Genomic DNA, 136,512 nt, shown 5'->3' on the forward strand with positions numbered 1-136,512 from the left:
AGTGATGGCCAGCATCCAGCAGAGGTTGCTACATGCCCAAATAAAACATCAAGTTGTACCTACCACCTCAAGATCACAAAATGGCTGCTAAAGTTCCAGACATCCAAAACCACACACCAGTCTCCCCTGCTGGAATGAAGAAGAAGGGGCAATACTCACAAACTATACCTATATCAATATCTAAAAAAAAAGCTTCCCAGAATCACTCCAAAAGATTCCTCTTCACCTGCCATGTCGTGTGCCACCACCAGCTGCAAGGGAAGCTGGGAAACCAAGACCTCACTTTTTCAGCCTCTCAAGTAGAGGGCAGGGTTAAGAAAAGGCGTTGGGAATACGGTCTGCCATGGGGGCTAATCATAAAAATAAGTGACATTTATTGAGCACTTGCTATGGTTTCTCTTCTCTAAGCATTTCTGCAAGCACATTGCATATATTATCTAACTTCCTCCTCCCAATGACCCCATGAGGTAGGTACTATTATTCCCACTATTCAAATCTAGGAATTGGAGCCCAGAGAAGTTGTGTTGCTTGCCCAAGATCACACAGAACACTGAGGGCAACAGGATTTGAACTCAGGCCAACTGTAGAGAGAGCCCAGGCCCTTGGGCTGGGGGGCATCACCTCCATGATGGTAGCAGCCGCTGTCAACAGATGTTTACAGATACTCTGATGTGCACATGCTTACATTTGGCACAAAAAGGAGCAAGCACCCAGGGGCCAGGGAAGAAGACCCCCACCTACACACAGCCCTGGAAACTCCAAGAGGGCAAGGAATACCCAGAGCCCCTGACCTCTGTCCCCAATTCATCAACCTGGAAGGACTTCATGTCCCACCCAGTGTCACCTTGGAGGAAAGTCCTGCTGCTGGCGCTCCACCCTCCAGCCTTCCCTCTGTTATTACTCACCTAGAGGAAGGATCACCAAGCACTTCCGTCATTCGTGGCTTGGGCAGTCAGTCATGGGCTAGAAACAGTCGACCACCAGCCCAGCTGAGACTCTGACTTCCCCTCTGGGACTGGGAGGTGGTTGCCAGTCCAGGCTGATGCAGAGGACACCAGGCCCACCACTCAGGAGTGACTGACCGGAGGGCTCCCTGCCAACCTCCCACTAGTGATTTCCATGTCTAGGGCTGCAAATATACCTGGAAAACAAAATTGCTAGTGCCAGGCCTATCTTTTGGTGGGAGGGGTTTGGTGCTCACCCTTCTGATGTTACATCCATTTGTCACTACATTTGTGTGTTTGCTTAAAGAGTTAACGTGTGGTAAATGTAAACATTAAAATTACACAGCCATTTGTATTACCTTGTGTTGGTAGAGCTGCATTTTTTAGTTTCCTGGGAGTCTTTTAATTTGGAAATAGCCAGGCCTCCCTTAATCTCAAAGAGGCTCTGCCTAACGCCCACCTGTGGAGAAGTTCATAAGCTGCGTTTCTTCCTTCTCCAGAAGATACCTGGAAGGTGCATGAGCCTAACGCTGGGTCCCAACCCTGGCCGGGGAGCTTGAAGGAACAAAATCAGTACATCCCTGCTGTCCATATGATGTTTCCCGGGGTGTGGCACGATGAGGGGGTGCTCCTCCTTCGTGGTATTCTTCCTCAAACCCCTAATCCCATTCTCATCACAAGAAAACATCAGACAAGCCAAACTTGAAAGACGATCTACAAGTACCTGGCCAGTGCCCTTCCAAAGTGTCAAGGTCATGAAAAACAAGGGACGTCTGAGGAGCTGTCCTAGAGCAGGGACTAAGGAGACGTGACAAATGAATGTAAAGTACGTCCTAGACTGGATCCTGGGACGTGGCGAGGACATTCGTGAGGAAATTGATGAAACTGGAATAGTTTAGTTGATGGTATTGTACTAATGTTAATTCTTAGTGTTAATAAAGGTTACCCTGGTTATGTAAGGTGTTAACATTGGGGAGAGCTAGGTGAACGCTATATGGGTATCCTCTGGGTACTATCTTTACAACCTACTGTAAATCTAAAGTTATTTCAAAATAAAAAGTTTTAAAAAATTGTTTTAAGTGCCTGGCCCTCATTCAAACCAAGTTAATCAGAATCTTGGGCATTCAGAGCTCTCCCGGTGATCCCGATGTGCAGGTAGAGTTGAGACCTATAGACCAGAGATTTCAACCGTGAGTGTGTACATCAGAATTCCCTAGAGGGCTCATTAAAACAGACTGGTGGGTCCCACCCCCAGAGTTTCTGCTTCGGCAGATCTGGAGTGGGGTCTGAGACCTGCATTTCTAACCAGCTCCTGGGTTACACTGATGCTGCCTGTCCCAGGGCCACACCTTGAGAACCACTGATCAGAGCCTTGCAACTCAAAGCATCACCCTCAGACAAGCAGCATCAGCATCCCCCGGGAGCTGGTTAGAAATGCTGAACCTCAGGCCCCACGCACACCCACTGAGGCAGAACCTGTGTTTTAACATTAGCCTAGGTTACTTGTGTATACAGGGAAGTTTGGAAAGCACTGCTCAGGAAGGAGGGATGAGGAAATGGGAGCTGAAATGTCAGGGGTCAGGGGGCTATGGACACCCATCGCTTCACCACTTCACCAGCCTGGACTTCCCTTTACACACGGGAGAGAGAAAAACAGGAAGAAACACCAGAGGCTCTTTGCTATCGCTAAGCCAAAGGCAGAACTGGGCAGAAAGAGCGCTTCCTGTCCCTTGCAGTGCTGGCCAGGGGCACGGTGACCTGGCTAGCAGAGGAGCTAGCCGATGACGGGGGCTGAGGCAGCCTCCAGAGAAGTCGAGTAAACCGGGCCAGGAGGCACTGGCTGTAGGAACACGGACATCACAGCCCAAGGTTTAATATTTACTCTGCTGAGGGTCCCTCATCCTTCCTTCAGGAAAGGGGAGAGCAGCTTTGTAATAAGCTTTACTCCACAGGAGGGAAGGAGGGAGGGAGGGAGGAAGGAAAGGAGGTGAGAGCAGAGCCTTTCTGAACAAATGGGTTTTTACCAAAATATTTGCAGACTTAAGGCTTAGGAGACGGGGCCTCCCCAGTCCCCCTTGGCCAGTTACAAACAGCAGCGGCACCAGGTCGCCGGGCATTCAAGGCCTCTCACACCCGATCCAGCCCAGCAAACATCACCCCCAGCAGGCCAGGCTGCCAGGAACTCTCTGAGACCCTGTTCATCCTGTCTATTCAGATCTTGCCCAGTCACCAGTTCCCAGCTCAGACCCTAGCTCCGCCTGGCCACACCCTGAGACTGCTGAAGCCCCAGTGTCCCTCGGCAAGGCTCCATCCCGCCCTTCTCACATTTGCTTACACTGAGGATAATTCCAAACCTCCAAAGCACTGCCCCTGAGGATTTGTGCCGCTTGGAGCCACACTCATTTTCTGAGATGTCATCAGAAGTCCCTACAGCCGTGAAGTGGTGGAGGACGGGAGCACCTAGCAGCCCACGATGCTGAGAGTGACCATCGCTGATCCCGGGAGTGGGCTCAGAACACGGCGGAAATTAACCTGACAATCAAACAAGGCAGTGTTCCTAGCAGAGGGAGACTGGCATGTGCAGCTTCTTTTTCAATACACAGGTTTCAACTCCCTTGAAAATAGTGAAGCATTCTGAGAGTCTAAATATTTGCGTGTTTATTGAGCACTTACTACAAACCAGGACATCCGCACTTCCTATGAGCTGGGTGCATACTCGAGAAGCCAAATGGGCCATCGAGTTGGAATTCTCCTCAGGTGGATGAGAAGAGGGAAGGGGAACTAGAGCCATGTTGCCCAAATCAAAGAAGCCAACACCTAAATTGAGTAAGGATCCAAGGGTTAAAAGAGAAGGTGCTCTTCAAAGTAAGCTGGTGCTGACTTCCTGACACACTGTAACTGCTGGGAGAAGAAAGCCGCAGGATTTTACTGGAAGCACCAAACCCAAATCAGTGTATGGAAGTTCCACAGGACATAAGGGAGCAGGGCAAAGGTCCCACGTATAAACTCACGTGCACACTCTCTGAGCTGCAGAACAGAGATCCTGAGATGGATCCACCAGAGGTGGCTCCACCTGGCAGAGCAGAAGGCACAGACCAGTGGTCAGTCGATAAAGACGCACCTCAGGCCAAGTACACAGGATGACGAGACACCAGAGTGATTGTTATACAGTGAAGAATCTGCCTGGTCTTTGTTGCTTTGTCTGCTCCTGGGAGACGACCTCTCAATCCTTGGACTTTCTTAGTGATGGGAGTACCTCTGTTATTCATGGTGTGCCCCCTGGATCACACCTGAGCTTATGCTAAATGACTCAGGATGGGGTTGATAGCAGCCCCACCTTCTCCAGGGAGGGAAGGGGGCCTGGAGATTGTGTTCAGTCACGTGGTCAATGATTCAATCAATCGTGCTTATATAATGAAACCCTGATAAAAACTCTGGACACTGAAGCTTAACGAACGCATTTCTGTGCCAAGAGGTTCCCTTCACAGCAAGAACCCAGAAGCTCTGCATTTGGGATCCTCCCAGACCTCACCCTGTGTGTCTCTTCATTTGCCTGGTCACAAGTGTAGTGCTTTCCTGAGTTCTGTGAGTCATTCAGCAAATTATCAAATCTAAAGGGGTTGTGGGAACCCCCAAATTTGTAGTCAGTTGGTCAAAAGTGTAGATGGCCTAGGGACCCCCAAACCTGCAACTTGTGTCTGAAGTGAGGGCAGTCTTATGGGAACTATGTGCTTAAGGGAACAGAGTCTGTACTAGCTCTAGGTGGTCAGCATCAGAATTGCACTGCAGTATCACAGTGGTCCAGGTCCATCCTGTCTTAGGCCCGAGGAACATGCAGGACTCGGTCTGCACTTCCAGAACTTTTTGTCTCCTTCACCCATCCACTCCCCCACTTCCACTGAAAACCCAACTTTCTCTGAAGTCAGGGTGTTAGAGTCACAATTCCACTGAAAACCCAACTTTCTCTAAGTCAGGGTGTTAGAGTCACAATTCAGGCACATATGACAGCTCACGGAGCAGGCGTAATCCATATCTCCAGCACTGTGGAATAAAAAGCAAAGCATGGACCCTCATTCAGCAGCTGAGTGACTTCAAGCAAATTACTAAACTTCTCTGAGCCTCAGTTCCCATCTCTGTGAGATGAGGCTAATGACCCCTCGCCCTCATAGAGCTGATGAGACAAGTCAAGATGTAACTTATTTACAAAGAACCTAGCATGTTCTCTCACACGTGGAAGGCACTCAGTAAACACTGACCCCTCCTATTTTCAAACTGCTCTGTACCCCAAGCTCTCCCAGCCTCTCAGCTCTCTCTGGATAACTGTTCTGGCAACATGCTGATGTCTTAGATCTCAAGGCAGCAGGAAGCCAACCATTAAACCCAAAGTGAAAAGCGAGTAACCATTACCTTGAACAAAAAGGACATTTATATTTACTTCAGTGGCTATAAAAGACACCATAAAATGTAATATGCAGCGTGCGTCCTCGTGACTCATAACAGATCCTGCAAATTATTCTCTCAGGTCTCAGGGTGCAACCAACTGGTCACTAAGAACAATTAATTCTTTCAGGAAATAAAGGGATTGCGAATCATCTCTGGTCAGTGAAAAATCTGCTTCTTGTGTTATGAATAAAGAGAACGGAAAATGAGACTTAAATTTAGGGTTTTTTCTGCCCTCATGGATGCAGTGAAGTAAGATTGGAGAGATTTAAACACAATTACTCTCTGTGAGCCTGGGTGCTCGGTGAGAGCTAGGATCTGCCATATCTGGGGTCTTGGGGATCTGGAGACCACACAAACACAGGAGTTTGCGGGTGTCCCCAAAACAGGACCAGATGATCGAGTGGGGGGGGGGGCAGGCTAGCAACAGGTAATAAGGTAGAAACAGAGTCCAGACAGGCGACAAAGAGGTTTCAGAGTGGAAGCCCAGCCACGGCAACTGAACTTTAGACTACAGTCTCCAGGACTGGGGGTATCAAATGATGAATCCAAGGGCTAAGTCAGAAGCCAACTGGTAGAACAAGGCAGGTGCCAGGTCACAGGGAATGAGGTGAGAAACCGGGGGAACCAAAGTCAGAGGTTTCAGCTGAGCCTCCGAGTTCCTGGCCTTGGGCTTCCTAACCACTCCAACCAAGGTCTCAGTCTTAGAAAGTGAGAGAAACATACAAGAATCAGAAAGCTGCCACACAGTGGAAGGGTGGAAGGATTTCAGGGCCAGGAAGCCGAGCAGATCACAATGTCGCACGGCATCCAGACCCACTCCTACCTAGTGGCCAAAGTGGATTCACTCCCAACCTGGAATAAAAATCCCACTGACCAAGCTCTGCTCTGCAACCCTGAAGGGGTTTTTATTGAATCACAGTACAGAAAACACCAAAGGGTCACCACGACAGCAGTGAACTCACAGCTGCCACAGAGGCTGGCGTGGGCGCCAAGCCACCTCGCTAAGGTCGGCACCTCTGGGGGGCGACAGCGCAAGGAGAGGAAACTGTTCTCCAGTTCAGAGACCACGCTCCCTTCCAGCAAAATCGAACTTCCTGCAAGTTAAATGTGCCCTCAGTGGGATTCATGGTCCATCCTGATAACAGGAAGGGTTAACGGAAGGGGGGGGCATCCAACCCAATGGCCCACAGGGGGAGCGGGAAAGCAGACTGCCGTGCCTTCTCCCTGGATACAGAGAGAAAGGAACCTATCACACGGCACAGCTTGGGGGTCCCAAGACAAGGGCTCCAAAGGAGAGGAATTTCAGAGGTGGAGCACAACGGTGCCATGGACAGAGACCGTGGGGCTCCAGGCCACCAGCTGGCAGAATCGGGGCAAGCGCGTAGAGACATGATGGAAGAGTGAGGAGTGAAAAGACCCCTTGGCCACCAAAAGGTCACACCGGGAAGGGAACAGTAAGTCCACTCAGTGTGGAGCAGGCAACAGCCAGCAGAGCAGGGCCAACACCCAGCTGGCCAGCCTCAGCCCCTTCACACGCAGAACGAGTTCATGAAGGTTGATCTGCCATAAGTTGAAGGCCTCACTGAAAGAGATCTGGGTCCTTCTGAAGAATGAATGGGTATTCTTCTTCTTGTGCCTGCAGGAGGGGCAGGAAGGAAGGAGAGAACAGGAGATAAAGAGGTAAGAAGTACTCAGTATCATTAGAACAATGGAAGATGGTCTTTGCCAACTCACCATCCCCCTGCCCCAGTGGACAACTCCTGGTTACGGATCAGACCACGGCCCAGTCAGGGACCTGAGGAACTCAGCTATTCCAAAGGCATCTTCCAGGTAAGTGGGGTCAGCTAAAGCAGTTGTTTCACAGCGTATCAAAGGTTTAGTGAACCCAGTGGGTAGCACGTTCCAATGTTTCCCTTTTTCCAAAAGTATAGTTAATATTTATCAAATCAGAATCCCCCAAACCCAAAGGTAAAACCTTTCCCAAACTTTCTGAGGGTGAGAATCACTTGGAAACCTAATCAAGGTAGTCCTGGGAGGCTGGGGCCACTGTGGATTCAGCCCAGCTCAATCTCTTCTGCACCAACGAAAGGACATGATGAAAATTGGTGTTTATGATGACCACCTATTCCAGACTTGTGTCCTGTTTTTTTTGGCTGTGCCGTGTGGCTTGCGGGATCTTAGTTCCCCGACAAGGGATCGAACCTGGGCCCTGGCAGTGAAAGCACCCAGTCCTAGCCACTGGACTGCTCCGGGAACTCCCGAGACTTTGTTTCCTGAACCTCAGAGGAAGAATAAATCATGTTTGGCCCTTTCTGTATACAGTCTATTTTCCTGTAATCTAACTCAGTATTTGATAGTGGGTACATGATGTATGTGGTCAACACTCCCTTCACCCATTTACCGGAATGACCCATTCACTGCCTAGAATGGATGGGCTCGGAGCTGACCACAGTCCAGGCCTGCCCTCTCAGGTGAGAACATTCAGCCAGAGCACAGGCCTTCCTGTGTATTTGCTACTGTCAGCTAGGAGAGCCTAGAACCCTCTTTCCTCTGTCACTACCCCCCTGAGGAAGCACCCTTCCCTTCCTCATCAACACCTCAAGGGTGCTGAGACATCTAAAAAGCCCTGAGATTTGAGATGGCCTGCTGGTGACACGCTCTTGAGTCACAGCCACATCTGCAGGGAAAAGAACACTGGCCTCACTGCCTGGCCAATGCTGGGGACACAGTCCCGGGACCAGCTGGAGATGGGATGCAAACCCGGGCATCCCGATCCCAAGTCCGGGGGACGCTTGGATGGGACTGAGATTTTCCGAAGACACTGTAAACTTTACTAAGGGTAAGAATCACCTGCAAAGCTTGCCCGGGAGGGTGAGGTCCTAGAATCCACAATTTTAACAAGTAGAGGTGGCTCTCTGGACCACCTCAAAACACAGCCCCGAGGCATCAGCCAGGTCACTGGAGCTGTGTTCTGCCCCTAACTTCCTGCAGGGAGAGCTGGAGACTGGGGAGCTCAGGCACGGCCCTGGGGACTGGTGGGAAAACTGGAGGTGTGCAGACCCCTGGGGCTGGCGGGGAGCTAGAGGGGAGGAGCGGCCGGAGCCCACACTCACGCGGCCAGCGCCTTGACGCAGCAACGTGACATGTTGAGGAAGGAGGTGGCACTGGCGCGGGTGCCCAGGGCGGCCTCGATGCCCCGCAGCAGGTCGTTGGTCTTGAAGATGAGCAGCATCTGACGCGGCACGAGGTTGAGAAGGTGGCTGATCTGGGGGAGGTAGTTGGCCGCATTGTTGCGGATCTCTGAGTCCTGAAGCAGAGACAGGAGGACAGACGGCTGGCATGGAAAGTGGGGCCCCGGGTGGCGGGCTGTCCGGGCAGCCTGTGACCTGAGGGGCTGCAAGGAAGCTCCGGGAGGGAGCGTCTAGCACAGCTGCCTCAGCAGCACTGGGAATCCTCCCCAGAGGGAAGCCTAGCCCAAGGGGCTTTGTAGCCGGGCAAACCTGGATGGGACATCTCACCCAACTTCTAGCCAAGCACCGAACGCGGTACAGGAGCAGAAGCACACCAGCAGGAACCAGGCCACGTTTCTGCTGCCTCTGCCATCCTAGCTCCCGGCAGCCAAGGTCACCCATACCCAGCCCCCAAGCCCCCAAGCCCATACTGACCGGGGCAGGAAGTCTACCTCCCCACCAACCATTTGATGAGTCCAGCCTCTCAGCCCGGGGTCCACCCTTGTGTTCTTTTCTAAGGCTTCTTCGCCGGCCACCAATTTCAGGCCAGGCCTGGAAGGAGCCTTGGAAGCTGGTGCTTCTGAGTCACGTCCCCCATCTCTCCAGCCAAGCCCAGGCTGGTGCAGTTGAGAGGTCTGAGCTGCTGACCCCAAACCCAAACCCAAAGTCCTGCCCCATACCCTGCCTGGCCCCGCACCCCACCAGACCTGCCCACCTGGCCACCGCTTATCACTGTCCTCCACGCTGGAGCTAGCGTCAGCCCGCCCACTGCCCGAGGTCCTCCTGTCCCCAGAGCAGGATTCAGGGCTGCCCTTGCCCCATCCTGGTGGGTAAGTTTGGGGTCTGGCTTCCCAGCCTTCCCCGTCCCTGAGCTCTGCATGGTTCTGGGCAGATAACTGCCTCTAGCCAGAGTCCTGAGTATAGAGTGAGGCTCTGATCCCTTCTCAGTCTCCAGAGAAACAGTGATGGTGACAACGATGCCAATAGTCCACTCGTACGGCGCATCACTAAGTAAGCCGGGCGCTCTGACAACGCTTGCATGTGTTAACTCACCTAATCGCACGGCAACCCGAGTAGGCAAGCGTATACTCCCATGTGAGAGGAGGAAACTGAGGCACTGAGAAGTTAAGTAACCTCCCCAAGGTCCGCAGCTAGTAAGAGGTGAGTCAGAAGTCAAACCCAGGCCGTGCAGCTCCCAAGCCCACACCCTCACCACTACACTGCCTGTCATCTCACAGAGGACTGTGTGACCCAATGTCCTCCCCAAAAAACTGGGCATGTTAACACCGTCTGTGCCCACCTCCCAGCGGAACCCAGAGGGTCATCAGGGATAAGGTACGGGGAGGCACGTGGGGCCCGTCAAAGTCACCCCAAGGGGCCCAGCAATGCTGCCAAGCGCTTCACCCTGCCCAGCCGCTTTCTGCAGCAGGAGCAGAGCTCTCCGCTCTTTCAGCAGCACGCGTGCGCCGCTGACGACTGAGCCGCTGTGAAACCTGAAATGTCCCCCAGGCAGGAGCTATCAGACTGGAACATCTCAACACGAGCCAGACACCAAGAGGCTGTCTGCCTCCCCGCCACCTCCCCGCACAGCTGCAGGTCGCCCTGCTTGCGGGGGCTAAGGGCAGATCAAGGCCCCGCTCACCAGACCCCCTCTCAGCCCAAACGGAAGGCCCTGTGTCCACCCAGGCTACCCCGAGGGGCTCTTTCTCAGAGCAGCACAGCCGTCAAGCTTGGAACCTGCTGGATGTCTACCCGCTTGCAAAAACAAAACTCTAACTTAGTTAATAAAACCAGATATCATTCACTGAGAACCTACTGTGTGCCACGCAATCTTGTCCGTCCCTGTGGCTTTAATACCAGCTATACGCTGAAGACTCCCAAACTTATACGTCTCGAGGCTGGATCTCTGAGCACCAGGCTTAACTGCCCACGACACCGCTATCTGGACGCTCAGGAGAACTACTGACCCTCCCACCCCAAACATGTCCTTCCCCAAGTCTTCCTAGGTCAGGAAGTGGTGCCCCTCCACCCCATAACTCACCTCAAAAAGCTACGATGCAACTCTGACTCTCCCCTTTTCCTCCCCTCACGTCCAAGCCGACAGAAAGGCCTCTCACTCTTATGTCCGGAATACACCTTGGCCCCACCTGCTTCTCTCCACCTCCATTAGCAGAGTCTGAGCCCCGTCATCTTTCCACCTGTTCATCTTGCCCCGCTCCAGAGAAATACTTAACATAGCGAGTCTGAGCACATGCTTCTCCTGCTCAAAACCTGTCAAAGCCTCTGCTTTGTCCTGAGAATGAATCTGAAATTCTCCCTGTGTGATGCTCTCCCAGCTCAGGCCTCCAGACGCTTCTCAGTCCACCATCCTCCTCACACAGTCCAGACCACGCAACCCTGCCCCCTTAATGCATCACGTGCCCTCTGCCTGGAGTGCTTTCTCCAAGCTCTTCCCGTGGCTGGTGCCTTTCTTGTCCTTCGGGCCTCAGCTTACATGTCAACTCCCCAGCGAGATCTCCTCTACAGCATCCCCCCATCACCCATCATCACGGCACCCTGCTTATTTCCCGCCCGCCCCTCCCCCCAGCACCTCTAACCTGCACTTATTCCATTTACCTGTTTATTCACTTGTTTACTGTCTGTCTTCCTCTACAAGTGCAAATTACATGGAAGTCCTGTCTGTCTGTTCGTCACTGGATCCATAGTCCAGGGTCCAGCAAAAACAAATGTTTATTCAGCGAACAAATTTCAGAAACTATGAGGAGGCATTTTACATGCGTTATCAATAAAGCAGAAACTATCATCCCTATCCAACAAACGAAGGAGATTGTTTTTCTTCTTCTGAGATGATGAGCTGAAAGCTGTGTAAGCCTGGGGTGACTGGTGGTCACCTTTGCCACCAAGTTTGCTGGGGAACGACGTCAACTTGGAGGAAAGTAGAGCCAAGAGATGGCAAGAGGCGGTTGGTGGTTTGCTGACATCGCTGCTGACTCTGGACCCAGCCATTCCTAAAGCCCCCACCACAAGGCAGCTCGCAAGGGAGGACTCTGAGGCTCAGAGAGGTGACCAGAACCATCCAAGGTCATGCCACCAGAAGCAGGCGCTGGAACCAGAGCCCAGGTCTTTCGACTGCACAAGCAGGACCCTGTCCCTTGTGGTGAGCGTAAGCCCCTCCCCACATGGACACGGGCAAGTCTGCAAAGGTCTGCAAACTGACAGACCGGGAAGACAGAAGGCAATTCCTTGAGGGATTAAGGAGCCCGGGAGGGAGCTCACCCTGAGCCAGGAAGAATGAGCTACCCGCTAAGCCCCTACTGGAGGGGCAGAGGTGAGTACAAGTACAGGGAGAAGGTGTTCCTAGGATCGGTCTCAGCCCAGACTCCCGATCCAATGGAGGAATGAGCTACAAACAAAAAGACCAAAAGAGCTGTTTCACTAAAAACTCCATAGGAATGAAGGGACAAGCAGCCCTTGAGTACGGCATGAGGAGTGAAGCCCCCTGCCCAGGAGGGTGCCCTAGAGCAACCCCATGATGGGAGATGGTGCCCAGCAGGAGACAGCGGGTGGCGCCAGACTTATTCACCAGACAGTCCCTGGGGATTCCCAGAAGTCCTGGGGGAGAACTTGGTGGAAGCCTGAAATCTTATGACAGCAGGTTGTAGTGAAAGTCACAGAGCCTGGATTATACGGTTAACGTGACCTACTTATATTCCAGGTTGATAAGGCCAGGAGGGACACAGTGGGACAGCGTCCCCTTTCCCTCCGTCCATCCAGGCACACTCTTTCTCCCTCCCTCCCTCCTCCTCAACCAGTACCTCTCTAATTCTGCCCCTACTCCATCCCCACAGCACCACCAGTATAGAACCCCAGACCCTGGGTTGGCAGGGCTCCAAACGCCACGCCTGGCCCTGCCCCTTGCATCCGGGACAGGGCAGGACCGGGGCGGGCGGGGGGGCACCCACCTCAGTGGCGGTGACTGGAGTTTGGCCAATGCCCCTGTTGACTGAGTCCCACGACCGGGCTGTCAGCATGCAGGTGAACAAGGGGTAGAGGTCCCCGGCTCCCAGGCGCTGGCTGTACTTCTTCACACTCTTCATGTCGGTCCAGATCAGCGACTGCCAGAGGTGGCAGTAATCCAGGCGGAATTCTTCCGTGAGCACCTACAGCGGGGGCAGCATGGCACGACCTGGGCCCCCTCTCCCCATGAAAGACCTAGTCCCTGGCTGGTGTGACCACTGCAAAGGGGAGTGGAGGGAAACCATGGTTCCTGCACAACGTCTGCTCCTCTCCCACAGTCAGCCATCCTTGAAGGTCCAGGTACAAAGCCACTATTTGGCCAGCCTTGGTCCTGAGTGGCAGAGGCTACCAACAGCCCACCAAAATCTATATTCCCCTCTTCTTCCCACGTCTAAGATCCCCGCCTTCCTCCTAGTTAGATGTAGCCCTCTGCCTGAGCTCTGACCAATGGAATGTGGCAGAAGCTCCACTTGCAGGCCTGGTCCATGAAAACTTCCCCATGCATGCTCCTCTGAGCCCTTACCCCTGCTGCTGGTGGGCGGCGAGACCCCCAAGGAGACCTGGGAGCAACAGCCTCGGTCAGCCCCTGCTTGCAGGCTCCTCCACGCACCCCAGACTGGTGTGTGAGCAGGCAATTAGACATCTGTTGTGTCTGGGCCATCATTCACTTGGGGGCTGTGTCTAACTTAAACTAACATGCCCAACACCCCTGAGCCTTTCAAAGGAAGCCCAGATTTGGGGATGTGGGATCAGGGCTCTGAGGCGAGAAGCAGGAGACCACCAGGGAAACCTCCCCAGGACCACCTGCCTCATGGAATCAAGCCAGGACCTGGGTCCTGGGATTGACACTGAACTTGTCAGCTTCTAGGCAGGAACACGTGGCTCACTGGAACCGGCTCTGTGTCCCAAGTTCCAGAGGACAGTCAGGACCATCCAACCCCTATCAGTTTCCTGCGCCCTTTCCCATGACATATGACCTCCTCACTGGGGCTGAGTTACCCTTCCCCTTGAAGTCCAGCTCATGTAAGGGCAGCTCACCTCCCAGGGTCTGGCTGGCCTGAGCTTCCCTGGGAAAAAGGTTTTTTTTTTTGCAGCTGAGAAAGCCCATTCACACATCCAGGCACAATCTCATCTACCCCTCACAGGTGCCTCTAAAGGAGGTGTTATCACTCTCACTCTATTAGGAGGAAGCTGAGGCTCGGAGAGCTTGGAGAGCTCCTCTGACCTTGACTTCCACAAGATAACAGCTCTAGGGGTAGGGCTGGGCCCTCTTCAGCTACCTTGCTATCTGCTTCCCATTTCTGTGGCCAGTAGGGGAGTTCAGCGGGCTCTGAGCCCAAGCAGGACCAGACCCTGGGGGGAAAGGGCGCTCCTACCTGGTAAAGCCCATGGTCCAAGAGGACGATCTCCACCTTTCCTGTGCCCGGGCACTTCCGCACCAGCACATTGCCTGGGTGAGGGTCACAGTGCACGAAGCCGTTGACAAAGATCATCTCACTGTACATCTTGCCCAGGTGGCGTGAGATCTGAAAGAGAAGGGAGGTGGGTGGGAGTTGCACCTCATTATCACGTGCCTCAGAGATTTCTCCGCTGGCCCCTCAATCTGGCCACTCTCAAGAGGAAGGCCTGAGCAGTCACGGTGGAAGGGATGGCTTGAGATTGCACCGTTCTTGATAGAAGCTCAACGCTCACCCAGCTTTTCCTAACTTCAGCTGCACATGAGATTCAGCTGGAACTCAGAAATGTTAGGGGTGGTACCCAGGCATCAGTACTATCTTTAAGTGCCCAAGGTGATTTTAATGATGGCAACGTAGGAGAACCACTGCTTCTAGGTTTTCTGAAGACTGTAACACCCACCTCCCACACCTGCCCCTCCAATCTGCCCTGGTTTTTCTCTTCTCTCAGTCCCTCTTCCTTGTTACCCCCAAAGCTGAATATGGGTTGGAAAGCTGGGTGGGGGTAGGGATCACTCTACCTGCCCCTTCTCCAAAGAACAAGGTCAGGGGGCTGAGGACCAGGGATAGATGACCCCCATTACCCTCTGGGGCTGCCTCAGCAGCTCCAGGCCAGTCCCAGGAGTACCCAGAATCACAAGCCCTTCTCCCCTCTCCCTTCAGCCCCTTTCCCTACTCCCCTCCCTGCCACAGCCCAATGCTAATCTGATTTATGATGTCTGCACAGAAGAAATGACACTGGAGAGGCCATTTAAATCATCCTGTCACTGCTGCTCTCCCTGCCGAGGCAGCCTCCTTATCTCGACTCCCTTTTCATTAAAGCTAAAAGCCTCTTCCCAGCTAGGGAACAGCTGCTGAACAGAGCCAGACCCGGACCCACAGATGGTCTGCTGATGGGTTTCCACAGGACAAAGAGATGCTTAACCCAGGAAGCTGGCGCCCTAGGACACACACTGCCCTTGGCATCCCTCAGCCTCGGCTGGACCCCATGTTCACTAACAAACATATCCCAGCTAGAGGAGAGGAGCTGGGGCCCGTGGGATGGGGAACATAGGATTAGGGTCTTAAGATAAAGACTCCTTTCCTTGGTTTACAAAGTCCTGTACAACCAGGCCCAGCCTCCCTCCCTGGTCTCATCTTGTACCACACTGACATTCCAGCCATATTTGCTCTCTTCCTCTTCTCTAATAATCTCTGTGCCTTCCTACCTCAGGGCCTTTGCACATGATATTCCAGGAACATTGCTTCATCTCCCCTTCAGCTGTTTCACTCCTCTCTTCCTTCCCACCCCACTGAGCATCACCTCCCTGGGGAAGCCTTCCCTGACCTCCTAGACTAAATGATGTTCTCCTGCCATACACCCTCACACTTTTCTACCGCTAGCACACTCTTTGTATTATTATTTGATTAACAACCATCTAGCCCGCTATCATAAGCTCCTGTATGATAGCAGAACTGGCTCTATTTTGTTAAACAGCTTCATTGAGGTCTAAGTTACATATCATAGACTGGTTCTATTATTCATCCCCTTGCCTGTAACAGGCCAAACATGTGAGTATAGGACTCTGCCTTCAACATGAATGAGACCCTTGACTCTCCATGTTTTTCTGGGATGCTGAGGTTCCGGCCTCTGATGCTTATCCGAACCCCATTAGTCTCCTCTGAATCCCAATCAATGATAATTGGCCTCCAATTAAATCATTAAGAATAAGTCTACTTTAGTAACAGTAGTTGTCATCCTTATTAAAAGCCCTAAAAGTAAGTACAATCATGATCCCCATTTTGCAGATTAGGAACTGAGACTCGTCGAGGTTTAATGTACCCAGAGCTACCTGGCTGGAAAGAGGTGGAGACAGAATTCAAACCAGGTGTGACCCACAGCCTTCCAGTAACCACTATTCTATACTGGCTCACACCGACTTCTGCACTTTTCAATTGAACTTTGTGACCTTAAAGAAGTTAGTCATACTCTCAACTTCAGCAAAATGGAAATAATAATAGTGCCCCTCTCACGGGCCACTGTCAGGTCAATGAGAGTATCATGGTGCTCGGGACCTAGGAACCTCTCCTAGGTGCCCCTGATTCCTCATAATGCTCCTGGGAGGGTGGCAGACTAGGTTTCATTGTACCTTTCTAAGAAATGATGAAATCAGGGTTAAAGAGGCCATCTAAACTCTTGACACTTAGACTGTCGCCCTGTGCCCTGCTATCACACGCTCCTGACATTTTTCTTGGAGGAAAGCAATACCCAGTACTCAGTGTCTGTGGGCATCAGGAACAGAACTTTACCCCGTGTCATGTTCCCAGACTTAGGCTGAGATGTTGGGTGCCCCAGGGCCACCATTTTCTGTTTCCTGGGAGAGGGGGTCCTGGATGAGCCAGCAGGTCCCCACCTCGGGACCACTGAGAACCCCTTCTGTTAGGCTCTTTGGAGCTCTCCGGAGACGAGCTCTAAAAGGCCATATTTGCCAAACCAATTGCATTTATTAAGTAATAATTCATTTTTATTTGTCAAGGATGCCTATAAGGTCCGATCAGGGCTCCTGATCAGCCCAAGATAAGCAGGGCAGCCAGACAGAGCTGACAGAATTCCAGCCAAAAGCAGAGACATGATATTTCATTTAGTCTGGGCAGACCTGTCATGGGGAGATGTATGACCTCCCTTAAGCTTCCTGAAATATTGCTAGTCACTGCGGGCCCCCTGTTACTACACTGAAAGGTGGCCCCTAGGGCTCTGGGGACTCAGGCTGGGGGAGCCTTGGCCCATGAGGAGCGAGCGGCTGCTACAGGAGGAGGAGAAGAGGCTGCCAAGTGCGGCCCATATACACGCAGGCAAAGCCACCAGAGCAGTCCTCCCCTTCCAGCGGCCCCTACCTGGGTGTCTTTCCCTTTACGGGCTGTTCCTGATGTTCATTTTAGCCAGATCTCACCAGGATAGGCAGGTGTGGAAGGCAGAAACAGGAGGGAGGACCAGCCTATGTCACTGGCTTCACTCTGGGGCCCTGTTGGCACTGCCACTGTGGGCATGGGTTACCTGGGGGACAAATCACCTCCCATCTCAATCTGAGTCTAAGTTCCCTGAGCTGTTCGGTGAGCCTAGCCCCATCTGCTCTATTTCCTCACAGAGCTACCTCGAGATTCAAGGTCAAAATGCGATTGCTTGTGGGAAGGCACGTTATCCGCTACACTCTACGACACAAACGTGCTTGTTTGTTTTCTGTCATGTGGTAGCTTGCTTTAAACCTGGAAAAAAAATATACCCACTGTCACCATCAAAGAGTAATTTTCGAAAAGTTAAAAACTTGACTTTCACACAAATATAGAATGAACACATGTCAAACATTGTGTAACTCATCAGTAAAGGAGCAAGTAAGAAAGTAGGTCTGGTTCAAAGAGAATTTTGAGGGACTGGGTATTTATGGGTGTTTAAACAGGAATAAGAGACTAAGATTCTGGGATTAGATACAAAACTGGTTATTGCCCTACTGGGCAATAAGGAAATCATAACCTTCCGGGTTATCTTTTCTAGGAGGGAGAAATTATTTGCATCTCTGCTGGATAAGATCCACAGGTTGACATACGACTTCAGTCTGAGCCCTTAATTAATTGTCAGTAGCAAAGTCAAACAAAAGTACATTCCCTTAGATATGAAAAACTCCTCAGGTAGGCTGCTTGAACAATGCCCGAGAGTGACTTTGAAAGGACAAACCGCACACTCCATTTTCTGAATTTTAGGTAATTTTTCTTAACATCTATCAGAGTTGCAGTACATAGTCTCTGAGAACCAATATGCCCAGAGAAAGGCAGCCAGCCCCCTCCTACTCACAGAGGCACTGAGAGTCCCAGGAGAAACCTAAGGCCATCACTGGGAACAAAGCCCTCTCTCCACCCCTTCCATATACTTAGCTATGGCTCCTCCTCAAGAACAGACAATTGTAAATAAGGCTGCAATGAATATGGGAGTTCAGGTATCCTTTTAATATTGATTTCGTTTCCTTCAGACATATAACCCAGAAGTGGAAATGCTGGATCATATGGTAGGTCTATTTTCAGTGGGTTTTTTTGGGGTTTTTTTGTCTTTTTTTTTTTGGCGGTATGCGGGCCTCTCACTGCTGTGGCCTCTCCCGTTGCGGAGCACAGGCTCCGGACATGCAGGCTCAGCGGCCATGGCTCACGGGCCCAGCCACTCCGCGGCACATGGGATCTTCCCGGACCGGGGCACGAACCCGTGTCCCCTGCATCGGCAGGCGGACTCTCAACCACTGCGCCACCAGGGAAGCCCTATTTTCAGTGTTTTAAGGAACCTCCATACTGTTCTCCATGGTGGCTGTATCAATTTACATTCCCACCAACAGTGCACGGGGGCTTCCTTTTCTCCACACCCTCACCAACACTGTTATCTCTTGTCCTCTTGATGACAGCCATTCTAACAGGTGTGAGGTGATCTCTCATTGTGGTTTTTATTTGTATTTCCCTGACAATTAGTGATGTTGAGCACCTTTTCATGTGCCCCTTGGACATCTGTATACCTTCTTTGGAGAAATGTCGGTTCAGTTCCTCTAAGGCTGCCCCTTGCCCTGTTAACGGCAGCATCTGCATAAAGAAAGGAATCCCACCTTTTCAGAATAGTAACAGCTAACGCTCTGTGCCATGCACCATTCCAGGTACGTTACATGGACTCACAGCCACCTCTGCAGTAGACAGGTGAGGGAAGCGAGATACAAAAAGAGGAGGAAGCTTGGTCACCTGGCCAGCAGTTAGTGAAACCGGGATCCAAACCCAGGTGGCCTGGCTCCAGGGAACAAGCTCTCAATCACCAGCCCCTCCTGCCTCTCCACTCACTGGGAAGCTCCTTCCTGGTGGCAGGAGCTGCACCAAAAACCTCTGCAGGTCCCCACGGCAACCAAGAAAGCATTCCGTGTGGAGAAAAGAGTCGCAGTGGGAAATCCAGAGCTGTTTGTCTAACCCAAAATACACTGTTAACTAAAGCCATACTACAGCTCTTTTCAGAAAAAAATCAGTGACAAGTCTTTAATTGTCCCATGTAAAATGAATGTGCCGCTCACGTAAGTGATTTCTGTAATCACGCAATGGCAGGGGAAACCCAGGAATCTATCAAAAGTCTGAGTAATTAATTAATTTAGTAAATAATGTTTAAACCAAAGAGTTATTTTTGGATTCTTCTCAAAACTTGAATTGGCTGAAAGTACTTTAATTATTCTATAATTGCATGGATGGATTTATTCCCACCCCCAAGGGAAACTCTATTTATGTTCTTGGGGGGTGTCAAGGAAGCAAGGTCAAGATCTCTGAAAGAAACAGGAGGATGGTGTTGCAGGATATTAATAATCACACAAGTAGCCCGATATTAAGTATAAGGAGGTGAATAATTCAAGCTCTCTTTGCCCCTCCCCTGGTGTCCGCCCAGGCTTCTAGAGGCAGAACCACAGCCCCAAGGACCAGACCAGACCACTGCCTAGAGCGTTTTACTCTCCAACCCACCCCACCCCCGGGAACCACCCCTGGGATGTATAGCCTCAGGTCCCTCGCTGCTGGCCATTCACGGAGCGGGTCAATCTTGGATCAGCGAGCACTGAGTTGAAGTCCCTGAGTGTGAAGGCAGTGGGAACTTCTTCAGCCACACGTGGTGTTGGGAGCAGTAATGAGGACGAAAGAAGAGGAGCCAGGTTAATTACAAGAAGCTGGGGGAGTTTCTCTAATCTCGGAGCCTCTAGGGGCTTGGTGAAAGCTTCTCTAGACTCAGCTTGAAGCGGGACAGCATCTGAGAGCCAGGGCCTGGGGTATCCACAGGCCAATGAGGGCTCCTCAGGTGTCCTGGCCAGTGAGGCTCAAAGGGTCACGGCTACCAGAGTGGCAGGGAGTGGATCCCAGGGGCCATGACTACTGGGAGACACACATGATGACCTCTGACATCCCTGCCTCGGGCAGCAACTCGCTCCAAAGAAATACGTCCACATCCGCCCACCTTACCTGGGTCAGGATAAAGGAAATGAGCAAAGGGTTTCTCCCCTACATTTCCCCCTTCTTCTGGCCAATATTTTACTGACAGCACCACGGAGGGAGTTGGGGGTTAGTATTGCAGCAAAACAGCCTGTGTTGAGAGCATGGCCTGTGGGCACTGCACCAGCTGCTTCATGTTTCAATCATCAAACAATCCAATACTTTTTTTTTTTTTTTTTTGGCCACACCACACAGCATGCGGGATCTTAGTTTCCCAACCAGGGATCCAATCCGTGCCCCCTGCAGTGGAAGCGTGGAATCTTAACCACTGGACCGCCAGGGAAGTCCCTGATACTCTCTTGTATCCACTTTACAGCAGGAACCTGGGCCTTCCCGAGGGTGATGAGCTCCACCAAGGCGGCCCAGCTCGCAAGCAGCAGAGCCAGCAGCAGAAGCCAGGAAGGCCAACTCCAAAGTGACGCTGTTGCCCACTCCTGACACACCTGCTGTTGGGGACATAAGTCTCCAGGAACCCATCTGTGCACCTGGACCCCTCCAACGTCCCCAAGCTTCTCAAGATCTGGTGTGAGAAGTTACGGAGGGTGGACGATAGGAGGAGGTGTTTTCATTCTAGTGATTTCAGTAACCGGGGGGCTCTGTGCCTCTCTGACTTCTCTTCCCTAGTCTTCTGAGCACCTCCCACCACCGAACCAGAGTGACCCGCCAAGTGGGGGATGATCTGAGCACAAAGCAAATGTCCTGCACAATCCAGGCTGGTGTCGGGAGACAAGAGGAAACACGCGGGCAGCATGGCTTTAGAGACAGGAAAGGGGTCCCCATCTGCTCAGTCAATGACCACTGATCACCCCTGAGTCTACATACTCATGGACAACAGAGGGAGGTGGACAGGAGAGGAGCAAGAAGATTCTTGGAGATTCCGTGGAGCAAGACATGCCTCTGTGACTAATAACCTCATGAATTATAAATGACTTTTTTTGTTTTTAACAGAACTTCACAGCCTGCAAAGCCACACAACGACCCTGTGAAGGAAGTATTGTTATCACTCCAACTGTACAGATGAGGAAACTCAGACTCGGAGTTTAAGTAACTTACCCAAGGGTACCTGGCCAATAAATGGCAGAGTGACACACAACCCTAGGTGGCCCGACTTTGAACCCTCTGCCCCTCCCATCATACACGCAGCCCACTTGTCCCACGCTCTGTCCACACCTCTCCTATGGCACTGACACGAGGGGCCTGCACCTAGTAGGTGCTCAAGAAACGTCTGTTGAAAGACACGTTTGAGATGCTTTCACTGCTTCTCCAGTGACACAGAAGAGAAAAACGACTGGAAAGAAGAAACATGGCAAGGGCGGCTGGCTACACAGAGCAGATGGAACCCAGGCACTGACTGCATTCCCTCACCGGCCCCGCTAAAATGACTCTAAAAGCAACAGATAAGGCCGAGACCCCACTGCAACAGAGAGTAGAATGGCCAAAAACAGCACACAAAGAGATTAGCCAGGCTGTGTCTGCCAGAGGGGAGCAGACAGCTACTGACAAATGGCTCAGCAGGCTAGACGACAGGGCACCCTAAGCTGACAGTGGGGGAACTTGAAGTCTGCTGTCTCGGAGCCTAGAGAGGCCAGCAACTCGGGCCCTGGCACCTCTGATACATGGGATGGGAGTCCAAAGGAGGAACTAAACCTCCAGATTCCCTTCAGATCCTTATGGAAGACAAGATTTACTCTCTGGAGTGGTAAGAAGACAGGCTCTACAAGCCACACCACAGACCAGAGGGCCATCATGGGGACAGAGGACCCGGTCAAAGTCCACATAATGACCGCTGCGGAGCACCCGGCCTTCTTTCCCCAGCAGACTCCCGGGCCCCCGGGATAGACAGGCTGGCGTCTCTCGCGAGCCCGCCATCCCTGCACCCAACCCGTCCTTCACAGACTGCGGACGTTGCCCACCAGGCCTCCAGTCCCTGTCTCACCCAGCCCCAGCTCCTGACTTTGTCACCTTTCTCCCAGCTAATTTCACACAAATTCAATTGGGCCTCAGCCCATGTGGGGTCTTAAACACACACTCACTGAAATCCAATTAACCTTCGATAAAGGTCCTGCAATCAATAGTCGTCCTGTGGCTTAAGGAGCCTCCGTTCAGCCCAGGAAAGCGCGCTCCTGCACGACCTTTATTCTTAATGAAATCAATGACAGTCACTGTCACCAGCTCTTAAAGTGACTGGCAAATATGATCACCGGGTCAGGCCCTCAATAATATGCTGCTTCTGGGCTCAGAGCACAGACAAACGAGGGCCCCTGCAGGCTGCTGGCTCCCCAGGCTCCACGCTCCCTGGCCAGACAACACACCTAGGCAGGGCCTGGACGTGCAAAACAGTGGAGGTGAGGCTTGCGGGCTCACCTGGGGCAGCCAGGGACCCCCTGGTCTTGTGGCAGGTGGTTCCTGAACTCCAGTGAGTGCCTGAACCACCTGGAGAGTTTGTTAAAATGCAGATTCTTGCAACCCTTCCCACCCCAGATTCTGATAAGTAAGTTTGGGGTGGGGCCCAGGAATCTGCATTCAAGTCTTATCTCCAAGCAGGCCAAGAGTCGCTGTTCTGTAAAGTATCCAAGCAGGACAGACCCTTAGAGTCCTGCTAACCCAACGCCTTCAGTAAGAAAACTGAGGTCCAGAGGAGGGGAGTGATGTGTCCAAGGGCACACAGCAGGCCACTGGCAGAGATGGAGCTCGAACCCAGGTCTCTTGTCTCCTAAACTGGTGTTTCCCTACCTGAGTCTCTGGGGAACTGGCCACTTGGACTGGTCTTCAGGTCCTCACATACTAGCCCAACTGGGCTGGGACACTGCAGGGTGAGGAGGCCTCTTCAGAGTGGAGTGGGGATGACTAACAAGTGTTTGGAGGCGTCTAGAGCCCTCCCCACCCTTGAGAACAATTCCTTCTAGAGCCACTTCCTGCTGAGCCCCATCTTCCAGCTGAGTCAACAACTTGTAGCAGCCAAGATGCCACTAACTATCCTTTCCCCCAGGATCTGGGGTGAGATCTTTGCCCCTTGTCACTCCTATCTGTCCCCTGTATTTCCCTCCCCAAGCAACACTCACAGTCAGGCTGTCCTCAGGAGGGAGAATCACTCCAGGGACAGGCCCACTCAGTCCCACAGTCCTAGACAGGTTTTAGAATCTCAGAATTTTTTTAGAAACTTTCAGTCACATGGAGTCTTTCATGCTACACACACACACACACACACACACACACACACACACACACACACACACACACACACACACCCACTAGTCTTCCATGAGGCCTGTGGCTTTGAGGTTGGTTGGTAAGAGCCATAATAGGTTAATTTCTGCACAGTAGGGCCTGTCCCTAGTCTCCCAACATCACCAATGGTCAGCAACGGCACAGTAGAGCACGTGTCCCAGCGCCCACTGCCCAGCCTGAGGTTCCTGTGGAAGTATTTAATGACATCATCTCAGAACACTACCAAGGAGGCTCCCAGGTCATGCAAACCCTAGAAGCCAGGGGCAGGGGATTAAGGAAATAAGGAATTAAGACAGTATGGTTATTATTGCAAGGACAGACCAACAGACCAATGGAAGAGAACAGAACTTCCAGAAAAGACCCACAGCCAATTGAGGACAAAGATGCCAGGCCTAAATTACTATATGATATGATGCCATTGACATGAAATTCAGTAAGGGAGAAGGTGATCTATGGCGACAGAGGTCAGAATAGTGGGAGCTCTGGTGGGGGTGAGGGTATCAACCGGGAGGGGGCAGGAGGGGGCCTGCCAGGGGGCTAGAAATGGTTTGTCCCTTTATCTGGCTGGTGAGTACACGGTATAGCCATATGAAAACTCACTGAGGTGTACCATGAAGGTCTGGGACCTCAAGTAAGTTACCTTCCCTCTCTGAGTCTCTGATTTTTCATCTGCAAAATGGAGACAAGACCTCCCTCCTAAGTTTGTAATGCAGATCGGGCCTGGCACCCAGAGTCCGGTAGTCAGTAAACGTTAATGGTCAAAGGAGGTAACGGAGGAAAGAGCAGGGCCCAGTGATGATAATAATAATGAAAACAGCAACAACCATCAACTAGCTACCAGTTCAGGGTTCTAGCCACATGCCAGGAGCTGTGCTAGGAGGACACATCTAGCCCTCACAGCATCTCTAGAAAATGGAACGTCTGTAACATGAACTTGATGTAAGCTAGAGAGTGAAGGGCTGCATTTAGATGGTGCCCTGGGAGCTGGGCAAAACTTCTGTCAGTATTCCAACTCCTTCTTCGAGGAGTTACTGGCGTGGCTGTCAACCAGGTGGCCCCAGGATCCACTGCAGCCCCATGCATATTCCTGGGAGGGAGACAGAGAAGGTGGAGGTGCGAGGACTTTGAAGTCACGCAGACCTGGGTTTGACTCCTGACTCTGCCCCTGCTAGCGGTGTGATGTTGGGCAAATTGTTTAACCTCTCTGAGCTTCACCTTTCTCATCTATAATTGGGGTTAACAATATATCCTTGGAGGACATCTGTAAGGAGTAGAGATTATATTTGTCACATGCTTGGTACATATAAGTTGCTTATAATAATTTTTGCTATTGTTTTTCCCAAACTACTCTGATATCAGCCTGTCCGACTCTGTATGTCCACAGAAACAAAAACCAACACTCTACCCCAGCCCTGCCTCATAGAGGCCAATCCAGGGCATGAGACTGGCTTAGTTTGTTCGCTAATTCATAGGATGTCCACCAAGGGTCTGCTCTGCACAGAACACTGGCCTTATCTGCAAAGCTGATTCAAGAGGGCTGGAAGCAGAAGCAGATGAGCCCAGGCCCTCAGAGGGCATCACCCAGCCCCAGCTCCCACCAGCCACCTCCAGCCTCCTCCCAGGTACCTCACTCCGCCAAGAGCAAGCAACTACACCAGAGCACATCTCTGTCTGCATTTGTCTTTGAAAATCAAAGCTGCCTGATTAAACGCCATTACAGCCCTGGGTTCACTGGATCAGAAGAGATTAATGAATTTAGGGGTGCTGCTGGCATGAAAAGCCCACCGCAGCTGGCAGTAACTAAACGCCAGTAACCTGAGGCCCCTGGAGTCTTTCCTGATCAGCAGGCAGAGAGACCCTGCTCCCCTTTAAGACTGCTCAGGATAAACAAGAAGTGACCTCCCCTTCCCCTCCTCACTGGCACCAAAGACTCTGTACTCAAGAGTCCTGGTGGACAAAGGACAAAGGATCCCTGGTTAGATGCGGGGACATACCCCCACCCCAACCAACAGAGGAAGAGATGGGCAAGCAGGTCTTACCACTCCCTTCTCTGCAGGAAGCTCTGCCCAGCACCCTCTAGCCAACAGTGAGGGAAGCAGAGTCAGAAGCCCCAAGTTGTGCTACTGTCAGGCGACCTCGGGAGAGACATTTGCTATCTCTCTGAGCTTCCCCTGAATTGGAACAGTAGTTTTCTCATCCTCCCCCTGCCCCCAGCCCCCAAGCAGCAGATCTCTTCCCAAAAAGCCCAATAGGCAACTCAGGTGATGGCAGAGCTGCCCTGGGTGAAGCAGGGTAGGGAGCAGAGAGGCCCATCAGCCTCCCCACCCATCCAGAGGCCCCTGAAGGGTTCTGGGAGCACTGTTCCCTAAGTCAGGGGACAACAGCTGTCCCCAGGACCCAAGGCCAGCTGTGGCTAAACAGGCTCCTGGCAGCAGCTCCATACCCTCTGGTGCAGGCCCTCCTTTTATGAACTAAGAGGAGTACTGGAGTCAGAGAGACTTGGGTTTCCATCCTAGCTCTACTAGCTGTGTGACCTTGGGAAAGTTACCTTCCTTCTCTGAATCTCTGATTCCTCATCTGCAAAATGGAAACAATAAGACCTCCCTCCTGAGTTTATCATGGAGAAAACGGCCTGGCACAGGGAGTCAGGCATTCAGCAAACATTCACCGTCAAAGGAGATAAAGGAGGAGGAAGGAAGGGCCAGAGCCCAAAGAAAAGAGTGGAAACAACAGTCCTGCTGCCATTTTGGAGTGCTCAGCATACACCAGGCACTGTTCTAAGCACTGTTGTGCACTAACTCTTGAGGTCCTCCCAACGTTTTTAGAGGTAAGGCTATCATCGTCCACATTGCAGAGGCCACACAGGCACCCAAGGCCTGGGCTCACAATCTGCACACTCCTTCAGCTCCCACTGGCTCGTCTGCTGAGCCAAAGTGTGGCTTTTTCCTCCACTGGGACCACCCAGCCAAAGTGTGGGCCACCACTGGGACCACAGGCTCATCGTCGTGTGCTGCCTGAGGGGGAGTAGCCAAGAGCATTCGCTTCTACTGGGTCTGGTCCCTTTCCTTCCTTCCTCCCACCAGCCAGAGGGGTCATGTCACTGCACTACTCACCCTTCAGTGACTCCCCAGTACCTCGGGGTCATGCCCAAGGCCTTCACCATCTGCCTGCAGCCCTGCAAAACCTCACCACTCCTTAACACTTCCTTGCAGGACCACCTCTGCACCCCCAAATCCTCCACCCCGACACACACACACACACACACACACACATATCTCTGGCAAATTCCCGCTCATCCTGCTGGGGAAGCCGGCCTGGGGCAGAGGTGAGCACTTCTTCTTTGTGGCTCCCTGGGGACTGGCTCACCCCTCGCTGCGTTGCCTGAGAGATGGCTACAAGGATAGAGTTGTGTGCCTGACTCCAGTGCTAGGCTGGGAACTCCCTGACAAAGGGAATTGTGTCTAGTTCCTCTCTGAACCCTCACACCTAGCACACAGTAGGACTAAAAAATGATGAATGCTGGTGGAAAAAAGACAACCTCATCCCTACCTGTGGGACCCCATGGTGACCAAGAAGAAGAAAATGGGGTACAGGCCCCAGCCCACCGGTCAGCCTTCCCTGAGGCCAATCAGGTGGCAGGCAGGAGACAGAAGCCCCTCTTTTTTTCGCTCCAAGCCACTAGCTGGCTACTGCCGCGCCCTTTTGGCCTGGTACCTGGAGATCTGGGGAGGGCAGGAAGAGGGAGGAGGTGCGTCCAGGGCCCAAAGGGCAGAGGATTAAGTCCCATGGATTTGCACCATTGTTCTTCAGTTTCTCTGCACTGTGGGGCTCAGATGGCACAAGAAGACAGATGGTAATCCCCTGTCCAGGCAGGAGCTGCTGTGGGTGGGGGCAGGTGGGGCTCAGCACGTGCCCCACCCCACTGCCTGCTGCCAACCCCATTTCTAGGAGATGGGCAGAGAGCTGCCATAGAGGACCTGTAAGGCTGCTTTGTGCTCAGAGATGTTATAATTCTTCAGACAACAGGCCCCACTTCAAGACCGTGAGACCTCACCCAGACACACCTGCCCTTGCTAGGCAGCCCCGCCCCATCCCGCGCCAGCAGCCAAGTGCCCTCGACCTTACCTCATTAACGTCAATCTTGTTCCTCTCCATGTAGTCTCTGTCGTTGACCTGCCCGCCGTCCACAAACTCCATCAGAAGGACCCGCTTGGTGGACAGCTCCCAGTAGATCTGGGGGACCTGGAATAGGAAAGGGCAGGTCAGAAGGAGGCAGGAGGCTGGAAGCTGCGGGCAAGGGGGCTGCAGACAGGCACATGAGCCAGACATCAACACACGCTCCTCCCAGGAACAGAAGGGAAGGCCCCCCAGCAGGGATTGGTGGGGAAAGCGGGAGGCAGGCCAAGAGAGAAGGGTAGGCTGTTCCGCCTCCACCAGCGAGGCGCAAGGCCTCCTTTAGTGACCCCTCCTGCTTGGGGACCAGAGAAGGGCTTCCCACCCTCCTCAGTGCCTTCCAGACACAATGAAGAGCCCACACTAAAACTGGGACTTAGGGGAAAATGCATGGAACCTCTCATATCTGAGCCACAGTTGGTGTTAGAAGCAATTTCTCTCTCACACCAGGCTTATTTCAGGCTCCTCGTGTGAATATAAACCCTCTGCCTCAGTTTCTTCACCTGTGCAATGGGTGTTATATGTATGGATGATTGAATGAATGAATTTTTGCTAAGTGATAAATTTTTCAGTCACGAAGTCATGAGTTTTCTCATGCCCGTTTCCTAAAGCCTCCTGTGGCAGGCAGTGCTGAAGCCTAACCCAACACCTATTCCCAATCCTCCTCTTTCCCCGAGACAGGGGAAACTAAATACTTTCCCTGCCTGCCCTGCAATAATTATGGCCATGTGACACAGTTCTGGCTTATGAGACATAAGTGGAGGTCTGTTAGGGGGTGTAGGAAGGTTTTTATTTTCTTAATAAAAAGGGATGTTTGTAAATATTGCAACTCTTCTTACCCTTCTCTTCTTACCTTGAGAGTGAATGTGATACCTGGAGCTGCAGCAGCTACCTTATAACCATGAGGAAAAGTCTAAGAAAATCACAGAGATGCCAGCTCTGATACTGTCAAACCACTGAGACAATATCAACAGGCAACTGCTACAAGCCTTCTTGCTATGTGAGGAAAATACATCCTTCTTGTTTAAGACACTCTGAATGGGGCTGTCAGTTACCTACAGACAAATGCATTCCTAACTGATATGCTCTCCGACCCACTCTGACTCCAAGGACACCCAATAGCCCAAAAGAGAAGATTTCCCCAGGAGTAGCCACGAGATTAGGCTGCACCAAGGACTGCTGGGCTGCCATGTGAGTGAGCGACACCTGTGAGTCCCACCATGGCCAGGAGGGAGGAATGACCAAGATTTCAGCATGCCGTGATTCCCCAACAACTTAACGGGTTTATTCCACTTACAAATGACGAAGCAAGGACACCTAATTCAAGTGTTTTGGGGAATAAGGACTTCCCTCATCCCAAACCTCAGAGCTCACCTAGCAGTAAGATAGCAGCCCTCAAGCCAAGAAACCTTTCTTGTTCCTGGTTCTGCTAACAACTGTTGTGTCTGAGTCCAGACACTTAACTCCTCCATGCCTCAGTTTCCCTCATTAGAAAGGAGATTGTTCCTTCTCCATCTCAATAAGGAGCTCTGGGGACAAAAAGTGCCATACGTACAAGTGAACACCCTGGGCTCCCTGGAACAAAAGTTCCTACTGAAATCAGGTGTCATTTTGGTTTGCTCCTTTCCTGCAATTCTTGCCATCTAGGCCATTAGAGAAATCTGTGACCCTACGTTACTTTGAACTTAAAATTCAGTCTCGCTTGGCATTCTTCAAAAAAATCTCTTTAAGAATATGAGTGGCGAGTTTGCTGCGGTTGGTGGTGGCTTCCAAAGGAAAGGGACATATTTGGGGGTTAAGTCCTTCCCCTGCATTGTATGGGACCCAAGCTTGGCCGTGGGTGCCTGGGGCTCTGGAAACTGGAGGCCAGGCCCCTCCCCTCCGTGCCCGCCTGGGGCAACAGGCAAAACAGCCAAGAAAGAGCCACAGACCAGAGAGAAAACCCAAAAGCTGGAGCCTCCCTGGGCTCGTCAGTCAGGGTCACCGGTGTACTGGGTTCCCTCGCTTCCACCTTTCCCCCCAGTCTCCCTCCAAATGCAACCAACCCAGTCTCCCAGTAGAATGTGCGCCTGCCTTAGCGGCTTAGCTCTGAAACAGCAGAGACAGCAAAAAAATGGGAGGCAGAAGGGTTTGTCCTGGGAGCTCAGGGAGCGCGGCAGTTGCCCCTCGATGGATGTAACATGGAAATGCCTGCAAGATGCAAACGTGCCTCCTGCTCAATTAGGAGAAACTTGGCTTGACAGGGGACACAAGGTCAAGTGACTTGTCCCTAAATCATCACGTGAGCAGGAGGCTCCGGGGCTATAAGGTGAAATTTACTTCACCCCAACAGCAATGTTTCACCACCATTCCTTCCTCAGCTTCTTCCATCAAGGAATGGAAAATGAAAGAGAAGATTTTTTTTTTTTTTTTTTTTTTGCGGTACGCGGGCCTCTCACTGTTGTGGCCTCTCCCGTTGCGGAGCACAGGCTCCGGACACACAGGCTCAGCGGCCATGGCTCACGGGCCCAGCCGCTCCGCGGCATGTGGGATCTTCCCGGACTGGGGCACGAACTCGTGTCCCCTGCATCGGCAGGCGTGCTCTCAACCACTGCGCCACCAGGGAAGCCCAAAACAGAAAATTTTTGAAGAGGCAATAAGAACCACCCTGTCCCCTGCCCAAACAGAAATAAACCCCAAGAGGCTCCTGGTCAGGGTGCCTGCTCACCCCTCATAGGCCATCAGGACCTCTGGGTCTGGCATCTAAACTTCTCACCACGGAGCAGAGGCCCCACTCCTGTAGGCTCTGCCTGCCCCCATACCAGAGCCAATCCTGACCCCCGGAAGGAGGGCACAGATTATGGAAAGTTCCAGCCCCAAACCCTGGCCTCAGCCTCATTAACTGGCCTTGACCCTGTGCTTCCTCTTTGTTCCTGTGCTTGGTCAGCACACCTGGCTTGTCCGGGCCAGCCCCCCGTCATCCAGGGCCACAGTCGTCCCATTAGCCAAGCCCAGTGGAGCAGAGCATAGACCTGAAGTCAGACTGTCAGGCTGGAGCCCCTGCTCTGCCACCTCTGAGCTGTGTGACTTGGGTAAGTTTTATAACCTCTCTGAGTGCCAGTTCCCTCACCGTAAAAGGGTGACAACAGTTACAAGGAAAGCGACGCTCCTTACTTCCTACTAGCACGTGTGAGGTCCTGGTGCTCCACACGGCAGCTGCTATATGACAGCCACGTAGAATTTCACTGGTTCTGAAACACAACCAGGGCTGAGAGCTAATGCAACAGACAGTTCAGCATAACTCAGATCTGCCCATAAGTTATTACAGAGGGAGAAGAGCTCAAGGTTTAACATGCAGGCTTGGGGCCAGGCTGCCTCTGTCCCTTACCAGGAAACTGTGTAAACCTGGGCAAGTGGCTTCATCTCTCTGGGCCTCAGCCTCCCTGCTGCTGACATGGAGCTAATAATGGCATTTCCCTTGTGGGGTTGTACAACGATTAAAGAGTAAATATACCTAAAGCACTTGAAAAGTGTCTAACACAGCACAGGCATGTAAAAAATATTAACTAATTATTACACATCAGTGCTTCCTGATCTTTGAGAGTCTTAGGAAGTTATGATGTTTCACCAAAAGCATGCTCATCTCCTCAGGGTTTGCCCACAGTTTCTGGAGAGTCCCAGGCCCCTTATCTAGCACTAAAAAACCCTGGAGTGGGCCCTGCTCAAGAGACAACCCCCCACCAAGCCCCACCTCCACATATAGAGACACACTCTCATCCCTTCCAGTCCCAAACCCTGTGGTTATAAGGCTTCTCCCTCTATCTTGTCCCAGTTGTCCCCAAGGTCAGTCACAAACCTCACTGCGTGTCCTGTCCCCTCCCCACAGCATACACACACTCTGATGCCAGATCTACAAATGCCCTGGTCTGACCGTTCGGCCTGGCTGCCCCATCACCTTCTCCCCGTCTCCCCGACACCACATTTGCATTCAGTGCTTGTCGGAGGCTCGGAGATTTATAGCATAGGGCTGAGGTTATTAAACCCCACTGGAAGAGGCCTCACACACTGAGAGGTAAACTCTTTGCCGAGGCTTAATTACGCACAGATGTTGTGATGGGGTGCCAGTGTGCAAAAGCAATCTATCTCCTGTTTTAAGAGCTGAACGGGGTTCGCAACGCAAAATTTGCTTCCCACTTGTTATGTGTTTAGAGAAAATTAATTACTCAGGAGCCTTAATTCTACCATTGTCTTAGGAATGGTGTGCGCGTTTTAGAAGCAGCAGGTCAAATCATTACACTAATTATTTACCCATTTGGCATCCTCGTTTCAAAAATTTGTGTTATTATTATTATTATTACATGTCTTGGTCTGACAGATGCTAGCTGGCCCCAGCCAGGGGACGATTTTGCTGTTTCCATGGGAACAGTGGAGGAGACGGTTCTGTTTGGCACGGAGGACCACCCCTGCCGGCTAAGAGGCAACAGAATGTCCTTAGACGAGCCTCAGAGTTGAAGTCAGAAAATCCCGTTTGTACCCTAACTCCTCTCCTCTAAGACTACCATCTGTAAAATGGGATGACGGTTGTTGGAAGGATTCAGTGTCCTAGTATCGTCATAGTGTTCAGTGCCGCAGAAGAAACATTCAGTAAACATTGCCTATCCCTTTGTATAATCAACACGTCTTGGAAGCCCCCTCTGAGCTCCTTACCTAGGCGGAATTAAGTACTTCCTCTTGGGCATCCACAGAAACATAGAAGAGTCTCTGGCATAGTGCTAACCAACCTGTACTATAACAACATGCTGTGTGTTTGTCCCCCACTAGATGGGACGTCTTCCCAGGCAGGAGCCAACCATCTCTTACTCATCTAGGTACCTCCAGATCCTAGCACAGCAAGAGGCTCAGGAAATGCTCCATAAATGTGGAATAATGGACTGAAAGAAAAGGAATACGTAAGTGGAAGCATAATTCAGACCCCACAGCATTATTCTAATTAGTTAATATTATTACTTGCATTAGAAAGCCAAGTTTTCATTGAATTGGTGGTTTGAAGCTCAAGGCTGGGGCAATGTTACCAGATCATCTGGATTTGCCCAAGCAAGAGGGTCTGTACGAATAATGGCATTTGCCTCGTAGGGCTGTTTAAGGCAAAGCCAGTCAAGCACACTGGGGGCATCTGGACAGACCTGACCCCCGACTCACTCAAAAAGCTGAACTTTGCCAGTGGCTACACCTTCCACCAAACCAGCGTATCAAGACGCCACACTGCTCATCACAGTTGTAGGTCTTCCTCCCGTGAACCAAGCTCTAGGGCTCTCAGGCAGCTAGGGTAGATGCACCCTCAGTCTCCCCATCTCTATTCATCAATCCGGATAGCAGAAGTACAGTATAAACACGGTCTCTGTTTCTCAGGATGTCTTCAGAAGCCACGTGGATACTTTAGTCCAGAGCAAGAGACCTTCCAGTCCACATGCTGAGACACCCTGCCCAGGAAGAGCCCCACTTGACTGTTTGCTCCAGAACTAGTACCTGGAGCCCTGTGCCTCACCCTCCCACATTCTCCAGGCCTCCCCAGTTAAGAGCAAAGGGTTGATCTCTCCCAAGAGTTGAAAGTCAATCTCTCCATGTAGACTGCCAGAGAGACCCAACCCCTGCACTGCTGTGATGAAGCGGTACCCCCGGAAAATGAATCCAAGCCGCACCATGGACAAAATGTGTTGGAAGAGCAGTGGTGTGGGCATGCATCTCTCTCACTCTGACCTCCACGGGCCCTGTGGGGAACATCAGGACAGTCCTCAAAGACCAGCTCCAAGGCCAACTCCTCATTGGAGCCTTCCCTGCCCTGCTCCCCACAGGAGTCCCTTCTGAATCCTTAGAGCAGGACCTCTCACTGAGCTGGGACTCTGTGTCATTTGATGTTGTTTCCCACAGTAAGTGTCTCCTATCACACCAGCAGTTCTAGTCAATACTTGAAAACACAAATCTGTTCAAATGTGACTGATAAATTAGGGAACAATTTGATCATAACACAAATTTTACATTCACTTATGTGCAGTATCATCTGTGAGAAATACTCGGAAACGCAGAAAACTGTATGCAGCTGATCCACACAGGAATACACAAAGCAGACACGCCTCAAACATCACCACGTGTGCTATGGGTTACACTCACCCGTAACTGGCGTCACAACAGCCGTCCAATTTCAGAGGACCCTCCCTCCACCTCTTCACAGTAACTCCTAAGCAGCCACTCTTCTGATGCCCACTTCCGCAAGCCCGCGTCAAGTAAAGCGGCGTGTGTACTGTGGTCTTAATGTATTTCTTAGCCACTTACCATGTGTAAAACGATGCTACCATTTCATTAGGTTCCTATCCGCTTTTATCTTCTGGGTCACTGGTGACATTTTTGAACGTGGTAAGCCTAACCCTATTTTGCCCATAAACCTTGTGGTTTCTGTTGTGCGATTTTGCATACTGTGGAGATTTCTAGGACACGTGTGTTGTGTGATACAGACCTGCGTACTCAATGAGCTGATGTAATATAGGTAAAGCTTTAGGAACAGTGCCAGAGTATACTAGCGTTAGCTATCACCATCACCATCATCAATGTCATCATCCCATGGTTCGTGGAGGTGGAAACCATGGCTTACAGGCCCTCAGGAGTGCTCAAGGTCTTGCAACTGCAGGTTATTCAATAAAAAAATATTTGTTCAAAAAGTCAGCAATCCCCTTTGATAATTTGTGTCGATAACTTTGCCTTCAAGGGCTTTAATGTGCATCACCAGGGACAAATCAGTCACCCTCAGAAGGAAGACTCAGGAAGGAGATGTCCCCACTCATGTCTTGCAAGGGGGGGATGCTCAGGGCTGGGACCAGTTTTCCCCTGCCCTCTTCCGCCCGACCAGCAGGGCCCCGTGGCCCTGACCTCCTACCTTTAGGAAGTCAAAGTGCTTGAGCATTTGGGCCACTTTCTCGGCGTTCCTCCCCTCGTTGAGGAAATCCAGCTCCAAAGGCAGGTTCTTCTTGGCTTCATCCACCAACCACATGAACTCAAACTCCGGAAATAGCTGCTTCACGGCCAGGACGAGCACCTAAAACCCATCAAGCACCCCATCAGTCTGTCCACGGCCCCCACAGAGGAAGGTACATTCTCTGTCCTCCTGCCTGGGTCTGGGCGTTGACAAGTCCCCAGGCCGCCCCCGGAGTAAGGGTGGGTGGGCAAACGGCTCCCCTGGGGCCCATCTCTGTAGTCCAAATCCAAGATTATGAAAGCCCAACAGCCGCGAGCAGAAACCGCCACCACCATTTACTGAGCGCGCCCCACTCGCCCAGCACTGGGTAAGCGCTATTACCTGCCTTATTCCTCCATTTCTTCTTCACAGTGTCTCTGGGAGGTACACACCCTTATCATCTGCATTTTACAGATTAAGAAAGTTGAGGCTCTGAGAGGTTATGTGAATAACCTCTGAATTTGCCCAGCAAGGAAGCAGAGCCAGAATTCCCCTTGGGTCTACCTGGCCCCAAAACCCTTGTTCTTAAGCACGTTGCTGAATTGCTGCCTTTGCTTCTCCCAGATTTGTGCTTTGTGGTCCTGTTTATAAAGGGCTGGGAGGGGGCAGCAGCTACATTTTGTTTATTTCTTAGGCTGAGTGGTTGGTACCTGAGCATTTATATTATTTTCTATGATTTTTGTATTGAATACATCTAAAATATTTCATGATAAAAAATCAAATTGGAATAAGAAACCAAGGTTGGCTAAGACAAGAGGAGTAAGAGATAAGGGATTTGACCACTTGGGTAAAAAGCTTGGATTTTTGGAGATCTGGGCCCACGGTGGACTCTTGAGTCAGGACATGATGAAAGAGTGAGTTTCAGAAGACTTATCTGGCATTTCAGTTGTCAGTTTAATTATGTGAAACAAACATCACTGGCAGAGAACAAGAGCCCAGGGACATCTGCAGAGCACACCACGGCCCCTCCGTGGGCAGGGACTCAGTTCTGAGGCTACCCCACCACTGGAGCTCTGGATTTGAGATGGTCTCACAATTTCACAGACTATAGCACTGTAGTGGGTAAGCAAGGGTGATGCCAGGGACATGGGGGATGTTCCAGCATTGGGGGGGTGGGGGTGGGGGGTGGAGAGAGGGAGGGACACAGAAGGCACCTCTCCTGTTCTTCTATAAGCCCTCCTGTTGGTGTTCAAAGTCAGGCCTGGGGAGAACCACTGATAGATCCTCCCAGTAATTCTTGGTATAGTCCTCTGAGAATCCCCATCTCTAGCCCTGGCTAGAGCAGAAGGACAAGGAACGAGAACTAAAGAACCATGGGCCTATTGGTACCAAGAGACCTTCCCCATCTGTTATGGACTTAATGCTTATGTAGCCCCCAAATTCATATGTTAAGCCCTAACCTCAGGGTGATGGTGTTTGGAGGTGGGGCCTTTGGGAAGTAATTGGGTCTAGATGAGCTCATGAAAGTAGGGCCCCTGTGACAAGATTAGTGTCCTTATAAGAAGAGAGAGACCAGGGCTCTCCGCTTCTTCGCCAGGTAAGGACACAGGGAGAAGGCAGCCATCTGTCTACAAGCCAGGAAGAGGCTCCTACCAGGAACCGAATCAGTTGGCACCTTGATCTTAGACTTCCCAGCCTCTAGAACGGTGAGAAATAAGTGTCTGTCATTTAAGCCTCCCAGTCTATGGTATTTTGTTATGGCAGCCTGAGCTGACCAAGACACCACCCAGTCTATCCGGAAGGCCTTACTGAGCCCCAGCTATGAGCCTTGTCTCATGCTTCTGTTTGCCCTGGTCTATGATATGATGTCCAACACTGTGTTAGGCACATGCAGCACGAAGAAATAAATCTAAAGTAGGGCCATTAACTACAAGGCATTCTACAGTTTTGTTTTTAAATCCTATGTCCGAGGCAATGTACCAGACGCCATTCTAAAAGAATCATCACACAGGGTTATTATACTCCATTTCTCTCAAACCCTTTTTAATTACATTCGGCTGCAGTCTAATTTCCTTTAAGTCTTGTCTAGTCTTTCAGGGGCTAGACCTGTGACCTTATGATAATCGATTTAGTTTATGTTTTGTTTCTGTTTCCGTCACACAAAACAAGAAGGAAGAGGTGGCAACAGCGAGGCCCAGGCCGCATGTGTCAGAGCCGGACATCCTGTCTCATCATCGTGCCCTCAGATGGCCCTCAGCTGTCACCAAAGGGGAGGCAGAGCTGGTGCACAGGAAACAGAAGCACCTGCCCAGCCCAGGCTAAGGGCACATCTGTCATCCGAGGCACCTGAATTCCAATCTCTGGGCTCTGAGTTCAAGCAAGAACCCTCTTGGGTGTTTTGCTCCAGGCTAGATTCCAGAGCTTCTCACCCAGGAGGGACAAGGAAGGAGCCACAATGAGTCTCACTCATTTGTTCAATCAAAATGTACTGAATACCTTCTTGGTAATGACTTTGGATCAAGGTACACACAGAGACCCACATGTAGCCCAGTGGAGTCTATACCAGGAGATGAGGCTTCTGGCCACACAATAACTCCTCATCATTTGTATGGTCACTGCTATTTGTGAAATTTTTAATTATCATTAATTATCATTAATATCCAAACAGCACTGAAAGGCACTTTAAAGACTCTTCTGTTACTAATCAATTGTGTGATTAGTCATTACTAGTACTATTGATTATTATTAATACTTAATGTCATGAATCATAAAAGCAGCCAAAGATTTTACTGATTGATATTAACTGCTAATAACTAATTAGTAAACTAATTCATAACCCAAAAAACTTTGCACTACTCATAAAACTGGTCTCAAAAGCATTCTGTGGTGGTTGGCATGTCACTTCCTTGGTTCCTTTAAAATGAGAGGGTCTGTTTGAATGGAAGTCAGGGGTTCTTAGCTTTATAGGACACCATCCCCTTTATAGGAAGTCACCGATTTGAAATTTTGATGCCAGCTATGAAGCCCAGAAAATGTAAATACTCCCATAATTTTGTACATAATTCAGGGGGGTTATCAACCCCTTGAACTTCACAGTGGGTGGGGAGAGGGGTCAGGTTAAAAGTTGTCTGGTCCAAGTCTAAAATGGTTTGGGCTGCTGTCACTTTAGACTGTTCTTGGCTTGGGAAAATAAAATAAAACTCTTCAGTCTCACCTTCTGTTTTTATTCAATTCCGTTCTTAACAGCCTGCCCTAAGTAGATTCAAGTTTTTCTTTTTTGACAACAGATTCAATCAACGAAAATAAAACAGGTGTTGTTATCAATTTGACTTTTTGATTTTTCTCCCAAATTTATCTTCTCCATAAAATTCTTCCAGCAGCCAATTTTCCACCAGTGCCTAGCACGTACTCAATAACCAGCAGATGTTTACTGAATATTCACATGAATGAATGAGTGAATGAATAAATGAACATTCCAGAAGGTTTGCCCTCTCCCCAGAAATAATTATATGTTCACATGTGCATTACCCAAATGCATTAAGTTTTTACGCCTCTAAGATTTTGGTGGAGAAAGGACTACCTCTGAACTTTGGGGAACCACAGATTTAAGATGCCTGAGAATATTCTACTTGATTTGGAGTCTTGTTAATCAATCAAGGTATATTCAACAATTAATACTTCCTTCAAGGTAGAATAATGAAATCATTCTCCTATAGGGCTATTGGCTCACAGTAGGAAAAATAAATTATGAGCCACACAGAAATGTAATAGAAAAATTGAGAGTCACATAAAAGTTTGAAAACTAGTGACTGCTATTTATAATAGCAAAAAAAAAAAAGGGGGAATTATCATTATCCAGGCATAGGCACTGCGCTATGAGGCACTTTATACACATGCTCTCATTTCTTCCTCTTCTTGTCCATTTCACAGAGAAGGGAATCAGATCCAAGAGGTTAAAGTATTTCTCAAGGTCACATAGCTTTTAATTTCAAATGCGGGACTTGGACCCACGTGTTGGTTTTTTTTTTTTTTTTTCACTTCTTTCTTTATGCAGCCCTGTCTCAGGCAATACAGTACAGGACAATACAATAGGAAGCTTGAGATAAGGCATAAAAAGAGCTTTGTAAACTGTAAAATGCAACTGAAATTCGAGTTACTGCTATCAAGTTATTATATATTATAAAAGAAATAATGTTCTATGGAAAAACAGGACACTAAATAGAACGCCTACACGGATGTGAACTGGTAAAAATGGATGTTCGACAAGGATCGAAAATCAGTTCAGAGTGCTGCAAATAGCTTACCATTCATGGGGTTTATCTTTGTTCTGGTAAGTTATTAAAGTGCATACTTTTTAGAAAGCAGAATTACAGGGTGAAGAGAAGTTTCCATGGGATGGTCCACATCTCTGGGGCTTTTAAAAATGTATTTAAAAAAAATAAAATCAGCTGTTGGATTCTGTGCCAACACAAACATTACCTAGCCACCCACTGTTCAATCAACACATTCAGAAAAGAAACAAGATGACAGACAGCATGCACTGAAAATGTTGTTCAAAAAAAATCAAAACCATAACTGTCCCAGGTCTTTACTTTTAGAGTCCCTTGGTATGGGCTGGATGACATCAAATGGTGGGTGGATGGGATTCTGGTGCTCAGATCAGAGAGTTCTAGCCTAATGCTGCAGAGCACCTTGGGGACAGGTGGTACATGAAGGGCAGGGAGCCTGGCCATGAATTAGATTCTTTAGGGGGTGATAGAGCACGGGGGTGTTCATCATCAATTTCAGAAGCTTAAGGGATAACAGGGAGTGATACAGGATAGTGCTATTGGGACCTGGGAATGATGGTCTTACTACTGCCTCATGGGTCAACTGAGTCCTACCCTGTTCTCAAATGGTGAGCGTGGCAGTGAGACCCGGCCTGCTAAGCTCCCTGCTATCGTGGGCAGGCAAGAACTGCTGCAAAGCCAGCCCGCCAGCAGACAGACTCTGCCTCGTCAGTTCTCCCCTTGCTGCTGAATCACTGTTCCAATCTCTGGGCCCAATTAGTCTGGCTCTGGACAGCCACTCAAATCAATAAGAGTCACTGGCCGTGCATCTAGAAGTAGAGTTGCTCCAACTATTAAAGGGACAATATCAGGTGATAATGACAAAGCTGAAAACATCCTTGGCTGTGCCTTTCTCTTTTGTGCAAAGTCACCGACACCATCAAGTTCATCACCATTTACTGAGAGTCAGTCTCTGTTTCTCTAGCACTGGTCAACAGCTATCACCGAGACTATCCCCTTCCCCAAGAGGAGGAGACACAAAACACCAGCACATGCTATTGGGTGCCAACTTCCTGGCTAACAGAACCTCAATTTTCTGCATCTTTCTTGTCCTTCAAGGAAGGCAGGCCTTAGCCTGAGAAGGCAAACCATGATTGGTCTAAGCCAATCAAAGTGGTCCCAATCCTCCTGCCAAGACTGATTCAGTCTTGGGGATGTGGGCCTGCTTCTGGCCAATGAAAACTGAAATGAATTCTATTAAGGGGCTACTTTTTAATACGAGGGAAGAAACAGGCCCTCTCTGGCACCTGGATGTCATCTACTTGTAACAGCAGGAACCCCGCAGCTGTTTTGCAGCTATGAGGGGCACTATCTTAGAAGGACAAGCCAGGAAGCTGAGCTGTAAAGAACCTGGGTCCTTAAAAACCACAAAGAAGTGATGGATTAGTCAACCTTGAAACAGCTGACCCTACTTCCAGATGTCTTGTAATGTAAGATAATATAGGTTACTATTGGGGCTTCCCTGGTGGCGCAGTGGTTGAGGGTCCGCCTGCCGATGCGGGGGACGTGGGTTCGTGCCCCGGTCCGGGAGGATCCCGCGTGCCATGGAGCGGCTGGACCCGTGGGCCGTGGCCGCTGGGCCTGCGCGTCCGGGGCCCGTGCTCCGCGGTGGGAGAGGCCACAGCGGTGAGAGGCCCATGTACCGCAGGGAAAAAAAATATATATATACACATATATATAGGTTACTATTATTTACACCACTTTTAGTTGGATGTCCTGATACATGCAGTTAAAACCATACTAACTGATATGGCTAGTAGCCCCCACCTCCTTATTCTCAAAAGTCCCATTTCTGCAAACCTCTATCCTTGCAGCAGATATGTGTTTGGATTTACAAGCCCACTTCTTAAACTGCACATATCCAGAGGTTAAGCCTATTAGCCACTCTCTCCTTAGCATGAACTACTTTAATCAGGTTTTCTTCCTCTCAAGACCAGGCTGTGGTCAATCACAGGGTTGGAGATGAGAGAGAGACAATAGCGGGCAGTGGGAGAGAAGCACGAGGACACACAATACCTGGAATTGGCATGAAAAGAAACACCAGAAGGCTCTTCACGGGCTTTGCTTCCCCTCTGTCTCTAAGTTTCTGGTGGCTACGATAGCCCTAATGCCTCCTAGAAATCATTTTTTTCCTACCAAGCACGCTGGAGTATGTGTCATTCCTAAAATCAAGGCACCATTTAGGTCTGGACTTAGAAGAAAATAGTAATACTCATTCCAAATATAAAACCAAATGAGCTTTCCAGTTGGCGCCTCTTAGTTGTGAAGCAGAAAGGGTGACCAGATAGGACTTTTTTCCACCAGACAAGCCCAGCGACAAGGCAGTATCACTCTGCTGCTGCTAATGCTGACGGTCCATGGAGGCAGTGACCTCAGGCCTCATTTCCAGCTTCTCTCCTGAAGGCTGTGAGTGTGGGTCTCTGATCTGCCTCGCGATCCCAGCCCCAGCCACTGCGAAGGAGCCACTCTGTGCTCTGCACATAGTCACAGGGCTGGTAATTTCCAAGAAAAGCATCTGATGCTTATCTCAGGCCAGAAGATGCCAAATTTTTATTACTACTATTATTGATATCGACCTTATGGCCACCATTACTTAGGGAGCAGTGAGGCTCTGAGCAAAGAAAAGATGTCAGCTGTCCTCCCAGCCCCAGTGGGTCTGCTGGCACAACCGGGCAGAGACAGGTTCCCAGCTAATGCAGGCATGGCTGCTGGGTCCCAGGACACCCAGGGATCCTCCGAGACTCACAGTGCACTTGCATCTATGGCTGTTCCATAGCTACTGACTGATGCTTCAGAAAACTAAAGTTTCCAGGTGGCTGCCCAATGCCACTCGGCAACCCCGCTCCCGAGTCCCGGTCAGCTCCCTTTTCCACTGCACCCAGCAATATTCCAAACCTTCATTTCCCCGCTCGAGCCTCCATGCCACCTCCTACCCCCTCTTTCTCAGCAGATGGTCTTACCTCCTACTTCAGAGAAAAAATAGAGGCTATCAGGCTGGTACGACTCAGCTGTCCACTTTCCCCACCTTCCCCCTCTGCCCCACTCACTCGTCTGTACCCAGCCTTACCACCTTCCTCTAGCCTCAAGCAAAGGCTGCCAAAGCCTAACGTTTCCACCTGTGTCCTTGGAGCCCAATCCCTCCAGGCCCCTCCTAAACCAGATCTATCAGTTACTTCTCTCTCCTAAATCTCCAAGTCTCCGGCTCCACTGCCCCTTCCCCATCAGCTACAGCCTGCCCCAGGTCCCCGCCGCTAATCCTGTGCTCTGCTCTAACCACTATGCAACCCTCCCCCACCATCCATGGCTAAACATGAAAAGAGTAGTCTACATTAACCGTCTCTGCTCCCTGAGGCCTAAATTCTCTTCCACCCCACTCACCCCACTCTCCCTGCTCTTCCCAAGAACTCTAAGTCACCAAACCCAAAATACTCTTTCCAGAGCTTCACAAATTTATATTGCATTTGACAACATGCCGTAATTCTGACAGATTATATTTTCCAAAATGGCTGCAACAATACCTCCCCCTCTAATGCTCTTCTGGAACCGTGCCACTCCCCCATCAGGAGGCAGAGTCTATTTCCCTGCCTCTTAAACCAAGGGGGACTTTGTGACTCTTGCTCTTACCAATAAAGGAGGAAGTAACCTGCGTGACTGCCACGGCTAGGTCATAAAACTATGATGTGCTTTCAGCCTTATTCTCTTGGGACACTCCCTCTTAGAACCCAGCCACCATGCTGTGAGGAAGCCCAACCAGCCTTGGAGAGGCCTTGGTGAGGGTCTAAGGCCCTGACCCACAGCCCCAGCTGAGCTCCCAGCCAACAGCCAGAACCAACTTGCCAGCCGTGTGAGTGGGTCCTCCTGTTGCAGTTAAGCCACCCCAGCTGGCGCCAAATAAAACAGAGATGAGTCTCCCTGCCACACCCTGCCCAGGTTGCAGAGTCATGAGCAAAATACACGACTGGTGTTTTAAGCCACTGCGTTTTCAGGTGGTTCATCACGCAGACTAGTGGTTGTATCAGTTGGGATGCTAGATAACTGACAGTGCTCTCTTCTCTACATTGTTCTCATTGGACATAGCTGCTCAGCCCTGGCTCTCCTCTAATCCCTCTGACCATGCCTTCTTAGTTCCCTCCGGAACTCATCCTCCTGGGCATGATGCTCCTCACAGCTCTTTCTTTGCCCCCTCCTTTTATTTTTACTCTATATAGCTTTTCTAAGTCATCTCAGCTACTGCCCCAGATTCAGCTCCCATGAGTCTCCTTGCTGATAAATCCAGAATCTGTATTTCCAGCCTGAAGTGCAGACCGACAGAGATCCAGATCTAAAACTGCTGACGGCAATGTCTTACAGAACATAGTTGCTCCGTCACCCACTCCACTTGCTCTGACATCCATCCCACCCCCTTAATCTCATAAGAAACTACATTCCCCAGGCTCCCTTGCCAACCGGCTTCCAGCTAGGTTTGATGGAATACAGGGGAGTGGGCGGGGGGAACAGGAGGAGGTGAAACACCCACTGCCTCAAACAGCATCTGTGGCTCCAACCCCAGGTGACAGGCCCGAGGTCTGTGATCCACTCCCCTCAGGTGCCCCCAGCACCTGGGCTCCAGGGAACCACCTCTCCTCCTTGTCCCTCCACCTGGAGGGTGGCAGTGGCTTCCCGCTATTGGTGACTATCTCACCATTCCACTTGGCTTCTCAGCAATTCCATGCCCTGTGAACCCCATGTTCTGTTTTAAATTCCCTCTGAAATACCTAGAGCAAGTTCTTTTTTCCCCCAACTGAATCCTGACTGATACACATCGTTAAAGGCACCTAAATTTAATCATTTAAGCCAGAAACTTACAATTTGTTTTCATTTTCATTCATACCAGTATTTCCCCCCATCCCATGTAAAGCTGGTCACAAAGTCCTGATGATTCCACCCTGTGAATCCATGCCTCTCCTCCACCCCCATTACACTGCCTGGGTTCGCATCATCTTTTCTCTCTCAGACCAAGGCTGCAGCCCCTCAATTAGTCTCCCTGGCTACAGTCTTTCTGCCTTCCAATACATCCTCCAGACTGTCAACAGACTTTTATTTCTAAGGCACATCTGATCACGACATTCCCCTGATTAAAATTCTTAAATGGTTCCCCACTGACTACAAAAGAAAATCAGATCTGCTCGGTTCCACAGTAAATACGTACTTACTATGTATACCATTCTGCGCCTGAGCCTGGAATACGAGGCCCTTCATGTTCTGTCCTGCCTACCTTCCCAGCCTCATTTGCACCCACGCCCAGCTCGTTCCATCTGAACCAGCTGAAGCTCTCCAAGCACACCCTGCTCCCCTAAGACTCGGGGCCTTCACACAGGCTGGGTCATCCTTCCCCTGCCCGGCTGTCTCGTGGGTGCCTTGGTGAAGCCCCCCTGATGCCTCCAACATTCCAGGCGCAGGGCTCCACGGCACTCTGCAAACACCCCTTTGACGGAGCTCATAGTCAAGGGCTGTTTTGTGTACAAGCCTGTCTGCCCCACTAAATGGGGAGCTCCCCTGAAGATGAAGATGCAGGTCACTCACTCTTGTGTCCTATGTACGTGTTAAGTTTAGCCAAAGTGAGCTGGAAGAGTAAACTAAGTGTCCAAAGTGAGGAAAGGGAACCAAGGAAAGGGAAAGAGAAGAGGAAGGAGAGGGACAAGCTGGCAGGGTAGGCAGACTGCTGACCTCCATTGGGGGTGCTGGCTACCGCCCCAACCCGGGTCGCTCACCCTTTTTCCTTGCTCCAAGCATGGAGCTAGAAAGTCCAGAGGCACAGTCCCCACTACAGCTGTCCCAGGGCCATTTTAGGGCAGACACGTTTTGTTCATTCAAAGCAAAGTATCAGGGAAGCAAATGTGCAAACTGCATAAATATTTCTATGCGATCTGCCTGTCATTTCCACATCCCTTGACTGACCACATGCTCCCTTTTGTTATAATTGAACAAATTAGGAAGTAACTTTTTCTACCCCCAAGGAAGTCACCTGTGGGTCGTCTCATTTCTACAATATCCCCCTGAGGTCTCCTTGGCCCCAGCAGATGCCCACCGTGTTCTGAGACCACCCACAGACAGTTCCCAGGAATGAATCAAAAATCAAGCAACCCTGCCACGGGTCCCCTGGTCACAGCGCTGTCATGACACCTCCTTTGTGGTCTCAAGCTCTCCTCTTTCACTCTGCTGCTCAAAGGGCCACACTCCAAACTATAGGCCTTGAACCAGTTTCACTGGGACTGCCTGGATCCCAGGGAAATGTAGAACGAGTATGAAGGAAGGGGAAGGTGGAAGGCTCTCACCTCCATCAGAAGAATGTCCTTTGAGCTCTGAGCCTGCACCTTTGGGTGCTGGACCTTCACGGCCACCGTCCGCCCATCATGCAGCACCGCCTTGTGGACCTGGGCCAGGGAGGCAGCTCCCAGAGGGGTGTCATCAAAGCTCATGAACAAATCATGAATCTGTCAAGAGTGGAGAGAGGACAGAGCAATTAAGATGACGCAATTCAGTGAGAGGGGCCAGGAGGATGGGCCAGGGCCAGCACTGCCCAGTGCCCCCAAGACAGATTTTCTCCTCTATCAGTTGCTTTGCCTGGGCCCTTTAGTGCCACGGAAATTCACACCAGCCACCAGGGCAGGGAGTGAGACAGAAAACACACGTGGAGGGTGGGTCTCATACCTGTGCAGGGGTACCCTGAGCACCTCCATTTAAAGCCAAAAGAGTGCCATCTCGAGTGTTCAGAACCGTGCGTCATCCACCTATTTAATTACTCACCATTGTGTCTCCGAGGCTCTCACATATGGATATGATCAAAAGTTAACAGAACCTGGGCCCAGGGCAGCCCAAGCCTGGGGATCCGATGGAAGATGTTCCAACCCCGCCAATCCGGAAAGCTCAAGGAAGCCCAGGCTAGAGGCTCCAAACCCAACAGCTACCACTTGTCGCTGCCTGAGCCTCAACATGGGTCCCCAAGTCCACTCCTGACCCAGCCACCTGGCAGAGGTCTCTGCACACCAGAGCCCTGCTTTCGGTCTTCAGGCATGATGCCACCCCAAGTACCTTGGGCAGATCCCCGCCCCTTCTGCCTCACTTTCTCTGTGAAATGGAACATATACCCCTTACTCTTCCATCTTCTCTTCCCTTCTTCCTCCCCTCCTTCCCTCTTAGAAATGCCGTTTCTCCTGAAGGAAAGGTCTGTCTGACTTGAGTGGTCAGATAGATGGTCCAGACATGAATATTCTACCAGATGGGAAGAAGGGCCCCAGAAGCCTTTTGCAAAATTGCCCAGGTCTGAAATTCTCATCCCCTCCATTTCTTGAATTCCCTGTATAGCCTCACAATTCTGGAAAGGCCAGACATTCACTCACACACACACACACATGCACGCACGCACGCAAATGTGCATATGTATGCCACGTGCCTCCGCTCCTTCTCACACCACCCAGGCTCCCATGCTGAGGTCCACTCAGTCCGTGCCCCTGCTGCCTCTCTTCGTCCCCCTTCGGCAGCAGCCACTCCATCCTACCCCTCAGCCCCTCCCCTCTCCTTGGACTTCAGAGGTCACACGACCCACGGCCACCACCCCATCCCTTTGTTTGCTAGGCTGCACCATCACTTTGCTAATCTCATCTCATAAATCACTCCCTCCAGTCCTGTCATCATTTTGGTAGCTTTCACTAACTCCATGCCATTTATCAACATCCTGCGGGGGCCAAAGGTCCAGGCAACACGGGAGGGGCCTACCCTTTTCTGTCATGGGAGATGGGTACAGATTGGCCTCCCGTCCCCCTTCTTCCTTATTGGGTATTTATTTGTACCCCTCCTATTGCCCCCTTCCCCAACTTGCCTTTTTCCCTCCCTCGTGAGTTCTGGGCTCCCTAAGGGCCAGATTCTTCCCACATCATCCGCCTGAATCACCCTGGGTCTCTCCACACAAGAACGCTTTATCCTGGACCTGGGCTTAGACTAAGAACGAAAGGGCCGTCAGCCCTATAGCGCGTTAGAACATCAGCTCCAAATAGGCAGCAATTTTTTTCTGTTTTGTTTGCTGCTGACTTCCCTACAGTTAGAACAGGACTGGAACTAGTCAGTGCTAAACAAATACTGTTGAAGGACTGAATCCACTATTCTTTCTATCGGAGAGGGATTGTATCAACTCTTTCCTCCTTTTGAAATGGCTGGACCATCCTACTCCCACACTGCTACTATTCCAAAGGCCTCACACATGAAAGCACATGTCACGAGTGGGATTTACCTAGGTGGACTCCACCTGTTACTCCAGAGTGGGGTGAGGCCCTGGCCTGATCATTCAGAACCCCAGGTACCTCAGGCCACACTGATTACATCAGAGATTGACCCAAGTGGTCCAATCAAACTCAATTGTTTTGCTTTTGCTTCAACTGTAGAAGTGCTTCTCCTTCTTTCTGCTCAACTTGAAGCTGAAAATTGAACTTGAAGCCTGGAGCTACCAGGGGTCACACAGTAGCAACAAAGAGGAAAGCAGAGTCAAGAGAGAGAGTGAATCCTGGTCACAATGGCTGAGCCCCTGGTCTAGCCATGCCTGGATGCCCGCCCTAGAATATCTTTTTTTTGCTGAAGGTAGTTTGAGTTGTTTTCTGTCACACACAACTGAAGGGGCTCTGACTGACACAGTGTGTTCTCAGGCCCCAGCGGGGATAGATGAAAGAAACCTGGGCATGGTGCCCGGTACCCCCAAGAGGCCAGTACATGATAGTTCCATTTCCTCCCCACTCTCTTGCTGGGACTGGGATCCAGGAACCGAAGGGAGATGGAACTTCAGCAACATTCCTGTCCGTAACATAATGAGATCACCACCACTTCCTTGGAAAGCCTCTGGTAATTCCTGAAGGAGCACCAAGGAGAATGTTTTCTAGAGAAAAGCTGTGAACTCAGACCCTCACCTCCGGCAGCTAGGATGGGCAAGGGGACCTGGGGGTCATCTGAACCCACTCCCACCCCAAGCCTCCGCCTGGCTCCCTGGGAACACTTGCTCGTTCTCTGAGAAGGACAACCAGTCTTCAAATCAGAGTCATTGCAGGGACGCTGCAGAGTCACTGCAACTGAAGAGTGACGTGGCATCACTGGGGCTGTGTGGCAGGAACAGCTGCCAGGAGCGCTGCAGGGGGCGGGGAGGCGGGGGGAGGAACGCATCAAGGCAAGCATGTCCCAATCTTCAGGGTAAGAGGAAGACTGGTCCCCCATATCCCCAGGGAATGGGGAGGGGGGCCTCCCACAGCTCCCTGCTCCCACCAGCGGTCGGGGGCGTCCCAAGATACCACCAAAGCCCAGGTGCCCATTCAGCACCCTGAACGAGGCCCAGCTGTGAGGACTTGCCCAAATCCTCAATTTGACCAGTGGAAGCAAAGAGGCATGGCAAGTGAGGATGCACTACCCATCGGCGCAGGGAACCTGCTGGGCAGATACCCCGCCCACCCCACCCCATCCATGCACTCCCACCACCTCCGGGGGGCCCCTGCAGCCATCCTCTTCCCCTTTATCAGGAAGCACGTCAGACACCCACACCCTCCTGTGCTCACACACACTCACACACAACACACACACACAATTATCGATTGCTAGTGAATGTTCCTAGCCGGCTTATAAAAAACCGTAATTAAAGATTGGGGCTACAGGCTGTAATTAAATATGAATAAAGTATCTCTAAATGGAACCTTGATTCAAAGTGTTCGCTGGAAGTACTTTATGCTGATAGAGAGTAAGGAAAAATAGACCCTGTCCCGAAAGCAGAATTTTACCCCTCGTGCAGCTGAAACAAACGTCACCCCCCTCCAATCAGGCCTCATCCCCCAGACCTTTAGCAGAAAACCATTAGCAGAAACAACCTGCAGCATTTGCAGCAATTAGATTCAAGCAGGGCCCTCAGCTGCCTCCAGTCACTCGCAGAAACCTCTCTCCCCTTCTAAGCCTTTCTTTCCTGTTCTTTTTTTTCTCCCTCTGGGTCTGGCGGCAATATCAATTAACTAAAACAACTACATTTTAAAATGACGTTATGTGCTTTTTAATTACTGTCAGCCCATGATTCAAATATATCAATGTCCCTGTCTGGAAAAGGAAAAATAATCAGGGAAAAAGTTTCTCTAGCTTTGTATGGTCTGGGGAGGGGGGGCGGGGTGTGCGCGCGTGTGTGTGTGTGTGTGTGTGGTGTGTGTGTGCGTGCGTGCGTGTGCGTGTGTGTGTGTGTGTAAGGGGTGGGGAGAAGGGCAAGAAGAAATTTGTCACCTCCTAGGGGCTTAGCTCACCAGGGGCTCAGGTTAAGACTTCAGCACGTCTGTATGACATGATGGATGTTAACTAAATTTATTGCAGTAATCATTTCACAATATATGTAAGTCAAACCATCACGCTGTACACCTTAAACTAATACAGTGATGGATGTCAATTATATCTCAATAAAACAGGAAGAAAAAAAAATGTCAGCAGACTGCCGTCAGCTGGGGTCCAAGAATCAAGAGACCACGTGACGTGATGCCCTGGTACTGGGCAAAGTGAGAGACCCTCCAGAAGATCAACCAGGAGGATTCCTATAAAGTCAGGTTACCGGGCAATGTTTCCAAAATGCCACGTTAAGCAGCCAAGCACTGGCCAGGTCCTCATTCAGCCCAAAATAAGGAGGCCGGAAGTCAGGACCTTCTAGAGAAGCCTCAACATGACCCCTGGGGGGAGTTTCACTTGGGTCTCTTAGCCAGCCCCACCAGAGCCTGCAGCCCAGGCAGCCCCAGCCTCATGGGGACTGGCCCATCAGTCACAAGATGGGGGATGTCCCAGATTTTCCAAGATGGTCCAATTTCAAATACTCTATCCTGTTGTCCCCATGCTCATTCACATCAGACATATTCTGGATTCAGAAACGACATCACCAAAAGATAATGCTAAGAAATCCAGCACACCCTGAACTGGCCAGCTCCGGATGTAGACAGAAGCAAATCCAGGCCTTGGTGCCAAGGCCAGGCAGTTCCCACTTAGGAGCCAGGAAGACTGCCCAGGGCACCTAAGCAGGTTACCATGGCATCAGCAGCAAACAACATCTGGCTCTCAAGGTCTTGAGATGGCCCAGCCCACACCTGGCTGGGTGCCAGCAGCCATCCACTGCTGCCTGATGGGGGGAAGGACAAGTCCCCGTGCTAATGAAGTGGCTGGAGTGAACCATACCCACCCCAGCCTGAGGCAGACAATAGAGCTCTAGCTCGCTAGGACTCTGCCAAAACACTGATGTCTGATGTCTGCCTTGGGCAGAAAATCCATCCCTCCTCTCAGCACCAGGAACCCCGACACCTCACAGTCACCCTATCCGCTGATAACCCATTTTGCTGCAATTCCTGCCCCTCAAGTAGGGGCTGGACTTAATGACCCACTCCTAGCAAACAGCACATGGAGGAAGTGACGGTGTCCAATTCCCAAGACTGTCACCAAGATGTCCTCCTTGCTTTCTCTCTTGGAATGCTTGCTCAGGAGGATACAAGCTGCCATGTCACGAGGACACTCAAGCAACCTGTGGAGAGGTCCACGTGGTAAGGAACCCAGGCCTCCTGCCGACAGTGGGCCATCTTGGAAGCAGCTCCTCCCTCCCCACTCAGGCCTTCAGATGACTCTACCCCAGCTACCATCTTGACTGGAACCTCACGAAGAGACTGAGCCAAAGCTATCCAGTAAAGCCACTCCCAAATTCCTGACCCACAGAAACTGTAAGATATCAAATGTCTGTTGTTTTAAGGCACTAAGTTTTGGGGTAATTTGTTATGCAGCAATAGCTGATTAATGTACCCCAAGCACACCCTGCCAGACATCACGAATCCATCACAGCCTTCGTTCCTGCTGGGCCCAGATGATGCCTCAAAATCTCTCTCAACCCAGGGTTCCGCGCAGCCGCTACCAACCGACAAAAGTTAACATATGAAATGAAACCAACTTGCCACTTCTTAGCCTAAGCCAATGAATATTTACTGCAGGCCCATCAAATGACAAACACCATGCTGGAACATGGGCCAACAAAACAGGCAGTCCCTAGCCATGAGGAGACCTTGGTGCAGCCGAATGTCCTACTAGAAAAAGGCAACAGCCTCTGAAAAACACACCTGCATTTTAGCAGTACCTGCTGGAGAGAGTGCCCCCTGCCCAGTACTGCTTAACCCAACCCTGAAAGGACCTTCAGGCAAGGTAAGAAGAGGGGACCCCCAATATCGCCATGTAGACCCTGGGGGGTCAGGGAAGGGGACAAGGCATCCAGGTGTCTCTCCATCTCCCCACTCAATAGCTGCCCTGCCTCAAGGTGGGTGCAGCCCCATCTCCAGCTTCCCACTCAGAACAATTTATTATAATAAAAATCGTAATGACGATAATAGCTCAAGGACACCTAGAACCTGTTTTCCATGGAATCTGTGTTATTTCTGGGGTTCTGAAAGATGAAAGTGTTGGTTCTGCAGAGCCATTAGCTATTGCTACTGCCAAGCTAGGCCAACAGCAGAACCTGAGGCCCTTCTCAACAAGGGTCCTCCCCAGAAATTACAAAACAGCATTCCTGTCTACGTTCTTGCAAGGAGGCTGGCACAATGCTAAACTCTTACCAATCTGCTGAAGAGCCTCCAGGTACAGGACAATCATCTACCTGGCTCTGCCGAGGGTGTCACAGGTCAGACCAAGCTTCTTTCCTCCTGCAGGATGGTAACAAGTAGCTGACAGAAGGAGAAGCAAGAAGCCAGGAGCAGCCCACCCTAGGATGGCCATGGGCACGCTCCCTGGGAATGCCCACCTGCTGGTCAGGACAGTCGGATCTGAGAGGCAGCAAGGCATAGTGATTCCAATGCCAGCTCTGGGTCAAACTGCCCCTACTCAAGTTCTGGCTCCAAGTGCATCAGCTTCGGCAGTGACATAATCCCTCTGTACCTCAGCTTCCTCATCTGTAAAATGGGAATTTGGGTACCTACCTCATAGAGTTGTATGAAACAACATACATAAAGGGTCTAGAATAGAGCCTACAGAAGACCCCCAATAATTGTAGCAGGAGTAGTGGGTGCCCCATCTGATGCCTCCATGAGGAGGACACAGTGGTCTAATGAAAAGAGCACTGGACAAGGAGGCTCTCAGGTCTGTTCTGTCAGTGAGTAAAAGCCACCACCCTCTTTCACCCAAAGACTCCTAACTGGTCTGCCCACTCATGTTCCTTTCTGTGCCAAGCCCTCTTCCCCATACAGCTAAGGGGAGTTTTCCAAACATAAACTGATCACGTCACTTCTTGCTTCAACTACTTCACCAACTTCCCAGGGCCAAAATCTTTAGCACGACCCACAGGGTCTGACCCTGCCTACGTGTCCTGCCCCTTCTCCTCCCTCTGCCCTCCCCAAGCTCCATCTGCCCTGAAGAGATGGCCTCTTTTGACCACCAGCATATTCCCTCACTGCCCAGGGCCTTTGCACGTGCCATCCCCTCTGCCTAGAATGAATGAATAGGAATTCTTCATCGAGGGAAGAATGCTTCAAATCACAGCTCAACTGTCACCTCCTCAGGGAAGCCTCCCTGTGTACATTCTCAGAGTTCATTGCCTTCCTCAAGAGCAATTACACAACTGCACTTTTGCCTCAATTTATATTTGCTTCATCTCCCTCTTTCCTTCTAGATGATAGACTTCTGTTTTGCTCAGCATTGCATCCAAGGCACCTGGCACACAACTGGTGCCCAGTATGTATTTCCTAGTGAATGAATGATTTCCCCATCCTCTTCCTGGTGAGGGGACTCCAGGCCTTCCAGCTGATCCAGGATAGCTAAAACACCTCCCGAAAGTGGCTACAGTTCCCTCAAGGTGGCTGGGCACTTCGAGAGCTGTGGGTAGAGGGACTCTATGGAAATGTTGTGATAATAATGATTAATAAAAAGCAGATAAACACCCAGTGTGGCCGGCCAGCCCGGAAAGCCATCCATTAGATCTGTCATTCATTAGAGGTGGGGGAGGGCACAGTCCAATCAGATCTTCTCAGTTTAAGCAAACCTTCTGTAAATTGTAGGCTGCAGGCACTGACATTTGATAAATTATTGTTCATAACCCACCATTGGCTGTCATAAATCTAATCTTTCAACATTTCCCATCTTAATAACTTGTCCAGCTGCACAGGGTGACAGGTCTATGTCTCTGCCTGTGACAGAGATCTCTGGGGTAAAGATACCAGAGATCCTAGGCAGTGCTGTATGAAGTTGAGGACTCCCACAGCCAGGGCCCCACCAGGGCAGGCATCCCCTGGGTGATCAGAGTACAGAGGTGATGAGCTGTCCGTGGAGCTGCAGAGCGCCCGTGAGTCAAGTGCTCACACCCCATCCCAGGGTCCAGAGACGGGTGGTGCCAGGAGCTCAGACCCAAGAATCGGGCAGGTTGAGCTCTACACCCTCCACCGCATGCCTGCCCGTGTGAGGACTCTTCCTTGAACTTGAGCTTGGTTGGAATAAGGGATGTCAGGATATCTTTGCTCTGCAGGCACTGAATGCTCAACCATGGGTAATTCCTTGTATTTGCATAATATCTTGCTCTTATGTAATTCTCAACCCTCTCTTAAGGTTAAGGTAGAGGAGATACAATCACCCCCATTGTACAGAGTAGAATATATTCCCTAAAGGTCATTCGTTTATTCATCCAACAAATGCTTATTGAGTGACTACTATGTGCAGGGCCCTGTGCTGGTCAGTGGGGACTCAATGGGGAGTGAGTCCAAATTGGGTACGGCCACCAGCCTCCGGAGTTACTACAGGAACATGAAGTCCAATAGGGAGACAGGAATTAATCACGAGATCACAAAGAAAGATAAACGGCCAGCTCTGATAAGTGCATGAAGAGGGAGGGTAGCTGGTACCATAAGAGCCTTTGTCCAGAGGATTAAACCCAGGCTGGGAGAACTTCTTGGAGAAGGAGACAAAGAACTGAGCTCCGAAGGATGAGGAGCCAGTTCACTAGTTAACTAGCTGAAGAAAGGAAAGAGGAGCCTTCCAGGCAGAGGGGACAGCCTGTGTGAACCATGAATAAGGGGAATAAGGTATGGAGACAGCAGAGAGCCAGAGAGAAGATGACCACCAACTCCCAACCTGGAATCCAGGCCCACTTGGGCTCCCCGGGTCTCCCCCTGGTTGAGGAGGTCCTCAACCACAGCTCATGCCCACGGTGGAGAAAGCCAGGCCACAGTGACTCGCATTCATACTTCTAAAACCAGATGGGCTCACCCTCACGAAACCCCAAAGCCCTTCTCCCAACAACCTTCAGCTGTTCCTACACCCAAAAATATAGGAAGGGAAAAACTAAAGGGCTTCCCTGGTGGCGCAGTGGTTGAGAGTCCACCTGCCGATGCGGGGGACGCGGGTTCGTGCCCCGGTCCGGGAGGATCCCGCATGCTGCAGAGCAGCTGGGCCCGTGAGCCATGGCCGCTGAGCCTGCGCGTCCGGAGCCTGTGCTCCGCAACGGGAGAGGCCACAACAGTGAGAGGCCCGCGTAGTGCAAAAAAAAAAAACAACTAAAGCCTAAGCATTCTTTGCTTACAGCGGCACCATTTGCTGTCAGGACAGACTTCCTTAGCCTTTGGGAGGTGGCGAAATAACACACAGCAAATGAGCCCAAGCTGCGTTCCTATGCCTCGGAGCCCCAAACAAGAGGGTTCACGTACCAAAGCCCTTGTGGTCTTTCTATAACACCTGAGCGTGTTCCATCCAATAAGAAGTTTCCCAGATTTACTTTGCATGTGACAGAAGCAGTGCCCAGGAATTTTAGAGGGAGGTAAACACAGACTTGCTGTATCTACGGGGAAGATAAAGCTCACATTTGGGGGAAACCACGCACACGCCTGGCTAACCCTATCTGCCAACATATAGCCAAGTGGCCTTGGGCAAACTGCTTAGCTGCACTAACGTTCTGCAAATGGGAGTGATAATAATGCCCATTGGTAGGGGAGTTCTAAAGGTTAAAGGATATTATGCATCTAGAGCAGGGGGCCAGGAAACTATAGCCCATGGGCCAATCCAGGCCACCGCCTGCTTTTCTGTAGCCCACAAGTAAAGAATACGTTTTTACATTTTTAAGAGAGAAAAATCTAAATAATAATATTTTGTGACATGTGAAAATTACGTGCAATTCAATTTCCATGACCATGAATAAAGTTTTATTGGGACACAGCATGCCCATTCATTACTTATTGTCTGTGGCCACTCTCATCCTGCAACGGCAGAATTAAGTAGTTGCAACAGAGAGTGTGTGGCCTGCAAAACCTAAAATATTTACCATCTGGCCCTGTGGTAGGCAGAAAAATGGCCCCCTAAAGATGTCCATATCCCAATCCCCAAAGGTGTGATGAAGGTAAGACTCTTGAGATGTGGAGAGTATCCTGAATTCCCATGTAGGCCCAATGGAACCACAGGGTCCTTATAAAAGGGACGCAGGAGGGTCAGCGTCAGAGCAGAGATATGACAACAGAAACAGAGGTGAAAGGACAAGAGAGAGAGAAAAATTTTAAGAAGCTATGCTGATGGCTTTGAAGATGGAGGAAGGGGCCACAAGCAAAGGAATGCCGGCAGCCTCTAGAAGCTGGCAAAGGCAAAGAGATTCTCCCACAGAGCCTCCAGAAGGAACGCAGCAGCCAGCACCTGAATTTCAGGGCTTCTGACCCACAGGACAACAAGATAATGAACGTGTATTGTTTTAAGCCACTAAATTGGTGGTAATTCGTTAACAGCAGCAATAGGAACCTAAAACAGGCCCTGAAATAGAGCATTAGTGTAACACTCTCAGTACAAGTCGGGTTTTATTGTTTTGCTGCATTTCCCAGGACAGAGAAAGGGCTAGAAAGCTGGGGAATGTGACAAGAGGTTGCACTGGCAGTGGGGGGAACACAGGTCAAGTGCAAACCCTGAGATGTGGAAACAGGAAGGGCACATAACTGCTTCCAGTTCTGCTGTGCCAGGTGGCACAGTCCTGTCCTCACCCGCTTCCCAGGGCAAGGCGTCCTCTGCTCCCCCAGCTGCCTCCTACATGTCATTCCTTCCCAGCCCCCAGGCCAAACCCTAAAACCTGCTTGGCTGAAACAGCATCTTCCCCTCTTCCCAAGGAGCTTCAGTCCTCACGCACAACTACCTGTCATCGGCTCACACACCAAAGATGGGAGGAGCAGTGGGGGCCCATGAGAGACCCCTCATCACAATGCTGATGACACAGTTAATTTGCAGAAGCTGTTCCAGCTGTTGAAGTAACAGCTTCTCCTTCTACAAAATCCATTACACACACACACACACACTCACTCACACACACACTCACACACACACTCACACACACACACACACACACACAGCCCTAGAGCTCACGTCAGATTAGGGTACGTTTTTAATATCTGGAAACCAGGAACCCAATGCTGGATCCCAGCCTCTCAATGCTGAACCCCAAATTACTCAAACCCATGTGGACTCTCTGGCCTTCTCTGACCACTAAGGAGAGAGGGAGCCACTGTGCAAACCCCAGCCCTGTAGAAAGACCCTTCCCCAAACTGCTTGCAGGCTGACCTGCTAACACACTCTCCGCACCGTCCCCTCCAGTGCTGTGGTCAGAACCCCAGGAGTCCACTGTGGCACCTCCCTCTCCCTGGCCCCCCCCCACGTGATTCATCCTTGAGTCCTGTTGATTCAGCCTCCAAAGCACGTCTGTCCACGCCTCGTCCAAGTCACCATCACCTCTTGCCTGGACAACCACAGGAGCCTCGTAACTGGTCGCCCAGTTCCACCCTGATCCCCTGCAAGCCTGCAGGCTGGACTGCGCCGTCCTCTGCAGGGAGCCGGTCAGTGCCAACCTCGGCTGTCCCGAACGGGCCCAGCACCTCTCCAGCCTCACCTTCCAGGGTGTCTCTCTGTCCAGCCACTACCACCCCTTATCTGCCCCCAGGCAGGTCCACTGTCTTCCCCACCCTGAGGCCTCTGCATTCTCTGTTCTCTGTGCTGCCTCCCCTTCCCCTAACTACCCTCTGGCCTCAGCTTAATCCTCACGTCCTCAGAGAGGCCACCCAGCCCCACACTCAGAGCACTCCTCCTCTGTCGTGGCATTTATCACAAGTGTCTTTAGATTTTCACTTTCCTGGTCGCTTGTTTAGCATCTGCCGTCCCCACAACTGGGTCATGAGCACCATGACGGCAGCTTGTTCATGCACGTAACCCCCGGCTGCCGCACAGCAGAGCTCAGTAAACATCTGCTGAGCCAATAAACGAATCAGCAAAAGATCGGTGACATCCTGGAAGGGAGGTGGAGGGTCCACACACGGGACCCCAGCCTGTGGGGCAGCCACACCACCCAGGCCCAGAGGTACAGGCTCCCTGGTCTGGCTCAGATCCAGACGCCTCCCTGAGATCCTCAGCCCTGCCTCTGCCGTCAGCTCATGCCTCTCCACCCGCCCAAAGGCCCTCTCCAGGCCTCTCTGCTCGTTCTCCTTTTACAGCACTGAAGTCCCACTCAGGTTTCTCCTCTTTCAGAGAGCGTCCTAACTCACCCCTCCCTAAGACCCTATTCCCTGATTCCCAGAACACCTGAAAACTGTAGCCCAAACTTCAGAGAACTTTCTCTCAGCCTGTCTTAACCTCTCATTAAGTTACATCTACAGCTCATTCTGTACCTAAAATACAAGCTCCTCCGAGATGTCAGAGTTGTATGATGTCAATAACTCAAGGAGAGCAGCCCACACAGTACCTTTCTCTGACTCTGCCCTGCTTGTACTGCTGTGGAAAGTGTTCTGTCCTCCGAGTAGGGGGGTCTAACCCCACCTCTGCCACCAACCAGCAGCATGACCTTAGGGAAGTTGCTTCACCTTTTCTGGGTCTTAATTCCTCACTTGTAAAAGGAGGTGTCAGGGTACTTGATCTTTGAGTGCCCTCCCACTTCTATGACCCTGTGACACTGACCTTCCATCCAATGCTCCCCTAATTGTTCCCCAGCCCATCCCACCCTCTACACAGGCAGACATGCACCCATGCACACTACATCCAGTTCTCCACCTGGAGTCAGCTTCCCCTCTCTGGTCACACACACAGACACACACACACACACACACACACACACGGAGTCACCTCCAAAGTGGCACAGGCCAGGCAGCCAAGGCACCACTCCTTGAAGCTGGGCCCCTACAGCAGAACTCACCAGGGGAGCCTGGCCCGGGACATGGGCTTTTTCCTAAAGCTCCATGAATAAGGAAGCAGGCACAGCTGGCCTATTCATAATCAGCATAAAAAATTGATTAGCCCTTTCCAGATTAAACATTATTGTTTCAACGATGAACATAAATCAGGCGGACGTGGAGGGCTTGCCTCCCCCTGCTGCCAAGGAGCAGCATCAGGTAGACAGCGAACAGGGGCAGTGGGAGGAGAGGGGGGCTCCTAGCTGGAGAAGTCCATGGGGGAGCAGCCCACTCCCCCATCACCAGCCCCTGCCTGCACACACATAGGGGGAGCACCTTGTCCAGAGGTGAGATGGAGAGGAGAGCCTGATGACCTCCCAGCAGGCTCCTTAGAGCACCTCCTCAGCTACCATCTGATTGGCTCTCGAGGCAACATAGGCCCAGGGCCAGCCCAGGGCTGAAGGCAAGGGGGAAGACTGGGCTGATGTCAGAGGCAAGAGCATGGCCCTCAGAGGCAGACTGGGTCCCACAGGCCCATCAGCACAGCCTTGAACCAGCCCCTCGCCTCCATGAAGGGTATGCGTCTCTGGAGTCAGACAACACTAAGGTTCAGTTCCCAGTTGAGCCACTGTCCTGCTGTGTGATACTGAGTAAGTTACTTAGCGTCTCTGAGTCTCAGTTTCTACATCTGGAAAAAACGGGGAAAGGGATACCTACCTCGCTGAGCTATTGTGAGGACTAAGTGAGACCTTGTGTTTGAAAACACCTAACACATGCTAGGAAGGAGAAAACACTTAATAAACATTCAGTTCCTTGACCTGCCAGGTTCCCCATCTGCCTGTCCCGCCTCCCACTCAGGAATGCTGGGAAAATCCATCAAATGCCAGAAGTATGAAACCTTGTGAAAAGCACAGGGGTCCTTACAGAGAACAAGGGAACGTAGTGGTTAGGAGCTTGGGTTCTGCAGTCAGCCCTGGCTCCTGCTCCTGACTCTGCCTGGTACTCTCTGTGTGACCTCAAGCATGTGACTCAACCTCTCTGGTCTTGGTTTGCTCCTCTGTAAAATGGGAAGAATAACAGTACTTCCCCTCATAGGGCAGCTGTGAGGATTACAGGAGATGATGCCTGCAAAGTTTGCCAGTGTCCCCCCATTCCCTCAGATCTTTCCTCCTTCTCTGGCCTGATTTGCAATTCTCTGTATTTGCATCTGTGCCTGAGGACTCCTCCTCCAAAGCCGCAGGAATTAACAGCCCTCTGGAGCAGCCATCACTCAGGAAGTTAGAAAGCTGGTGTATAAACACCCCACCCTCTCCTCTGGCTGTTGAGTGGGATGATTCTAAGGTGACTGTTTAGCACCGTTTCCCAGTCTCCCCACAGCATTCACCTTCATTCACCCACTGGCGCAGCTGGTTTAAGAGCACACAGCCACCGGCTGACTTCTCTTCCCTGGACCACGTTCCCACTTCCTACTGAAGACCCTGAGCTTCCCACAAAACCACTTGCACTGGAACCCTTTTCTTGGAGTCATATTCTGGGAACCCCCAACTAGGATGAGCACCTCTAACGCCAGGAGCACTGGGCCAAGGTTGGCAATTATGTTCACTGTAGGATGGGGCAAAACCTGGCCTCCAGATCATCGCTTCTCCACCAGCCATCACCAGTAAAGACAACTGCTTGGCTCACATGGAGACAGAAACCACTGCGAGCACATCCAGGCGGCCCACACCACCAACCCCAGCCCTGAGGGTTGCAAGTGGAGACCCACCCCTTCTCCCTGGGAAGGGGAGGAACGGCCACAATTTCATTCAAGGAGAAGATGAGGACCCTGCAGTCCCTCCAGCAGTCCCAGAGGGCATGGGGTCAGCTGTCCGGCCAACTCCTTCAAGAGCAGTGACCGTGGCATTCATCCTCTGGCTTGTAGCCTCCTGACTCACTGCCCAGCTCGGGACACTTGCTCGGAGCTCCAGGGGGATGGCGAGAGAAGAAACTGGCCCTGCAAAGTCCCAGGAGACAGATAAAAAAAGGCTCTGTAGGGAGAGTTCACCTCTGCCATATGCGGATGATGGAAAGAGCCCCTTCCCACAGCTCCTGCCTTGGGCCCCTCCATCCATCCTGCAATGTTGGCTAACTCTGCCTGAAATGTCTTTTTCCATCAGTCACGGGAGCCTGCACACACGTACGCACGCAAGCACACACACACGCTATTAGCTGATTTGACTTAACATTACTTCCCGGGGCCTGTGGCCACCCCCTAAAGCTTACACATGAAGGCCCAACACTTATGTCCACTCTAACGCCCTCCAAGAACCAGTCCCTCCTCAGGGCTGGCAGCTGGAATGCAGGAGGGGCAAGGCCTTAGGCAACAGAGTTCAAAGCCTGGCTCTGCTTCCTTTAGCTACGTGACTGTGGCTGTTACTTAACCTCTCAGGGTCTCTGCTTCCTCATATGGAAAATTGGAACGGCAAAGTCTATCACACTTGCAGAATTATTGTTAAGGGTTAGAAGCAATATCTGTAAAACATCCTGCCAATGTGTACTACACAGCAAGTACCAAATAAAAAGAAACCAACATTATCATCCACTGACATGAACATCTCCGGTTCTGCTGGCCTTACGCATCTTTATGCCTTCTTCTGCCTTGCTGCTCCCCACCCGACCCCAATTCTAAACCTTGGCGTTTAAATGAGGGGGGTAATTATCTTACAGACCCCACCTCCTCCGACCACAGTGATTGGTCCGTATGGAACAGACAACTGTATTTGCTAATTAGGGCTACCACACCAAATTACCACTAACTGGAGGGGCTTAAAACAACGGAAATATTGTCTCACAGTTCTAAAAGCTCAGCTCGTCTGCAGTCAAGGTGCTGGCAGGCCTGCGTTCCCTCTGAAGGTTCTAAGGGAGAATGCTCCCTTGCATCTTCTTAGTTTCTGCTGTCTGCCAGCAATCTTCAGAGTTCCTCGGTTTATAGTTATATCACTCAGATCTCTGCTTCCGTTGTCACATGGTGTTCTAATAAGGACACCAGTCATTGGGGACCACGCTAATCCAGTGTAAACTCATCTTAAGTTGCCTGATGACATCTGCAAAAACCTTATTTCAGTCTCAGGTTCCAGATAGACATGAATTGGGGGGAAGAAGGGGGACACTTTATTTTATAAAATGAAACTAGAGTGGTGGGGGGCATTCCTCCTGGGGCCACAGATGGAAAGAGGTGAGGCTGAGAGCTTCCAGTGCCAGGCGGTCATGGAGGGAACATGAATGAAGCTGACCTGCAGGAAGAAGTGGAGAGACAGAGAGAAGAGTCCGGGAAGAGCTCCCCAAAGGCTCAACTCCACCCCAAGCCTTCCTAAGATGTTGGTTACATTAGACAGGACACCTGCCTTTTTGCTTCAGCTCGATCAAGTTGGGGTTCTGATCCTCACAACCACAAAAGACCCAACGCACCCACCTGTTATGGGTTGGTTTGTGTCCTCTGAATACGCAGGTGTTAAAGTCCTAAGCCCCAGTTAGGGGGTTAGAACATGAACTTATTTGGAAACAGTGTCCTTGCAGGTGTAATTAGTTAAGATGAGGTCATGCTGGCATAGGGTGGGACCCCTAATCCAACATGACCGCGTTTACGAAAAGGGGCAATTCAGACACAGAGACAGACACACACACACACACGCACGTGTGCACGCGCACACACACACATGCGCACACACACAGCGAGAACGCCAGGTGAGAGCGAAGGCAGAGATCAGGGTGAGGCTTCTACAAGCCAAGGAACCCTAAAGATTGGCTTCCAAACCCCAGAAGCGAGGGGAGAGGCAGGGAACAGATTCTCCCCAACAGCCCTCAGGTTACCATCCCTGCCAACACCTGGACCTTGGACTTCCAGTCATCAGAACTACAAGACAATAGAGTTCTCTTGTATAAGTCATCCAATTTGTGGTACTTTGTTACAACAGCCCTAGCAAACTAATACACCCCAACAAAGTTCCCTGTCATTCCAACCCCACTGGTCTGCTCTTGGCACAAAACAAGCTGTGGTCAGCCCTCGCCACCACACTGCCCGGCTTCATGTGCTGTCGTACTTTCCCTCCTTAAATCTTACTCATCCTCTAAGGCCCAGCTCAAGGCCCACCTCCTCCAAGAATCCCCTTCTGAACTTCCCCCAAACTTTTCCTTCATCAGCCCCACAGGTGAGGCCTTGATTGTTCTCTAATTAATCCCTTTGTGTATTGTTTTGTCTGCCTGGCTTTGGGGGGGGAGGGGGAAGGCAGGAGGGAGTGACGTGGCTTTGACATTTTCTGTATCCACTACAGCACTGGCACAGAGGTAAGAACCTATCAGCTGCTCAACAAACCTGTATTTTCTGAGTGAGCAAAGCAGCAAGTGGTTGCCCCAAACTTCCTGAGTCAGTGAGTGGGACCACCATGAGCTGAGGCCCTTTCTTTCTCCACGGAACAGCCCAGACACAGCAGCTAAGCAGAGGGTTTGGGCACCACCCTGCAGGACAGATCCCAGAGAAGGGGAGCACCCCAGGCATGGCCTGTGGGCCAAAGGTGAACTGGTAAGCGCAAGGGTATAATCTCCCCAAAGCACAGACAAGGACTGATAGAAGGATACGGAGAAGAGAATCCATCCCTTTGAGGGATGAACTTAGGAAAATACAGCTTCCTGAAAGTCCACAGGAAACTACAAGGTCCCAAGTAGGATGGAAGCTACCTGAGGCCCTCTGGGTTTCGCTGAGAGCAAGACCGGCCTCATTTCCTGTGCAGGGCCTCTCCTTCTGGGCACTAAGCTTCCAGCCCTGAACAGAACAGTCCAAGAGCACTAGCCCTGGATCAGGAGCCATGAGACCCAGGTGCTAGGCCTACTTCTACCACTAAGCAGCTGTGCCACCCTGGGCAAGTTACTTCTCCTCTCTGAGCCTCAGTTTGCTCATCTGTGAAAAACTGGGGTTGAACAAGATGATTTCTAAACCCTTACAACACATGAGTTAGTGACGCTCTTGGATAACCTGTGTCTAAAGCAGCTGCCGCTAGAAGATGAGGGCTGAACGAGAAGATCCAGTGTTTGTCAAACCCCAGGAGGATCCAAGTACCAGGTGAGGTGCTGGATATAATCTGAGGGTCCCATCTTATTGCTTCAGTTCTTCCTCCCAACCTCATACATGACAACCACAGCTAACAGCTACTGGGATTCACCGCACGCTGCGCACTGCATTTTACATGGGTTAATCTTTCAATCCTCATCACAGCCCTATTAATACAAAGGTTTTATTACCGCTCTTGTTTACAGATGAGGAAACTGGGGCTCAGAAAGAACTAATGATACAGTTAGAATAGGGCAGCATTTGGGATGTGTGCAAGGCCCTCTGAATTCAGAGCCTATTCTATTAACCTTCATGCCACGCTGCCTCAGAAATGATCCTTTTGCTCCTTCTAGAAGCCAGACCCTGACTGAGCCTCAGCCCGTAGTTTATTTTTTTATTTTATTTTTTTAAGACTTTTTTTGATGTGGACCATTTTTTTTTACATATATTACATGTATTCTTTTTTGCCCCTATTGGTATACAGATTGCTCCGCAACCTCTTCTTCACATTTAATAATGTATTTTGGAGATTGTTCCACATCAGTTCCTAAACAGTTTTATACTTTTGTTGGTGTCATCCATTCGGTGCGTCATATTTTGCTTAGTTATGTTTTAATGAATGCATATCCTTGCATATATGTTATTTCACACATATTCACGTACATACAGGATGGATTCGTAATAGTGGAAGCACTGGTCAAAGGCTACATGCATTAGTAATTTTGATAGATGGTTATATCAGTTTCAACTCCCACCAGCTATAGTTTGAGAGTAATGTGTTTTTTTCAATCAAAGAGAATTTGTACTTAGGAAAACTGTCTACACAATTAGAATATCTAACAAAGCAAAAAATCACTGGGCCAGGATGCTAGGACTCAAAACTACCAATTTACAAGGAAATCAATGAACCATGAGTGAAGGGATGGTATAAAAAGAATAAGTGTTATGCTAACGAGAAAGAATTGGGTGATGGGGAATTACAGGAGGAAGCAGAAAAAGGGAAACTAACACTCATGGAGGGTTGACTGTGTAGGATTTCATCCTGACTACAGTGCAGTGAGATAGGTGTCATGCCCATTTTATAGTAGAAGAACACAAAACTTTTGGGTAACACCCCTGTGGTTGGAAATCTGGAATTAACTTGTTCTAGCTCTGGAAGGATGGGCAAGGAGGCTTTCATTTTGAAAGCGGGTTTAGCCACGGAAGTACCCACAGAACACATCTTGTCTCCACAGTGGAAAGAGGTCAGAAGATCAGTGAGCACATTGTCATTGGCACCCCTGGGACCGTTCTGGACTGGTGCTCCAAGCTCAAGTTCATTGACCCCAGGAAGATCAAGGTGTTTGTTCTGGATGAGGCTGACGTGATGATAGCTACTCAGGGCCACCAAGATCAGAGCATCCGCATCCAGAGGTAGGAACTCATGAGCCAGGAGGAGCTTCTCGGCCCCCTGATCCACAGCATCATCTCCTTCCACTTCACCCTCCTCTTCTCGGCCCTGCCGGGTTCTCTACTCTGCAGCTTTCAGAGGCATCTGTTTGGTGGGCCATCTCCATGTCGCACTGACCACACCCCCAGACTGGGTTGAGGAAGGAGACTTAGGGACTCTACCACCACCCGTCCCTGCCCCAAGTCTGCTCCTCCCTCCTCCCTGCAGTGCTCCTCCCTGCCTTGCCACCTTCCTGGGGACGCAGGTCATCCAAGCCTGGGGAGGCTGTGCTTCTGTTCCTTGCAGTGGAACACTGGGTCGGGGTCATGTCGAACACCTGGGCCTTCCCTTGCAGGATGCTTCCCAGGAACTGCAGATGCTGCTTTTCTCTGCCACCTTCGAAGACTCTGTCTGGAAATGTGCCCAGAAAGTGGTCCCAGACCCAAACATCCTCAAACTGAAGCGCGAGGAGGAGACACTGGACACCATCAAGCAGTATTACGTCCTGTGCAATAGCAGAGATGAGAAGTTCCAGGCCTTGTGTAATATCTACGGGGCCATCACCATTGCTCAAGCCATGATCTTCTGCCCTGTGAGTAGCAGCGGCAGCAGGAGGAGGCCTGCGGGGGAGGAGCTCCACTGGAGGGTGTGGCCCTGCGCCCTCCCTCTCAGCCAGCTCCACTTCGTGCTGTGGGACCAGGCTCCTTCCCTGTGGCTGTGTGTCTTGGACATGTGACAGGGATGTGCCTCACTCTCAACATTCCAGCGCGTAGCTGTCCCAGCATTACATCATGGCTCCTAGCGATAGGCACATGGGGGCTTCCCCTGTGTCGCTGCCCACGGTGAAAATACCAGTCCCGCTCCTCTCTGAGCCCAGCTGAGACTCACTCAGGATGTATACCTCTCTGCGCCTGACCGATAAAGGAAATGTGAGGTCTAGCTCCCTCGGAGGTCCAGAGCGGTTTTGATGTGGACCATTTTTAAAGTCTTTATTGAGCTTGTTACAATATTGCTTCTGTTATATGTTTTGGTTTTTTGGCCCACAGGCATGTGGGATCTTAGCTCTCTGACCAGCGATGGAACCTGCTCCCCCTGCATTGGAAGGCGAAGTCTTAATCACTGGACCGCCAGGGAAGGCTCTCAGCCCGTAGTTTAGATAGCCCCAGACGCACCCTCGCCCAGCCCTCCACAGGCTCATAGGGGAACGTCCCAGGGAACAAGGGGGCCAGTACCGAGCCAGGCGCAGAGCTGGCTACCCCAAGGACCCCAGGCCCGACAACCCCACACCACGAGGTCCTACGCTGGATGGAGTGTCTCAGCGCGTGTTATAATCCATTATTAAGCATCTTTTGTGTGCCAAGCACTGGACAGAGCTCTGAGGAAACCCCTAGATGAGTGGGAAGAGACCTGCCATCCTGAGAACATAAACCGAGCTCTGAGATGACCAGACGACCAGGCTGAAGTGAGAGGACCGCCCAGTTCAAGGGGACAGGGGCATCTGAAGTAGTTCTACAAGTCAACCCAACCACATTACTAACACCTACTCTGCGCAGAGCCCACACGAGGCCTCGTAGGGGACTCAAGATGGAAAAGCAACGGATCCTAACACAACAAAGAACTGCAACGGGGGAAGCGCAAAGGAGCCATTAATCCTGACTGGGAGTACGTGAGGAGGCCCAGGGGGCCCACTTCACCAGACACTGCACCTCAGTTTCCTACCTGTAAAATTAGGAATAATGGTATCCATCTCAGAGGGTTCTAGTGAGAAGTGAGTTGATCCATGTGAAAGATTTAAAGCGATGCCTGATACCTGGGCGGCATTCACTTGTGAGTGTGTGTGTGTGAGTGTGTGTGTGAGTGTGTGTGTGTGTGTGTGTGTGTGTGTGTGTGCGCGCGCGCGCGTGCACACGGTGTTGTTCATCATCCTTTATCAAAGGATGATAAAGAGCCTGAGAAATAAAGGAGGGCCATGAGAGGACAGGCCTGAGGTACAAATGCAGGTTGATGGGAAAACCCTGTGCAGCCAGGTGCAGCTGTGTGAAGAGTGGAGAGGCCAACGGGGCTAGAAAGAAAGCAGGGGGCGGGGGGCAGCACTTGAGTTGCTCTCCGGGGGCCTCCATTCCACAGGCGTGAGAGGGACGTGGCCCAGGCTGGGTAAGGTTCACCCAGGAGCTACAGAAGAATCGGACGGTAGGCGCCCCAGAGACCGGCATGGGCGCCCGCCCACCCCAGAGGAGGAGGCCTGCAGAGGGGTGTGGGCCTGAGGTGGAGCCGGGCCAGGAGGCCTGGGGAGGAAGGGCCAGTGTGGATGCCTCAGTCTCTCACCCAGTGACTAATGGCACGCCATCTGTCCCGGCTGACAGGAATGCTTCCCGCCATCCATCTCCCACTCGTTAAATTACCATTTTATGGCCAAAATCTCTCTCATAATTGATAAAAATCTCCTTTTGATGTTCAGCATTATTGGGGGCAAAATGTTTTTCTATTCTTCATTATGTTTTTAATATAAATGTATTTTTTATTGAGAGCTGCTGGGAAGGCTGGATGAGCCCAGGTCGGGAGGGAGGGTGGTCAGCTCCCCCCGTCCCCTCCCCCTCTCCCTCCCCACCCCGCATTCCAGCTCCTTCTGTTCCGTTCCCAGAACGCTCACACGGTAGCCTTGGGGAGGAGGGGTGCTGTCTGGGGAGACAAAGAAACCAGACGCCAGAAGAAGACCGAAAGAAGCAATTCTACAGACAGCTGAAGCCCTCAGGGTGGGCCTCAGCTGCAGGCCAGCAGAGCAGCCCAGGGGGGGTAAAGGGTGAGCTGACCTCGGCCGGCCCCTGCCAGTGTGTGCGAGAACAGGGCAGGAGCCCCAGAGGGCACGGACCCCCGGGGGCTGGCGTGGTACCTGGCACAGAGGAGCACTCCATAAATATGTGTGAACAAATAAGAGACGGGCAGGGAGAAGTTGGGTCGGCATTGGAAAGAAGGCAGCAAGGAGCACGACAGCACGGAGGCTTGTGTCATCAGGGAGGAACGTGTTCTGCCAGCTGCGGGCCCCCAGGTGGAATCAGCCCCGGGGGCAGGAGGGGCTCCTCTTACCTCTGTCCTAAGCTCTTCTCTAGCCCTAGTCCAACCCAGGGCATGTTCAGCCCTGCACACATCCCATACCCACCTCCTCCAGGACAAGGGAAGTTGAGTCCAGCTGCCTTCCTGCAAGTGAGGAAGGCACGGTGGGTCCTGGACACAGCACAGCCGCCGACTCATGGCCCTGGGCACCCGTGGCTCCCCCTCCTCCACGGAATCAGACCAACAGTACATGGGAGGTGCTGCTGACGGGCCTCAGGAAACTGCCCGCTGAGCTGCCAGCAGCCCCCAACGTGGGGGTCTGTTGGGAGGGTGGTGCTCAAGAAGCCCAGGAGACAGGCTCCAAGGCAGCCTGTGCGAGGTTTCTAACAGTGGGAGGGAAGGGGCTGGCCACTAGATGGAATGCTGGGTACCAATCAGGAAGGGGAAGAGAAAGGCCGATGCTTCTAGCAAAATAGTATCTGGGACCATACCTCGTATCAGAAAACCTGGCTGAAGACCCAACTCCACCATTTAAAGTCTCCCAGAACCTTGGTTCCTCGCACATATGAAGCATCCAGCACAACACAGAAACAACAGCTAACCTTTGCTGGTCATCTGCTCTGTGCCAGGCATGCTCTAAGTGCTCCACATTCATTCATTCATTTCATCCCTGCAGCAAGCCTGTGAGGCAGGTACTGTCATTATCCCCATTTTACTGATGAGGAAACTGAGGGACAGAGAAGATACGTAACATGTCCAAGGTCACAAAGACAGTAAACCAACAGGCAGTCTGGCTCCTGCCCACCTCAAAGGCTCAAAAAGAAGCTCAAGGGCCGTGTGAAAGCAGGACCCAGGGTACAAATGTGCAAGCCAAGCGAAGGGCCGTGTGGGGAACTATGAGGGTTAATTTTACGTGTTAATTTGGCTGGGCCACAGCGCCCAGAAATCTGATCAAACATTATTCTGATGTTTCTGTAAGGGTGTTTTGGGATGAGATATATATTTAAATTAGTAGACTCTGAGTAAAGCAGACTGCCCTCCTTAATATTGGTGGGCCTCATCCAATCAGTTGAAGGCCTGAATCGAACAAGACTGACCTCCCCAAGCAAGAGAAAATTCTGCCAGCAGATGCACATCAGCTCTTCTTGGGTCTCCAGCCCAATGGCCCACCCTGAAGACTTCTGACTTGCCAGCCTCCATAACTGCATAAGCCAGTTCCTTAAAATCAATCAATCAATCACTATTTATTTATCAGATAAAAGAACACACATGTACCCTACTGGCTCTGTTTCTCTGGCCAATCCTGACTCATAGAAGAATAAAAATCCAGCCCTGGTAGAGCAGTCACCACCTGGGGGAAGGGATGCCCAGCTCAGGCACCTTTTCCCAGTTCTCACAAAGTTCTCTGCGTGCCAGCAGAAGTCCTGTGTGCAGGCATGCAGAAATGATATGGCTCAGCCCAGAGCCGGTCATTCACTCTCCGAGCCTACGGTCCCCTCCCCCAGCCCTGAGGCCTCCACCCAAGCCCCTGTTCCAGTCTCTGCACAGCCCCCACCCGGTGGTCCCACACCAGGAAGCCCTTGCACAGGCCAGGAGTTCTTGCCTCACCTCCCCGCCTTCTGCTTTTGCCTCCGCTGGTCCTCATGTCAACAGTGCCTTCTCTCTGCCACCACCACCAAGCTTGAGAGATGAATGATGTTCCTGGGAGCAGAGCTCCTTTATCTCTTTTTCTGAACTTTTGCTTACAACTGAAACATCGCCCTCCACCCGTACCTGTAGGTTTGTATGAAACAATGACGGGTGCATTTTCCCATCTGAATCACAGTGGTTCTCTTCTGCATTCTCACAGCCACTCTGGTCAGATGGCCCATCAAAACACTGAGCCCTTGTCCCTGGGAGCTATGGGGAGTTACAAAACAAGGTGAAATCTAGATCCCCACCCTGTGGGAGCTCAGGGGTAAAAGACAGATAAAACATCTTTCAGAGCACAGAAGCAGCACAAGCATTGCCCCTAACAAAGGTATTTCTGTGCTCTGCTCCAGCCCCTAACTTCATTTCCTTTGGTTTTTCATAGAATTTAAGGGTTCGAAAGAACGTTATCTGATACGACTATGTTCTGGGACAATAAACAAAACTGGATCATTCACTGAAATATATTGTAAGGAGATTGGACTTGTCTGTATGTGCTGGGGAGGTGGGGAGAGATATGTGTGTGTGTATGACCAAAGATAACTGTCCCATTGCAGCTGAGGGTTCCATCATCTCTTCCAAAGTCCCACTGTAACTCCTACCCCCAAGCTCTCCGCCCATCTCAAACCTCCCGCCTCCACCTTCCCCACCTGTAAAAGATGACCTCATCTCCCATGTTACTAAGAAAATTCGGCTCCACTCTGTCCTTCTTTGCTCAGGCCCCTCTCCTCCAGGCGCCCATTATGAAAAGAACATTCAAAGGCCCCTCTCAATGTAACCTCAGCCCCAACTTTGCAACCTCAGCTCCACTGGCCACCAGCTTGAACCCCATATACTAGTCAACAAGACTATTCACCCTGCACTCTCTGTACTTTATGCTTTCCACCGCTTGCATCTTTGGCACATCTCATTAATCAGTAATCCCCTCCTCCAACCTCCACCTCCTCCAACCCCACCCATCTTTGAGATCCTGGGTCAGATGCCACCTGCTTCAGAAAGCTTCTGTCCACCCAAATATAATATCTATCTATCTATCTCCCTCTCTCCATCTCTCTCTCTGCCTCTCTGCCCCTCTCTCTCTCTCCCCATCTCTCTCTCTGCCTCTCTCTCTCTCTCTCTCTCCATCTCTCTCTCTCGCAGGCACTTACATGGCCAGGTATTACAGTGATGAGTGTACCTCTTGATGACCCCAGACCACAGGGGCCAGAATGAGGTCTCACCCATTATGGCTGCAGCCACAGCTTCCAGCTCTGTGCCTCTCTCACTAAATTCAAGCTGCTTAGACAACAAAGAGAAAGAAGAAATGGAAAAATGAAGGAAAACGTGTTGAACCATAGAACTGCATGCTCTTAGAGCCTGCAGGGGCCCTTAGAGGACTCCCACTCCAAACGAGGAAGCCGTAAGGATAGGCTGGTGGTCAGTGTGAAGAACCCTGCCAGGTCCTCCAACACACAGCCGAGAGCTCCTTGGGACCAGGATGGTCAACAGTCTCGTACCTGAGGCTTGTGTCTGCCCCATTCAGGGTCAGAGGTGTCAGCCCAGGCTCCCTCCACAGCATGGACCATGCCCAGGAGTACAAATCATCTGAATCTCAGCCAGCGGCTGGGGCTCCCCTCTGTAAGGAAGGACCGTGTCTTCAACACCCCTCCCTGACTCTCGAGCTCAGGCGCCATCTGCTGGTCGAGATCAGCACTGCACCTGGACCCACAGCCCTAAGGGCAGTCAGGAGACCAAGGTTGAGACCATCTCCAACCCACTCCAGATCCAAGTCACTTTGGAAGCAGCAGAAATGACCCCACATCCTAGAGTTCTGACTCCTGACTGATTCCCAGGACCTGTCCTTCAGGACTTAAGCCTAACATTCAAAAGAAAAAGAAAAAAGTAAGTTTCTTTGTGGTAATAATAGTAGAAACTTCCAAGGCACAGACACACGGACACAGAGAAAAGTGATTTACAGAGGATTTCTGCCAAACAGAAGCTCTGTTAATAAGAGACAAAGCACTGGCCAGAAGATCAGGAGATCTGACGTCTTGTCCCATCCCTCACATGCCACTCCCTTAGCTACCCGGTCCCCCAGACTCCCTACCCAGGCCAAGCCCTATGCCAGGATGGTACCCCTTCACTTGCCCTCACCTCTGCACTGACAGCGCTGGCTGCTGTCCAAGGATTTGGACTGATCCAGAACCAAGTGCAAATCATGGGATCCAGAAGAGCCGCCACCTAACCCTCACCCCCCATGCTGGGGACACCCCTCAGGGCCAGCCCTATCTGCCTGGGATAGGGATCGGTCTGAGGATATTAGTGACCCGCCCCCCAAGGCCTCTGCTGATGGGAGGGGCCCCTAAGAGCATAGAGGGAACCAGTCAGTGCAAGCTGGGACGCACCGGCCTCGGGCTCCTCTGGCCACCTCTCCTCACTCTTCAGTCTGAGACCTAGGGGCAGCTATGCAGTCTCTGAGCTCGAGGTAACCTCAGAGCCCACACAAGGACTCACACCTAGAAAGAAGACGGTGATGCATGGCAGACTCGGCTTCCTTTCACCACACTCCTGGAACCAGGGACGGAACGGAGGGCCCCAGGGCAGGCGTGGAGCCCAGGATCAGTGGGGCTGGCTGAAACATCTTCCTGGGGGGAGGGCTGCTCCCCGAGAAATGTCACAGGACACTTCACTGGAGGAGGAGGGAAGTGCAGAGTGAGTGACTTTCCCCGCCCTCACAGCCCCACACCCACCTACCCTGCTTCCCACCTGTCTCCTTTCCCCTCCCTCCACCCACAGGCTGAGAAAGTGTGTCACCGGGAACAAAAGGGGTGAGGGAAGACTTTGACTGTGCACCTGTAGTGCCGGGTAAGAAACCAGAGGTCTCTGAGCTTCCCAGCTGTAAGGGACGCCCCCTCTGAGCCATGACCTTGACATTAGCCTCCTTTTCTCAGAGGACTCGAGTCAAGCTGTGGGTCAGAAGCCACAGGCCACCACGCTCAGGAGGACTTGGCCGGGGGGCTTAGAGAAGAGACCCTGAAGATGCAGGCAGCATCCTCTAACCCCAGACATGCCAGCTGGGCGGGCACACCATGACTGCTGACACCCCCAGCTTCCCATCTCGCTCCACCCTGGCTCGGAGGAAGCCACTGCCCTGCTCTTGCCTCCCCCTCCAGCTCTCCAGAGACAAGTCGGCCTCCAAGGGTTAATCTGCTGCCTTCCCTCCCTTGCCTCCGCCCCCCACTGAGCTGCCACATGCTAGCAATGATGCACTTCACACTGCTATTATTTTAGTTTTATACTTAGTTTTAGTGATTTATTTAGTTTGAATTTGGGGGTGCACCTCATGCTGTAGGAAGCAGGGGGCCAACGGTCTTGGCAAGAAGCAAGGGCGCACACGGCTGTGCCAGGCCAATCCCGTCCCCTCTGCCTGCGGCCCCTGCATCCTAACTCCACTCTTCCCAGCCTGTGGTCTGCTCCTGACACCAGCCCTAAATCTTCACTCAATCTTCCCCCTGTCCCGTTGGAGATGTTCCTCCTCAGTAGGAAGGGAATCCACAGAGGTTTCTATGCTCACCTCCTGCGTGACCCAGGCCCCCCAGAGTCAGTTAATGAGGCCAGCCCAGGCCAGGCTAACACTGAGGAGTGGTTCCCCTTTGGCTGGATGCCGGGCACAAGATACCAGCTCTACAGAAAGGCACCGACAGCCAGGGGCAGCTCCACGCAGACCAGAGAACATGGAACATGGTCTTTATGAATCTCTGCCCCTACTCTCCACCTAGTCCGCAGTAGCCTAAGGAAACTGTCACTTACCAGCCATTGGTTCATTAAACAAACACTGGTGCCCACGATATACCACATCCTATCCTGGAACTGCAGATGGGATTAAAAGGACCATCATGGTCTTCATCCCCAGACTTTACAACTTACTGTGAAACCAACTAGACACAACTAACCAAACTACAAGAGGCACAAGCAGAAGGAGCAAAGGTGTGCAGAGGGTCAGAGAAGATTTCACAGGAGAGCTGGGATTTGGCCAGGACACACAGCACCTTGCACAGTGCCCAGCATTTGGTAGACAGATGGACGAATGGCCTAGAAACACAAGGAATCACTTGACAGGGAGAGAGTGGGGTAAAGAGATTCCAGGCAGACAGAGACCACGGCAACTTGAAAGTGGATGGGGTAGACCTTGAAAGTCCTGCTAAAGATTTGATTTGGGGAAATTGGGAGGCACCAAAGGTGATAAAATAATCTCAGGAAAGGCATCAGCTGATCTAGGCTTGACTTTAAGATTATTTTGCTCAGAAAGGTTCTAGATCCAAAGGGTTCTCTCTCTAGGAGGAGAATTTCAAATATAATAATAGGTGAAGGAAGAAAATAAGTTTTTTTTTTTATTAGCGTTCTCTGGGGTACCATGAAATTATAGCACATAATTTGTAAGGCTGGGCCTGATCGGCCAGTCGGCACCCTGCAGACGGCTGCTCCAATCCCTCCCCGTCCCCAGAATCAAGATGAGCGGAACAGGTCAGCAAGGATCCACACCACTGTGGCGATCTGGGTTCCACACATCCTGCAGGTCACTGGCATGAGCCCAGAGGAGTGTGACCAGGGCTGTGTATGGAAGGGCCCTCAGCCCCTTTCTCTTTTGCTCCATGGGGTGGATGAAGATCAGGAAAGTTTGAGGAGGCAGGTCTAGCCCTTAGGAGGAAGCCTGTATAACAATTAGAGATGAGTGATAATAGAATGGACCACCTTAGGCAGCAGGTAAGAGAATAAGCTTCCTATCACTGGAGGTAATCAAGCAGTGGCCCACAGACGTTCTGGGAAAGTCATAGCACTGAATGATTAGGACAGCTCACTGACAGAGCAGTGCACTGGAATCACTTCCTAACAGTCCCCTTGGACGCGCTACCTGATCACTCTAAGTCTCCATCCCTCATCTGCAAAACGGGGTTAATGATGGCACCTACCTCATAGGTCTGCCCTGAGGACTAAGTGAGATAACATGTGGGAAACAGCGCAGGTGTGAGTGCGCAGTAAACCCTCAATAATTGATAGGTATTATTTATTTTTTATTTTTTTTTGCGGTACGCGGGCCTCTCAGTGCTATGGACTCTCCCGTTGTGGAGCACAGGCTCCAGACGCGCAGGCTCAGTGGCCATGGCTCACGGACGCAGCCGCTCCGGGGCATGTGGGATCCTCCCGGACCGGGGCACGAACCCGTGTCCCCTGCATCGGCAGGCGGACTCTCAACCACTGCGCCACCAGGGAAGCCCGATAGGTATTATTAAATTCAACCATATGAATCATATTAAGTTACAGGTCAAAAACAATCAAATATCAACAATTTTGTATGGCCCAACTAAAATTTTATACTGAGGGCCACTCAGGTTCCTTCTAACCTCTCTGCTTTCACACTGAAAGTTTCTGCGAAGCATAGTTCCACGCCACTGGTGGAGCCCCAGGGCCTGGGGCCAAGCAGTGAGAACTCTGCGGGGGCCTTTTCGGAAGCCCATCCCCCCTGGGAGAGGTGGGTACCTCTTTGCCCAGGTCCTCTCGGATGACCTGGCGGACCTCCTGCATGCTGCTCTGTGGGGCCTGGCTGTGTAGCACCTTCAGCGTGCTGGTGTACTCCTCCGGCAGCAGGTAGTCCAGAGCCCCCAGGTGCTGGCCCACCTTGATGAACGTGCCCCGGTTGGCACAGCAGAGCTCGCAAAGGCGCCTGGCAGAGCGAAGGTGCACCTGCAGGAAGACAGGCGGGGCCAGAGAGATGTGAATGCTCACTGTCTGCTGCATGCTCTTCTCTTCTCCTGCTCCCTCTGGTTAGAAACCCTGATTCACCACCACACACCCCCCCCCCAGTGTACGTACACACACACACACACACACACCCCGTCATTCACCTTCAGTCTCCAGTCTCCAGCCAGTCTCCCGGTACCCAGAGCAGTCAATTCCAATCTCAAACTGGAACCAGCCTCCTGACATGGCCCGATGCTTCTGATCGCCTTTCCTTCAAAACTTACCTAGTCCAAGTCCCACTCCCTCAGAAACTAGCGTTTGTCCAAGGCTTTCAACCGATTCTAATCTACACTTATGCTTCATTCAAGGATACACTGAGTTCACGCATTTGTCACCCACCCCTCAGTCATACTAATACTACCATCTGTCTGTTTGGAGGTCTACAATTTTTAAACATGGTCATATTCATTATTTTTTTAATCCTTACAACAATTTAGGGAGGCAAGTGCTGGTATCTTTAAGGATAAGAAACTCAGACGTTTTGCTTATCAAGAAATAGCTAACTAATGTCAAAGGAAGGTCTAGAAAACGCTTCAAACCTACAGCGCTTTAACGCAGCCAACTTTAGCAGGGTCTCCTGTCAACTGAAGGAGAACTTTACAGGGAGCATCAGGCATACGGGGTAGGCAGCAGGGCAGGCTCTGCAGGACAAGCCGGCCTTAACTTGCAGCCTGATGCCCACCTGTCCTTCCAGAGTGGGAGGTGGCCTCCATCCGCCCCCAGGCTACACATCCCCAGTCATCACCCCAGCTCAGCTGAGGGCCTTGGCATTTTGAGGGTCCTGCCTTCTTGGAGCTACAGTTCCTGAAGCAGGATGAAGCCATGGGCACACACAAAAGACAAGGGAGCCCAGTGCCCTGTGGGAACCTGGTACCCTCGTCCACCCATAAGTCAACCGGGAGGGTGAATATCTAGGACGGACTTACACTCTCTCAAGTGCTATGAAGGATGCTGACACAGTTAAGTGTGTATTGGAGGCAATAAACCACATGAAGAGATAAATAACCGCTGGCAACAAAGACGGAAGAAACGTTCAAAGATCCTACATAATTAGTTGCTGAGTGAACCATACAGAAAACCGTTACCTTAGGAATTAAGAAGAGGACCCTGCAGCCCTGAACACCCTGGTCCCAGCAGCCAGGGAGCCATCTATCCACTCCCTCTAGAGCAGAGGGATGCCCCACACTCCAGGCACTCGCAAGCTGTCCTTAGGCCCTCAAGGGCTCTGCTGGACACCTCTGCATCCCGCCCCAATCCACTACTGGGGAAGCCTATGTCCACATGACTCTATGCCCCTGAACAGAGTGCGGGCGCCTGGTCCAAACTAGGCCAAGAAGAGTCTTTTTTCCCTGACAGGAGGGTGCAGAGAGAAGGGAATTGACTCTAAGAATTAAGGCGGGGCGGGTGTGGGGAGAGAACACATTTCCCTAGATGAGTAAAAGGCCCATGGGGGCAGCAGCGGGGGTGGACTGGGAATTGAGCTGGCCGGTGTCAGATGGTAGAAGGTCACTACTGTCCAAGGCCACACTCACGTTCTGAGGAAGTGAGAAAGAAGGCAAACGTGGTCAAATATGGAACTGGGCGTTTCCCCACCCTCCATGAGTCCAGGCTGTTATGAACAAAATGACTCTTTACAGCTCAAATAATCAACGCCAATTCCCACCCTGCCGAATAAGAGGCAGCCAGCAAGTCATCCACGATCCATGTGTCCTAAGGTACAGTGTGACCGGAAGCCAGGTCCCACCAGAGGCTCCCAGTGAGGCTGCCCTGGCACCCAGCTGCCCACTCCCCCAAGGAGGCATGCTCAGCCCTCACGCCAAAGCCACTGCAGCGTCAAGGCAGAGGACTGGAAGGCGGAGTGAGGACACACCCCATGGTCTCTGCCCCTCCCAGGAAAGACATCAACCACTGTGTATTCACTGGGGGCTGAGTCCCACGCCCTCCACCGCGTGGGGAGATGTGACAGAGCCACTCACACACAGAGAATGACACGTGGCAGTAGGATCACACTGAGGACCACGGAGCTCACAGACGGGAGAAACAAGAGGGTTGGAATTAGAAAGGCTTGGCTCCTGGGGAGAAGCGGGGTGCATGCAGCTCAGGAACACAGGGCCCCTCAGCTGCAAATCCACGCTTCTTTGCCGTGCGCTGTGATACTGGTGCTAGACCCTGTGTCATTTCTCCTTTGTCAGATGGGTCGCTATTAGGCTTTGTCAACAGGGGGCTCTGGGGAACACTGCAAGGCCACAGCACAAGGAGGCTCCCTTATTGTCCCCGTGCACTGTTTTCAGCTCATCAGCCAGTGGGTAGTGGCTTGGGGGTGACCACTTTGGTGGCCCTCACGGACCAGCCCACCCTCTGTAAATTTCTCCACTACCTGATGGGCCCCTCCTGTGGACCAACTCAGGCCCCATATCTTCCAGCAAGTGTTCTGACCACCCAGCAGGCGGCTCCTACACACTAGCTCCAGGTCGCACCCTCCTACAAATCTCTCTGCCACCTGGCAGGCTGTTCCCATGGACCATGCCCGCCATCACGTCTCATCACCAGGGCAGCCCAGCATCCCAGCCTTGCAGGTGGCAGGCCCCCAGCTGAGTCTTTAGCTCTGTTCTTGTTCACCACCCCCTCAGCCCTAGAGGGAGCAGGTGCTTTACGCAGTTACTACTTCTGCACCTTTAGAATCTTCTTCTACTCCTTTTAGGAGTTAACTACCTTTTCCTAGTGAACAAGTCTTTATATTTAAATTACAGGTATGACTAGTCCCTGGCCGATACATAGGATTAGCCCCTGAAATTGAACCTGAAAAGATTAGAATAAAAAAGGAGGGCCTTTCAGATGGAGAGAACAACATGCATCTGTGTGTGTGTGTGTGTGTGTGTGTGATGCTGCTGAAGACCTGCTCCACCATTTTCTTTAGACAGGATTCACATCTGCATTTATCTCTGCTGCTGGCAGCCCTCAGAAAGCATTAGCCTCACCCTAACAAGCCCTCCTACCAAGGAGCAGAGCCAGGGCTCTGTTGCCCCTCACCTGTGGCCTGAGCCAGTCCTGGGTAGGGCGTCTCTTGGCACAAAGTGATGGTCACCTTCAGGACACTGTCTGGGCAATGCAGAGAGCCCTCTCTGGTCACACAAGCCCAGGAAGGCTGGTCTACTGCTGACTCACTGGTTACTGGGCACATCAGCCATTGGGGACAGAGACCATGTGTTGTGTACCCCAGGGCAAGCCATGCATGAGCTAGAAATGTAGACTGATGACAACCTTGGGTCATACACTCACAAAACCATCATCCAGGAAGCTGAATCAGCATCTACTGCAAATGGCACCCACATTTCAACAAAAGAAGCCCCAAAGTCACCTTCAACCAGCTTCTAATTAAATACACACACACACACACACACACACACAGAGTCACATGGGGGTGAGGGACATTGCCACTAACCAAAAAGTGTAAATGTTCTTTTAAAGCCAAAAGACACACATGCTGAATAACAGAGCAGGCACTCTGGTCTCCGGCATCCCTTTCTAGCTCCAGCTCCTACAGCTCCACCATCCTTTGGGATCAGAAGGCAGGTGCCACTCAGAACTTCAAGAAATTACTCGCTTAGTGCAAACTCCCTCTTTTAGCATTCACGTCCTGCTTGCTGGTACCTGGGATGGAGGACTGCCCTTCCCCCAGCTCACTGAGCATCCTTGCTTCTGGGATCTGTAAGTAATAATAAATCTTGTAACTCTACTTCCTCTGTGCGGGTGTATTTAAACTGTACCTTCAATCAAAACAACCCACTGCGTTTCACTTCCCCAGTGGAAGCTTGGATGCCGAGGGAGCTACCAGCCAACCCCATGTAGGAGGCTTGCGCTCCTCATTCATCAGGTCATAAACTACATATTCTTACTTCAATACACCAGCTCTTGCTTCTCAACACATGTTACTGCCCTAACACTCCCCACCCATTTGCTCACTGGACCCGAGTCCTGCCCTTACCCAGCACCTGGTTTCACTGCCGCGTGTCCTCACTGCAGAGTCCCCACACTCCCCCTTCTGTTCCTGCCAAAACACGGCAGGAACGGCTGGCAGTGTCTCTCTGCCCCTCCTCCAACTTTGTTTTCACTCCCAGCTCAATAACTTGCCTTATGATTATCTCATTACCAATAACCTTGTTGTAATGAGTTTTAATCTGCCTCATATTAATTAAAAGCACTGTCATCAGCCAGCTTGGGTTGGGGTTGGGGGGAAGGCAGTGAATAGCTAATAAGATCAACTCAGTACTGATTAATTATTGATTGGGAGGGATGGAGCAAAGGCCCAAGGAGAGCAATCCTTTACTCGTGTCTAAATCCCCAAGAGTAGGGATCTCGAGCCCCAAACTTGGCAGAAAGGCACCAAAGCCAGACCGAATCAAAGAGGCTTCCCATCAGAATTGAGCAGTGTCTCCAACGGGATTTCGGGGTGTGACTGTGAGACAGAGACGAAAGAGACAGACGCATATACATACCCCACACATCACAGGAAGAAAGAGACAGTGAAAGACAAGGTCACAGACAGACCCCAAAACAGACAAGCCCCTTGACGGATTCTTCTAATCAAAGATTCAAGACCCAAAGGAAATGCACTGACATGTAAACAGTGTTACCTCTGGGCAGTGAGATTAAAAGAATACTTTTCTTTTTAGGTTTTTGTGTATTTTTCAAATTTCTTAAAACTAATATGTATTATATCAATAATAGAGGAGAATTTTAAAAAATAATCCCGTCTTCAACATCTTCTGGAAATAGATAAGTCCAGCTGACAAGATTCTCCCATGCAGACTGGACCAGCTTGGTGCAGAATCCAGCATCTCTTCCCCGATTTTCCAGGGTGCTATGATCCACGTGTGTGTTTTTCATCATGAAAATAGAACTGCAGGGCTTCCCCGGTGGCGCAGTGGTTGACAGTCCGCCTGCCGATGCAGGGGACACAGGTTCATGCCCCGGTCCGGGAAGATCCCACATGCCGCGGAGCGGCTGGGCCCGTGAGCCATGGCCACTGAGCCTGCATGTCCGGAGCCTGTGCTCCACAATGGGAGGGGCCACAACAGTGAGAGGCCCACGTACCGCAAAAAAAAAAAAAAAAAAAAAAAATGGAACTGCAACTCCTTCATCCCCAAGAAATCAGGCCAGGACGGTCTCCAAGGTTGCTTTTCTGGATGTCACCCTTTGCTTTAAGCTCTCATTTAAGCAAAAAAGTAAAACTAACTCATCATGTCTTGGGGGAAAAAAAACAAGTTGCAGTTTATAAAAGTTTTGAAGGAGGCTGACCACAAATTTAATCCCACTCCTTGGGAGGGTCCTCTGTCTCTCCTCTGACTACCTGTCAGGTAGATCCTGGTTAAGAGCACAGGGCCAGCATCAGATTGCCACAGTCTATATCCCAACTTCACCACTCAGAATTTGGTGATCTTGGGCAAGTTATGTAACCTCTGCTTACTTCTGACTGCTCATCTATAAAAGAAAGACAATAATAGTACCTACCTCATAGGGCTGCTGTGAAGATTAAATGAGGTGAGGTAATGCATGCACTCCACTTAGCCAGAACTGGCATTTCTGTACTTGTTGCAAGGGTACCTAGAATTTGTTTTAAGGTATGGTAAGACACACAGACATGGAAATGACTGTCATAAAGAAAGAAGTTTTTACTCACGATTCCTTACAAGTAGGAGAGTTGGCATACCACACAGAGCCACACTGGGAAGCACCAGGGTTGGCCAGGAGAGAGAGGGCGTGAGGGAAAATGTGGGCAAAGCTTTTATTGTGGATTCGATGGGAAAGAATGGGTGAGACTTAGGAGTGGCTAGTTTTAAGTATTTCATTTGGCTTTGGGGCGTAGGGGATGTTCCTAGTTGTTTGGTACCTGGCCCTGGGGTGAATAAGGCAGGTGGATAGTGACCCAGAGTGTAACAGCTCAGTAACAGAGGTGGTTGGCAGGTATGGGCTCCAGATTGGTTGGTTTGCCTATGAAAGGCATGCTCACAGGTGAGTTGCTTACTATCTCTTGGAACTAGTTAACCTTGAGAGCAGCAGTACCCCCAGTTTCAAAGCATCAGAATACAAAAAACATGATCAATACAATACTCTAGCTATACTCCCTTGGGGAATCTCACCCAGAATCATGGTGGTAAATACCGTCTACACACTGATGATACACAAATGCATATCCCCTACCCAGACCTCTCCCCTGACTCCAGACTCACATATCCAACTTCTTCTCTGACATCACCCAATGTCCAATGAGCTTCTCAAACTCAGCGTGACTTTCCCACCACTTCTACCACCACCAAACCTACTCCTCCCTCAGTCTTCCCCATCTTAGGAAATTGCAACTCTAAACTTGGAGTTGTCGAAGCCATAAATATTGATGTCACCCTTAACATCTCTTCCCAAATGGGGACCAAAATTACCTTCCCATCTGAAATAACAAAAAAGTAGACAAGATTTACCAAAAAAAAGAAAAAAAAAGTTTTCTAAGGCATTGGGCATCAGGAAAGGAAGGAGAGTGGTTCCTGAGAGATGGGAAGCAAACGAGGTGAAAACTCCCCAATTTACAGCATTGAGGGTTTCCAGGCCACAGTGCAGGGAAGGGGAACCCAGGCAGTGAACAGGAGATTCTCTGAACTGAAGAGACAGAGCTGAGAGGCCAGAAAGACCAAAGTAGCTAGAGTTCGCAGGACAGAGTACTGGAGAGTGGACAGATGTACAAAGAAAGAACTCTGAAGATCTGCTGAGGGTCCATCTCACATATTCAGCTAAGTACTAGTCAGCACATGCACACAAGAAAACTACCTGAGCCAGAGAAATAACAACCACAAAAGTTAACAGTACCCAGTGTTCATATAAGGTCTATTTGCACCAGCCAGACCAGAAAATCTCATAATTCTTGAGGCTTTTGTTATAATACCCAGAAGGGGCTTGCCTCAGTTAAGGGGAATATCTCAAACTAAACACTGTTCCATTCCCAACTAATAAATATTAAAAGAAAGACTTGAAAAAAAATCACTGTTTTCGGGGCTTCCCTGGTGGCGCAGTGGTTGAGAGTCCGCCTGCCGATGCAGGGGACACGGGTTTGTGCCCCGGTCCGGGAGGATCCCACATGCCGCAGAGCAGCTGGGCCTGTGAGCCATGGCTGCTGAGCCTGTGCTTCCGGAGCCTGTGCTCCACAACGGGACAGGCTGCAGCAGTGAGAGGCCCACGTACCGCAAAAAAAAAAAAAAAAAAAAAATCACTGTTTCCAAGTAACTTAACTGTGTCCAGAACAAAGCTCAAGAATATTTATAAGAATACAAATATATCTAGTACCCAAAAAGATAAAACTGCAATGTCTGGCACCTAATAAAAAATTTACCAGGCATGCAAATAAACGGAAAAATACAACACATAATGAGAAAAAAAAATCAATCAATCAAACCAACCCAAAACTGAAACCTATATTAGTAAAGGAGGACAGCGGTTATAACTGCATTTCATATGTTCAAAAAGTTAAGCAGCAACATGGGCAATATAAAAAAAGAGAGCAAGATCCAAATGAAACTTCTAGAGGTGAACACTAATGTTTGATATGAAAAATTCACTGGATGGGATAATTGGCAGATTAGACATTGTAGAAGAAAGGATTAGTGAACCTCAAGACCTACCAATAGAAACTATTCAAAATGAAACACACAGAGGAAAAAAAAATTTTTTTAATGAAAAGAGCATCAGCGATCTGTGGGACAAATTCAAGCAGCCTTGTAAACATGTAGTTGGAATCCCCAAAGGAGATGGAATGGGAGAGGTGGAGAAAAAATACTTAAAGAAATAATAACTGAATTTTTTTCAAATTTGATTTTCAAAATCTATAAACCAACAGGTCCAAGAATCTCAACAAGCCCCAAGCATAAAAAACATGAAGAAAACTACATAATGCAGTTGTTCAAAATCAGTGATAAAGAGAAAATCCTGAAAGTATCCAGAGAAAAAAGACATATTATGGAGAAAGGAACAAAGATAAGAATGACAGCAGATCTCTACTGGCAACAATACAAGCAGAAGTTAGTGGAGCAACATCTCTAAGAGCACTGAAAGAAAACCCAGAATTCTATACCCAGCAAGACCATCTTTCAACACTAAAGGTAAAAAAAAAAAAAAAAAGCTCTTACAGACATATAAAAGCTGATAGAATTCATCTCCCTACACTACAAGAAATGTTAAAGGACATCTTTCAGGCAGAAGGAAAATGATATTGGAGAGAAACATGGATCTACATAAAGGAAAAAGAGACCAGAAATAGAAACTTCAGGAAAACATATAAGAATTTTTTTACATTCTATATCTCTTTAAAAGATAAGTGACTGCTTAAACAAAAATAATAACAATGTAATGTGGAGTTTATAACATACGGAAAAGCAAAACGTACTACAATAGCATAAAGGATGGAAAGAAAGAAATGAAAGTATACGATTATAAGATTCTTATACTCTGAAGAAAGTAGTATAATGTCACTTGAATGTAGACTGTGACAACTTAAAGATTTATGCTATGAACTGATGCAATCACTAAAATAACAAAAAGAATTATAGCTCATAAGCCAACAAAGGAGACACAATGGAACCATGAAAAAATATTCAATCCAAAAGAAGGCATGAGAGGAAACAAGGAATAAAGCATAAATTGGACAAGTAGAAAACAAATAACAAGATGAAAGACATAAATCTAACCATATCAATAACCTCTTTAAATATAAATGGTCTAAACACCCAAATTAAAAGCCAGAGATTGCCAAATTGGATAAAAAAGAAAGACTCAAATATATGCTACCTATAAGAAATTGCCCTTTAAATATTAAAACAAAAATAGATTAAATGGAAAAGGATGGAAAAGGATAACTCATGCCAATGCCAATTAAAATAAAGCTGGAATGGTGTATATCAGACAAAGAAACTCTGACCCGAGATGGTGTCACAGTTGAATTCTATCAAACATTTAAGGAAAAAATATTGCCAATTCCACATAAACCCTTCCAGAAAACTGAAGACAGAATACCTCCCAACTCATTCTATGAGAGGAGCGTAACCCCAATATCAAAACTAGACAGAAAATACAAGGGGAAAAAAAAAGCTATAGTCCAATATTCATAGTGAACAAAGATGCGAAAATTCTTTTTTAAAAAAAAGTGTTAGCTAATTGAATCCAACAATTTATTAACAGGCTCTGTTCTTCTCATTACAACCTGGTGGTGCACAATTCTGATTTGTCTCCCTAGAGACAATGTTAATTTTGATAATGTCTTAAGATGGTTATCCACCTAAATTCCTCACTTAAGTTACTTGTTTTCTTTTGATAATTAAGTGTTTTATGGGGAAGTCCTTCCAAACTTGATAAATAGCCAGTTCTTTACCAAAATTTCAATTTATTCATTTGTTTATTTATATCAGTATGAACTCATGGATTTCTAATTTTTTCAAAGGATCATAACCCATTAACATCATTTTTTGTTTTAACAGCCTCACTGAGGTATTGATATTTTGACCCAGTACACTGCACATATTTAAAATGTAAAATCTGATACGTTTTGACATATGTATACGCCTATGAATCCATCACCATAATCAAGCTTGTAAACATATCCAGCATCTCTCAAAAGCTTTGATGTCCCTTGGTAATTCCAGCCCCATCCCTCCACATACCTCCCACCTCCAGAAAACCACTGATCTGCTTTCTATCAGTATAGACTAGAATTTTCTAGAGTTTTATATAAGTGGAATCATATAGCCCATACTCTTTATCCAGCCCTTTTCATTCAACATAATTTTTCTGAGACCCATCATGTTGTTGTATATATCAATAGTTTATTCTTTTTTTTTAACTGAGTAGTATTCTACTGCATAAATATACCACAAACCTTTCTACACTGAATTGCCTTTTCACCACTGTATAAAATTCATTGTTCATATTATGTGTGGGTCTATTTCTGGACCCTCTAATCTGTTCCATAGATCAGTCTGTCTATCTTTATACCAATACCACACTATCTTATTACTACAGTTTTATAGTAAGTCTTGAAATCAGATAGTATTAGTCCTCAACTTTGTTCTTTTTCAGTGTTATCTTCTAGAATTGACTCTAAAACCCTCTGCATTCTCACATAAATTTTAGAATCGGACTGTCAATTTCTACAAAAAAGCCTGCTGGGATTTTGATTGGGACTGTTATGAATCTATAGATTTATTTGGAGAAAATAGACACCTTAACAATATTGAATCTTCCAACCCATGAACATGATATATTTCTCCATTTATCAGGTCTTCTTTAATTTCTCTCAGCAATGTTTTGATCCATATATATCACTTTAAAAATCCCTCCTAAGTAAATAATCCAGGACATAGGGAAAAACCCTATGTACAGAGAGGTTCAGCACAGTGCTAATTATAAAAGAAAAACATATAGATAGATGCATCCCAAAAGTAGGAAAAGGGTTAAGTAAATTATGGAACAGTCACACAGTGCAGTATTAAGTAGCCATTTTAGGTGAAGACCATGAAGATTATTGTAACAAAATGGAAAATGCTAAAGATAACACAGTAAATCAGAAAACCAGATAATTATATTGATAGAACTACGGATATAATAGGAAAGGGTTAGAGGAGAGCATATTAAAATCATAATAAGTTTGAATTGGTGAAACTATAGATTTTTTTCTTGAACCTCTAAGTTTTTTATAATTACTGCTTTAATAAATTAAATGTTCTATTTTTTAATTGAGATATAATTCACACACCATAAAATTCACCATTTTTTTCTTTTTGGCTGCACCAAACGGCATGCAGGATCTTAGTTCTCTGACCAGGGATCGAACCCGAGCTCCCTGAAGTGGAAGCGCAGAGTCTTAACCACTGGATGCCAGGGAAGTTCCTAAAATTCACCATCTTAAAATATACAATTTGGTGGCTTTTACTATATTCACTAACTTGTGCAACTATCACCACTATCTAATTCCAGGACATAAAAACTGTTTTACTTTTTAAAATCAATTATAATATTTTAGTCACACTTTATATAAACATCCATCTTGAGCCTTTGAAATAAGACTGTCTTCATTCAATTTATCAGTACTCACTAATAGATGATAAAGGTTGTGAATGCCCAGTATGTATGAGTTTCCTATTGTCTTAGGTTTTACTAACACTCAAGTTCAGTTAATAATTTCATATTAAAATGAGGATCAAACTAAGATGCCGGGCTTCCCTGGTGGTGCAGTGGTTAAGAGTCCGCCTGCCGAGGCAGGGGACACGGGTTCGTGCCCCGGTCCGGGAAGATCCCACATGCCGCGGAGCGGCTGGGCCCGTGAGCCATGGCCGCTGAGCCTGCGCGTCTGGAGCCTGTGCTCCGCAACGGGAGAGGCCACAACAGTGAGAGGCCCGCATACAGAAAAAAAAAAAAAAATAAGGTGCCAAATGACTTGTCAGCACAATGCAAGTACAAATAGGTCCCTAATTTATAATTTTCACATACTCTTCTCCATAATCATTAGCTTCTATTTGAATTGTTGATTCATTATACCAACATATGATATAAGCCGCTGGGAAACAAAATCTTGTTCATCACACACTCTGTAATAATGGTCCTCAGCAGTAAATGCACAATTCTTTATAAGTGCATTAAACCTTTTACACGCATTATCTCACCTGATCCAGGTAAGAGCCCCTCGGGTGGATATTACCATTCTCTCCAAGGCCCCTAACAGAAAAGCTAGGGGCCTTGCTAGGGTTACTCAGCCAGTAAATGGGAGATCCAAGGTTTGAGTCATTGTCTTCTGACTCCAAAAGCCACCTCTTTCTGCTATACTCTGCTGCTCCTCCAGAAACACTGTTAAACATCCTTTATGAATTAGAAGGAAAAAGTCCAGGGGACCAGTGCCTGCCATGGGCCCTCAGTGTTGTCCTCCCCACTCCCGCCCCCAGCTATTTCCCACAACTAGGTCACATGGCCGCCATGGCGCCTGGCCATGTCTGGGCTCCCAGGAGCCATTCCAGTAAGCCGGCTAACACCAAGATTAGGACATATTCATGAGCACGCAGGGGCCTGGAAAACACCAGTCACACGAACAAACTGCAATCAAGGAGCCACTGGGAGAAGGAAAAGAGGGAGGCCCGGGAGGCATAACGTGTCTCACTACAGACACAGGATAAGACCACAAGACTGTACAGCCCAGGCAGGCAGGTCACGAAGGGGCAGGATACTGGCCACAGTGGGAAAAGGGAAATAGCCTTCCATAACCCTCCAGAAGTCCCCACTGCCCTTGGTATGAAATCCAAGCTCCTACCAGGCCCATCACGATGCAACCCAGGTGCCCTCTGAACTCAGCGCTTACCCTCCCCACTCACTCCCTATCCCCCACCCACAGTGATCAGTCCTGCGCCATCCCCTGCCCCCCGGCCTCTGCACAGGCAGTTCCATAACCTCACCATCTCTTTCTCCTTCTCACCTGTCAAAATCCTCTTCAGCCTGGACCCAGGCCTCACTCCCCTCACCTTTTCCTAGTCCCAGCCTGGCCCATTCTCCTCTCCTCCCCATCTACCTTCTCCCAGATGATGTGACTGCTGCCCACCATCCCAGAACTAACAGCAGAGCCAGAGCTCCATCGCCAGTGTGCCTCTCAATCCTCCCTTTCTCTGAACTTCCGTTAGAAAATCCTAGGCTTCTGAGCATGCTGCAGCTCTGGGGCTCTAATCATCTGCTCTGCTCTGGGCCCAGACAACGAAGAGCAGGGAAGCCACCACAGACATGGCCAGGTTGCCACCAAACTTGGTTGTGATCCAAGATGAAAGGCCCAAAGCAACAGAGCTTCCAAATGTTAGGGACAATGACGTGACTGTCCTTCAGTGGGGATGGCCTCCTTCCCACAGCCCCCTTTCCCCACTTTGTCTACCAGGAACAGACAGGCAGACCCTAAGAAGGCCCCTATTTGAGGATCCAGAGCAGAGGCTTTTCCCCCACAGCCAGTCAGGACTGGAATCACAGATGATTCACTTAATGGAAGCCACACGCCCATCACAGCACCCAGGGAGCCCTCCCCACCGCTGCAGCTCCCTCCCCCATATACTCCAAGGGGAGCCCCCGGGCACTGCTTCCATGAGGAACTGAGCACGCTACCAAGAGGCGAAGTCGAATAATGCAGGGGTAGGCCATGGTCCTACAGGAGTCAGCCCCAAGTCCCATCACCCCAGGCCAGACATCCGGGACCATCACGGACTCCTCCCGGCTCTCAAGGCCTCCCTGGGTCCCCCTCAAGGTCACCCAAAGGGACCACTGACAAGGGCCTGTGTGGCTGGACTAAGATGTAAAGAGGACCCCAGCCCAGTTATGGGTCCAGGCTCTGCCTGGGCCCTGCTTTCTAAGCCCGCTGGAGAGGCGGGTGTGAGGGGAGGGGGCTGGCACCAGCTGGGCACTGATGTCCAGTCTGCAAACTAGGTTGGGGGATGGGAGCACATACTGGCTCAGGGGAGCAGGGATGGTCTGGGGAGATGCTATAGCAATGTTCCGATCAGAGGAGAGACCAGGCAAAACGGCCACCGAGGACTCTTCGGCAGCTGGTCCTCAGGGAACCCCACCAGGCCTCCAGGACTTTGTCGATGTCCCAAACCAAAACAAACTCCTGTGGAGTGTGAAGTATGACGCCCCAAACGTGGGCATTTACAGGCCCAGCACCATCTCACACTTGGTTGTTAGTACTGTGGGACTTTTCATCACCAAATTACAAATTCCAGGAACACATCAAACACAGAAAATCCCAGAGCGTTCAATAGGGAAGGAAGAGAAGCAGGTGTCTGAGGGGTACCTCTGCAAGATACTGCAGAGGGAGTGAGCATGGGGAGTTTTTGTGTCCGTATCCAGCAATAATCTAGAAGGACAAGGCAATAAAAATTTTAATTAAGTTACTAACATTTATTAAGTACTCACTATGTATAGGCCCTAATCCAAACACTTTATATGCATATTATCTCATTTAATTCCATAACCACCCTATAAGGTAGGCACAATTATTATCCTTTGTTTTACAGATAAAGAAGCAATGACTCCGAAAAGTTAAATAACTTGGCCCAGGGCACACAGCTAACTAAGATCTGAACCCAGGCAGTCTGACTCCAAGACCACACGCTCTTCAACCACAGTGAAATGCTTCTTAGAATACCTGGATACTTCAAAAGAAAGGGTTTTGAACCAGGATTCAAGGAACCTGGATTCTGGGCCAATTCTGCCCCTAATTTGTCACCCCTACTTATATAATCCTGAACAAATCATCCCAGCTTTCAGGACCTCAGCTGGCCCATGTGTACAATGAGAGGTTGCAGAGAATCAGGAATACAAGTGCGGCATACATGCCTCCCCTCTATTACCATGGCACCCATCAGACATCACTAATCAACCACAACACACTGAGCCCAGGTGAAGACTCACTCATTCTCCACCCTCCCCTCAACCACTGTGTATCAACTGGTATCGACAAATAAAATGCATTTGCTTTCCCAGAGTTAGATTGTTTCTAAGGTGTCTTCTGACTCTAAAAATCTAAAACTGTGTTACTGGGGTTCTGAAGACAAAATTTTAATTCTAGCCCCACTCCAACTAGATCTTGTCCTTACGCTTCCATTTTCCTTCTGCAAAATGGACATTATGTTACACGTGGTCAGCTCCACTTTCTCCCCGACCCACAATGGACGACACTCCAAGCCAATGCTTTAATCGTAGTTACATGAACTGGATGTGCTGGCCCTCTCTCTCCTCTGTCTCTCTAAGGGAGCCCAATAAAAGGGAGATCTAAGGTCAAAGCCACTGACATAATAGGATGAAGGGGTACAGGTTCCTTTGTACTAAGCACTGTGCTCCCAGAAATTTCCACTTAAAATACAAATACTCCCTAGAGATGGTAACACAGTAAATTATTATCAGTCACTGACACCTTGGCATAAGTTTCTGTCTGTTTTCCCAGCTTCAGCAGCTAGCTGAGAGCAGAGTTCTCTCTTTGGAATGAGAAAGACTCCAAACATAGGTTCTGTTTCAGAGAAGCCCATCCTAAAAAGAAAGTTGCGGGAGGGGGCATTTGGGGAGGGCAGCCACTAGTGGCTGAGAAAGCTTCATGAATAAAACATGCTACACAGCTGCCAAGGCTACTTGCATTTTAATAGGGAACAGTTTGGGGCCAAAAGAATTAATCTCTAATGGTGGAATTACAAGCATCAGCAATGATTTAGGGAGGTATTAAGCAAAGAAAGTTGTTCCAGCATCCCTGAAATCCCATCAAATGAGCTGATGTGAGTGCGCAAGCCCTCAGCAAACAGCAAATATGCTGCAAATTTAAGGGATTAATAATATTATTACTGACAACTTCTGACTCTGCCTGCCAGTGAGCAAGCCTGCCACTACAGAGACAAACCCAGATGCCCACGGGAGCCCAGGACACGCATTCTTTGGTCTGGAAAGCATCCATTTGGGAACCTAGTTGCCAGAAAAACTGAAGAGAACCCTTCCCTCCATCTGCCCCTTAATCACACACACTGAGAAGATGCATAATTAATTTGTTCTCAACAGTTGCTCTGTGGCTAGAAGAGTGAGGGCATTTCTGGAATGGCAATTACAAGCAAAAAAAAAAAAAAAGAGAGAGAGAGAGAGAGAGAGAAACGTTAGGCCACAAGCAGAATAACATATCCATCCAGCCTGTTTCCCTTCCGTTCCCCTCAACCCTGTTCAGGCTACAGGCCTGGGTGTGGGACAGGAGTGGGAAGGAACAAAAAAAAAAAATCCTAAAAGATACAGAGAAGGAAGACTCATTCTAAGCTCAGAAGAAGAAAAGGTGCAAAGCTCAGGTACAACGTGAAGATCAACAGGCAGGGTATTTGAGGGACAACTGAATATACACGGGAAGTTGATGAAGTTAAAGAATTCTTGTTAATTTCATTCACTGTGATTATGACGTCAATACTTATAAAAATGTCAGTTGTTAGAGATGCATGTTGAAATTACAGTTGAAATGCCATGATTTCTATAATTTAAAATTCTTCAGCAAAAAATATAAATAAATAAATGAAAGAATTATGGCAACATATTTTAGATCTAGGTGCCAGATATAGGGTTCACCTTATTACTCTCTCTACTTTTTAATTATATTTGAAATTTTTTATATGGAGTTGGGTTTTTCGACGGGGGGTTGTTTTTTGTTTGTTTGCTTGTTTTTTTCAGATTTAAGGCAGATCCCTACCTGCTGTTCCTAATATTTCACTGTGGCCTAGGAGGCCCTGTGTGCTCAACCCACGCCAGCCTCTCTTGATTCATTTTGTACCACATGCCCTGTCATCCACTCTAGTCTATCACGCCAGCCTCCTTTCAGGTCCTTGAACAAGCTGTGCTTGTTCCCAGCTCGGGACTTTTAGGCTTGTAGCCTCCTCTTCCCAGGGCCAGCTTCACGGACATGTGACCAGTGCAGTCAGACTGCACCCTGCACTCAGAAAGGCTCCACACTTGTGGTTTAATGCGGAAGACAGAATAATACCTCCCTAACAAAGATGTCCACGACCCTAATCCCTGGAACCTGTGAATATGTTACCTTACATGGCAAAGAAGAATTAAGGCTGCAGAAGAAATTGAGGTTGCTGATGAGCTGACCTTGAGACAGATTAGCTCAGGTGATCCAGGTGGGTCCAGTGTAATCACAATGGTTCTTTTAAGTGCAATGGGGGGGACAAGAAGAGAACCAGAGAGGTAGCAGCATGAGGACCTGGCCAGACATTGTTGGCTCTGAAGATGGAGAAAAGGTGCTTTGAGCCAAGGAATGCAGGTGGCCAATAAAAGCTAGAAAAGACAAGGAAATGAATTCTCCCCTAGAGCCCCCAGAAGGAATAAAGCCCTGCTGACACATTCATTTTAGTCCAGTGAGAACCATTTTAGACTTCTGACCTCCAGAGCTGTAAAAGAATAAATTTATATTGTTATAAGCCACTAAGTTCTGTTGGTTTTTTTTTTTGGCTGCGTTGGGTCCTCATTGCTGCACGCAGGCTTTCCCTAGTTGTGGTGAGCAGGGGCTACTCTTCGTTGCGGTGCGCAGGCTTCTCATTGCGGTGGCTTCTCCTGTTGTGGAGCACAGGCTCTAGGGCGCGCGGGCTTCAGTAGTTGTGGTGCGTGGGCTCAGTAGTTGTAGCACACAGGCTTGGCTGCTCTGCAGCATGTGGGATCTTCCCGGGCCAGGGATTGAACCCTTGTCCCCTGCATTAGCAGGCGGATTCTTAACCACTGCACCACCAGGGAAGTCCAGCCACTAAGTTTACAGTAGCTTGTTACAGCAGCAATAGGAAACTAATACAGAGTAGCTGTCTTGAAATTCTTAATTTTATCTTTGAATTTGTGTCTTTCAAGTGAAGCCGAATGGGACTATGGAGCATGCACTGGGGGACTCAGCACACACACAGTCCCACCTCCCCAGTGGGTTCTCAGCTGCCCATTCCTCACCCAAGCCCAGTACCCTGGCCCCATCCAGCCTCCCCACAATTACAGCTGCTCTCCACCCAGCATGGCAAACAGGTCATGTTGGTGGGAGATGTCTACATTCTTCCATTGCCCTTCGTCCCTACTGGGGGCCTGGGTACAAGCATAGGAAGGATCGGGGTCTAGCCTCACCACGACAAGTTCAGCAGGTGACTCAGGAGGACTTCTCACTCATGCCCAGTCCAGAGCCTGAGCACATTCCAGCACAGAGGCTGCAATCCCTTGGGAGCTTCCCATCCACTGCGGGTTGGGGCAGCAGGGCCACAAGAAGGGGAAATTGACTTCCCACCCAGCCACAGCCCTGCATTGTCATTTTGCACTGGGCCCTGTAAATTACATAGCCTGCCCTGCCTCTTCCTCTAACAATATTCTCCCAGCTCTTCACTTGCTGGTTTTTTCATCACTTTTCAGTTTCAACTGCAAAACCCCATGTAAGAGAGCTTTTCCAAAGCCCAGCTTCCGTCACTCTTCATCCCGTGACCACGTTTTATCTCTTTTAGGGAACTCAGCAAGAGCTGACATTACCTTGTTTACTTACCCCATTGAGTCACTAAAAAGTATTCACTGAGCCCGTTGTGTGCCAAGCACTGTTCCAAGTGCTAAGGATACAGCAGCAAGAAAAACAGGTCGAGTCTCTGCCTTCCTGGACCAGACACTCTTGTGAGTGCCATCAATTGCTAATGATCTCCTATCCCCTCAAGAATAGACCATTGTACACCCAGCACCTCACACAGTACCTGGCTCATAGTAAGTGCTCAAAAATATTTGCTGCACAATTGACTGTATGAATGGTGAGTGGCCCAGGTACTCTGGGCTGTGACCGGGCACAGCATGGAGACATCCCTCTTCATCCTATAGAGTGTGGGGCATGAAGAGCCATCCCAAAAGCAAGAAATTGGAGGGAAGGAGAGTCCTGGAGACAGACTGGGGTGGGAGGGGGCAGTGCCCCAGCTCCCAAACCATGCTGCCTTGAATTAGCTTCACATATGTCCTGCCATTATCTGTCAACAGTTTATTTGTATATTTAAGTGAAGTTATTCTGCTCATTGGACATATGTCTCACGGTTCTACAAGGAAAAGTCTATTAAAAAGTCTTGCTGTAACAGGGAAGAGCTTTGAGGGTAGTTTTATTCAGGAACAGGAAAGGAGCTGAGTGGATTTTAATTTGGTAGAAAATAGCTGCTTGGGGCCAAGACAGTGAGAAGCAGGAAATCAAAATAGGCTATTAGATTACTAGTGTTGTTAACAACCGCCTCCATCACCCTTACAGCTGCAGATTCCTTCCAACAACTTTATTAGTTGTATTATGGCCTTCCATCTACCCCTGCTATTCCAGCGATTCCCATTTTGGAGACGTGGCCACTGAGGCAAGAAAAATGCATCTCGCCCAAGCCAGTATGAATGTGGCCTCATAGCCCCTACGGCCTCACCTCCCAAGCACATCAAGGTGCGAGAATTTCTGCATCTGAGATGAACAGCCCAAAGGGTTTCAGGAGAAATGGTGGAGGGTCGAGGGGATAGGAGAGCGGTAGAGGAAAATACTGGTTTGTCAACTCTCTGATACAGCAAGTTAATCCATGCCTCGACTGCTGGCCTATAGGAAGCCTAGAAGCTCATCCAGTCCAGGAGACGGAGCCAGGAAGTTGAGTGGTTATAGGCACAGGCTCAGGGGCCACTATCTGGGATTAAATCCAAGACCCTATAGTGGGTTGAATGGTGGCACCCAAAAGATATGCGCATGTCTTATTACCCCCAGAACCTATGATTGTAACCTTAATTGGAATAAAGGGTCTTCATAGATTTAATTAAGAATCTTGAGATAAGAACACCCTGGATTGCCCAGATAGGCCCTAAATCCAATGACAAGTGTCCTCAGAAGAAAAGAAAAGAGAAGACAGAGGCAGATATTGGAGTGATGCAGCCACAAAGAATGCCTGGAGCCGCCAGAAGCAGCAGGGAAGGATTCTTCCCTAGAACCTCCAGAAGGAGCGTGGCCCTGTCCGCACTTTGTTTTCATTGTTCTGGCCTCTAGAACTGTAAGAGAATAAACTTCTGTTGTCATTGGCCACCTAACTTGTGGCCATTTGTCACAACAATCACAGGAAACTAATATACCTGCTTACTAGCTGTACGCCCTTGGACGAGTCACTTAATCTGTTTGTGCTTCAGTTTGTCCATCTGTAAAATAGGGATGACAATGATAGCATCTACCTCGAGGTCATTGTGAAGTTAAAGGAGATAATACAGAGAGAGCTCTCAGCACAGTGCCTGTCCCGTGGTGTTCAGTCAATGTAAACACTTGCTCTTAGCATCAGAAGCCCACCTGGGGAAAAAAAAAAAGAAGCCCACCTGGGGAGCCCATTTTAAAAAATGGGTTCTCCAGGCCTTACCCCAGAATCACTGAAAACAAATTTTAGAGCATAGCGTCTAAGAATCTGTACTTTTAAGGCTCCCCATCTGACAGGTTAGAAACCATCCGTGAGCTCCACAACAGAGTCTCTGCTGTTTCTGGAAAGCTGCCCTTCCAGATACAGATTTCACATCTGTCCTTGGTAACGCAGTCCAGTACTAAAGAACCTTAGGGGTAGGGAAGTCCTAGCTTTTGCCTACTCCTAATCCCCCACCACGCAGCTTCATTCCATTTCCCTGCAGAGGTAGAAAGACCTTGGTCATGGTGAAAGCACCCAGTCCAGGACAAGAAAAGAAACTGCAGGGAGGTTTTCAGTGGAAAAAGCAATCAGCAGTGAGAAGCCCAGCCATGGTTAGTCTGGGATGGGATCTGAGATGAGCAAAGACAGACTGCAGTTGGGCTTTCTCCAGCTCCTGCCCCATTACGTGCAGGCTAAACCCTCAACACAGCACCATCTCTGGGGAGCAGGGCCCTCTGCCTTCCTCGGGCCACTCCACAGAACCAGGTGGCAGGGGCAGTTGGAGAGCAGATCTGCAGCAGCAGAAAGCCAGCTCTGAGTGTCAAGGCAGCCCACGTAGGCAAGGGAGCTGCAGACACTGCAAATGAGGAACTGGCTAATGGTGATAATCGCGCTGATCAGGATGAGAGACGCCCAGCACAGGCAATGGCCTCCCATCACCGGAAACCCAGGGGCTAATTTTGTTGGGGGGTTTTGGGGGTTTTTTTTGTTTTTTCTGATTTTGTTTTGTTTCAGCTGTGGCCTTTGGGAAGGGATCACTACTTCTGAGCAGCAGGAACAAATATCAGCCCATCACATAGCTTCAAGCCCGAAGCAGCCCCAGGAGATAAACAGGGTGAGCTAGGGGAAGAGGAAAGCTAGAAAAAGAGGAGCCAAACCCAGCAGGGGAAAGACCGAGGCAATGGAGGGCGCAAGCCGGAGTCTGGCCCAGCATCTGCTACCGATGGTGCAGTCTGTGTTTCTCTAAGTGTGACCTGGCACCAGTGTAAAAAAAAAAAAAAAAAAGTGGTACAAGAAGCAATTTTGGGTGGTACCCAGAACACGTCTTACTTGCATATGCATTAGACCCCAAAAAAGCAAGCTAGTCTATCAAACCTGCAATTTCACAGATATGTTTGCTTAGAACAAAACCAAGTAAAGGAAAAAGAGTCAATAAAATGAAAAATATCATACCAATACATAAATAGTTGGGTATAAAGAAGTGCATGGGAGGGGCTTCCCTGGTGGCGCAGTGGTTGAGAGTCCACCTGCCGATGCAGGGGACCTGGGTTCGTGCCCCGGTCCGGGAGGATCCCACATGCCGTGGAGCGGCTGGGCCTGTGAGCCATGGCCGCTGAGCCTGCGCGTCCGGAGCCTGTGCTCCACAATGGGAGAGGCCACAGCGGTGAGAGGCCCACGTACCGCGAAAAAAAAAAAAAAGAAGTGTATGGGAATGACAACTCGTTATGCAGGAGGAAGACTGGAATCAGGGAAGAAATACCTAGGGGTCTACAATTATATGGGTAAGGTATCTTTTCTGAAATTGAGCAGGGAGTGTAAGGGTGATCACTAAATTATTTTTTATACTTTTTTTTAGGTCTTATATATTTCACATGTTTTTAGAAATATAAAAGGTATGCAGGCATGGCAAAGTGGGTACTGTTATGGGCCATGGTCCATAGGTCACTGAGAAGTCCAGAGCAACCAGGAAGACAGCTTGGCATTTGCGTGGTCTGCCTGGGAACTACAGAGAAGCCACCGCACAGTGGGCCCAATCTCCTGGGGAAGCTCAAGGCACACCACATTTTCCCCCAGGGTCCCCACTAATGGGAGTGGACCCCACCAAGGCTTTCCCCAGCCCACACCAAGGCCCAAGAGCCTCCTGCTGTGTAACTCTCTCTGAATCAGAAAAACTTTGGGGTCAGGGCCACCGCAGCAAGTTGTGTAGGTTTGCAATGCAGTACTCAGAAAGATCTGGGTATGCAGAAAACTGAAAAGGAGGTGCTAGATTCAGTAGCAGACTCTGGTCTCCCTACTCCACAGGCCTGGTCCTTAGATGACCCAACCAGAGCACATTAAATGCAGCTCATGCTCCTGCAGAAATTATCACAAACTCTGAGAAAGCCAGTCACCAAGACAGCAAGGATTCAATTTCCCTCCTCCTCTGTGCAGAATACTCTCAGGCAAATATTCCATGATGACAAACAAAAGCAGTAAAAGGGGATCTGAGGGACAGAATGCATTAAAACTCCCTGAAAAGCGTCCACGCCAGCTTGACAGACACCAAACGTGCAAAAGGAACAGCAACACAATTAGAAAAGGCAACTCCAGGCCTTCTAGGCATGTACCCCCACCCCCCAGGCGGGGTTAGCAGCCCCTCCCACGCAGGGCTCCTGCCCACCACGCACGCCCCACCCACCCCGATCCTCCTGGCTAGGAGTTAGCTGCTGTCAGGGGCCAGAGCTAGAATGAAACCACATTGATCTTCTGCAACTGGAGATTTAACGTCTGGTCCCCCCCCACTAGACTGTGAGCAACTGGAGGGCAGAGATCGAGTCTTATTTCCCTTTATATCCTCTGAGCCTGAGCCTGACGCAGGACCTGGCATACAGCAGGCTCAGTTAACGTTGGTTAAAATAACAGGTGGATGGAAGAATGGTGAACACATGTCCTGGTTTGGCCAGAATAGTCCCAGGTTTCAGAGAATATTCCTAAAGAGTCAGACGCTGCTACAGTTCCCCTTGCAAAGCAAGAAGAGCTTTAAAATGCTTGCTGAGTTATCATACTCTCACTAAGCTGCGAGTGTGGTTATCCTCAAAACCAGCGGTTGCCCAATAGCTTGAGAGTTGAAACTCCCAAAGCAGTCTACTGATTCCTTTGGAGGGTCTACACTCCCCTCCACTGGGGAGTGCAAAGTCCAAATATTTGTTGAATTAATAACTCTTTGGTTGATGGGTTAAATAAGTAAAGGAATCCCAGGGAGAAGGCTCCATTGCCCTTCTCTCTCTTCCTCTGTGTTTCCCAAGCCCACCCCAGGCAGCATCACAGCCTCAGGGCTTGCACCAGAGGGCGCGGACCATGGGGAGAAGCTGCACAGGCATCTTTGGTTCCACTTTCTATCCAACTTGGTGCTTTCCCCCAGGTTGCAAGTGGATAAAAAGGGAGACAACCAAGTATAAAGTGCAAAGAACATGACATTGGGCAAGATCTGGATGTCCAAGACCCAGTCTGCGATCTGCCAAGACCTGCAGGGGGCTGGGGGGTGCCTGAAGAAGTAACACCCTGCTCTGGGCCTCCAGTTCCACATGTGTACATTAGAGGTTTGAATTAGCTGATGCCAAAGATGTCTTTCCCAAGTTCAATGGAATGATTACAAATAGCCATCACCTTCCCTGAGCTCCTTATTCTGCTCCTCTGACCAATACCCACTGGTCAGAAGTGGAGTCCATTTTCCCCCAAAATACCCTACCACATGCCATAATTCTAAAGGTAGACAGCACATGACTCCTCCCTCTAAATGCAGATTTCAGTAATGCTGAAATTGTCAGCCCATATTCAAGCCCGAAGCAGCCTGTGTCCCTATACAAGGTCAGGTGTAAAGGTTAGCAGGATTTAATGGGCACAAAAGGTTCTTACAGCAAATTTAAAGCTACCTCCCCTTCCGAGGGTAAGTGCTGCAGGTAAGCCTCCTTTCACTAAGTTTCAGGCAAGCACATGGAGGGAGCCCCATCAGAGGTGTAAGGCTCCTGACCTCTCTCTTCCCTCTCCCTCCCTCCCTGTGGGAGGAGGAATCCTCAACCGGATTGGTGAGTTTGGGAAAAGAAACAGCTCACCTCTTCCTCTCTCCTCCCTTTTGGGATCTGCAAACCTGCAGAACACTGGTATTCAGCCCCTCCCTGCCCTAAGAGGCAGGCCCCCATCTGAGAGGCTTGTCCTGCCACGTCTGTGCCTGGGTAGGCAAGTCTATCAAATTCAGGGGTGAAGTTCAACAAGCCCACTTGTTCACAGGCCCAAGACATGTGATCCAGCCGAACATTTACCAGTAATAAAGCTGACATTTTGATCTCTACCTGGCAGAGTCCTGCATCTCCTTGGTTCTGCTTCTTGGGCAAAGAGGAAAAGAGTATTTATATCTTTACCTCCTAAGCCCAAATATTTATTAAGTACCGTAGTAACTAATATGACGCACACATACTGCACACCTGAAGCGTCCCAGGAAGCATACCACAGGAGCCCAGTGACCTGCTCCATAAACAAGAAACTGAATTCAGCTAAAGATTCCCAGTCACAGCAACAATCAAGGTCCCCTCCCTATATTAGGACTCCGATTAAGAAAGGAAAAGGTGGGCTTCCCTGGTGGCGCAGTGGTTGAGAATCCGCCTGCAGATGCAGGGGACATGGGTTTGTGCCCTCGTCCGGGAAGATCCCACATGCCACAGAGCGGCTGGGCCCGGCCACTGAGCTTGCGCGTCCGGAGCCTGTGCTCCACAACGGGAGAGGCCACAACAGTGAGAGGCCCGCGTACCGCAAAAAAAAAAAAAAAAAGAAAGAAAGGAAAAGGCACATGTGATTTCTCTCACTCTCTCACTTTATCCTCTCCACACACATACACGTGTACACACACACACACACATACACACACACACACACACCACTTTTTTATTCATTGTCTAACTCAAAGCAGAAGCTCAGAAAATATTCAGTAACTGATGACTGGAAGCATTCTCATTCATTAATGGCTTAACAAAACTTTACTCTAGAACTTTCCAGGGCTCCCTACTGTCCATGGTATAAAACTTGGCCTTTAGTCCCTCTGCAACCTACCTCTAATTCTGTTTGCCAGTATAACCCTTCACTCACTCATAACCTAGTCTCCAGTAACACTGAACTACTCTCTGCTTCTTATAGACAATCGCCAAAATTTTACCCATCAACCTCAGCCCAGATCACCTTGTCCCCAATGCTACATGTTTCTATCTTATGCATCTATCCAAACCCAGCTCAAATACCCCCTTAATTCATCTTGAGCCACTCTCTCTGCTCTTGTATGCCTTAGGGGTGTTAACTAATTTGGGCTATACTAGGGTTTAACAAATAAGTGAATATATTGTAGATAATAGGCATTCTCACTGTTGGAGAAATAAGTTACATATAAGGAAAGGGAGAAGGCTAGAATGAACTCTGTGAGTTTAGATTGAAATTAGAGGTATCAGCATGAACTCATGTTTTTTTAATAGACAGATGTGTTTATGCATGAGTTAAGTATACATCCATATACTTCCTAGCTATGTCTCCTGGAAGAGCCTAGAAACAACAGCACCCCAGTAGCAACATGCAGCCACATCTTGGTTTCTGAATACCATTCTCCAATAAAAGGAATCAGGGCTCCTTGGAGAAGTGACTGATTCCAGGGATTGGGCAATGAAAATACAAGATGAGCCTGGGGCAACTTGTGGTACCACAAAGTTAAGACAGTGCTGAAAAAATGATGGGGCATATCAAAAGAACACAGGAGACAACCTGAAGAAGCTCCCAATGGCCAAAGTCAGAACAATTTGAGTGATAAAAAGAAATAATGATTATTTTGGACTCTAATCCATAGAATAAAATAAATATCCATGAGTTGATACCGATAAAAATAAACAAATAACTGATTGAGAAGGGACAGCTATTTCTTGTAGGATAATTCCAATTAATACATGTAAAAATAAGAAAAATAGAAAATAATTAACTTGTTCATTAAAATGGTAAGGAGCCATCAAGGCAAACTGTGCTTCTAGATCTCCTCTCTGGCTGGTTAAATAACCCACAGTATTTAATTAAGTAAAGCTTCTCATCTCTGTTCTTACAAACTTAGCTGGGGCAAAGACCCACTTTACAGTTAGGGAAGTAGAGGTGTTGGGTGACAGACCAGGAGCTCTAGGTCCAAAATGGCTCACATTCTACCCAGCACCATCATTCTATCTCCTCATCCTCCATGGGCCTTGGAATTTCTGAATTTCATTTCTTTCCTTGAGTTACTGGTCCTTCTGTGACCTATCAAAACACTAATTACGCTTCCCCAAGAGTTTATCAGAACTCATTTGGCTGCAAGGAACAGAAAACTGAACTCAAAACATCTTAAACAAAAAGAGAATTTCCTGGCATAAATAACTGAAAAGTCCAGTGGTAGTCTAGCTTAGGACTCAAATATATCTCTCCACAATACTGGCTCCATTCACAGATGGGCTCTCCCCTCGTGGTGGCAAAATGGCTGCCAGCAGCTCTAAGCCAACATCTGATACTCTCAGCTAATCCAGCAGAAAAGACAGTGTCACAGGGGGGACACCCCCAAAAGTCCTGGAGCTGATTTAAGTTCACTGACCAGCACTGGCTTAGATACTCATCCTTGAATCAATCACTAGGGCCAGAGGAATGGACTACACTGATAGCCAAAGTCACATGCCCACCCTGAGGGTGGGGGGAGCTACACTCAAACCTCAAGGCATGTATATGAGATAGGAGTGGTTCCCCAAAGGAAAGTTTAGATGCTGCTCCCTAAAACAAGAATGGCTCCTGTGCTGCAAAATTAACATATGTCCACTACACCTCGACTCCTTGGTCAGAGTCAACTCAGTCCTGCCTCCTCCAGCCCATCGTCTGGACATCTGTACCAGCAGTGACTTCTTTCTGCTTCAGGCACAGGCAAGTTCACACCCGTCCTTTCTGGGCACCAGGAGTCTCGTTCTCCAAAGCACCTGGGTCCCGTCCCACGCCCTCACTGCCCAGCAAAGTGCCACCGTGCCCCTAGAAAACACACCTCCACGCTGGCTCCCACCCCCTCTCGAAGCAGAGCTGAGTCACTGCGATCCCAGCCAGCTGAGCACTAACCTTGAAAGTGCTTCTCGAAGTCACTGCCTGCCAAGCTCCTGGCTCTGGCGCACTCCGGGACCTGGGGACACTGGCTTAACAGGTGAGATAATTATGTTTTACCCGTCATTCACTTCTTTATCAGTCTCACAGACCAGAACAGATAAGTGCTCCGATGCAAGAAAACACTTCTGCGGTATTTACTTGTGCTCTTTAGTGCTGGCCGGCTCTCCCTTCCCAGGCACAACTCCCAGGGACCAGCCTGCACCCTGTTATCTGGTGCCAGTCACCACGCGCTGCTGCTCTCTTGTCAACTGCCAGACTGTACTTTCCTAACTGCATTCCCCCAAGCTTCTCCAGGACCTGCAGCACCACTGCTTTCCAGATGACTTACACATGAAGGGCAACTGTCTTCACGACATCCATCCCCCTGTCTGCTCTGCAGATTCCCCAAGGCAGAGGGCTTGCCCCTGTGCCCTGGCCTGGACCTCTCTGCAAAACGTGGCTCTGGTGGGTTCCAAGGCCCATAGCATTGGTTAGATGGAGAAAAGGGGGTAGGGAAAAGCAGGGGGCATTAGGTCTCAGAGACAAGGACTTTGAGATCTTCCAATACAAACTAACATTTCATTCATTCATTCATTCAACAAACCTTTATTTAGGAGCTACTGTGTCCTGGGTACTGTAGTAGGTGCTGCAGAAGGGAAGATACACAACATAGACCAAGTCTCTTTCCTCACGGAGCATACCTTCTAGTAGACATCTGACTTACTTTTGATACCTGTTTTATTTACATTTACATTCACAACACACTGTCTCAGATACTATCCATACCTCAGTAAGTGGTATAACTATCTGTAGTCCACAGACCCCAAAAGTTGGAATGACCTTCTCAAAGCCAAGGCACAAACTCAGGTCTTCTGACTACAAACCTTACTCTCTTTCTGGGGCCTCTCCCAAGGCAGGGAGCTAGCAGGGTACAGCCTGGCACTGAGACAGACATTAACTCAACTCAGTCCCAGGCATCACTGCTAGAGATAGGAGATGTAAAAAAGAGAGACCCATCCCTGATCTAAAAGAATTTATGGTCTAAAGAGAGAGAAAGACACATAACCAACTATCATCTATGACAGGAATAAAGAACGTAGAGTGGTTAAATCCAAATAGGAAGATCTCTCTGGAAAGATATACAAGAAATAATGATCACCTCCAGGCAGAAAAACTGGGTACCTGAGAAACAGGGATAGGAGGGTCATTTTTTATGTTCAAATAGTATATATTTTGAATTGTGTACCATTGAATTTACTTCTCATTAAATGACACTGTGAGGATGCAATCAGCCAAATGCTGAATGTAGGAAATTCCACAGGATAAATGATCTGGTTTCTTCAACAAGCAAATAGCTCCCCCAAAAAGCAGGGAGGGGAAATATTATAGACTTAAAAAGATTTAGGAAACATCAGCCAAACGTAATATATGAACCTTGTTTGGATCCAGATTTGAATCAACTTAAAAAAGAAATTTTGGGGACAACATGGAAGGTTTTTTTAAAAATAAATTTATTTATTTATTTTTGGCTGTGTTGGGTCTTTGTTGCTGCCCGCGGGCTTTCTCTAGTTGTGGCGAGCGGGGGCTACTCTTCCTTGCAGTGCACGGGCTTCTCATTGCGGTGGCTTCTCTTGTTGCGGAGCACGAGCTCTAGGCACACAGGCTTCAGCAGTTGTGGCATGCGGGCTCAGTAGTTGTGGCACACGGGCTCTAGAGCACAGGCTCAGTAGTTGTGGCTCACAGGCTCTAGAGCACAGGCTCAGTAGTTGTGGCTTATGGGCTCTAGAGCACAGGCTCAGTAATTGTGGCACACGGGCTTAGTTGCTCCGCGGCATGTGGGATCTTCCTGCACCAGGGCTCGAACCCCCATCCCCTGCATTGGCAGGCGGATTCTTAACCACTGCGCCACCAGGGAAGTCCCAAAAAGGAAGATTTGAATATGGACTAGCTACTAGAGGTTATTAAGGAATTATTATCAATTTTGTTAGGTATGATCATGGTACCGTAGTTAAGGTTTTTTTAAGGTCCTTATCTGCTAGAGATACATTCTGAAGTATTTACAAATGAAATAATATGATGCCAGAGATTTGTTTTTAAATATTTCAGCAAAAAATAATAATAAATAAATAAATGAATAAAGAAGTAAATGAAGGAATGAATAAATAAAGGGAAGAGTAGATGAAACAAGATTGGCAAAAGGTTGATAATTTCTGAAGCTGGATGACAGTTCCATAGGGGCTCATACTACTCTACCCTTATGGATGGTTGAAATTTCCATAATGAAAAGTTTAAATAAAAATTTAAAAATTAATTATTCCAGCCACCTAGGATGACTGAGGAGGTAAGTGTCACAGAGGAAAGGTATTTGAGCTGAGTCCTGAAGGATGACTAGGAATTTTCTAAGGGGCAAAGGGCCTTCCAGGCTGAGTAAAGATACACAGATCTATCACAAACCTCTCTCTGGGAGAACCAAAGTTATATACACTTGACCTCAAACTCAACTTACATCCCACACAAGTGCCCTCTTGCTTAATCCCCCAACTCTCTGGGACATGTAGACATAGCACCAAAATCAACCATCCTGTTCCGAATGAGAACAGAGTGTGTGGTCGGCAGCTCCACTCAGAGACCTACAATAGGCCCCGGCGTAGCCTTCAGAGGACAGGAAGGCAATTAACCTCTCTCAACTGGGTTTTGCCTGACAAGGCAGTTTAGAAGCCAGCTGAGTTATCTCAGGGACAGAGCCTTCATTCCTCCTGAGTCATCCCAGACGCGTGCCCTCCCCAGACATACACACCAGCCTCCCCAGCAGCACCTTATAGATTTATAACCTCAGTACTGGGGGGTCCAGCTTGACGGCAGCTTGGCAGCCCAGCCCATGGGCACTAAAACACGCCCCCTCCTTCCTCCCAAGCCCCCAGCCTCAAACCCTACACAGCCCCCGCCCACCTCCAGCTGCACTCAGGAAGCTTGCTGGCTTTGCAGTCACTTCAGGACTTATCCAGGCCTGGCCTAGCTCGGATGGGTCCCACAGGTCCCTTACCTTGGATCGAAGCTGCAAGTATTCCTCTGAACCATAGGGGACACTCCTCAAGGAGGTAAGATAGTCGTAACTGATGGCAGCTGTCTGTGAACCAAGGAAGAGGAAGGCTTAGCACCAGACATCAAATATTACTCCTCTGTCCAAGGCCTGCAGCTGCAGCCCCCTGACACAGGTGGTATGTCTAGAGAAGCAGTCCAACCTCTAAGAGGCCCTGCTCCCAGATTTCGATCTGGCTGGCTTCTTCCTGTCATTCAAGGCTCTGTACAAATGCTACCCCTGCAGAGACCCTCAATCTAAAGTTACCCCCATCCACCAGGAACTCCCAATTATTTATTATAGCAAACTACCATCCAAAATTACCTTGCTCATTTGTTTCCTTGTATATGGATGGTTTCCACTTCACTAGAAATTAAGCTCTATAAACTCAGGGGCATGTCCTTCCTGTTCATCATCGTATCCCCTGCACCTTTCACAGTGCCAGGCTACTCTTCATTGCGGTGCACGGGCTTCTCGTGGTGGCTTCTCTTGTTGTGGAGTACGGACTCTAGGCGTATGGGCTTCAGTAGTTGTGGCACGCGGGCTTGGTAGTTGTGGCTTGCAGGCTCTAGAGCGCAGGCTCAGTAGTCGTGGCGCACAGGCCTAGCTGCTTCACGGCATGTGGGATCTTCCCAGACTAGGGCTCGAACCCATGTCCCCCTGCATTGGTAGGCAGATTCTTAACCACTGTGCCACCAGGGAAGCCCTAGATTGTTTTTTTGACCCATTCATGTGAACACTCCTCAGCCAGAAGGTTCTTCAAAGCTGCACCTGTAGGGGCTTCCCTGGTGGCGCAGTGATTGGGAATCTGCCAGCTAATACAGAGGACATGGGTTCGAGCCCTGGTCTGGGAAGATACCACATGCCGCGGAGCAACTAGCCCCGTGAGCCACAACTACTGAGCCTGCGCGTCTGGAGCCTGTGCTCCACAACAAGAGAGGCCACGATAGTGAGAGGCCTGCGCACTGCGATGAACAGTGGCCCCCTCTCGCCACAACTGGAGAAAGCCCTCGCACAGAAACGAAGACCCAACACAGCAAAAATAAATAAATAAAATTTTAAAATATATACATTAAAAAAAAAAAGCTGCACCTGCATGGGACAGTTCGTTTCTACCCCTAAGACATATAAGATAATGCTGGGCCCAAAAAAGGCATTCGGCAAACACTTAGGAATCACTACATATGCCATGGCCTGTTTATCTATTTGCTAATCTGGAGTCTATGACCCAGTTTATGTTAAGGAGCAGGCAGTACATCTGAGCCAGGCTAGGAAGAAGACGGGACAACACTGAGTATTAAGGAAATGATTAGACAACAGCCCAGACAGACTGTGCATCAGAGTGTCTCTACACTGAGGGGAAGAAAGCATGGGCTCATCCTGCAGCAGAAAAAGGAGGAAAGAAAGCAGGATGCATGTGGCACTCTACCTACCAATGGAGCAATTATGTAGGGGTGCCTGGAACAGCCACTTTCAGCAGAGTTAAAGAGGATGCGATCACACCGGAACGATGTTCCTGAACCACTGCAGAAAGCCTCTAACAGTCAAATATTCAATTCAGATTCTGCTAGTTTGGAGCTTGGAGGGGATCGGCAAAGTTCTTCGAGGCATAGATACTCAGAGCATGAGCCCTGCATCACGAACCATTCACGAGCTCACTGGAGGCAGCCCAAGTTTTCTGGTAGAATTTACTCAAAGCTGCAAAGCTCTCTTTCCATGTGTTTCCTGAGAAGACCGCCTCCTGAGTCTGTCACTAAAATAAGGTAAGGAGGTTCTGTAAAGGTAAAGGCTTCAGAACAGAGACCCCATGCAATACCACTCTGTTTAACTTCAGGATGCCAGAGGCTGTGTGAACAGGGATACAGGCACACAGGGGTGCACACCCATGCCTGTGCAACTGTGTGGTGGGAGCTTCACACGTGTAAGGTACATGTGAATCTCCACATATGTGTGACTGGCAGGTACATCTGCTACATGTATGAACACCTGCAAGTAATACTGCAGTTCCTCTGCCCCTCCCAAAAGGTGAAGAACCTACCGTGGCAACTGCTCTGCCCACCCTGACAGCGCCAAAGTCGTTGAGGTCCAAGTACTTGCTGCTGTAGAGGTAGACGCCAGAGGCGGCAAGAGCCATGCTGGTCCACGAAGCAAGCTTGAGAGCCCTCCGGGCCATGTCCCCAGACCCTGAAGAAGGAAAGCAGAGGAAGAGGAGCAGTTAAGAGTTTCCCAGGTGGTCAAATTAAAATCCGGGCTCTGCCACTTAGACTGCATGATCTTCAGTCATTTCCTCAATCTCGCTGCACCTGTGTTTCCTCATTTGTAAAACAGGAGGATACCTACCTCAAAAGCTGTTGGGATAAGATGAGATCGTGTATGTGAAATGCTTAGCACAGTACCCAGCATAAGTCAACTGTCAAGTCATTCTTCCTTCAACAGTACCAGGCACTGTTCTAGGCACTAGGGAGAGAGCCAAGAAAACAGACAACGTTCTTACAGTCTAGAGGGGATGACAGATCACAAGCAAACAGACATGTATTAGAATAGCAGCAGGTATTCAGTGCTGAGAAGAAAATCAAAGTGGGTAAGAGGAAGGATGACGAATATGTGGTGAAGGATGCTGTTTTAGATAAGAGAAGCGAGTGCGTGTTAACGACTCTTACGGAAACTATGACTGGACCACTAAGCACACGAAGGTGTCATTAGCCCCCTGTGCCCAGGTCAGAAGTAACCACAGCCAAGATGGCAGCTGGTCAGAGCAGCCAGGTAAGCCCTCCACATCTGACTGATTTTCAAAATATTTATTTTAATTAGAATAGACAGCCCCTTTTCTAGACTGTAAGCTCCTTGAGGGCAAACACCATGGCTGTTACTACTTGTCCACTCACAGCCCTCCAGGCTGCTTTCTGGTTAGGGGCTCAAGGTCCACCTGCTGATTTGCTCCGTTTCACCAAACTCACACTCCCATTCAGTGGGACCAAGTGGGCTCCCGGCTCCCTTTCCCCACCCTACTTGTACTGCTCAGCGTGCCAGGTGGCTGCACAGACAGTCTTTGGGGCCACTGTAGCCAGTGGGCAGATTCCCCTTCAATTCCTAGGAATTCTATATCAGAATAAAGTCCTTGACCGCAGCTGCAGCTGCCAGTGGAGAAGTCCCACCCAGAAGGGCCACCATCAAGCCACCTGCAGCTGCAAACCCGGCACAAATGCAGCAGGAAAATTTAGGTCATCACCCTGTTTGCTTCTGCCCTGGACTCAGTCTGTGACCATCCCCTCCCTGCTCTGTGCCTCTGTTTCCCCTTTGTATGGAAACAATTGCTCCAAACAGCCTTGTCTGCATTTTCTTTAAAGTCTATCTTGACTCATGCCTCATAATATAGTCACAGATTTTTTTTAAGTATCCACAGGGACATATTTTTCCATTCTTTTACTTTCAACTTACACTTTATACTGTTTCTCTAAATAGCATATAGTTGATTTTGTTTGCATTTAACAGAATCACTTATGTATTTGGATTTAATTTTACCATCTTCTGTGCTTTCTATATTCCTACCTGTTCTGTTTCTTTTTCTCTCCTTTCTTGACTTTTCTGGACCCAGTTCTTTTTATAATCCCATTGTTTTTCCCTTTGCAGTGTTTTTTCCTAGCCAGCATTTCTAAAGTGTGGTCAGAGGAACTCTTAAAAAAAATAAATATCTATCTGGGTGCCATTTCAAAAATGTAGATTTCTACTAGACTCACGGACATAGAAAGCAAGCTTATGATTACCAAAGGGGAAAGTGGGGGAAGGGATAAATTGGGAATGTGAGATTAACAGATACACGCTACTATATATAAAATAGATAAACAACAAGGACCTACTGTAAAGCATAGGGAACTATATTCAATATCTTATAATAACCTATAATGGAAAAGAATGTGAAAAATAATATATATGTATAACTGAATCACTTTGCTATACACCTGAAACACTGTAAATCAACTATACTCCAAAAAAATAATAATAATGATAATGATGTAGTAAAGTAAAAAAAAAAAAAAAAAAAAAGTGCAGATTTCTGAAGTTCACCCCTTGGCCCACTGAATCATCAAAGCTGGGGGTAGGACTCAGGAATCTGCATTTTAATAGGAAATATATTGGGTTATTTTTATGCAAAGTTTGAGAACCACTCTTCTAAATATTTCATTTTTAATAAAGAGAGGCTTCACATGTTCAAATTCATCAGTGAAACCATGCCCCCTTCCAAGTTTATCCTACCCACTCACAACCCCAGATGACTGCATTCACCCAACAAGGATGACTGCAGCAATTTTTTTTTTTTTTTTTTTTTTTGGCTGCATTGGATCTTCGTTGCTGCACGCGGGCTTTCTCTAGTTGCAGTGAGTGGGGGCTTCTCATTGCGGTGGCTTCTCTTGTTGCAGAGCACGGGCTCCAGGCACATGGGTTTCAGTAGTTGTGGCATGTGGGCTCAGCAGTTGTGGCTCGCGGGCTCTAGATCTAAGGCTCAGTAGTTGTGGTGCATGGGTTTAGCTGCTCCGCGACATGTGAGATCTTCCTGGACCAGGGCTTGAACCCGTGTCCCCTGCATCAGCAGATGGATTCTTAACCACTGCGCCACCAAGGAAGTCCCATGCAAGCAATTTTTTTTTTTTTTTTTTTTTTTTTGCGGTACGCGGGCCTCTCACTGTTGTGGCCTCTCCTGTTGCGGAGCACAGGCTCTGGACGCACAGGCTCAGCGGCCATGGCTCACGGGCACAGCCGCTCCGCGGCATGTGGGATCTTCCCAGACCGGGGCACGAACCCATGTCCCCTGCATCGGCAGGCGGATTCTCAACCACTGCGCCACCAGGGAAGCCCAGCAAGCAATTATTTTTAAGGGGATAATTTAAGAAACTCATTTCTTTCACTAAAAGCAAATGCTCTGGCCCAACTCCTGGGAGCAGTTCCTAACTCTGCAAGAAAGGGGTTTATAAACAAAAAGAATAAATTAAACCTTGCTTTGCAGTGTCCCCTTTCTTTACATCTTCTTTGTTTTATGAAAACTTCCTTACCCCATCCCTCGTTCCTTTCAGATGAGAGAGAGCACAGTGGTTGAGAATGAGCACTCCAGAATCCAGTGGGCCTGAGTTTGAGTCCCGACACCATCACTTACACATTGGGTAAGCAGGGGCAGACTGCTAACTCTCTCTCAATCCCATGACCTTGTCTGTAACATGGGGATGATCATAGCAGTGCCTACTTGATGAGTTGGTGAGGAATAAGGAAATCATGCAAAATGTTTAGCAAGGTGCCACCTACACAGTAAGAACACAGTAGCAATTACTATTGTTAGGGAGCCTTGGACCAAAACCGCCCACCCTGGCCAGGCACGGTAATAACCACTTGCATGAGTTGTCTCACAACAGGAGGTCCCAATAAGGAGCAGGATACTGACAAGCTGCCACCAAAGAAGAATTGGGGAGGGGCCAAGAGAAGGGAGGAGACCCGCGCCCATAATACGTCCTGCCAACCTCCCAGAAACCCTCACGCGGGAAACCATCTTGGCTGAGAGATGCACGTGCCACCAGGAAGGACTCTGAGTCAGACCAAATATGAGCACAAAGATGATTGGCCAGAGACTACCCGGAAGGCTAAAACCCACCCCCACCCCACCCCCCCGCGCCATAAAACGTGAGACCGCGAGCCACGTGGCAGAGCAGTCCTCCTGGGTTCCCTTTCCCTGCTATTCTCCGTTGGAGTGTCCCTTCTCAATAAAGCCCTTTGTTTTGTCAGTCTCCTTGGACAATTTATTTCCGAGTTAGACAAGAGCCCACGCCCGGACCCTAGAAGGGGTCCCCCTCCAGTAACAGTATTACCACCACCGCCATTGTGGTTGTTGTTATTCTGTCTTCACCCAATGCCAGGCTTAGTAAAGGATCTTGTTACTCCCCTATCAACTTCTGCACGCCCCACTTCTAGCATCTTGGCAGTCCCCCACCTAGCCCTACCTTTTCGTCTTGCTCTCTACACCCTCAGCCTGTAGTATTTTCTATCGAAAGGGGCAGCACGCTCAATGTCCCCTCCACCTTGTTTCTGCCAAGACACAGGTTGCCAGTTGGACCCGGACGCAGGCCTTAAATTAGGCTGAGTGCCCTCAACTCCTCACACACCTTCCTCCTTCAAGATCATCAGTTCGAAAAGGTCCATGAGGGGTGATCCAGGGACCTTCCTTGTGGGGCCTGCAGAAAAGCCCACACTAAGAAGGCAGTACAGAGCAACCGGTGGTCAGGAACTCAGCCTCTGGAGCCGGGAAGAGCCTCGGCTCTACTGCTCACCAGCTGTGTGACCGTGAGCAAACCACAACCTCTTAGAGCCTCCATTTACAAAAGGGGCTCTTGATAGTACCTACCTCATAGGGTCATTGTGGGAATTAAATGAGATGCTGCTTTAACAGAATGCCTACCATGCTCAGTAAATGAGACTTCTTCTCCTTATTGTTATTTTAAACTTCATTTCTTCTTCTCTGAAAAGCTGAAGAGCTTATATAGAAGAACTCCTAGCACTCAGGGACCAGAATTCAGCGCAACCTTGTACAATTAATAAAGGAGGTGGGAGAAACCCATCACATCTTGCCTGAACCATTCAACCATTCCCCATTCCAAACACTTCCCCACATCCCAGCCAACCTTCACTCTGCCACACAAGTCATCATCATCCTAACCCACAAGTGCATTCTTAACACTCTTACCTACCCACTCTCTATCAAAAAGTCCAAATTCTCTAGCAAGGCATTCAAGGCCCACCCCATTCTCATCCCAACCCACCTTTCCAGCTTCATCTCCCAAAATATCCCCCCACACTCAATCCCGCATTATCCCTCTATGAAGTTTTGTCAGCCAATCAGAGTTCCTTGCTCCTACCTCTCTGGTCTCATTGTACACTGATTTTACCTCTAATAATCTGGCCCTATATCTGCCTCTTCCACTAAATGCAAAGGGCAGAATTCACTAATAAATAATAAGTGAGTAAATAAGTCTGCTAAAAAAAAAAAAAAGAGACTGAATGAATGAATGAGAGAGTGAAACTTTCTCCAGTCTATTCTCAACATGGAAACAAGTCAAACTCTGCATTCCTCTGCTCTAAACTCTCCAATGGCTCCCACCTCACTCAAAGTGAGACAGGAGGGAAGGGGACAGGGCACAACCTTTAAAAGAATGACACAGGGCTTCCCTGGTGGCACAGTGGTTGAGAGTCCGCCTGCCGATGCAGGGGACACGGGTTCGTGACCCGGTCCGGGAAGATCCCACATGCCGCGGAGCGGCTGGGCCCGTGAGCCATGGCCGCTGACCCTGCGCGTCCGGAGCCTGTGCTCCGCAATGGGAAAGGCCACAACAGAGACAGGCCCGTGTACTGCAAAAAAAAAAAGAATGACACAGCCATTGAGGATATGACATCAACTAGTTAGAACCAATTAGGCCCAAGATGGCAGAAGATTCGACTTCCAGTGGACCTCGAGCCTCATCATATGCTCATTGTGATACATTAGCTAAATGACACACCCAAAGGCGCCATGACAGTTCAGAAGCTGATCACAAACGGCCAAAAAGTGAGTGATGATCTAATTCCTGGAAATCCCCCCCCTTCCCCGAAATGACTGGAATAATCCTCCCACTTACTGGCCTATGAAATTACTCAGCCCATAAAAACTAACCACCCCATATTTCAGGGTCTCTCGCCTTCTGAGACGGCCCACAATCTGTCTATGGAGTGTGTATCTCACTAAATAAACCTGCTTTCCCACTTAGTTCTCAGGCCAGAGCCCCCTTGCCTGCCTGCTTATATTCCTCACAAGTGTCCTATATTAATGAATCTACTTCTTGCCTAACACTTTGCCTCTCACTGAATTCCTTCTGCACTGAGACATAAAGAACCTGAGCTTCAGTAAGTCCTGACACCAGGTGAGTGACTTTAATTAAAAGACAGTGGGTTCGAGTCCCAGCCCGTGGGTTCGAGTCCCAATAGGAGTTTTGGCTGGATTCGAATCCCATCTGAGGTGCAATTGGGTTCGAGTCCCAATCTGAGGTATGTGGTTTCAAAGGAGCCAAGGCCTTGGCGTGACCTGAGAGGGCCTTCTTGATCTGACTCCCCAGTTCCCTCCAGGGTTTCAGGCCATTCCACTGTCTCCCCTTGCTCACTTCACCCCAAAGCCACCAGCCTCCCTGCTATTCCTCCAACACGCCAGGCACATTCCAGCCTCAATGCTTTTGCACTTGCTATTCTCTCTGCCTAGAATAGGGCTCAGCGAACTTTTTCTGTAAAGGACCATATAGAAATATTTTTGGCTTTGCAGGCTATAACATCTCTGTTAGAACTACTCAACTCCGGCATTGTAGTGCAAAGCAAAAGACAGCCATAGACACTATGTAAAGTAATGGGTGTGGTCAGATTTGGCCTGCAGGCTATGGTTGGCCATAACCTTGCTTAGCACATGGAATAGGTCCTCCAAAAGTATTTACTGAATGAATGAATTAATGAATGGGTAAACTATACCCTATGAGACCTGTACAGAGTCAGTAACAACACAGATTCCCAGGTGAGAATCACAAACTGGAGCTGCCAATTTGACAGCCATCCTCCTCCAGTCACCCCCAACATCCCTCCCAGACTTCCCTCCCCGAACCCCATCCTCCTCAGGTTGCACCATCCTCCAGGCCTGTCCCTCTAGGTAATGAGGCCACCCCAGCCTTAAGCCCACCTCTGAGTGGGGAAGCAGTAGCAAAGCAGACACAACTCCCAAGACCCAGTTTTCATGCAAACGTCCTCAGTAATAAAAGAGGTGGAAATTGAAAAACATAAAATAGATGATATAGGAGTCAAACTGTGTCTAAATAGACTGGAGCTGGAGTTTCCCATAAGGTGTCAGTGAGTCTTTAACATGTCAATGAGTTGCTTTCCTCGGGGTAGCAATTTTAAAAGACCCTGTCAGCCGTGAAATACTCTGTCAATGAAAAACCCCTTTCATTATTAAATCTTTTGCAAATGAATCACCTGCCCTGTTCTGTTTACTTGCGTTTTTTGACTTTCACCTGAGTTGTTTCTCATAACAGCACATCCTTTTTTTTTGGTTGGGGGTGGGAGGGGGAGGTGCCTGGGGCCACTGGACCCTAAAACCTAACCATTAGATAATAATATTAGCAATAACTGACCTTTACACAGCCCTTTGCACTCATTATCTCATTAGTTATTCCACACAACCCAGTGAGGTAGACAGATATTACTACCATCCCCAGGTATAAATCAGGAAACCAAGGAGCAGAGAGGGTGAGTGATTTGCCCCAGGTGGCTCAGCTGGTAAATGGCAGAGTAGACCTTCAGCCCTTTCTCTTTATGGCACGTGACCTTCCTGACAGGGACTCGCAGACCTCCAATCCCCAACATTCTTAACCCCATTCTCAAGTAACTGCATCAGTCACTATGATTTCTGACCCTCTACCACCCCCAAACAGTGCCAGGCACAGGGAAGACACTGCTTGGCACCCTGGAAGTCAACAGCATGTCACACATCAACCAAAGCACCTCACTAGAAACCACCAATTCCAGGCTATGAAACATTTAGGAGAGCTGTGTTATTGTCAAATCAAGGATGAGCATGGAATCCATCTCGCTGGACCACAGGAAACATACTAGCAAGCATTGAGACAAGGCAAGAGGAGAGTCTGGGAAGTTCTACAAATTAAAAGTTGATGGTCAAATGAAATTCCACCCTCTGTGCAGAACTAAACAGAGAACCAAGCACTTACTGTTCACAGGGCTAGGCCTTTTCAGCTACTATCCACCTGCTGCCTCCTCCCCAGGCCACATTACAGGACAGTAAGCCTAGAATCACCACTCCCTGTTTGCTGCACAGGTGAGAATGGCCACAGAGGAAAGAATTTAGGGCTCCAATCCCATTAATCCCATAAAGTGACCACAGCTCCTCCTCCCATTTCCTAGAGAGACCGTTAGACAAACGAGCAGTATTTCTTTTGGTCTGCTCCCAAGACTGGAAAAGACCCAATAATACATTTGGAGACAGTGATCTGGTTTTCAGGGAAAATTGGTTACTGATGTAGATAAAAAGCAACCAAGTTGGATGATACCATCATGTCTCATATCAATGCTGAGGGATCATCTAGTTGACCTGAGCAGGTTTATAGCCTGCCCTGCCCTGCCCTGTAGATAGGAATGTAATCCAAATGTAATCACTCTCTTTCCTAGTGTTTGATGCCCAGAAGGTGATTCAGTCAATATTGATTAAAGGAATCCCCAACTGATGCCGAAGTCCCAGAGTAGACAGGAAAAATAAATCTCATCCAGGCAAGGAATAGAATTCTCCACTTACTTCATCCAGAGATAGGGGGACTCAGGGAGAACAGTGGAAAACCAAGCACAAAGCGTGAGTAGCAGGTAAGAGGAGAAGAGTGAGTGAGATTGTAAGCAGAAATGTACGGTGCCAAGTGCTTAAACATCTCATGTAACTCTCACAACTACATCCTGGGGTGCATCCTATTACAGCTTCATTCTACAGATCAGAAAGCTGAGTTTTAGAAAAGGTAAAAAACTTGGCTGGGAAGCTAAGTGATGCAGCCAGAACTTGAATACAGGTGTGTCTGCTCCAGCCAAGAGAGCGCAAGGCGGACGAGAACAGGGCTTGCTGGGCCCTGAGGTGGGTCCCTGAAGTGCCTCTGATGTAGATAGCTAAACTGAGATGGCTTATTCAGTGAGTTGGGTGGAAGTGGCGGGGGGGGGGGGGGCAATGCATGAACCAAGCACTATTCTTGTCTTATAGGTCCCTTGTGTGACAAGAAAATAAGTGTATATCAGAAAGGGAAAAAATGTAAACTCTCCCAGCAGAGGTCAAAGTTTACATCCTGAGGGCTGCTGAGAAATGGCCAAAGATGCAATATGATGTAACCCAGGAAAATTGACACAAGTGTAGACTACATGAAAATCTGTATATAATGTGGGGGAAGAAACAGTGAAAAAGTAATATGTACATGCTTACTAACGCTACCGAAGTTAAACTGGCAAGACAGAACAGAAAGGCCCAGGACCAGGAGTGACGAGTTGGTGCTTTAAGTTCACAGGAATTTTTCCTACAAAACAGTGATACTCCAAAGTATGTTCCCAGACCAGCAGTATCCGTATATCCTAGGAGCATGTTAGAAATGCAAATGCTCGCTCCCCACCCCAGACCTACTAAATCAGAAACTTGGGGGATGGGGTCCAGGTTTCTGTGTTGCAACAAGCCCTCCAGGTGATTCTGATGCACGCTAAAGTTTGAGAACTACTGCTTAAAGAAAACGTGTGAAGGCACACATAAAGTCTAATTCACTTTCAACTCCGCAAATATTTCCTGAGCAGCCACTAAGTGCTAAGGATCATGGAGGTGATCAATAAGTACTTGTTGAATCGAATGACTTCATAGTTAGTAGAAAGGAAATGCCACTTAACCTGGGGAGAGAGCTGTACTAGGCGTCTTCTATAGGCTGCTCTCCATATAGCGCTGTCATCAGCACACGTTTACTGTGAGATCCGGAAGCTCAGGGCCCCACCAAGTGCTATAGATACGGCGCGCTCCGGGATCGCGCAGGCCCCTGCGGAGGGCAAGGATACCTGCGCGCCCCTGCTCTGATCCAGCCTGCGCTCCAGCCCCGGACACCTGCGCCTAGGAGCCCACAGACCACCAAGGCTGAGGAGGTCTGGGTGAGCCACCTGCTGCCTCCCTCCAGCTCCAGCTCTGCCTACACGCAGGACTGCGCCACGCTTCCACCCAATGGTGAGCCAGGCTGGAGAGTCGCGGCAGAGGTGATGGGGCACTGCCAGTCACCCGAGTCACGTGGCCGCGCGCCGGGCCCCGGATGATAAGGTCACCGGCCCAGGGTTCCCTCCCGGCTGGAGGCCCCAGCAGAGGCGGGCGCCGGGCGCGTCCATACTGGCTTACCCGCGCCCCGCGGCCCTGGCAGCACGGGCTTTGCGCGGGCCTCCGAGGAGCTGCCCCTACTCACCCCGTGGCAAACAGAGACGCGGCGCCCGGCTTCCAGCAGCAGCCTGGTGGCGGGAGTTCGCGGGGAACTTTGCTTGCCGCCACCTCCGGATTGCTCTTAGTGAAGCCGGGGCGCCGCGCGGCCTGCCGGGAGTTGTAGTTCTTGGTTCCCTAAGCCGCGGGGACAAGGGCCAAAGAACAGCCGCGGTCGCCCTGGACCGCTCCACCTAGGGAGGCAGAGGGGTCACAGACACTTGACCTGTCAGATAGCCTGTTTCTTTGCCTGCGCTGCGGCCAGGATCCTTCCTGAAAACTTATTTTCAAGAAGCTATCCAAATTGGTCATAGATTTATGTTCAGTAGGAGGATGGAGTCGTGGGTTTGTGTATTACAACAGGCAAAGAAGAATTTTACTGACAGTTGCTGAATAGTAAGAAAGTGCTGATCGATCTTAGTCATTTTATCCCCCATTCATTCATTGACCTCTATTTACTGAATGTTTGTTTATAAGATGTACTTTGGAGACAATCATCAGACCTTCATTCCTTCTACAAACATCTCTTGAGCTACTTCGTGGGGGAACAGAGATGGGGTGGAAGATTGATCTATCAATTCAATGCAATTCTAATAAACTTTCCAACAGGATTTTCTCTGGACGTTTACAAGCTAAGCTAAAATTTACATGGAAAAACAAAGGACAAAGCATAGCCTAAACACTCTTGAAGAAGAGTAAAATGTTTCAAGGGCTTACCCTTACATATATCAACATTTATTATGAAGCTATAAAAATTAAGACTATGGGATATTAGTATAGGGATAGGCAGAGAGGGAAAATAAAACAGCCTAGAGAGCCCAAAAACAATCCAGGCACATGTGGAATCTTGATACATGACAGAGCTGGCATATGAGCTGAACCAACTGGTTCTCTGTTGGGCCCCTAACACAAAAAATTAATTCCAAATAGATTAAAGAATTTTAAAGGAAAAAGTAAAATCAGAACTTTTGAAGGAAAATTTCCTACTATCTCAGGGAAGGGTTTATTAAATGACATCAGAAAAACGGTATGGAAAACTTTGATAAATTTGGATTACGTTAAAGTTAAGAACTTCCTCATCAAAAGGCATGAGGAAAAATACAAGCCACTAACTGGGAGAAGACACTTGCAGTACAGGGCTACAGTACAGAGCTAGCAGTATTATAGAGTTGCATAATACAGCTGCCACCACCTCGAGTTTGCAATGTATAAGTGTTAAGATGAAAACAAAGGAATAATTTCTGGGCTTCCCTGGTGGTGCAGCGGTTAAGAATCCAGCGGCCAATGCAGGGGACACAGGTTCGAGTCCTGGTCCAGGAAGATCCCACGTGCCGCGGAGCAACTAAAAGCCCATGCACCACAACTACTGAGCCCACGTGCCACAACTACTGAAGCCCATGCACCTAGAGCCCATGCTCCACAATAAGAGAAGCCACTGCAATGAGAAGCCCGAGCACCTCAGGGAAGAGTAGCCCCCGCTCGCCACAACTAGAGAAAGCCTGTGCACAGCAATGAAGACCCAATGCAGCCAAAAATAAATTAATTAATTAAATTAATATTTTTTTAAAAAGGAATAATTTCTAAATGGTGTGAATAGTGTTAGAATAGAGGTATGAACAAAGTGGTATAGGAACATAAAGAAGGGAGCATTAATTTTTCCCAGGAGATTTTGAAATGCTTTGTAAACTCAGACATGACTTACAGGCTGAGAATCAAAGGTTGAACAGGGGCTCCCTGGGAGAAGGGTGTTGGGGAGCAGACCAAGCATAGGAAAGTTCATATAAAAAAGCATAAAGATGAAGAATACAGTAAAAGACATTTAAATTAAAATGGAAGATTTTAAACCACAGAGAGAGAAAATATATTAAAAACTTAATACGGTTACTCTAATTGGACATTAACTTTAACTATGAAATTGTTACCAGCAGGCTAGCAGCTAACCCTGAAGAATGGGAATGGGGGAGGTGGGTCTGGAGTACTTTCAGTTTATACTGTACCCTTTTGTAATATTTGAATTTTTTACAGTGAATGTATGTATAACTTTTATAATTAAAATTTAATTGTTTAAATTTTTTTTAATTTTTAATTTAGCAGGTTTCCAGTTCAACATGCTATGTTTAGTATACCCATTTAAATCCATGCCTGCCTAAAATCCCATGAAAATGACAGGAGAGGAATAAAAAAGGCATAAACCCCAAAAGGAACAAGAAAAGAGACAACAGCAGATAGAAAAAATTTAAAAATATATGTGGGAAACTCCAAAGCAGATAGGCGAGTGAGGCGCTTTTAAACAAGCTAGTGCCTGAGCCCCAGCCCCAGAAATTCTGATTTTGGAGTCTGGGCCTCTGTAATTCCTAGAAAGCTGCCTTGGTGATTTTAATGGGCAGTTTAGTGGAAAGGCTCTGTCAAGAAGGCAGTTCATATAGTGAAAAGTGGGTAGATTGAGAGCAGAGTTCTAGCCCCCGCAGAATCACCTGGAAAGCTTTAACAATCCTCCTGGGACACACCCTGGAGCTCTTGAGTCCATTTTCCAGGGACAGAACCCAGATAGAAGGATTTTGCAGAGCTCCCCAGAGGATTTCCATGCACAGCCAAGGTTAAACACCACTGATTCACAGAATCTTGTTTGAACTGTGTGACTTAAAGCAAGTTTTCTCACTTAGCAGAGCTTTCATTTTCATCTTAATAAAATGGTGGTTTCCTTCTTGATAAAAGATATGAACTATCATCTGTCCTACTTACCTCAGAGGTTCTTGTGAGGATCAAGTGAGATGGTGTTTGTGCTTTGGAAACTGAATAGTGCTGTACAGATGTGTCCCATCACACTTAGAAGAAAATACAAACTCTTTACCCAACCCTCCCTTCTGCTCATGGCTGTTACCACTCCCTCTGTCTCCAGCCTTTGTTTCCCACCCATCTCCCCCAGCTCACACCACTCTAGTCACACCAGCTTCCTTTTTGTTCCTCAACCTGCCAATCTGCCTGCTCCCTTGAGGCCCTTACACCTGCTGTTCCCCCAAAGGTCTGCTCTGTCACAGCAATCTGTTCTCTCTTTCATCATCACCCCTCCAGAGAGGCCATCCCTGATCACCCTTATCTAACCACCACCCCCCCCTCCACATTCCCTGAGACACATTCTATCCCTTACACTGCTTTATTTATTAAAGTACTCATCAATTCTAAAAATTATATCATTCATTTGTTTAAGATGGCTTTTATCTGTCTCCCCCACTAGAATATAAGCTCCACGAGAGCATGGATTTAGATCCGTGGTGCCTAGAACAGTGCCTGCCACACAGTAGGTGCTAAGGATATAACGGTGAATAAAATGGAAAAGGTCCCTCACAGAGTGTCATTTACCTGAGGTGGAGAAAGAGGAGACAGACAATAGACATGCAAAGAAATAACAGGATAGTTGCATGATGTAATAAACTCTGTGAAGGAAGGAAGCAGGGGGGTATGGTAAAGAGTAACTGGACAGAGGCCACTGATTGCGTCTTTGGAGAGAGTAGTCACACAAGGCCTCTTTGAGGAAGGTGCACCCGAATGGATGAGGACATCAGCCCTGGGGAAGATGAGGAAGCAGTTTCCAAGCAGGGGGAACAGCAAGCCCAGGGGTAGGAAAGAGCTCGGTAGGTTTGAGGAACAGGAAGGAACCCAGTGTGACTGAGCAGAGAGAATAGTGTAAGAGGAAGTAGGAGAAGCAGGCAGGGGCCTTTGGAGAGCTCATCAGTTTGGATTTTAGTCCAAGTGCACTAGGAAGCCACTGAAGGGTTTTAAATTGAGAGGGGACATGACCAGCGAAGCTAAACAGAAAAGGCACTGAGCAACCAAAGCCATTAAGGAAAGCAACTAACTCATTCCAGAACCTGCCAGGGTCCCGGTTACATTTCTGCGAGAGCAAGGCCTGGGTTTGGTACATTGAGTATTTAGAATGCTGTCCAAGAGAGGTTTTCATTCAGGGTGCTGTGTGGCTTGTCCCAGAGGTGGACCATCTGGGAGAAAGCATCACACAGCCAACCAGAGAAAAGCAAGAGAAACCAAAGTACAAAATTCTTCCTTAAGGCAACAAGAAAAAAGCACGGCAGAGGAAGTAATAAGGGAACTGTGTTCTAGGCAGGGGGAGAAGGCTTAGGGCCTGTGGTAAAGGAAGCAGGAAAGCTGCATTGGCTCCCAGCAGCATCCCAAAGGGGAGCAATGCCCCACAGGAGTCCATCCACAGAAGCAGCAGCAGAAGGAAGCATGGGCTAGAGGCCCGAAGCTGGTGTTAGCACCTGCCCAGGACAGAATGTTCCAGTAGGACAAAGGAAGTCAACTCAGACCCAGGGCCAGAAGGTCAGGATCCAGCTACCCCAGAGGGCAGTTTAGCGTTTGCCAGAGGATTGGCGGCCCAATCCATGTGCCAATCCATGTACATCTGTGTAGTAGAGTGGAAGGGCAGAAACCTGCTTGGCCTGCCCCATGAGGTGGTCAGACGGGCCTGGACTTGATGGAAGCCTAAAGGGATTTTTTTTTAGTATCTGGGAGGAAGTAAATCAAGATGAGTAATCTGGAATTAATTTCCAACCTGGGGGCTGGAGTGATATTGAGAACAAGGATTTCTTATCTGCCTCTGACTGACTGAGAAATCCCACAAAAGGCACATCACCCAGGCCCTTCAGGCTTTTTTTGTTTTCCAAATTTATTGAAATCTAATTGACATACCCTTCAATTTTCTTATCTGTCATAAGGGAAAAGAAAAATTCCTTGTGAAAAATAGCTGATATATCTCAGTAAAAAAACCATAAAAATTCTTAACCAGAATTGCAAATCTATTTATTGGAATATATACACATATATATTTCCCATATATATTTATATATCTGAATAAATATTATATATACATATATATGCTATCATTTATCAAGCACTCATTGCCAGATGCTAGTCTAAGTGCTTGAAGTATGTACGTTTTCTCATATAATCCTCATGCTATATGAGATACATATCACTATTATCCCCATTTTATAGTTGAACAAACAGGAACAGAGAGTTAAGCAACTTGTCCAAGGTCATGCCGAAGGGCAGAGCTGGGCTTCCAACCCATGAGTCTAACTCCAGAGCCCACACTCTGGAATGGGCAGCCCACTATGATCACAGATGTATTTAGAGAGGGAATCATTTGAGGCAAACGCCTGGGGCCAAAGTACAATACACCCTGAGGTCTTTGAGCAGTTTTAACAGGAAATAGGCAAGCTGGCTCAGCAGTAATCCTTTATTACCAACGATTAATTGACCACAGTTCTCAAATTGAGAGGCATGATGGACTGGGAGCTAGGGAGCTGGGTTCCAGTCCTGCCTATGCTACTAATTAGCAGCTGACCTTGGACCTGTCATTTTACATCCCTGGGATTCAGGATCCTCTTTTGTAAAGTAAAGGAATTCTATGGGCAGAACTCTAAGGACTCTTCTATCGTTCACATTCCACGATTCTTTGGGTCTGTAAGCACTGTCCTACCCCTAGAGACTGACAGGGAGGGCAGGCTTGAGTAAGCCCCTTTGCTGAATATCCTCTGTATCCTCCCCGAGGTCAACTCTCCACCCTTCTCTGCCCTGCTCCATGCCCAGGAGGCTGACCAGTACAGGCTGCATCCCTGAGACTCCCCTGCCCTCTGTCTTCTAGTTGAGCTTGGCCAGTGGTAAGCGTGAGTAGGAGGCAGGGAGGCCAAAGAAGAGAGAGACCCCGATGTCTGCACACACACAGAGCCCCCTTCCGCATGTGCTCCCAGCCTTCCTGTCTGTGTTCTGGCAGTGGCTGGGTTCCTTTCCTGCCACAGCTCCCGTTGGAGCACCTCTGCCCTAGCCCCAGCTCCCACTGGGCTATAGGAGCACCACTCCCACACCACACCCCTTTAGACTTAGGGATGACAATGACTTCCTGCTCTGCTGGTGCCCAGCTGCTTCCCCTTAACGTCCCACACCTCCTCTAAGCAGTCCATCCGTTCAGTGCTCTGGATTTAAACCTTGAATGTGCCATCTCTTTCCCGTAGAACCCTGACTGCTGCAGCCCCTGGGAGTGGGGTGGCTTTCTTCCTTGTCATTGCCACCATCTCTCCATGTGTCATAAATCAACACAGGAATCCCAGACCTCCTTTCAGAGTCCTACAGGCATCCTCACCAAGTCAGAGGGCCTAGAAATAGGCACTTTCAGGGTGAGGGGGCAGGATTCCCCAATTCTCCTATGGTGGTGGGAGCATCAGTACCAATGTTCTATTCGCCAAAGTCTATAAAAAACTCTTGGGCTCTTTTGAGAGAGGTGACATGGAGTCAGACAGACCTGCGTTGGAATCCGGGCTCAGACTCACTGGGTTTGAACCCTGGCTCAGCTACTTACAGGCTGTGAGAACTTCCTGTGCCTTAGAATCCTCATCTGTAAATTGAGGAAAATAACATTTGCCTCTCAGCCTTGCTGCAAGGATTGAATATGATAATCTATGCAAAGGTTTTGTACAATGCCTGGCACATTCTAAATAGATGCTCAGTAAATGTTAATTCCCTTTCTCTGTGAGGTAACTAGGAGGAAGAGAGGAGAAGCCATGAAAACAATTAGATGGGTTAAAGTGGCTTCTTGAGAAATACCATACCAACTCCTTCAGTTCTCCAGTGGGATAGCCAGGGCCTGATATGGCAATGGACCAAGGCAGGGGAAGGAAAAAAAAAAAGAACAACTCATCAGAAACCAGGCTTTTGTCAAAAAAAAAAAAAAAAAAAAAAAAAAAAACCAACTGCAGCAAGCAATTAGGGAACAATAGCTAAATACTTTCTATAATTAGAGAGAGAAAGCATCGCAAGTGATCAGAGTGCCTTTGTCTGCACTGACCCTCTTCACCCAAAGAATATCTTGGCTCACATGATATGGAGACGGGGGATCTTTGTGGTTTTTTTAGTTTTCTTGAGAAATTTAATCTCACACCACCCTTCTGTTGCCAAGAAAGGAGGACAGCAGAGCCAGCGAGGACCCTCTCATCAGAAAGAAAGGCAATTGGAAATATGACTCATGTCTAGGACTAATTCAATCCTGAAAGAGGAGATGATCTTACAGCTTTGCCTGGGAGTTCCTGACACCCTGGCCCTACGCTGCTCGTGGGGCAGGTGGGTGGGTTGGAATTTCTGTAGGAAGAGGAGACGGATGGGTTTTGACATCCACCTAGCCTGCTCCTTTTGCTAAAATCTGGGGGGCAGCAAGTCCTTACTATTTTTTTTTAATATTTATTTATTTGGCCATGCCAGGTCTTAGTTGTGACATGCAGTATCTAGTTCCCTGACCAGGGATCGAACCTGGGCCCCCTGCATTGGGAACTTGGAGTCTTAACCACTGGACTACCAGGGAAGTCCCGGGGTGCACAATTCTTCTTTTTTATTTATTTATTTAATTAATTTATTTTTGGTTACGTTGGGTTCTCGTTGCTTCACACGGGCTTTCTCTAGTTGCAACGAGCAGGGGCTACTCTTCGTTGCGGTGCGGGGGCTTCTCATTGCGGGGGCTTCTCTTGCTGCAGAGCACGGGCTCTAGGCACGTGGGCTTCAGTAGCTGTGGCACACAGTCTCAGTAGTTGCGGTTCACAGGCTTAGTTGCTCCGCAGCATGTGGGATCTTTCCAGACCAGGGCTCAAACCCGTGTCGCCAGCATTGGCAGGCCGATTCTTAACCACAGCGCTACCAGGGAAGTCCAAATCCTTACTTTTTTAACAATGGATATTCCAGATAAAAGCAAAGGAGAGGATATTTCCACAAACATTCGTGCTAGAGAATTGATCTCTTGGTCTTGACAGAAGGACCAAGCTGGCTTCCGCAGCCTGAATCTCTCTGCCTTCCCAGGCACTGCTATTCTCCCAAGCCCCCAGGTTCTAACCCAAGTCATCCTTTTTCCTTCATTCTTCTCAACGCCTCTTCACGAACTCAGCCTCTTGACACTTCCTTCTATAACCCTTCCCATCTTTCTCTTCCTCCCCATTCCTATCACCACAAACATTGTCAAGCTCCCCGCACATTCCATGACTAGACTTCCACAGACTTTGGTCCAGTACCCCTTCCTCCAGACTCCTCCCCATCAAAGACTTTCCACGAAACACCACCTAAGGCACTGCATTCACAGTGCCATTCTGTATACCCAGACTTTCTAAACTATGGTACAAGTGCCCCTGGTGGTAGATAATTTTAGGTGATGTGGTACACACAGTTAGTGTTCTGCCCAGGTCCCCTTGAGCAGGCCAGTGTGCCCATCACTCAGCTGCTGTGAATGTTGGCTGCTAACAGCTCACAGCTGCCTCAATCTCCAGAAAATTGATGGGCTGAAGGGAGCTGCCTCACCATGAAATGTCTGGAAGGTTACATCCTCACACATTCCTACATCATGTTTTCAAGAAGATATCCTCTTTCTTGAATGATGGGGTGCGACAAACCATTTCTTTGGCAGAAAACCAGGTCAGTCTAGGAAAATCTAGGACACCTGCAATTCCAGTCTGTGAGAGGCCATGGAGACCTAGTTGTTAGGTTAGGGAAGGTATTTTGTGATCAGAAGATTGGAAAGGTGTGCTTGGGCTGGAGATGAGTAGAGCCTGATGGTGCCTGGTTTAAGGTTACAATATAGCTTTGCTAAAGTGACAAAACAATAGGGGCCTCCTGCAGAGAGCTCTTTCCTGCCTAAAGCTGCTTGTAAATCCCCACTTGTCAGAACATCATTCCATTTCTATGGGATTATGGGTGAAGGTCTGTCTTCTTTTTCTTCTTCATGCTAACATAGGGCGCCATATTCTCAGAGTGGAAGATGTTGACATGCGTCTGTAGGCTCTCTTGGCTGACAATTTTAGTTGCCTGCTTACTTACATATATGGGCAGAACAAGCTACAATGATTTTGATGCCCACAAAGATATAGATTATTATGAGCAACAGTGTTAATACCATTCTTTTAAGGCCAGTTCTTGGGATTGTGCTCTAGCCATAGATTCAGTACTGCTCAAGGTGGAGCCGCTTAAGTCACGGCTGCAGTCTGGTCATCCCTCTGGTGGCAGTTATAGTATCTGTAAAACAACTCAGATGCTGAAAGATTCTGTGACTCTATTGTCCTGATCATTAACTGCTTGAGCCTGCTCTTTTGTGACACAGGGAGGCCTGGGAGACTTCAGTTTTTCTACAAAGAAGAGGCAGGGGACATGGAGGGGCCTTTGTACTTGGAGGGGCCCTGCAGGATTCTGCTCAGTTCCATGAGATATATCAACCAATCACAAGGGATAAAACTTACTTGGATCTCAATTCAGGTAAGCAAAACTGTGTGTGTGTGTGTGTGTGTGTGTGTGTGTGTGTGTGTGTAAAGCAAAACCAAGAACACATTAAAAAAACATGTAAAGCCTAATTTTAAGACAATCAGGGAAATTCAAACACTGGATATTTGATGATATCAAGGAATTATTTTTTTTAATTTAGACGTGACAATGGTACTGTGGTTGTGGTTTTTAAACAGGGGTCTATCTTTTAGAGAAACATAATGAAAGTTTTACAAATGAAATATAATGTTTGAGATTTGCATCCAAATAATCCGGGGGAGGGAATAGGAAAGGGTATGATAGGCAAGATTGGCCCTGTGTTGAAAATTGTTAAAGTCAGTGGTGTATTCATCAGTTTCATTTTTCTGTGCTATTTTTTAATATCTTTGAAATTTTCATCAATAATATATTCTGGAAGTTCACAGCTGAAACTTGAAACTTTCAGAAAAGTAAAAGAAGAGAACTTATATTATCCATAATCTCCCCCTGCAGAGATAATCACTACTATCATTTTACAGTATATTCTTCTTGACTTTTAAATAATATATAAAATAGAAATCCTGCTGTGAATATTGTTTTGTGATCTGCTTCTTTCACTTAAGGTAGCATTTTTTCTTGCCATTAAAAACTCTAAAACCTTATTCTTAATAGCTGCAATAGTGTTTTAGTTCCTAACATTTATTTAATGAAAGCTCTATTTTTACTGCTAAAAATTACTCTGCTATAAACATCCTTGAAAATCTTTCTTTGGGGGCAGCACTTATTTTTAAAAAGTAGAATTCGTGTTTAAAAGACAATAAACATTTTCAGGTATTTAATACATACTACCAAACTACTCTCTAGGAAGGTTATCCACTTAATGTCCTACAAATAGTGAGGTAGAATTCCCCTTTGCCCCAAATCTTACTCTTCTGGAAGAATTTAATTTTCCCTATTTAATAAAAAATTCTAAGTCAAAAGAGCAATTGATAAGTGTATTGGAGCCAGACCTTTGAATCCTATTAACTGTGTGACATGGGGAGAGTTACTTAACATCTGTGGTCCTGGGAAAAGAACAGCACTGGGAGGTCATACCCATTAAATAAGGTCATAAATGTAATGGTATATTATCTGTAAATTCCTAGCCACCATGCCTGGCTTGGCAGATGTTAGCTATAACTATCATCATTATCATTATTATTGTTATTACATACTACCTTCCTATAGAATAAAATTCATATTTTTGTAACAGCTGTTTTCCTTTTCATGAAGAGGCCTTTTTACTTGTTCCTGCATTCAAGTCTGTATTTAAGGTAGCTTATGGATGAGTTAGGATGCCTTTGGTTGCATCCAAAAAAAAAGCCCAAGTTAAGCCAATAGAGCTGCACCACCCAGAGGTACGAAGGATTCAGAAGATGTGGTCTGACTGTCCTCAATGATTCCCTTGGTTCTGCCCATCTCTGACTGTTGTTTTCAACCCCATACTGATGTCGCTAGAACAAGGCAGCTGTCAAATAAAAGAGACACAACTTTATCTACATGCTTCTTTGTTCCCTTCCGGCTGGAAAAAGAAAAAAACCCTGCCCCCTACCCTCCAGTTAGATCTTGAGATGTATACTGATTGAGAAAACTGTTTCTGTTTTATTTAGTTTTCAGTTTGTGTGTGTGTGTGTGTGTGTGTAACTTGATAAGCAGATTCTCAAGGTAAAGGGCCAAGCTGTAACGCACTATTGAATAGAAGAACAAGCTGAGAGGACTTGCTGAAACAGGACAGAATAAGGATCCCCCAAGCAGACCTACACATATGGTTACTTGCTACCTGACAGAGGCAGCCTGCAGAGCAGTGAGAAAAGAACAGATTTTTTAATAAATGGTGCTGATAAAATTGAGTATCCATGTAGAAAAATATTGAAATTGCACTTGTATCTCACCTCATACACAATAGTCAATTCCAGGTGGAATTGACCTAAGTGTAAAAGGGAAAACTATAAAGCTTTTACAAGATAGTACAGGAAAGCATATTAAAGACCTTGAGGGCTTCTCTGGTGGCGCAGTGGTTGAGAGTCCGCCTGCCGATGCAGGGGACACGGCTTCGTGCCCCGGTCCAGGAGGATCCCACATGCCGCCTAGCGGCTAGGCCCCGTGAGCCACGGCCGCTGAGCCTGCGCGTCCGGAGCCTGTGCTCCGCAACGGAGAGGCCACAACAGTGAGAGGCCCGCGTATTGCAAAAAAAAAAAAAAACAAAAACAAAAAACAAAAAAAAAAACAGACCTTGAGACAGGGAAGAATTTCTTAAACAAGACACGAAAAGCACTACCATTATAGAAAAGATTCATATATTCGCTTACTTAGGAATTAAAATTTTCTATTCATCAAAAGATACTATTGTTAGAGCAAAAAGACAAGCAGAGTAATAGAAAATACTTGCAATACTACAAAACAGACTCACAGACATAGAGCACAGACTTATTGTTGCCAAGGAGGTGGCGGGGGTGAGGGGATTGAGAGTTTGGGGTCAGCAGATGCAAACTATTATATAGAGAATGGAAAAACAGCAAGGTCCTACTGTATAGCACTGGGAACTAGATTCAGTATCCTGTTATATACCATAATGGAAAAGAATATGTAAAAGAATGTAAATATATGTATAACTGAATCATTTTGCTGTACAGCAAAAATTAACACAACATTGTAAATCAACTATACTTCAATAAAATAAATTTTTAAAAAATACTTGCAATAGACAAAGCACTAGTTTCCAAACCACGTGAAGAATTCTCACAAATCGATGAGAAAAAAACTTATCAACCAGTTAGAAATGGACAAGAAACTTGAGCAGGCTCTTCATAAAAGAGTAAATCAAAGACACTCCCCTCATCAGTAAGCATGGAAATGCAAATTAAAATCAATGCTATCGTTACATACCAGATGTAAAATTTTACATGATGAGTATATCAAGTGTTGGAGGTGGGAATGTAAACTGAATCAGCAACTTTGGAAAAGAGTTTGGCATTATCTGGAAATAGGAAGATCCACATACCCTGTGACTCAGCAATCTACTCCTAAGTGTGTACCCAAAGAAGCTGATGGGCAAATACCCAAAGTTGCACTATTCATTAATTACACCAAATTGGAAGCAGCTCAAATGTTCGTCAACAGGAGAGCAAAGTCTTGGACAAGCTTGCCATTACCGTCTCTAATAAAAATTAATTAATTAATAATAGCTAATCTTTTTATGAGGTATGGTTGAATAACAGCTAATCTCATTGGGCACTTAACACGTGCTAAATACTGTTCTAGGGTTTTAATATATAAATAATCATTAAAAATACTAATACAGAATTTACTATGTGCCAGGTACTGTTCTAAATAGGTTTCATATATTTAGTTATTTTATCTTCACACTTAACCTATGAAGGAGTCCCTGTAAGCGGCTATTGGCAGGAAAAAGCTCTTTGCAGGAAAGAGCTCTCTGCAGGAGGCACCCTTTTGTCTTGTCACTAACCTTAAGTCAGGCACCCCCATGCTCTACTCATCTCTGGCGCTAGCACACCTTTCAAATCTTCTAATCACACAATACCTTGCCTAAATTGTCGGTTCTTTCCGTAGATCAAGGAAGTAGAAATGAAGAATAAGTAATTAACAGATGACCAGATCTCTTCCCCAGCTTCCCCTTCAGTAATCTAACGAATACACTGTGTGAACAAGATAGCATCTAAAGAAAGATTACCAGGAGTCGACAAGCCTGCACACAAGCCTGCACACAGTGGGAGATGGCTATGAGTCCAGTCCCCTATCTCAGTGATTAACTGAGATTACTTCCCCTTTTCCCTTTATAAACTTTCATGGCCGAGCAGAATCTTCGGAGGTGGTTTTAACGTGGGACACTGAGTCCACCATTTCCGCAGATTGCTGGCATTCTGATTAAAAGCACCTTTCCTTTCTACCAACATTTGTCTCTCTCTCTCGAGTATTGCTTTTTCCAGCGGCGAGCAGCTGGACCTGATTCAGTAACAATGCAATTATTATCCTCATTTTTCAAATGAGGAAATTGAGGTCAAGAAGTTAACTAATTTGCTCAAGATCACACAACCGTTAGCGGTAAAGTTGGGAGTCTGCTTCATGGAGCATAACTAGGAAAGGGTCTAAAGCAGAACCTTAAGAAAAGCCAGCAGATAAGGAGTTAATGCGTAAAGAGAGGCTAAGGAATCTTTTTCCAAGATAAGGGGAGACAGACAAAAGTCCCTTGTGGCTTCTATTTATCTCAGACGGAGTGTGAAGAAACTTGGAGCAGAGATTTGTTTTAGTATCAGCTTTACTGAGATATAATTCCACATGCCATAAAATTCACCTCCTCAAAGTGTACAATTCAGGGACTTCCCTGGTGGTCCAGTGGTAAAGAATCTGCCTTCCAATGCAGGGGACGCAGGTTCGATCCCTGGTCAGGCAACTAAGATCCCACATGGCGTGGGGCAACTGAGCCCGCCTGCCACAAACTACAGAGCCCAGGCGCTCTGGACCCCACGTGCCACAACTACAGAGAGGCCCTCGCCACAACAAAGAACCCACATGCCGCAACAATAAAAAAACATCCCGCATGCCACAACTAAGACCTGACGCAGCCAAAAAATAAAAATAAAAAAATCTGCCAGCAAAATAAAGTAAGACTAATATAGCTATTTAAAAAGAAGTGTACAATTCAGTGGGCTTTATTATATTAACGGAGTTGCACAACCATCACCACTATCTAATGTTAGGACTTTTTTAAGACTCCAAAAAGAAACCTGTACCAGTAGCAGTCACTTCTCCTTCCCAGTCTCCCCCTCCTGTCCTCCCACCCTGGCCCTAAGCCCCCGGCAACCGCTAATCTACATTCTATACGATAGGCCTATTCTGGACATTTCATATACGTAGAATCATATAATATCCAGTCTTTTGTGGCTGGCTTCTTTCATTTAGCATAATGTTTTCAAGATTCATGTATGATGTATCACCTCTGGGTACTTCATTCCTTCTTATTGCTGAAGAATATTCTATTGTATGAATATATGTAATACATTTTGTTTACCCACTCATCAGTTGATGGACATTTGGGTTTTTTCCACATTTTGGCTATTATGAATAATGTTGCTATGAACACTGTGTACAAGTTTCAGTGTGAACATATATTTTCATTTCTCTTGGGTATACACCTAGGAGTGGAATTTCTGGGTCATATGGTAACTCTGTGTTTAGCATTTTGAGGAACTGCCGGACTGTATTCCAAAGCGGCTGCATCATTTTACACTCCCACCAACAATGTATGAGAGTTTCAATTTCTCTACATCCTCTCTGGTACTTGTTGTCTGCCTTTTTTGATTATAGCCATCCTCGTGGGTGTGGAGTGGTATCTTATCGTGGTTTGGAGCAAATTTATCTTTTTTTTTTTTGACCACACTGCACGGCTTACAGGGTCTCAGTTCTCAGTGCCCTGACCAGGGACTGAACCCAGGCCACGGTGGTGAAAGCCCCGAATCCTAACCACTAGGCCACCAGGGAACTCCCTGGAGCAAATTTCTTGACTATAGGTTGAACTTCACCTTGAATATTCTCTTCCATCCTCAGCTTTCACCCAGCCTTTGCCATGTCTCTCAGACCCCTCCTAAGAATGGGCTCCCAATGCCCTCAAAAAAAAAAAAAAATTCTCAGTCTACCCACTATGAATAACAGTATTTTTCCTATGGGCTGAGGCTGAGCCTGACCCTGTCCCTGACCATTCAGACAGGCTTCCATTCTCATGTTGAAAGGAGCTAGATTCCTCCTCTCTCCACTTTTCTGGATTCTCCCAGAAATACTCTTACCTCACCTCTGGAGGCTTCTCTTTACTGCCCTGGGAGGAATTTAACTTGCTTTTGTCAGGAACAGCATTTAGGGTGGTTATTTTGTAAGGGGATATAAATTCTACCTGCCACACGAACTAAGATCCTGCATGCACACGGCATGGCCAAAAAAAAAGAAAAGAAAACAGTGCACAACTGCAACCGTGAATGGCCACTGACCCCCTCAGATACAATAGGGAGTGGCGGGGACTGTGGCCCACATTCCCACATTGGCAAACTGCCTCCTAGATGATTGCTGCCATGTGAGAATATAGGCCCAGTATTGCCATCTCTACTAGGTTTCCAAAGTTGGAAATACAGATATTTATTAAAATCTCCCAATTTTTAAATGTCTGCAACTAATTCAAAAGTTTTGAAGCATGTGTGGACCAACAGAACACTTCTGAAGGCCAGATTCAGTCCACAAGCCCCAGATCTACTAACCCCCTGGTCTTTAGGACTCAGACTGTGCAGTATTTAACTCCAAGTCCCCCCAGATTAGCACAGGGTCTGGTACAGAGAAAGCACTTGATAGGTTTTTGAAGGAAAACACCTGATATTCATTTAGTACTCATTGGACCAAGCACTTACGCACTGTATTATCTCATAGCATCCTCAAAGCTTTATGAGGTAGGTAGACTTGCTAAAGGTTATAGAACTAGGAAGCAAGGGTGGCAGGACTCGAACTCAGGTCTGTCTGACTCCAAATTTTTAGAAAGGTACCCTCTTCCACTCGGGTGCCAGTATGGAACAGTGGTTAAGACCATATTTGGGGGGTTTAAGTCACTTTGCAGATTTGTCACTTTCCATTTGTTGTCTTGGGCAACTTACATAACATCCCTAAGCCTCCATTTCCCAATCTGTAAAATGGGGATAAATAAGAGTTAACTACTCATAGGGTTGTTGTAAGAGTTAAATGAAATAAATAGACACAGAGGAGCTCATCAACACACAATAACTATTCTTATTGCCCCCCGTATTTTCCCCCTTAGGGTTACTAAATCATAGCCATCCACACCCACATCAGCTCCTTAGTACACAAACAGGCATATTTTAGTGGGATATCTTGTTACAAGACAAGAGAAAAGACAAGGAAGTAATGTAAGGCGTCACTTCAGGTATCAGATGGCTGCCTTCTGAGCCAGAAGCACACTTGATAGGAATGAAAACGATCAAAATAAATGACAGTGCTCAGGGCAAGGGGCAAATTGTTCCCCTGCCAGGCTGTTCAATAGCAAAAGGAATAGTTATCTTGGGTCTAAAGCTTCATCCCCACTGGAGCCTTGTGTTTCAAATCCCCTTGAGATTAGAGCCAACTTTCAAAAAGAATAATTAAATCTGGAAAGAAATGGGGTCAGCAGGTCTCGCAGTGCTTTCAATCAGGAAGTCTCAGAGCTGGAGAAGGGAAGTAGCTGCCAGCAAAGCTGCTTTCCTCCATCTCAACCCAAAGAACTGCTCATGCCCAGGAAGAAGACATAGGAGCCCATCTCACCACATACAAGTTGACCTTAACTTTGGCATCTACAGTCAAAAAATTGATTCTATTCATAAATAGAATGTGATTATTGGCCATTCACATATTTTCTTTGAAGAAATGTCTACTTAAATCCTTTGCCCGTTCTTTTAATTGGGTTATTTGTCTTTTTGTTGTTGACTTGTAAGAGTTCCTCTGACTACAAGTTCCTTATCAGATATATGATTTGCAAATATTTTCTCCCATTCTGTAGGTTGTCTTTTTACTTTCATGATGGTGTCCTTTGAAGCATAAAAGTTTTTAATTTTCATGAAGCCCCATTTGTCTATTGTTTTCTTTTGTTGTTCAGGTTTATCGGCTGATAGTAGACTACATGATAGAATTTTTACTAATTTTCTTAGGAGTATTAACGACAATGTGGTTACAAAGAGAATGCCCTTATTTTTAGGAGATGCATGCTGAAGGGTTTGGGAATGAAATGTGTGCCACTTTATGACATTGACATTTTGAAGATTCCAGGCCAGTTGTCCTGTAAAATGTCTCATATTCTGGATTTTTCTGATTGTTTCCTCATGCTATTTAACCAATTCCTCTATCTCCTGAATTTCTTGTGAGGTTAAAGTTAGGTCTAGCTTGATCAGGTAATTTAGGAACATCCTGTCAGAAGCACCTAATATCAAATTGTCCCTTGATCCAGATTTCTCCACTATAAAGGTACATTTTTTCTTTTGCAGTTAATAAGTAATCTGTGAGTCTAGCCTTTTAAACTGTGCTTCAGTACAAATCAGTACTTTGATTTAAAAAAATTTTTTTAAGATTGTGAAGGCATATGAAAGGCTTCTAAAAAGGTAGGACAGTGCTACTTTTCACTAGGGAATGAATATAAATAAATAAAGCAGCAATAACTAAAGCATAATGGCATCAGAGCATAAAATACTGGAATTGCAATAAATAAAAACACGCATCATACAGAATAGAATGTTAGTTCGAAGGTACCCTAGAAATAAAATTGAGTTTAACTGCCTCACTTTACAAATGCAAAACCTGAAGCTCAAGAAGCTTAATAAATGTTGTTAAGGCCAATTAAATTAAGTCCAGAAAATAATAATAATTTTTTGAGTACTTACTCTATCCTGGACATTATTCCAGCACTTTATGTGATTAAATTAATTAATGAGTTCATTTATTTATCCCAACAGCTTTATGAGAATAGATTATAATTACTTTCCCCATTTTTTTGGCCAGCAAGAAATTTAGGCAGAAGTTAAGGGACTTGCCCTAATTCCCTAGTAAATTAGGGAGCTGGGATGGGAACCCAGGAAAGCTGACTCTAGAATCTGTGTGTTTAAGAGCTCCACGCTTCTACCTCACAAGTTATGTCACTGTGGCTATGGGGCCACAGCTAGTTAGGAATCAAATTAGGCCCTCTGAGAATGAATTCCTCCCTCTATCTGGAATACCAAGAGTGGAGTCAGTTGATTGTTCCTCGTAATCTGGAGCATCACCAATTCTAGCCTACACTGGGCAGTCTATTATGAACAGGCAGCCGCTACTTACCTGTGATAGTAAGGGAAGAATGCTACAAGGATGATCCAGCACAGCTGAACACAAGCCCCCTCCCCACAAAACTGAATAAAGTCCTTGGCCTTGGGGTATAATATCGTGTTATTTTTTCAGTAGATTTGCCTTCATAATTATGTTTTGCTAACATTGCTATTAAAGTCAGTTGCTATTCTCTATACACCCCGTGGACAGCAAGGGACCACAAATGGTAGAAATGCTTCACATGTATATGCCTCTGTGAAAAATGAGACTGGACTGTAAAAGCTCTTCTCCACCCCTTTCTTTCAATCCTACATCCCAGATCTTGGTCTATATCTTACTGATCTCCCATATTAATTATTTTAACCTTTTCCTCTGTGGGCTCCTTTGTCTCTCATCACCATAGAAACCCATTCTGCCTTAAGAATTGTCTTCCTTGCCAGTTTCTTTGACCCAGACCCTTTGTTTATGTCCTCCTTCAGCTCCAAGTCACCTGCTGAATTAAATCTAAGCTTCTTGATCTTGGCTTTGGGACCTTTCTCTAATTTGCCCCTTTTTTATTCTCTTTTTAGAAATAATACATTCCTGGAGCAGAGGTTAAAGCAGATCACTGTCAGCCAAAATATTAACAGAAATAACTAATATATTTACACAGTACTTTAGATTTGAGTAAAACATATTCACCATTACCTCAATTAAGTCTCACAATCACTCTACGATATATACATAAAGCAGGTAACAAGATCAGCATTTTAAGTTTGATAAAACTGTGGGCCAAAGAAGTTAAGTGTCTTGACCACGATAACACAGCTTACCAGTGAAGCTATAGCTTGAATTTATATCTTCAGACTCCCAGATCATGCTTGGTACATCATACAATACAATCAATAACCCTGCATTTACCAAAATATTTTTTGTCTTTTGGCTTATATCCTGTGGCAGGCAGAATTCTAAGATCTCTCCCATGATCCTCTCCCCACACCCAGCTCTGTGTACATGCCCTGGGGCTGTGAATATGATGAGCTATCAGTCCCCTGATTGTGTTATGTTTATAAGGCAAAGTTGATTTTAAAATAAGGAGATAATCTGGGTGAGCCTGACCTAATCTATGAGTCCTATAAAAGCAAAAACTTTTCTCTGGTTGATAGCAGAGGAGAAAGTCAGAGAGATGTGCTCCAACTGGCCTGGAAGAAAGCCAACAGCCATGATGTGAACTAACCACAGGGGTCATGTGGGAAGGACCTGAGAGTGGCGTGTAGGAGGTGAGGGTGATCCTCACCAGTAGCCCACAACAAAACAGGGACCTCAGTCCTACAACTGCAACAACTAGAATGAGCCTGGAATTGGATTTTTCACCAGAGCCTCAGCCTGATGAGAATTCAGTCCAGTCAACATTTGATTTCAGCTTTATGATACCCTCAGCAGAGAGCCCATTCAT

General features: G+C 48.5%; 1 protein-coding gene and 1 pseudogene across 6 annotated transcripts; one reads left to right on the forward strand and one right to left on the reverse strand.

The window, feature by feature from the left end:
- Nucleotides 1-2,973: 2,973 nt before the first annotated feature.
- On the reverse strand, nucleotides 2,974-116,988 carry ADCK1 (aarF domain containing kinase 1). 6 transcript variants are annotated; one of them, XM_060004121.1, is made up of 11 exons: nucleotides 116,908-116,988; nucleotides 106,923-107,068; nucleotides 104,849-104,932; nucleotides 74,696-74,899; nucleotides 45,078-45,236; nucleotides 34,418-34,576; nucleotides 27,463-27,579; nucleotides 14,011-14,160; nucleotides 12,580-12,777; nucleotides 8,501-8,694; nucleotides 2,974-7,023 (listed from the first exon to the last, which is right to left on the reverse strand). In XM_060004121.1, exons 2-11 carry the CDS (start codon nucleotides 107,055-107,057, stop codon nucleotides 6,852-6,854), a joined length of 1,572 nt encoding a protein of 523 aa, XP_059860104.1. In that variant the 5' UTR covers nucleotides 107,058-107,068; nucleotides 116,908-116,988; the 3' UTR covers nucleotides 2,974-6,851. The 6 variants fall into 6 exon arrangements, with proteins under 6 accessions (XP_059860104.1, XP_059860105.1, XP_059860103.1 ...); XM_060004122.1 differs by lacking the exon at nucleotides 116,908-116,988 and adding an exon at nucleotides 116,648-116,695; XM_060004120.1 differs by lacking the exon at nucleotides 116,908-116,988 and adding an exon at nucleotides 116,354-116,602.
- On the forward strand, nucleotides 58,083-65,174 carry LOC132421157 (ATP-dependent RNA helicase DDX19A-like; annotated as a pseudogene).
- Nucleotides 116,989-136,512: the final 19,524 nt, after the last annotated feature.

This window comes from Delphinus delphis, chromosome 2 (assembly GCF_949987515.2).
Source record: "Delphinus delphis chromosome 2, mDelDel1.2, whole genome shotgun sequence".
Lineage (NCBI taxonomy): Eukaryota > Metazoa > Chordata > Mammalia > Artiodactyla > Delphinidae > Delphinus > Delphinus delphis.

Excerpts from the sequence above, each read along its gene's own strand:
- ADCK1 (XM_060004121.1), bottom strand. The coding sequence starts at position 107,057 with ATGGCCCGGAGGGCTCTCAAGCTTGCTTCGTGGACCAGCATGGCTCTT. Across the intron at positions 27,580-34,417 it reads AGCACTTTGACTTCCTAAAG|GTCCCCCAGATCTACTGGGA; the intron begins GTAGGAGGTCAG and ends TTCCTATTCCAG. Across the intron at positions 14,161-27,462 it reads ACAAGATTGACGTTAATGAG|ATCTCACGCCACCTGGGCAA; the intron begins GTAAGGTCGAGG and ends CTTCTCTTTCAG.